The sequence below is a fragment of the Eleutherodactylus coqui genome, chromosome 6 (genome assembly GCF_035609145.1).
Source record: "Eleutherodactylus coqui strain aEleCoq1 chromosome 6, aEleCoq1.hap1, whole genome shotgun sequence".
Taxonomy (NCBI): domain Eukaryota; kingdom Metazoa; phylum Chordata; class Amphibia; order Anura; family Eleutherodactylidae; genus Eleutherodactylus; species Eleutherodactylus coqui.
In genome coordinates, this window is record NC_089842.1 from 181,997,885 (window position 1) to 182,142,063 (window position 144,179).

Genomic DNA, 144,179 nt, shown 5'->3' on the forward strand with positions numbered 1-144,179 from the left:
TTTGAGAGTTTAGTTCAGACTCATCGTCTCGCCACCTACCTGCTGAGAGTCAGAACCAGCACTCTGGGTATCAGTTGCTGGACCACCACTACATCTAATTATAATAAGTCATTTTGGCACAACCTTTATAAGGAATATAGGAGAGGCGCTACCTGGATATTAGTTGCATGAACAGTGTGACCCTCGCTGTGACTACCGAGAACGTGCAATGCATAGTTGTCAGCTAGAGAAGCAGACTAGATGTGCGGAGACATTTCAGCATTTCCTTAATTCCTGCCTGAAGGTTGCAGAAAGGATAACTCACAGATGTTCTGATTATTTGCATCTGTAGAAGAATGTGAATTGTTATCAATGAGAAATGGAAATTTGGAACACTTTTATAGGTTTTTATTAGCATAAAGTTCTCTACACCTTTGGATGTGGCAGTAGGAGCAAAAACATTCAGATTCGGCATTAAGTGCTGATATTGGAGTTTTCAGAACTGGCATATGGTCCTTTCACAGTCGCTATTCACAAAGTCTGTTATTGTGTATCTCTTATTACAGTATACTTTCAGAATCATCTGAATTGCCGTTGCAACAACAGATTGTGTTGTCCGCGTTCTGCTATATTTTGTAAGTCCTTGTCCGTCTATTTACTTTGGTGAATTTGCACATATAGTACTGTGCAAAAGTTTAGGCAGGTGTGGAAAAAATGCTGCGATGCAAGAATGCTTTCAAAAATAGAAGTGTTAATAGTTTATTTTTGTCAATTACCAAATTCCAAAATGAATGAAAATTTTTTTTTTAATCAAATCAATATTTGGTGTAGCCACCCTTTGTCTTCACAACAGCATCAATTCTTCTAGGTACACTGGCACAAAGTCAGGGGTTTTGTAGGATTATAGTCAGGTGTATGATTAACCAATTATACCAATCAGGTGATTATGATCATCATTTTCATATGTAAGTTGAAATACAGTTATTGATGGAAACAGAAACAACTGTGTAGGAGGCTTAAAACTCGGTGAGAAACATCCAAGCTCTGCTACAAAGGTGAGGTTATGGAAGACAGTTTCATGTGACAAGTCATACAACAGGGCAACACTGAGCACAGCAACAAGACACAAAGTAGTTATGCTGCATCAGCAAGGTCTCTCCCAGGCAAAGATTTCAAAACGGAGTGGGGATTTAAGATGTGGTGTTCTAGCTCTTTTGAAGAAGCACAAAGAAATGGGTAACATTGAGGACTGTAGACTCAGTGGTTGGCCAAGGAAACTTAGTGCAGAAAATGAAAGACACATCATGCTTACTCCCTTCAAAATTTGAAAATGTACAGCAGTGCCATCAGCTCAAAACTGATAGAAAGTAATGAGACCTAAGTACACCAATCTACTGTTCTAATTAGTTTGCCCAGAAGTCTTCATGGAAAAATTTAAGCCAAAAAATCATATTTTCAACATAGAATTACAATGAAGACCAATCTTAAAGAGGAATTTCCATCACTATGATATGCCATACAAGGGTGCCATACAAGGTATGGGGTTCATCTGAGGCTTGCTGCTCAGGGCAGCACAGCACAGATCTATTGGTAGCCTCTCCTCATTCCTGCTGATAAGATTGCTTGTGGGGCTTATCTTCAGTTCTTCTGAGCACATGCTGGGTTGCAGGATACAGATTTCACACTGATGGCTTTAGAAAGCATCCTGTAACCTCACTCATGAACGCACATCACTATCAATGATGCCGTTAAACTATGGCCCTGCCTGACACCTCTTTAAAGGGAACCTATCACCAAGTTTTCATAAATCAGTCTAGGCTAATGTGGTATTAATGCTAATCCAGACAATGCAGTAAGTGTTTAAAAATTCTGTTCTAGCTTAAACTGCACCTTTACAATCTTCAATTAAAGTTTTCCCATCTGGTATGCAAATGAGCTGAAAAGAGTCAGATTTTGTCAGCTCTCCTGGTCCAACAAACTATACATATCAACAGTATGAGCAAATATAAAAAAACATTGTAATATATGTTATTAGAGAAAAATGTTACTTTCTCCACTTATTGGCAACCACAACCTCCCTGCTCTGATCACTCACTCTCCATTCACTGCTAAAATCTGTCTTGTGAGAGGACCCCCCCACTCATGATTCACTTTCAAATACTGTTAAAATCCATCTTGAGACTTATCTGATTAACTGCCATAGAAGTCTATGGAGAAAGGCAGGCATGGAGGCTCTAGTATCCTGTTGTACCACCTCTAGCTTGGATACAAGATGTGATACAGGCGGGCATGGAGGCTCTAGTACCCTGTTGTTCTGCCTCTAGCTTGGATACAAAATATGATACAGGTGGGCATGGAGGCTCTAGTACCCTGTTGGGCCGCCTCTAGATTGGATGTAAGATGTGATACGGGTGGGCATGGAGGCATACAGGTTCCATATGGTATCCTGCAGCATGTCACTCCACATTTGCTGTAACTGAGCCTCTAGATTGTGCAAACTCGTAAGCTGTTGAGGTTGGCATCCCAGATGGTCCCATACATGTTCTGTTGGCGATAAATCTGCGGACCAGGCAGACCGCCGAAATGTGACAATGTTGTGGAGGCTTCCTGTGACACTCTTGTGTGCGCGGCTGAGCATTCTCCTGCTGGCAAGTGCCTCTTGGAAGCCACCATGAGAGGAACACATGTGGCGGCAGAATATATTGAACATATTGCTGGGCTGTCACTGTCCCTTGTACCACTACAAGGGGTGACTGACTGTCATATGCAATGGCCCCCCAGACTATCACATCATCAGTGAGGGCAGTGTGCAACTCCACAGCAAAGGCAACATTGGGGCACTCACCCCTAGGTCTCCAGACATGAATACGGCCGTTATCAGTTCCCAAACTAAATCTGGATCAATTGCTAAAGACAACTTGGTTCAACTCTGTAGCAGTCTATTTAGTTGTTCATGATACCACTGCAAACGGAGGTGACGGTGGGTGGGTTTCAAAGGTTATACACTTAATGGGCACCCCGAGACCAGATGCCCTTCAACCAAAACCTGGAAATGCTTCTAACAGACACAGAGGCTTGTAATGATGATACAACCTGTCTCTGGATGATGGACAAAGAAACAGTTGGAGTTGCTTGTGTTTGTCGGACAATCAGACGATCCTTTCTACTGGTGATCTGTCCAGAGTGGCCCAGGTGGTGGGCAATTCAATATGAATCCAGCTTCTCGCATTCCAATAATGCTCCCCTCAAACTCTGCTAATTGGGCTTAAATCTCTGATTGCGTCGTAGAGGGGTCTAGTGGTCAACAAGCTCTACACAAGCGGAAGAAGAGGTCACTACTCGCAAGGAGCCCTTGAGATCCTTTTAATAGGCCAAGGGAGGAACCACTTTTAGGGCTCCAGGTGGCAAGACCGTTCATCTAATCACACCACAACTCTCATCATTGTCAGATCTGTCTTAGAAGTAACTGCATGTCGAGTTTTGCAGCAAAACAACAACTTCTTCTAGAGGCTGGATTTTTTTTTTTTGAAAGCGTGTACTATATTGTGAGATGGAGATTGTTTTCGTACATTTCAGCTTTCAGAGGCTCCAGGTATCTTTTACGAATCAGAGGATTTTGGTAAGTATAATGGTAGGTATAATAAAATGTGTGATTCCTAGCACCAAGTTATTGTATTTTAGTCCAACAGTAAGTGCTAATTACATCATTATAAACAGAGGATAGAGCTGCCAAAGAAAAATCGCATTCCGAATGTGTAATTTGTAAGGCCAAAGTGTCTGTCGCTGTTCTAGATAGAGGGCATTTTACAAAACACATCTTCTGGGTATTTGTACCCTCCGATCTGTGCTGCAGCTAATTTACATAGCATTTCTATAAATATGCTGCAGTGTACGAGAGGCCAAAAACATACAGAATTAAGATATTCTGCTATTGCAGAGTACTGTAATGGCTCCCTCACACTGGCGATCGCGATATCACTGTGAGAAAACCATAATTTTGTTCAAGAAATGTTTAAGCGTCAGTGATGCTTTTTCTTGCAAAAACATTACTGCCGCTTGCAATTTTTCGTGCATGTTTTTTTTACACAATTTTCCTGCGTTTTTTTAAATGTGAAAGTCAGTAGGACTTTGTAATGTTAAAAACGCATCGCATCACACAAAAAACGCAGGTTTGTGCTTTGAGATGCGATAAGAAGGAGGCTCCATAGGGAAACATGGGAGATAACAAAAAAAACGCAGAAAGATAGGACATGCTGCGATTTTTTATTTTTTTTGTTATTTCTCGCAAAATCGCATGAGTGAAAACATCGCAAATGTTAAGAAAACCATTAAAATTCACTGGTTTCATAATTCTGCATTTTCACTGATGCTACTATAAAGCCCTATTATACCCTGTGTATTAGCCAGAGATGCTATACAGAGCACCTGCCCCGAAAGGAATGATACTGTCTGCTACCTATCATAAATTAAGGCTTTTACACAGAATGATTATTATTAACGAAGCTAACATTCGAACGATTAAGGCTGGCAGCACACGAAAGGGTCAGATTCCGCATGCGGGAGCCTGCAGCTGAATTTAGCCCTGTCCCCAGCTGGCGACTGCACATACCTTTTAGATATCTGTACTGCGGATGACTGCGGCAGCTCGTCGTCAGTCATATGCAGTACAGATTTTTTTTTTAATCTTTATTTTTCCTGGGCCGTTGCTAGGTGATGACTCGGGTAACCGTGACGTATATACAATGTCAATTGCGGATGAACCTCGGGTTTGATGGCTTCCATTGACTTCAATGGAAACCGTCCGTGTGCAATCAGCCCGAACATAAAGCATGCTGAGATTTTTCCTCTGCTCACGGAAATCGCAGTTTGATTTCGCGAGTATATAAGACAGAGTGATTTTTCATGGCATGTTCTGAATAGTATTTGCTGTGGATTCTCAGTTCAGACGCTGACCACGGATTCTGCAATGCAAATCTGTTTGTGTGCCATCAGCCTAATTGTTCACTTTTTGTTCATTTTATGCAGACATTATAATCTTGGTTGGTTCATTCACTAATCGTTCGGTTTAAATATTGATTGTTCTCTTTCACATGGGTGAGTGCAATATTGGGCCATGAAACTCGAACCAATATTGCGCATGGGAACTTGTGAGTTCCCCACGGATGCGAAGAGTTTGTGTGTCAAATGCCTTGCATCGCTTCAGGTAAGTAGTGGTCCTCAGCCATTGTCAGCCGCGCCAGAGGATTGGAAAGTGTTACCATAATTTTCAATGGGAAACATCACATCGCAATTGTGTGCACCTCAAACGCCGTGCAATGCTTTGCCGGCCCTGTTAAAACCAATGGGCGAGGTGTTCCGAGGGAACCCCAAAGATGGGCATGATCCATTTAAGTAAAGCTCTATCCTTTTATGTTCTATGACATTATATGTGTTTATAGTCTATTATTTACATGGGAGGAATTTTTATAACTGCTGTGGTCAGATATCCTCACACTCTTTTGTACAATTTGCATATGCAATTCAGAATTATTTCTTCTTCAGATAATGGTAACTCTCCCTGGTGCTGGCCCAAGCCATGAAATTGACTACAGCATCTTAACACAGTTTGGTTTTCATCAAAAACATTTTTTTTTCTTTAATAGGCCATAAAGTCATCTTCTGGACCAACTTGGTTCATCGGATGCTCTTGCAGTGGCTTTCCTGTCAGGCACTCTATGCATATGCATCATCTGCTGATTTTGGATTCATGGACCGTGGTAAGACAATTCTCCTTGGAAAAACTTCCTTGGTTTTTGCCATGGTATGCTTTCCCTGTGGTGACTATAGAGTTTTTGGGGTTTTTTGTTTTTTTTTTCAAAAAAGGACAGTTTTCCCCATCTCTTGGGGAGTGTCATCCGCTCATCTATTTGTAAGACTTATGATTGATAGTTCTCAAGTGGAGATGAGCATAACAATTTTCCAAGTTAACAAATTTTTTTGTTTTAGTTGATTTACCTCCAAGGTTAAGGAGAAGGGGGGCTTCTGTTGTTCCTATACAGTAGATAATGGTGGATTTTGCTGTTAACTAATGTGTATTGAAGGGAGGTCTCCCATCTCCAACTATCATGAAAACAAAAAACAGGTATGTTGGAATGTATGGACGAGATAAGATGCTATTAGATGCATCTCGCCTCCCTCTCTGATCTAAGGGTGGCTTTATAGGAGCCAATCATTGTCAGGGACGGGGCGAGTGACAATTGTTCACTTTTTGGAACAGGCAGTCTTTCATGTATGAAAGACTGCCTGTTTAGTCTGCATGGAGATGGGTGATCGAAGAGATCTCCAGTGCGCTCCGGCTCAATTCGGTGAGCAATTTTCATTCTTTTGTAAAAACACAAAAGTGATGATCATTGGGACGGCTGTTGGGCGCTTAAGAGCCCAGCAGTCGTTTTGTGTGACGCCACACTTACAAGGGAATCTGTTACTAAGCTTCCTTACCAGACTACAGTAATGTCTGTAAGTGTATAAAGACTTGCATTCTGAATATCTCATAATTATCTCTGGACTCAATGGCCTTCCCCTGCAGTCAGCAAGCAAACAGTCTGTTGCTGTATGCTAAGCCTGCAAAGAACTCCTAAACGGTGTTATATAATAGCGAGGACTTTTAATTACTTCAGCACACAGACTGAATTTGGGATTGAAACAGGAGAAGGCAAGTAAGCACCCAGAGAATAAACACATTCTGAATCAGTATCTTTTTACCTATCCGGCTCTTACAGTAATTGTTCCCCAACCCCAGTAGTGACAGATTCTCTGAAAGCATGTCCATGGGGACGTTTGGGGAGATGGCATTTGTTTGGACAGCCATTTTGGAGATGACCTGAGCCAAAATATTTTATTTCTTTGCAAAAAATGTCATAGACATAAGCCAACCAACTAAGAAGTGATATTGGGACTAGGCAGTTTAGACACACCAAATTCATCACCTGATATAAGTTGATATGATAAGTCTGACACCATTGACAACTGTCCAGAAGTTCCAGGCCAGTTCATAAAAATAGGGCACTTTTTCTAGTGCCTGTGAATTTTTTTGAGACAGTCAGTACAGGTTATTCTGACTAATTATTGTCATTTTACAGCTTCATGTAAATGTTGGTAATGAATTCATATTAGTTTCTGACCTATAAACTAATATCACTTATCTTTATCATTCGTTATGGTTTTACAATGTGTCCAGAAAAAATGTTGTTTGTCTGAATTCTGGATAAGTTAATAATAATACTAATCATTTATATCACGCCAACATATTCTGCAGGGTAAGTTGCCCCCACCCCCCAAAAACCCCCCCACAAATTTTGGTTGGCAACCCTGATCTGGCAAAGTTTAAGGCTGTCTAGTCTGTTTGCTCTGTCTAGGTCTATTAAGTCTGCTCCAATGACCATATATGTGCTAAACACCCGTGGTTCTGGGTCCTTGGTTGGTTGGCGAGGCATAAATCCATATTTGCTCAACTTTGTCTCGTTCTTTTGGATTTTCGATGAAAGTGAACTATGCTGTTCAAAGTCTTAGGTCGGGCTCACATGGGCAGACCGGATTCAGCATGCGGAAGGCCTGCAGCGGATTCTGGCTGTGGTCCCGGCCCGTGACCCTGCGTACCTTGTTTTCCTGTATTGCGGATGACTGCGTTGGCTCGTCGTTGGTCATGCACAGTACAGTTTTATTTTTCAATTATTGTATTTCCCATGTCATTACTTAGCGATGATGCAGGTACCTGCGGTCCATGCGCAATATTAATTGCGTATGGACTGCGGGTTGGATGGCCTCCATTGACTTTCATGGAGGGTGTCTTTGCAAAATCCGTTGCAAAATAGAGCATTCTGCAATTTTTTTCCTCTGCTTACGGAATACACAAGTGTCTATCCGTGAGTGTGAACGAAAAAGTGATTTTACACGCTTTTCAATGCCCGCATTTTGCCACGGATTCTGCAACTGGAATCCGCCCATGTGAGCCCAGACTTAGGAGAATGAATATATGAAATAATCACCAGATGTAAAATATTCGATTGAAATAAGAAGCCAAGACCATGAAGGTGTTTTCATTTACTTATAACATGTTTTGCATTTACAGTGCTGGTTTTATAACAAAAGTAAAAATAAAAGCTCTGAATATAAGTTATTACATCACTAAAGATGCTTAACTGTCGACAATTCCGACTGAATAAAAAAAAAAAAAAACTAGGTAAAACAAATGCAGTTCAACCAATATGCATCCCGTTCTGTTTAATCTTCTGACTAACACTTGCCATTTCTATCTGCCTAATACATACTTCCCACACATCCAATGCATAATGATCAAGGCAAATCAAGGTTTAAGTAGTACTTTGTATATTCACTGCGAGAGTCCAAATAAACGTCTATTTAATAATACAGCAGTATTAGCCACAGGAAGGCATTAACATAGATGTTCATACTCATTAAAACCCAGAAATAGGAACAGAATGCCTGAGGTAGAAAAACGAGTCACACTAATTACAGAAATGGAAAATCTAGAATACCGACTTGAAATGACGAGGCCAACATCACAGCTTTTTTTTTTCTAAAGACAAGGGTTCATATTTATGGCGGATACAAAGGAGTAGAATTCATTCACCGTATTCCTTTACCATTAAAATACTGTTATGCCTAGTGCCGACCTTGAGTGGAGCGGGCATAATGCACACGCTTCCCTCTTGTTCTTTGAACTTCCGACGGGGTAAAGTTTCTCCTTAGGGAGAGCACCTAGAAGGTGGCAGACTTATAAAGCCCTGCATGCTCCTCTGGGAAATTTATGCAAATTGATGATGGAACAATGTCTCTACAATGTCTGATATTGGCTTCCAGAAATGCTACTTTCTAAATACATGATGTAGAGGCATTGTTCCATCTTCCCATTTGCTAGAATTTCATTATCAAACACCACCACCTCAGGCTCTGCACAAAGCATAAGAGTGTGTTTCAGTTTTACAAGGAGTGCCCCTAACAGTGGTTGTCCAAGATTAGAAAAGGTTTGCTTTAGGGCCGTCACAAAGATTAGCACTCCTGTGCTTTCAAACAGGAGTGGTGATTGCTTACTGAATGGAGCCAGAGCGCACCAGCGATCTCTTCCGGACGCCCACCTCCATTCAAAGTAAACAGGCAGTTGTTCATAGATGAACGACTGCCTGTTTACATAGGGCAATAGTTGCTTGGTTTGTAGTTGAGCCAAAACCAAGCAACTCTCTTGCCCTGTTGGGTTCAGTCTTTACATGAAGCAACAGTCCCATGTAATCGGTCTTTTGAGTGATTGCTTTGAGAACTATCCGCCCGTATAAAAGTATCCTTATTCCAGTAATAGCACCACTCTTGTCCATGGCTGTGTCTGGTATTGCAGCTTATCCACATTCTTCAAGTAAATGGAACTGGACTTAATACCAGACCATGGACTAGAGTTGCACGGTTTCTGGAGGAAAACAGAAAAAAATCATCTTTTTCTAATCCTGGAAACCCCTTTTAAGTCTCTACTATCTGTGTAATTGTAAAACAGTAATATGACTGTACAATACAGTTTGCAAAGTGCCAACATCAAGAGCTTTGTGGCTATGTTATTGTTGTCATCTTTAGGATAACAGAGTATGTACAAGACTTCTCAATGATAAGATGTCACTAAATATATACAGAAAAACAGCTTCTGCAATATCTAATGAATTGATCCACAATTTTGAGACCATGAAAAACCCCGAAGGTTTCATTATTTATAAATGTATTTGTTTTATTTTTTTTTTCAAGATTAATACACTCAAAAGTATTTTAGCTGCTAAAGTTGATGTGTTGCTTAATTGGATATTTCCATATTATAAATGTTAAAGGGGTTGTACATTTGTAAACTATTGATGGCTTACCCTTAGAATAGGCCATCAATAGTAGATTAATGGAGATCTGCGGGTCGCTGGGCTGGTGTTCTCATGCACTGAGCCGATTTCTGCAAGAAGGAAACAGCACTGTTCCCATTAGAGTGGCCAGGCTTGGTATTACATGTACAACATACATTCACTTCACTGGGAACTTTTCCTGTAATACCAAGTCTGGCCACTGCAGTGAGAATGGAGCTGTCTACTTTCTGAAGAAATCAGCTCAGTGAACAGGTGATCAGTGGGGATTTCTGGTGGCAGACCTCCACTGCTCTGTTATTGATGGCTGATCCTAAGGGTACGCTATCAATAGTTTACAAGTGGACAGCCACTTTAAAGACATATCACTATATGCCATAATATTTCTGTAACTCAGAATCGCCAGCATAAAGCTTCTTCTGAGACAAAACTGATTCCAATGGCACAGTGTCAGGAATACACCATAGGTCACAACAATGACATATTAGGAGAAACCACTTTTGAAGCTATTCTAGGTATATATATTATATGCAAATATTTATATAGTATGGTCACTTTTTCAGGTCATCGCCACATTGATCACAGAAAACTCAATTGCCTTCAACTGGTTATCCAAAGATTCCTTATTTTCTCGGAGAAATTTGGCTGAATGGATCATTGTAACGGTCCCAAAATCTAGTTGCTAATCAGATTTTCCTGGGAAGGAGCCTGGTCACAGATCCAAGTGGCAGCAGGTAAGATCCATATTAAAATGACAGACACCAGCAGTTTTATTTTTAAGTCCATTGCAAATTCATGTGATATATCCAGCTCTGCTTTAATCTTCAGCCAGACAAATATTTGTATGTGCAGCATCAGAAACGTGATATGGCCTTAATTATCACCAGATAGTTCACACTTGCTGTATGCTAGGGCTATGCCAAGCTCACAATCTGTTTGTAGCTTGCAGCTAAATGTAATGGCATCTTAGTATTAATGCAAAATTTTATATGATATGCATTTTCCAGATGATTACAATTCCTTGATGAGTTGACTCTGCAGATTCTACCCCATTCTACACAGTAAAGGTGAAATTGAACTGCAGAAAATAGAAAATGCCAACCTATTGCGTGTGCTCCACCACCCTGGAAGTACTATTTTGCTATGCCACAAATCATTATAAGTAGCCCGGCTCACTAATATTTGAAATGTTGACTTATTTTGACCTCATTTAACAAATCATGTTAAAAACTTGGGATAGCAGATGGGGTTGTGAATGTGCCAGACACGCTTTTACTGACAGTTGCCTTATACAAATTTTTCATGCTGGCTGCTATAAACAAGGAATGATTGTGAAAATTGCTTGTCGGCGTATGCACAAAAAGACAACATTATCTGTGCTCTAACTTTGCCAAACCCATAATTTATGCAGGATATAAAACTATGCAGATACTGCGTTATCTATGCATACACATTGTGATTTACTCTTCACTTCAAACAAGATAAAGCATAACTCTAGGGTGCATCATTTCTCAGAGCCGTATTCCAATGCAAGATACTTAGCAGCGCAGTATAATTCATCCGTAGTAAACTATCCACACAGCAGATATTATCCATATAAAGCTATGCGCCGTATTGCTAAATCACCAATAATCCACGTCCCATTTACTCCTACAAACTGAATTGTTATGAAATCATTGGGCCAGTTAAAGAGTCACTTATCTCTCTGTGCTTATTTTAAGCTTTGCACAGCTAACTTATAAATATTACAGGCAGTCTTCTATGCCAGAAGCTTCACATCAATTTTGAACATCTAGAAATCCTTTCAGAACAGTTTTCTATAGGATTTCAGATCAAACTGTTCAATTATTGCCCAATCTTGACAGGGGGCAATATAATAATGTGCTTACTTTTCAGAACTATAGAATTGATGGTCTGTGCTTATAAACTTCATTGGGGGCTTCACCTCTGGCACCTTCATCAGGCAAAACAATGGAGAGCAAATAAGGAAGATGGAACAATACATCTGCAGCGCCACCTATTGGATGGCAGCATTCCTTCAAATCAATGTACAACTTTTTAACAAGTCTGTAAAACAATGATTGGTTTTCTGGCTTTGTTTCCTATCCCCATACACAGACAGCTGCTTCGAGGAGTTTGCCCCTCATCAGTGTAAGGTAGGTTTCTGGCTTGGTTGGTGACAGGCCTTTAACATGGATCAAGAGAGGTGTCTGTGTATGATTTTCTTGCTTGGTTTCCTATCCCCAATCATTGTTTTACATACTTGTTAAAAAGTCATACATTGATTTGAAGAAATGCTGCCATCCAATAAGTGGCGCTGCAGAGGTATTGTTCCATCTTCCGTATTTGCATAAATTACCCAGAGAAGCATGCATGGCCATATAAGTCTCCTCATTCACCTCTTAGGTGTTTTCTGACAGCCCTTCTGGGTGCTCTGCTTGGGGAGAGACAATGCCGTCCCCCGACCTACTCACCCACTAGGTATCTCCACATACTTTTTGGGTGCTCTCCTTAAGGAGAGACGACACCCCTCTTCACTAAAAATTGAGAGGCCACAGCAGTCTTCAGGAGCACCATGTAATCTTCATTGCTTACATGGGCACATTGACTCATCTAAGCTACGCCTGGTACTGTAACTATTGCCCTGAATGACACTGGCTGCAGTATAAAGCACAGCTTTCTATCCATATGAGTGTCCGTGCCTATGTAATCAATGAACAGAACACAGCACCCTCCATTATGCTGACCCATGGAGATACCGAACATCAGATCCAAACCAATCAAACATTGATAGCCTAGTCTATGGTTAGAGACCCTCTTTAAATATTAAACCCATTTCCCTCTTTGCTATGGCTGACTATGGCAGTACTAGTTTTCAGCGCCTTCTGCTTTGTAGCTGGCTCTTGTCTACACAACAGGAACTTGCCAGTTTGATATGAGCACAAAGGGCCACTAAAGGGATAATTACTTACTGATAAGCTAATTACTTACCCTTTAATGACATACCATTTAGGGTATAGTTGCATTGGCCTCTTTCACATGGCCGTAGGCGTTTTTCCGTGTACTCGCCGCTGCCGTAAAAACACGTGAACGGGCGCACAAATCTAACGTTTGTGCGCCGATTCAGACAGCACGGGCCCCGGCGCATATACGCCGAGGCTGCAATGCCGTAGCCTCCCCTGCCAGCTCATCTCCTCTTCCCTGCCCTCAGGCTGTTTGCAATAGGAGTGGACGGGAATGGAGCTAAGCACCCGTCCCCTCCTCGCGGCCAGCAATGGGAGGGGCGGAGCAAGGTGAAACTTAACTCCGCCCCGCCTCACCCCTGCTCATTACAAACAGCCAGAAGGGAGGAGAGAGCTGCTAAACTCCCTCCCACCTCTCTTCTCTGGCCACTATCAATGGCTCCCATAGGAGCCCATGCAGCGGCTGATGTATTCCGCCCGGGACGATAGTTCCAGGACTATCTTTTCGGCCCGGCGTGAAAGTGCCCGGCCGAGTGCTTTTATGCTGCGGAAATACAGCAATGCGATCTGATGCATTGGAATCCAATGCATCAGATCGTAGCGTATATCGGCCGGCCGTGAAAACGGCAGCCGATATACGCTCGTGTGAAAGAGCCCTTAGGCAGAGTTGTTGCTCAGTGATTCAATTTTTGCAGCTTTTTCCAACTGGAATCTTTTCTTTCTGTTTCTCTTGGGACTCATGTCCACGGCCATGTTTTCACCACGTATTACATGTGTTGATTTTTACAAACATCGGTAAACCGCTGTGGGGAGACTGCAGCATTTTACTGATACGTTTGTGGGCATGAGCCCTTAGACCGTAATGGTGCTGGAACTGGCCGGCTAGTATTATGCGCCATCACTGCTTATGAACGTTGAGTTGTGAGTTTGGCTAGTTGGAGCTCTCGCGTTGTATTCAGCTCAACTGGCTTGACTGTGTACTTCATGTTCATTAGAATAATTTTTGACAACCTCCTCTGACCCCTCTCATCAATGAGCTGTTTCCGTCTACATCATTCCAAAATGATCCACAGCAAGATTCCCGGCTTGACTTTCTGTTGCACTTGGTAGTTACGGGTCTAATTTCTATACCGGGAAGGTGCAGTCAGGAAAGGAAAAGTATCTCTAACAATGTGGTCATTTAGTGTAGATATGACTCCTGGCAGCAGTAGGTAGAGCTGCATCTCAGAGGTGGTTCACAGTATGGCACAGGAAATGGTAAACAATAGAAATAGTAAATTCTATTCAAATAAGCCTTTGTTGGGAAATGAAGATCCACTTCCTATCCCTGACATGTAAGAACAATTATCAGCTCTGAGACATAAGGCCACAATTTGCATCTGTATGACTCATGGCCTATACACATGACACCCTTCATCTTTCTAGATGCCCCAAGAAGATCTAATTAGAAACAGTGGAAAATAAATCCCAGAAGACAAGAGCCAATAATTTTATAACATTTTACTACAGCATTGGTTAGCGTTATATGCAGATTCACATCTTACCACCTGGATGTGTGTCACTGTACATAGTACTTTTCTCCCCTATCGCACATTAGAGCCTTAAAGGAGTATTCTGGGCTTCTACTTTTGATGACCTATCGTCCGGACAGGTCAGCAATAGTTGATCGTCGGGGAACCACCGCTTGGGATCTCCAATGATCAGCTAATCGCCCAGTCCTGCTGTTAGTGCAGAGAGCCAGATGTCATCAGCGGTGGTCCAAGGTGGAAGTTTAATAATAGATGGCTTCAATCCAATTAAAATCAATGGGAACTATGCCCCCTATTAATCTTCTGGCTCCTTATTGCTGTCAGAGCTGGCAGTATAATAGGGGGCATTGCTTCCAATGGTAGTGAAACGGTCCATTACACTTCTAGCCCTGACCACCAATGACGACATCCAGTCTTCTGCACTGACAGTGAGCCCGACGATCAGTTGATTGGTGAGGATCCCGAGTGGTGGACCCCTGCCGATCAACTATTGGTGAGCTGCCTTCAGCATTAAGCCCCATTTACACGCAAAGATGATGGCTCAAAATTCATTCAAAAGACAGTTTGATTGACAGTTTGAGTGATCATTTTGCATAAACTACTAATGGGCACTAATGCCCATTAGTAGCTTATTAGCTTCATTTGCATGTAAATGAGGCTCTCTTCACTGTATGCAGATAACAGCGGGTGGTCTGTTATCTGCATACATCCCCTTTGTTCTGTCGCGGGACTGCAGCTGAAAACAATGTTATCAGCGCTCCCGTAAAGAACTCAGCGTGTGGTCCCTGCTATTATGAACAATGGATTTCAAACTCACATGAAATCCATCGTTTGACAGATAAGCAAAGGAGGGTAGGATTTACACGCAACCATCATCGTTTGAACGAATTTTGAGTGATAATTGTGTGTAAATGGGGCTTAAGGAATAGTCCTTTAAGGTTCACCTTTAGTGATGTCTGGTCTCTTTTACCAGAAGCATAAATATGATAAAGAGAAAAGCTGCGCACAGATTGGAGCTTTGCAGTAGAGGCTTCAGTGCTGTGCGGTAGTTTTGGTGACAGGACTGACAAAGCTATCTATGCTACAGTACGGTTATGAGATATTAATCTTTTGACAGTCCCGCTGGCAAGATGTCATTGTGTACTGCAAAGACCCCTTGCCCCGTCTAGGACATCACCTGGGTGATAGTCTGGCCTTGAGCATAATATGCATAATTTTGGATAGACTGGGCACTAGAGATGCTCCGGAGTTAGTATAGTTACATCTGTGTGTCTCAATGACCTAAGCTTGACTTGCTCTGTGCCAACAGGCGAGAGTAAAAGGAAAGAAAGTACAACGGGTTAAATCAAGCCCAATGTTAACTTACATGATAAAGTGGTATGCCAGCTTTAAAACAACATGAATACTATAATAGTATGGAGTATGGTATATAGCTAGTGGCTGGAGAACAAATGCAGAGCTGGATACTTATTCTTGTGGTCAACATTGGCATCAGCAAGATCCCCACGGCTCTGACTTGTCATAACCACCGACTATCAGCCAACCCTTTCAATGTACACAAATCCTACTTCTTAAAAAATTAGTCGTTTATACGTTCCTTTTAAGTTGGAGAAAAATATATTAAGCTTTATTTATATTAAATAGCTATTATTTATCATGCCGTAAATGAAATATTAGAATGGTTTTGTAAAAAAAAAAAAAAAAAAACTTAAAGAATAAGGATGCGGTCAGCCATATTGATAAGTACAGCCTTCCAGAAACACAGCTTGCTGTAAAGCGATGCCTATAGTACTTAACCACTAATAAGACAGTTCCACTTTACATTTAGCAGAAGCTACAGCAATCTATGCTACAGTACGGTTATGAGATATTAACCAGTGTTATACAGACTCTGAAGGAGGAATGCTTCTCGGAAAGCCTTGCAGCAGCTCATGCTTTCATCTTGGAGCAGGAGGCGAGCTAATATGCAAGTAGTTTTTTCTACTGCTAAATTTCTTAACCTCCAGCAACTTCTTTAAGAATATTGGTCAGTTATGACCATGTGTCTTGATCCAAGTAAAGGGAACTCGTCACTTGGGGCTCAAAAGGGGAGGGGAGTCCGTAGAGTGGTGTTCCATACGCAACAGGTGCCAATTCTAAGACTGTGTCCCGCAAAGTTGTTGTACGCACACAGCTTGAGTCATTCTGCTCACATATCCGCCATTCTGATCTATGGGAGATTCATACATAGTGGCGTGCGGGGTCATAGTGCTGGAACTGGTGGATATAAAACACAGCTCCCCGGCTTCCCCGTTCCTTTACCTAATGTAGTTTATGGGGCTCAAACATGACGACAGCTTCCCTTTAAACTTTTGTAGTGATCCAATTTTTATCTTTTTTGCACAGTTGAACAAAAATAGTAAAAAATAAAAAAGGAGAAATAAAAGAAGAGACCCCTCAGAACTTTCACTGCCAGGAACAAATCCCCCAAGGGCCCAGAAGGGAAAAACAGATGAAAACTGCAGACAGCAAAGACACAAATAATAAATCTCCGAGAAGTAAGTGGATTGGACATCGGGCAGGTCCTGTGTGCACAGTCATCTGGCAATTTTTAATGAAAGCAGAAGTTGATTCAGTGTGAACAAGGCACAAGTCCCATGTCCAGGATTAGCCATAAAGTTATGCTTTAGGATTTCTAGAAATGCGCGGTCTGTCCGTGGCATTTCTGCTCCGTTACGTTCTAGTGAAGGTGGCTGCACCGTTATAGTCTATGGACAACTGCGGTGTCATATCTGGAGCAATAGTGTCCCATTTAGACAGTATGACAGTTGTCTAAATGACTGCACCAGAGTTGACGTCTTTGCTAAGGACACAGTGCCCGTGCAGATCAATGGATGATCACGAGCTTCGTGCTTTGCATTCTATGTGAAGCGCTGAGAGGGAAGCATTTACACGCAGCAAGAAAGTCAGCGATAACGGAAAGTGAACGCTAGTAGACGTTATTTTTGCATTTACACAGTACGATTATCGTTCATTGAAACTAATTTTGAGCAATTTTCGTCCCATGTAAATGCCCCTTAAAGCGCAACTTTTTCTAATCCTGCACAACCCCATTTTTTGCTTATTTATTAATGAATCCCCTTTAACCATGTCCAATCCTTTGTTGCTGAGGAAGATAAACCGCTGTCGGAAAAATCTGGCAGCAGCTTATTCCCCGTTGAGGAAAAAAATGCCCGCTGGCCCGAGCATGTGTGGTTATGGGAGTCGGCAGGAGTAGCTGTAAAAAGTAATCTAAAGTAGAGGGAAAACTTTATGCTTGGACTAGAGAGAAGTCCAATCCCTATGGAAAAACAACACAAAACCTTACAGCATGTGTAGCAGGTCGTATATTAGATACCACATTTAGTACTTTGTTCTATTCATGTAGTTAATGAACCCAGCCCGGGCTATTGCAGTAGTAGAAGGTCTCAAGTGAAAAAGAGACAAGTTGTGTCCTTCCGCATTCTTCGAAGCGTACAACAAACTGGAGCATGCAGCTGAGAAGCGTGGAGCCCGGCTATGTAATGCTACAAGCTCATTCCAGTTTCCCCTATTAGAAGAAAACTTCTAATTTTTTTTTTTCCAGCTACAAAAAGTTGTTCTAAAGAAGAACCTGGCATGTCTATAGGACGCAGTGTACTGTAATGTTAACACGTGGCAGCTCTCTGTAATCACCGCTCGGTGGTTAGTGCACAGCGACTGGAATGCGGGCAGGTCGAGACGACAATCTGCACATATGTAATCAAGAGGAGCGAGTAGCCATTTATAAAGTGCCCATTTCCTGCACGTTCCATCCTCATAGAACAGGCGTGGAGCTTTCTCCCTCAGTAGTAGAAGTGTTACTAACAATTACAGAACTAGAAAAATAGCTTGCGGTGTCTAAAGTAACGAGGGAATCAAGCCGGGTTGGAAAGATTTTGCATGACGTCCCCAAAGACCCTTTGAACGTCTGAACCATGAGCAGATTAAAAACATAAAATCAGTAAAGATTTTTGAAATCTGCAATGTTCCTCCTTCCCTTTTTCAAATAGCGGGTACAAGAAAGTGGCGGAGTGCACTGCAGCAGTGGACAGAATTACACATACAGCATATTACATTTCCAAGTTCATGGCACCTCCTGGCCCCTTGGTAGTAAGGATTCAGGTACTTAAGCAAAGACGCATCCAGCCAGGTACCCCCAAAACGAAAATAAAAAGCGGTGGAACTGGTCAGTGATGCAGGACGCCTGACCCACACAGCTCGTAGTGATGAAACAGTCATGTGATCCCATTGGCAAATGGATATCCGATTTAAGAAAGCTCCTTTTCTCTTTGGGAACATCTACTGAGCTTCATTTCTGCCAACTGGATGTATCGGATGACGTTGGTATCTGGGGATGACAACAAAAAAAAAAAATCAGAAGAGCGGACAGATAATGACACTGACTTAGCACCAACCAAAAGTAATAAATAAAAATAAATAAATCTTATTTATCTTAATCAACTTATTCCGCAGCGCTTTCAAGTAATTTATTTATTACCCCCCACCAAGCTGGGTACTCATTTTATCTCTCTCGGAGGAAAGGAAGGCTGAGTCAACCTTGAGCCGGCTACCTGAACCAATCAGGGATTGAACCCGCAACCTTCGGGTTGTAAAGCATGAAAGACTGCATTGCTGCTGCCTTAGCACTCTGTGCCATATAGAACATTTTGCCTATATGGTTGCTACTGCTGACAATATCCATGATACTAATTTTCATTAATGGCTCTCATTGCATTGAGCACAGTTAAGGGGTTATCCAATAGGCACAAATCTGCTTTACTATATTTAAAAAAAAATAAAAAATCCCCATTTTCCCCCATAGGTATCAATGTATGAGTCGCTTTCAAAAATCCAATAATAATGTGCCATTTTAGTTTGAAGACACTTTAAATGTTATATCAGGAAACTGACTGGTTACAAAAGGTATCTAACAGCAGCCCTATAGGATTGTGGGGAAAACTTTAAATTACGGATTGTTGTCATACAAAGCCAATAAGTAAAATGAAGTAGCCATTTGTGACAGATGGTAATAAACCAAGTTAGGGCTCATTCAGATGGACGTATTTATGCCATGTATATTTTTTATTTTTAGAGCCAGACCTTTGGAAATTAGACTTAATACTTCTTTAACCCCTTAGTGTCCGCCATATATATAACACACACACACACACACCCCCCTAACAGTTGATGCTCCGTGCAGCTAGAACGTACAATATGTGCAAGTCCTCCACTTTAGTGGCAGATCTCACTGTATAGCGCCTGCCAGTAAAGAGATGAGGCCAACACCTCGTCAGTTCAACCCTAATGAAGTGATAAGGAGTTGTAATGATCAGTTCTCAGTAATGAAAACTCATCAACATAGCGGTCAAAATGAGACGACTTACGAGCCAGTGACAGGGAGTACCAAAAAATAAATATGGGAACCATTGTTCCCAAGTATTCCAGTGATGATGCGTTCAATCTGAGTACATATATTTGGCGTTGTCATACACTAAAAATTTGAATTTAATACTACTTCTGCCGATTTTTCTCTATATAAAACGTAAAATAAAAAAAAAGGTACTGGCACTGTCCTGGTACCATAAGAACGCCCAATCGAAATAACTTAGGCATAAAATAAAAAATATTAACCCTTAGAATATATTGTTTTGAAAATCTGACGTATTGATGTGGACATTTAGGTGGGAAAATCTCGTTTCTGTGTGTCTATACATCAAAAAGTGATAAGTCACTTCTTGATGCAGAAAGACAATTTTCCACGTTGGAATTCCATTCCATGCGTGGATTTTGCTCATTGACAGGGCAAATTGTGCATGTGGATCCACACAAAAAGCCATGGTTATGGAGTCAGAATTCGCCACACAACATTCCGCCGTGTGGGTACATCCTCAGCCACCTGGAGAAATGGTCGTTTTGACTGTAAAATATGATTCGCACACAGATGGTAGACAGCAGTGCTGCGTGTGCAGTATGGAGTAGAAAGGGCTTCTTCCATGTCTGATGGGCACGTTCAATGTGTGCACTGAGAGATACTCGTGGCATGTACGCTAAACTGGCCCACAGACCTAATGGATGTCAAAAATGGGATCTGCACACTTTCTTGGCCTGCAAGTAGCCCTGATTTGTCACCAATTGAGTCCTTATGGGAAAAGTTGAAGCAGAAGTTGCATAAAAATCCATGCCACACCATTGATGGGTTAAATGGGAAGATTCAGTATATTTATGCATCAACCACCCCTGAGGAGTGTCAAGCACCAGAAAATTCAATACCTGCTCAGCTAGAAGTCACTCCATGTAAAGGGATGCAGGACTAGTTGGACTCTTTTAGATAAACAACTGCAGATAGTTGGACCATTATGAAAGTATAGACTTCACTTTAACATAAGACATCTCTAGGTTTCCAGTAGCTAAACGTTTTCTTTTATATACATACAGTAGATAAATGTTTCCTTATTTCATAAGCTTCCTTTGTTTTAAATTGTATTTTACAAACAAGGTAACTAAACAAGCTGCAGTATTAGTGTATCTTGACGCCACCAGGGTCGGGGGGGAGAGGGGGGGGTTGACACACCCTGTACCTCATTGGCTGCAATTCTTGTTAAGCGGCAGGTCTTGGCAGCCCAGTAGAGTTGAAAGTAACAATGCAGAGAGCATCCAAAGACAGTTTGCCTTTCAAATTCTGACAGCGGACCCTGCTGCAGCTGCCCAGCCCCATGTGCAAGGGAAGCGGAGAGTGGGGTATGCATCAGGGATTCCACGGTGGTGTACGACGGACTGCCCGGTGCACGCCCCCCCCCCCCCCCAGTCACTTTAAAGTAGCTTTGCACTGAACACCGCCAAGCTGCAGAGCCCCTAACAGACTTCTACGTCGCCTTGCCGTTGGGAGCCGCCACCTGCGCACCCCCTGGGAGCAGGGACACAACAGCAGCAAGAACACACAGAGAGCCAGCGTAAGGCCTTCCTGCACTGGCAGCACGTTGGAGCACACAGCGACGGCAGCCGACAGTGAGTGAGAGGCGGCCACAGTGGGTTCCACACAGGAAGGGGAACGAGGAGTCTGTGGGGAACGCTGTCGGAGCACTGACTCACACTAAGGGAGACGGGGAGGCTGTTGAGAGGAGTGCAGCGTGTGGATGGATTTTAGGTGACCCGGCTGCTTTAGGGTGAGGGTTGTTTGTGTGCTTAGGCTTATATTATTCGCTGAAAATGCTGGCATGTTACACTGGTAACATGGCAGCATTCACAGCTCCTAAAGGTGAGGTGGAGAAGTAAGCTTAATCGTATACCTGCAGGGACACCTAAAATCAATGTACACGCTGCTAGGACCTTTGTGCCTTGACCCTATCGGGAGCTGGGGGTGTGAGGGGCGTTCCTCCTTTGAAACCCCTTGCTTCCGGTGGAGTCAAGATACACTAATACCACAAGCTGCTCTGAAATTTAGAGGGTAGGTGGACTACTATGAAAAGGGGTAGTATGTTACTGTGTGTTTGGAAGTCTATGGATAGCGCATACACTGTACAGTATACAGTCAGATAATTCTGGGCCTTAAGTTCACAGTATGTATCTGGAGATATTTTGTTTGGTACAAAATTCTGTATTTGTTGTTGTTGTTGTTGTTGTTAGCAGTTTACGACCCTCGGCAACCCTAAAGGCAAACTTCCTCCATATTTTTTGGTTTGGCACTGCTTCTTCCATCTGTATTCATTATATTTCTTGAAAATATCCTCAAGGATCCTGCGGTATTATTGTATCTTGTCACTACCCGGAAGCTAGGGGTTTGACAGGGCATGGATGCAGGAACACACTTGTCACACCCCTAGCTCCTGATTGGTGACTTCTGTACGGTCCTAGCAGCAGCGTGCGTATGGCTTGTTGCCGTGGCTGGATGGTTAGCGTTAAGGGTTCGTGTTCATGTCAGGCTTACATTATTAGCTGTAAATAGTTCCATGTTACAGGGTTACATGGAAGTATTTACAGTGAATAATCTAAGCCTAACATGAACACCAACCCCTAACCATCCAGCCACGGCAACAAGCTATACACACGCTGCTGCTAGCAATTTTCCTGGAGCACCCATCCCTCGTGCATGCCCCCTGTAGCCGCCACCTCCACGCGGCAGCAATCCCCCTGCAAGGAGCCAGTGCATCCTCTGCCTAACTGCTCTGGATGTGCTTGCTGCACTTCCACTGTCTCCCCTGCCATCGCCACAGCCGCTCCGAGGCTTGCCACTGCTGTTGGGGGATTAGGGATGGCTGTGCCTCTCCTGCTGCCAGTGCCTCAGCATGTCCTACCGGCGCCGCCACCGGTCACAGGCTTACTGCTGTACTCCCCTGCCGGGTCAGCTTCTGCATCTCTTTGCGAGGCTAGAACTCAGACTGCTGCCGCTGACTGTGGATCTCATGCCGGCGCTCCGAGGTTTGCCCCTCTCCTCCCCGCCACCGCTCCCAGGTTTGCCACTTTCCTCCCCACCACTGCTCCCAGGTTTGCCACTTTCCTCCTCTGCAGGTTGCCTCTACAACTTTAGTGTCTTTCCAGGACCTGCACGCCAGTCAGCTGAGCAGCCAATCAGCTACCATTGCATGCCGAAAAAAAATCAGTCTTGTGCAGGCTACAACGCAAATTCCCATTGAAAGAAATGGTATACGGATTTGACGTTGACAAAAACAAAAAAAATGAACAGTATGAACACAACCTTATTTTGCATTTGACAGCCTATTAGGAAAGCCATATATGGCCCACCTAGAGGCCATTGTTGTTCCCCTGGCAGTCCCCATGTACAAATACAGATATGTTCGCTGCCTGCAATATAGGCAGTTTAGGGGCTTACTATATTCTGTATTATTGAGTTTGATATATGCTTTTTCAAAGCTCCCCCTAGTGGTGGCTACAGGCTGCCAGAATACAATGCTTAACCCTTTTGTAACTGACAATTTTTTTCTGGTCATTCTGCCTTTCATCTCTACTCTGCTGTTGGGCGTATGACCTAACAGATTAGCTGTGTAATAATATTACTTTCTGTAACTCCTGGTCTTTTTCTCAATTCTCAGCAGCTCAGATTTACTTGGGGTTAGAATATCTGAAACTAGTCAATTTCTCAATCTATATGTGATGCTGTTATATGGACCCTAGCAAAGAAAATGTCTAGAGGGAGATACACCCACTCCTATCACAGTTGCTGATGATGATCACACAGCTCCTGTCACACAGATATAATAGAGGGGGTCACAGCTATTTTTCCTGACTGTATGACTTATGTTCTGTAGCTTATATAGTCACCTAAATGATAATTATAATTAAACTGAACCCCCCCAGCAGACAGAAATGTTAGAATCTCTAGCCAATGCTGTGCTGAAACAAACAAAAAAAATCTCACTATCAAAATGGTGCCTGATAAGCGTCAGACAGGGGGATGCTCTGCATGGAAGTGAGTGAAATACACCGAGGAGACCTCTAGAGTGTGACAGGCAATCAAAGATTGAAAAATGTGTTTTCATCGGTGTGGCCCTTTAAAATGGAAAGAAATGAGCTGTCCTGCATCCTGGTTCCATCCTGCAGTTTAATGCATAGAAGATGGATAATCAGAATGGAATTAGCTTTAGATAGAAAACATGATTTGTAAACAGCCTAATGCCGGATTCACACAAGCATATACATTTTTGCGCACGCAATTGCAACAGCATTTTTTTATTACTTTTATCATGCACCAATGCACTCAACCATTGAAATGGCCAATTAATTTAATAAGTTCAAGGCGCGCTCTTTCCCTGCGCAAGTGCGCAGGAAAATAGAGAACGCTGCGTATCGTTTTGTGCAGCGTTTTGAAAGCAATGGGGGTTCCATTTCCTGTATGTTGCGCATGCAGACTTTTCGTGTGTGAATCCGGCTATACAGTGACATCCATCACCCACAGAATATAATGGCATCCTGTTAAAACAAAAATATCCATTAAATGGATACCTTTATGTCATGGTATGGGTGACAGATGCCATCCATCACACATAGGCTACAATGCTATCCATTTAACAGATATATATCTATTCTCTATTCTGTTTGAAGTATTTGCTTTCCCCATACATACATTAAATGGATCATAAAATTGTAGTGTCAAAGTAGCTTAAGTGTTTCTGATGTTGTACAGTAGTAGCAATGCATTATGGGTGATAATGCATCTCTGGAATAATGTATCTAAACAATGATATCAGAAAAGTAACGTAATATCAATCTTCTCCCATGTCATAGTTTACAGCTGGAGAGCAGCAGGGTGAAGCCTCCTGCTATACTACAGAGCCGTCAGAGAAAAATACATTTTAGCAATTTTTTATATTTTTTGGCTGATTAGACCAATCAGAAAAAGGGCATTTTACCTATCTGTTTAGATTAATATTGGTCTGATATTGGGTCAAATCTGTGTTAACCCTGTACAGTCACATCTATATACACACACTAGTCGTTAGTGGTGATTAAGAATGACAAATCTGATTAAAACATTTTGCAAGATAATTACACGTATATAAGCAATGCTATGGACGAGAGTTCTGTCTTCTCCTGCAGAGTCTTTCCATGCATCACTACCGGAGCGCACCACTCCCAAAACTGCACCTGGTATTGTGCAACAGAAAAGAATGTACCACATGCTGAAGGACCTCAATTTGTCTTACTCCATCCCCGCAACATAGGAGACTGGAGTAAGGGGGTTGTCCCAAGATTTAAACTTATCCCTGATCTATAGGATAGGAGATATATGCCTTATTGTTGGGGTCCCATGCCCCTCGTTCCAAAGGTAGCAGCTGAAGAGCACATCCACGGCTCTCTATTCATTTCTATGGGCCTCGGAAGAGGAGCAGAGTACAGTGTTCTTACTGTACAGCAGTCCCACAAAGATGACTGGAGAAACAGTGTATATACTGGATACTGTCTTGTAATTGGGGCCCCCCACCCATCAGACAATCTGGATGGGGGATATGTTTAAATTTAGAGACAACCCCTTTAATAATATGTGCAATCATAGTGTGGATATCCCTTAAACAAGTGGGTCGGAAAGGGTAACATCATTCCTTAAAGGGAGCACCAAGAAGGTGAGTGAGGAGACTTATAAGGCCAGCCATGCTCCTCTGGGTAATATGCAAATAAGGAAGATGGAACAATACCTCTGCAGCGCCACCTATTGGATGGCAGCATTCCTTCACATCAATGCTTGACCCTTTATACAGGTCTGTAGAGCAATGATTGGGAATTGAAAACCAAACCAGAACCCATACACAGACAGCTGTTTTGTTTTTTTGCCCCTCATCAGTGTGCAGTAGGATCCTGGCTTGGTTAGTGAGAGGCCTGTGACGTGGGTAGGGAGGGGTAACATCACTTCTTAAGGAGATCATCAAGAATGTGAGTGGGGAGACTTAGAAAGCCATCCATGCTCTTTTGGGCAATATGCAAATAAGGAAGACAGAACAATACCCCTATAAACTGCTGTCTGTGTATGGATTCTGGCTTGGTTTTCAATTCCCAATCATTGCTCTACAGACCTGTATAAAGGGTCTAGCATTGATTTGAAGGAATGCTGTTATCAAATAGGTGGCGTTGCAGAGGCACTGTTCTATCTTCCTTATTTATTAAACAAGTGTCAAAGTTTTAATGTGATCTACAGCATAGTTTCAACTTTTTTTTTTTTTTTTTTTTTACAACCACAGAAAAAAGTAAAAAAACTAACCTGGAAAATCATACTAACTCATTAGGATGTAGTCATCAGTGACAATGGGTATATCATCTTTATGAAAGTAACAAACAACTCAGCTCTATCCATTACTACACAATATCAAGCAGTCCGGACATTTTCCGTATGATGTCATGGACAAGTTTCAAAGCCTCATTAAAGCTCCCATGAACATCTACTGTGTTCTGCACACAAGTGCTTATATTTTCCAGTTCATTATATGACTCATTTCTTAGAATTCAGGCCTTGCACCCTTCCTGGCCTAAACTATTTTGTTAACGCCAAGAAATCTATTGGCTCCTGAGTCGGCCTTAGGTTATATGGTGCCCTGTGCAAAACGGTTTTTGGTGTCCCACCTTTCCCTGATCAAAGTAAAACAGTGTTGGGACGTCACCTCAGGCAACATAGGAGAGCTGCAACTCTACCAGCCAAGTGCACCACTACACAGAGGCAAATTTTAGTGTGGGGTGCAAACACAAAGCATACTAACCCAAGAGTAGCAGCCCACCCTTAAGGTATGGTCACACATGGTGCATTTGCTGTGGGTTTTCTGCAATGGGAAAAATCCACAGAAAATCTGTACCATTTTGTATGAACTTTGTTGCATATTTTGGTGCGGATTTGCAATTGAAAATTTGAAATCTGCAGCAGATTCACACCAAAATGGTATGGCTTTTCCTGCTGTCGAAAAAGAACAGCAAATCTACTACATGTGAACACACCCTTGAGGTCCATTCAGACCAGATGGCAGCCAGTGTTTGGGTTTGTATTACTGAAGTTAACCCCATCCACCGGCCACAGTTTTAGGAGTGTGGCCAGGTTGCACCCCCGTCATATTGAAATGATACGTCCTGTAGCACACCCCAAGATCTTGTGTAGACCAGCAGTTCTCAACTCTAGTCCTCAAGTACCCACAACAGTTCATGATTCAAGAATATCCTGCAGGACCTATTCTGACATAAGGGCCATGTTGTTGTTTTTACTTCTGCAAAACTTGCCAGATCACGACAAAACCACAACATTTTACTGCGGCTTTGCAGTCAAAACCCACTACAAGACTACTATGTCTAAATATACCCATAAAGGAGAACAGTGGCAACGTCTGCTACCAATAATTACATCTGGTGCGCAATACTAAGGAAATCCTGAAAATATGACCTGAGGCCATTGAGGACTGGTGTTGAGAAACGCCAATTTATACGATTTCCACACTGCATGGCCCTCTGAGATTTTCTTTCTATGACATTAGAAAAAAATGGCTACTTTCTTCTAAAAACACCACCACTCCTGCCTATGGGTCATGTTGCAGCTCAGTGTTATTCTAATGAATGAGGCCAAGCTGTAATACCAGAAACAGCCTTTGTACCACAATAGTGCTATTTCTGAAAGAAAATAGCCATACTTTTGTAATCTCATTTAACCACTGTAATAATGTCCAATTGGTTATCACATGGTTGTCGTATAAACTAAATGTAAATCATAGTTTATGCTTCCTGTTGCTGCTCTTACAGTATACTTTCCTTATAGTAGCAACTTGTGACTAATTTCTCACAACCAGATAATGGGGTAGGGGAGTTTGCCCTATTTCCTCATGCATGTGTCCATTACGATATGATCATTACCTGGATAACATACTCCAGCAAGAAATGATGTGTTGGAGCCGCAAAGCAGGGTACCCAAATATGTCAATGCATAGAATTAAAGGAATTTCATCTTTATTGAAGCCACACGGGCTTGAAGCCAACGTTTCGGCTGTCGCCGCAGCCTTTGTCAACACACTCCGGTATCACTGTGACTCCTCTCTAACACTTACAGGGAAGCAATAAAATCATTTTCTATTTTCTTATCAAATCTTATAGGATTACTTATTATTTGCTTGTCATCCACCATCTATTCAGAAGGGATCCCATAGTAACAGTGCCAACTGTGCCTGGAGAATAACTGGTACAGACTAAACTAGTCCTCGTGGGACACCGACAGCTGTGACACGATGGAAATATGTGATGCTGGGTAGGAATAGTTCTACATTACACTAGCTCTTATACAGTATGTCACCTGTCTTTCAACCAGCAACAGGCCAGATTAGAAGTTTAGAAGTCACAGAGCCCCATTGCAAAACTTAGAATGGCCCCCAAATACATATATATTATGGGCCATTTACACTGGACGATTATCACTCAAATTCGTTAAAAACAAATACATTTGAGCAATAATTGTGCAATGTAAATGCAAAAAAGGTGTTTACTATTCGCTCACAAGTTCTTTTCGCCAACTTATAGCATGAAAACCATCGCTGGATTGCAGGCTTGACATTCTGTTTAAATGCTCCCCGCTTCACATAGAAGGTGAAGCACTGAGCGGGAACCCCGCGTTCCAGTAGTAAAGTCTGTCAGTGTAAACGCTCTGCATGAGCGTTGATGACCTTAGGGGTGATGGCAGCCCTCGTGCATTGGTTTAGATGCCTGTCGTCCCTTGTAAAAGGGTCATTAGAGACAGCATATCAATAACACTGCCAGCTCAGATACAGCGGCTCTAAATAATGCAGTCACCGTATAATAGCTAGATACACAGTGATAGTAGTTACAGTGCAGTTACCCCACGTGATCATGGGTTGCGCCTGATTTTCATAATCCATTTTCATTTTCATTCTTTATCTGGATCTAGAGGACCATGAAGATTTTTTCCAGCCATGGCTGGTCTCCATGCACCCTTACCATCTTGCCACTACGCCAAATAACCCTCTCAATAGCCCACCGACAGTACTAGTGGGGGGGGGGGGGCAATTGTTCGCAGACCCCCGTCCCATAGGCCACATTCAGTTGCATAGTCTGCCTACACTGACAGCATGCCACTGGGCCAGATTGCACAGTTATGATTATTCTTAACCCTTAAGATATAGGATGACTATACAACAAAAAGGTTATCTTGCATGCTCTATTGAATACATGGTAAAGAATGCAGGCAGCACCTTATGAAGCTTATACAGCAATTATGTGACACCATGGCACAATCAAAATAGCTTCACTTAGCAGAGACCGCATACTGATGATTACATATATTTTAAGGGGAAGGTCAAATGCACAAGTATTATCATCCCAATGCACAGTCACTGGGGGTCTAGTGATAAGCTACAGGCTGCTGTAAATTACTTACTGTATAGAGGATGTCAGATTCTCCGGTGCCCAAAAGTCACTACTGTTATAAAGTTACAACAACCACCTTCTATTAGGCTGGGTTCACACAGTGCAATTTGCTGCGGAAATTCCAAACCGGAATTTCGCTGCAGCAAATCCGCTTGCGGCCGCTAATCCTGGGATTAGCCGACCATGTGGACGAGATCTGTCAAAAATCTCGTCCACACGGGATGGCTAATCCGTCGTGACAAAGCCGGCAGAAGTCGTCACGGATTCCCTGGCCGCAACATATCAATTTTTTTCCCTGCTGCGGCCGCCCTCTTCCTTATGGGAGCACCGGCCACAACAGAAAAGTGTGCAGCCAAGCCGCTCCAAAACCCGCGGCTAAGTGCCGTGGATTTTTAAGCTGCGCTTTCCCGGCAGAAATCTTGCGGTTTTTCGCTGCGGCCAAACTGCGAGATTTCCGGTGGGAATCCGCCGTGTGGGAACCCAGCCTTAAGGAACTGCTATGTAAGCAATTGCATAACATATTCTTCAAGATGAAAATATGCTTTCAAAGTATTTCACCACTTCATAACTGCTATAGGATTGGCTCTTTCCAGATTTTGGAAGTAGGACAGCTCCCCAACCAGAGTACACAGGGCAGAAGAAACACATAATATAATGCATAGAGAGGTTATGATCACATCATTGCCTCCACCTGTAATTTCTGTGGCTTTTTTGGACCCAATTTTGCTCTACTTCTCAATTTCATGTATGGTTAAACGAAGCCCCCTCTTAAACTGTGTAAACTTTAAAAATCCCTCATTCGACAATGCCCAATACTTCCTTATAAAAGTCATGGATATATATAGCCATGATCTACATCTACCCTTGTGCATCTCATCATGCACCCTTTAAAGCGATCCTCCAGTTTCATGAAAAAATTCTGTCGAAGGTCAGGAGGGAGCGGAGTATATTACATGCAGTTGTTCTTCTCTGCCACCCCTCCGATTTTCTGGTTCCGGGCCCCATTTTCAGCTGTCCAAGATGGCTGCAGCAAGTATTGTAACTACCTAATGCACACTGCTCTGCTCTCCGATTGGCCAGTGAGGATTATTTGAGCACCTCTGACCAATCTTTAGCAAGTATAGTGCATTGGTAGTCTAACATTACCAAGGTTTTTAGGCTTTCTTTTCTGCTTCTCTACTCTTCATCTTCCCCATTCCTACGTACCCCGCTATATTACTTTCCCCCTCCCTCCCCTCATGTTTTTTTTTATTTTATTTTTTTTTTAACTTAGTTTCTTACTGTAATTCATGTTTGGAATGGATGCAACTTAAGCAATGGGAGAATAACACAATATGTGGTTCCCTTTCCAGTTATCATAACTGGGCCTCAGGCATATTACCCCTTAGTGACAGAGCTTTTTTGCTTTTTTCCATTTTCGTTTTTTCCTCCTCCCTTTTAAAAAATCGTAACTCCTTTATTTATCTATCAACGTCGCTGTATGAGGGCTTGTTTTTGCGGGATGAGTTGTATTTTTCAATGGTACTATTTATTGTTCCATATAGTGTACTGAAAAATTCTAAGCAGAGAGAAATGGGAAAAAACGACATTCCACCATCTTTCTGTGTGTCTTGTTTCTACGGCGCACAAACTGCAACAAAACCGACCTGATAACTTTATTCTATAGGTCGGTATGATTACTACGATACCAAACATATAGTTTTTTTTTGCTGTACTACTCGTATTTTTTTTTTTTAAGATATTTAATTTTTTTAAATTATTTTCTGTGTCCATTTTCTGCGCACAATTACTTTTTTATTTTTCCGTCGACATAGTTGTGTGAGGGCTCATTTTGTGTGGTACGTCCTGTCGTTTCCGTTGGTACCATTTTCGCATACAATTGACTTTTGATCGCTTTTTATTACATTTTTCTTTGGAGATAGGGTGACCAAAAAAGTGCATTTCGGGCGTTCTTTATTTTTATTTTCGGACCACGTTCATCGTGCGGGGTAAATAATACATTACTTTGATAGATCGGACCTTTACGGACGCAGCGATACTAAATACGTATTTTTGGTTAATTTTTTTATTTTTTTTTTATTGCAAATATGGCAAAAGGTTTTTTTTTGAGCTTTTATTACTTTTTTAAAATAATTACTAAAACTTTATTGATCTTATTTTTACACTTTCTTTTAGTTCTCCTTGAGGACTACAACCAGCGATGCTTTGATCACTCCTGCAGTATGACATAATGCTATAGCATTACGTCATACTGCTTTTTTGACAGGCAGTCTATCAAGCCACCCCACGGGGATTGCTTTATAGGCAGTCTGCTAAGGCAGCCCTAGGGTTGCCATGACACCTGCACGGCTCCCCTGATCTCACTGCGGGGAAACCGTACGGGACGTTCGGGGGATTTAAATGCCGCTGTCAGAATTGACAGAGGCATTTAAAGGGTTAATAGCTTCGATCGTCGGAACGGCTGATTGCGGTTATTGCCCGTGGGTGTCAGCTGTAATAAACAGCTGAAGCCCACGCTGTATGGAGGGAGATAGCGCCGCTACCTCCCTCCATACACGTCCTGCAACAGCAGGACATAAAAACACTATAGGGCCGTAACTAGGGGGTTAATACTTGAGAGGGATATACGGAGAGGTGGCATAGGTCACCAACAAAATTACTGCCTTTAAGTCTATATGAAAATTTGAGTCAATTGGTATAAAAGCAAAAGACAATATGACAAGTTAGGCAATTTATTTTATTAAAACTTATTTGTTATATCTTCACTGTTTTAATGCATTCATGTTTCAAAAGGTCCATGTTCTGCACTGTTCTGTCAGATAGCGGCTTGAGAAAGACCATTTGCTGGTCGAAACGTTTCCTTTTCTTCTGACCATGGAACAATAAAAGCTGTGTTTATAACAAAAGCTATTTTGCACCTATTTATGCTGCCATATGTTGATATACTATGAAGATTTGAAGTTGAATGTTCACAACTTGGTGTTGGCTTTGCATCCTTTATAAAAATAGAAGATCCCCCCCCCCCTAAGTGGGGTTTACCTATTTGTGAGTGCTGCTGGATATCTCAGTATTATATTAGGACTATCCTGAGAATAGGTCATTAATAGAATTTTTCCAGAAAACCCCTTTAATGTTTGATAGTTGGGGCCTGAGCCGTGTAATGCAGAATCATCTAAGAGTAACAAAGCAGACAGAAGAAGATCTGCATAACTTTCTGGCTGAAGTGTAACATTCTGTGTCTAGGGGACAGCTTACAGAGGATAAAGAATGTAAATAGCAAACCATAGCATCTATCAAATCCTGGCAGGAAAGTGCATTTGCAACGAGTTGGCAGAGTCACTATGTTTGACTGTACAGCTTCATGGCGATAGAAGGCTAAAAACCTCCATCATGCCAAGTAATTGTTTATAGTGCTGTCAACAAAAAGGAATATTGAGGTCATAGTGCGCAAATTTTATCTGGTACAAACAGATGAATTAAGTTAGTCGCATCGGCCTCTTCCACCTCCCATACGGGCGATGTAGCCTTGTCCAGGATTCTCCGTCACCACAGGCCCCACCAAAGTTACCAAACATGTTAAAGGGGTTTAAAAGGGTGGTTTTACTAATGACCTTTCCTCAGGATAGGTCATCAATAATTGATCGGCGGGGGTCCACCAAGACCGATCAGCTGTTTGGGTATCTGCGGTCACTGGAAAGACACACAGTGTACGGAGCAGAAGCAGATAGCTCTGCCCCCCATGCAGTGGCCAGCGCTGATAAATAAAAACAAGAAATTGCAGCTCTCATAGATTGTAATGGGACCTCAGCCTGCAATAACCAGCGCCGGCCACTACACAGGGTCGGCGCACCAGCTGCCGCTCCATAGCCTGTACTTTGCTGGTGACAGTTGATTGGGTGGGGTCACAAGTGGCGAACCCCAGCCAAACAACATTGGATGAATTATCCTGAGAATATTGTAGGTCATTATCAAAAATAGCCTGGAAAACCCAATTTAAGAAGGAACTGGCCCAAAACGTCACAAAGTGGGTAAGCTGCCAAACATAATGATTAGGATTCCAAATAAATATGGGGGTAGGGAGCATTATGTGAGGCTTATCCGTAACTATTCCACCCCTTCACTGATTTCCAGAGAAAGACATCTCAAAATATGTCTTATCAAAACTACTTCACAACTTGGTCAAGAAAATCTGCCTTGCAAAAGTAGTAGTGGACCGTTCAACTTCTACATTGTTTGAACACAGTCATTATACCTGTTGGCTGTCGGCTCTTGGCTTCCTTCAAGTAGAACAGTGCTTTGTCATAGTCTCCCAGGTGGTAGAAGGCCACTCCAGATCTGTACAGGGCCTTGAAGTTCTCACCTTCCTTCTTGAGAACCTTCAGACAGTATTCCTTAACCCGCTCATAGTTCACCAGTTCAGCTTGGAGAAGACACGCTGTGGGGGAAAAAAAAACGACTTGTCAGGCTACAGATTGTGAAAAGGTCAACAAATGCATTGTCTAGAAGATGTGGGAAATTATACATTAGGAGTTCAGAAATACTTGAGCATGGTCTGAATGGAAAATCACTGTAATGTACCACGCGAACAGTGGTGGCCTGATAGGATACTAGCCTTTTTTATTCTAAGATATATGGAAAAATATGGCCGCCTTCAGCCCCTCAGAACGACACAATACAACACTTTGTACATAGTATGATGAACATATAATGAAATTATTCATCGTTGGTAATAAAATATATGAAAAGTGTAGTTTCCATGGCCTCAGCGGGTATCTACAAGCGGTGCAAACCTTGTCCTGCATATTCTTGTGTGAAGAACACAGGTAATAGAAAGTAATAAGCAATTATCATCATAAAACTACTACCAGTGGTCTCTATATAGAGATAGATCATGTGTTCCTTCTACCCAATGGTGGAAAAATATAAAGAAAAATTATATATATATTCCAGTGGGCAGGGTGTTGCTAGAATAGGTTTATGTTGCTAGGTGAATGTCTGCGGAACCCTTCTGAGGCGGTATGCCAGCAGACATTGTTGCGGAAGGTTGTGTTCGGCTCCAGTGCGTTTTTTTTCCAACTAATTGCTCAGTTTTTCACCTATTTTGTGATGGCCGATTCATACGATCAGCAGCTGAAAGTCTGCATCAAAGCCGCACAAGTCCCCCCTCATTGAGAAGAGGTGGATTCCACAAACGTAAGCACCAATAAAATTGACATGCTGCAGATTTAAAATCCGCACCACATGTCAATTTTCGCATGAGTTTTCTGCAAATTTTCTCCATAGTGTGTAGACAAAATTTTGAAAATATAATGTACTTTGCCACTACTGTAACATAGAAACACAGTATGTTAGGCTGAAAAAAAGACATATGTCCATCCAGTTAAAGGGGTTGTCCCGTGAAATCAAGTAGGGTTAAGCACTTCTGTATGGCCATATTAATGCACTTTGTAATATACATCGTGCATTAAATATTGACCATACAGAAGTTATACACTTACCCCCTCCGGTGCTGGCGTCTCCGTCTCCATGGCGCCGACCGAAGCCTTCTTCTCCCTCGATTAGACGCGCTTGCGCTGTCTGCTCTTCTGTTCTGTTGAATGGGGCCGCTCCGGCGTGCTCGCGCCGGAGAGCTGGTCTGCGCATGCGCAGAAGACCTGTGCGGCGCGAGCACGCCGGAGCGGCCCCATTCAACAGAACAGAAGAGCAGACAGCGCAAGCGCGTCTAATGGAAGGAGAAGGCAGCTTTAGTCGGCGCCATGGAGACGAGGACGCCAACACCGGAGGGGGTAAGTGTATAACTTCTGTATGGCCAATATTTAATGCACGATATACATTACAAAGTGCATTAATATGGCCATACAGAAGTGTATAACCCCGCTTGCTGCGGCGGGACAACCCCTTTAAGCCTATTACCCCTCTCCAATGTTGATCCAGAGGAAGGCAAAAAAAAAATACCCCAAAAAACAATGAGGTAGAAGCCAATTTTCCCCATTTAAGGGAAAAAAATTCTTCCTGACTCCAGTCTGGCAATAAGAATAATCCCCGATCCTACTGAAGAAATCAGTGATATAACATAGAATACTGTATCGCTCACGACAGCTGTCCAGGCCCCTCTTGTACTCTAAGTTTAATCTATTTATTACATTTTAAATATAACATACAAAAAGGTAAAAAAGGTACAGTTATAAATTTTTAAGGCATGGCCTTGAATTCCACAGCAAGAGTTGTACCAAATAGTTCTTTGTAACTTTTTCCAGTTCTTCTCATAGTCCTTTCCATACCATAACAGCATGTATAGGGTTCTCAGCCATTTCTTTGGTAACAGGCTGTAGAGTTACTACCTTTTATGCTCGTCGCAGCAAATTGCTCATCATGAAGTTATTTGTCATACATAATTACTTTAGTGGTTTATCACTTTACAGCTGAGAGAACCCACTATCGTAGCCTCTTGTACTCTCTTAATGAGTTTGCCATCACCACGTCCTCAGGCAGAGAGTTACATAAACTCACTGCTCTTACAGTAAAGAACCCCCTTTTATGTTGGTGTAGAAACCTTCTTTTGGACTCATGCCCACGGCCGGGTCGGATTCCGACTGTGAAATCTTACAGTGGAATCAGACTCGGTGCCCCCCCAGAGTCCCCATACTTTGGACGGTGCTGGGCTGTAACACGGATTCCCTGAATACTTCTGCAGTGCTCACAGCGGAAGTATCATGGGACGGACGGTTTTCATTGACTGCAATGGAAGCCATCTGTGCAATGTTCTGCAGGAGGGGTGGGGGGAGGAAGGGGAGAATCACTATTGATTTCTGCTCGTGGGCAGGGGAGAATCATTTAACACAGCATGTCTATGGACAGACATTGATGCGGAATTCGCGGCGGGTGTCTGATCATGAATTCCTCAGCGATAATCTGTCCATGGGCATTCGGCCTTCCTCTAGACGTAGGAGACGCCCCCTTGTTACAGTCACAAACCTGGATATAAACAGATGATGGGAGAGATCTCTGTATTGTCCCCAGATATATTTATACATAGTTATTAGGTCGCCCCTCAGACGTCTTTTTTCTAAACGAAATAACCCCAATTTTGGTAACCTCTCTGGGTATTGTAGTTCACCCATACCGGAGTACTGGTGCCCAAAACTGTCCACAATATTCCATGTGTGGTCTGACAAGTTTCTTGTAAAGAGTAAGGACAATGTTCCCATCATGTGTCCCAAGACCTCTTTTGATGCACCCCATGATCCTATTTGCCTTGGCAGCAGCTGCCTGATACTGGTTGCTCCAGTCAAGCTTACAGTTAACTAAAATCCCCAAGTCCTTCTCCATGTCATTGTTATCCAGTGGTTATCAGTGTTATATCTCATTTGCCACATTTCTGTCCCTAACTTATCCTGATCCTCTTGCAACCAAATACTTTCCTTTCTTGTGGTAATTTCTTTACATAGTCTTGTATCATCTGCAAATATTGATATTTTACTGTACATTCCTTCTACCAGGTCATTAATATATTAAAAAGAATAGGACCCCAAACCAACCCATGTGGTACCCCACTAGTAACTGTGACCCAATCGGAGTATGTACCATTAATAACCACCCTGTGCTTTCCATCACTGACGAGTTACCCACTTCCACATATTCTCACCCAGACCAAGCATTCTCATTTTATATACCAACCTTTTATGTGGCACAGTATCAAATGCTTTGGAAAAGTCCAGATACACAAGATCCAAATAGGTTGTCACAGCCGGCTCTTATTCCCAGCATTATTGGGAAGAGTGGTCATCACAGGCCGCTCTCCCATGCAAGTTTCCCATAGGGAAAAGCTGTATCCATAATAGAAGTGAAGGTTTTTATTAAGTTCCCATAGTTGGCACTATATTCAACTTCCCCTTATTTGTTCTCATATTTCCGTAATGAAACTATGGATGTAGAATAAAATCCCTAAGTTATGTGACATGTTCTAGAAGGGATGTACTCATCTATCAAACAGAATGCTGAAAGTAAATGTGCACATCCATAAGGACACTCCATATAATAGTCTGTCCAAGATCTTCTGCCCCAGAGAATGTAAACATTAATGGCAGGCCTGGTTAATACCACAACAGGGTGGTCTCTTATGTCAACCGATGCTGCAGATTTGTGAAATGTATAGTTTATTAGTAGAAGCACTGTGAGCCAGGATTTCTGGGTATTCATGAGCTAAGGGCCCTTCCTGCACAAGCCTGCTGATTGACAGCTTTCTCCCTATCCACTGATATACTGAGTCCCTGATATACAAATAAACCGTTGATTTCATAAAAAGTGCATCACAAGCAGACATAATGGACAACCCTGAAATCAGCGTTACTATCAATACCATAAACGTAGTGACAGATCCCCTTTAAGTTGGGTTGTGCCCTGGGCATTGGCTTCAAAAAGGTATCCTCCCCTTTATGGTATACAAATAACTATACCATATAGTGCCTAGATATCAGCGTCTTAGACAATGCCCAAATTTGCCAGCCAAATAATATTTCCATACAGTTGTCTAAATAACTAGTTGTCTAATATACACTGATGTGCCAAGAGTCATAGGATAGCACAATGTAAATTGATTATGAAGTGGCATTACTTCTGCGGACAGTTTGGGAACGCACACACCTATATAAGTTGGAAGTTGTTATCTTGTGAGGTTAAACACTGGCCAGCATGCTCATACAAGGCGACGTGAATTATCGGAGGCATGATAGTGTGTGCCAGACAGATAGGGCATTCCATTTCTGACATTCTTTGGGCATTTAACATTCCTTGAGCCACAGTGTAATGGTAATATATCTTTGAAGACATTACCACCCACAGTGGACAGCGCAGTGCTTACAGAGAAGCCATCAGCAGTTTATGCCCTACTAAACTAACTTCAGGAGCAGACCCAGGAATTCCAGCTATTTCCATAAATAAGTTTGTCATCGTTCCTTTTAAAAGCATACCTGTGTAAAACATCTTTTAAAACTTCTGCGTGGTATGCGAATGACCCCGGTCTGGCCGGAGTTTTTAGCATAAGCTGCGCACCTTGGCTGCTGAGTACTACGTCATCCATGGAGCACTTTGATTTCTCACGCATGCACCAGAAGTTTGGGGACTGATGCATGCACAGAAATCATATAGCATTTTAGTGGGCAGATCAGTCATTCCCATCTGTGCATGCACCGCTCCACACACGCATAATAAATCAAAGCGACCCAAGCATGACATAGCACTCAGTAGCCGATGTGGGCAGGTTTATGCTAAAAACTCTGTCCAGAAGAGATGTTCCAAGCCCACCCACTGGGCGGACCACTTAATTATCAAGTCTGGCGGCATCTGGCTAGAATTGTCCGTGCAAACAGACAGACTAACAGAAATCATATTCACATTCAATGCAGGAGGCCCCACAAAGCATATCCTGCAGGTCAGTGCAAAGTTCTTTAGTTTCCATGGGATATGGGAGCAGAAGACCCATCACAGTTCCCCAGTTATCACCATGACATGGGACACAGCGCTTGTGATGTTGCTGACTAGGCCTTAGAGAACTAGCAACATGTCACATGGTCTGATGAGCTACAGTACCAATTGATTCGGGCTGCTGGTAGGGTTCATGTGTGGCGCAAGCCACATGAAGCCAAGGACTCCAGTTGTCAACAAGGCAGTGTGTAGGCTGGTGGTGTTCCAACATGGTGTGTGGTGGGTTCTCATGGCATGGGTTGGGTCCACTAGTCTGCCTAAACACGCCGTTGATCGGTGCCTGCTACGTTTCACTGCTTCATGACCATTTGCAGCCCTTCATGTACCCCACAATGATGGGATATTCCAGCAGGATAATGAATTGTGCCATCGGACCCAAGTTGTCCAGAATTATTTCGAAAGCATTCTGGTGAGTTCCTGTGAATGGCCTGCATGTTCACCTGACATCAACCCAATGAGATGTGCGGGAGAGGTCCATTTATACCAGAGATCCTGCAACGACAAATATCACTCAAGTTGTGGGTGGTTATCCAGACAGCATGGCTCAACATTCCTCCAGATGAATTCCATCCATTTATGGACTCAATGCTATGTTGAGTTGCTGCACTTCGCTGGGCTGGATTGATTAGTTCCTGTCCCATGACTTTGACACATCAGTGTATAGTGCTGCCACCAAACACTCAAAAATAACATACCGTGGCGCACCTAAGTAACACAATGCCCATTTGCCACCACAGTGAGCAAAGAACGGCTCATATATCAAGTAATCTAAACTGGTGCCATCTAAATATTTGTGGTCACGAAGTTCCTCAGCAACAACAGCCGATGCACGCTGTGCAACCACACAATCCATGGCCAGCCCCATTCAATATGCTGGATGTGGACAAGTAAGGGTGGCAACATTTGTTAGCTACTGCAGCGGCTGAACAACCTTTTTTTTTTTAACCCCTTCACCCTTAGCAACACAGCCCATAGTGAAAATCCAGAACTTGTAAGCAACTTCCAGAGCATGCTGCTGATTTTTGTGAAACCCAATAACTTGCATTTTACCATATTCTACAACAAATCTGCCACGTGTGAACTTACGCACATAGGAGCTGTATGATTCAGCTATTGGAAAGGGCTTTTAGTTGCACAAGTACTAAAACGTGTCTTACACGATCTGGTGTCATGCAGGCATGAAATGAGTCAAAGCATTTGTCAAACTCATCACTTCCCTTATACAAGGCACGAAAAGATGAATCTGCACTAATTACCTAGGGGTGAATTCCAAAGGCTAGATGCGTGAGAATACCTCCACTGTGATGGACAGTAGTTACATGAGGACATGCATGAACAGAAAGGAGTTTGATCTGCCAAAAAACACGAGCAGATCCAACAGTTTTGCTGTCCACCATCCAGAAACAGGTTGGATCTTCATTACAGAACCCTGTCTCTGCCCAGGCAATTTCCAGGAGCTTAGCAGAAGGAAATTTGGTGCCACGAGGCCCATTACAGGTCCAGTTATTAACATCCCAACACCGTCGCCTTTGTTTGCAGTGGTGTTGTGAACAAGAAACCTAGACTGCTACGGACTGGAACCGTAACGTCTTTTGCAACAATTCCATGTTCTATTTAGGAGCCAATAGCGGTCATTCTCAACTGTGGAGGCCTTGTGGTGGGCGCTTTAATCGTGACTTTGCTGTGGAATGTCACACTGCCCCCTGCTGATGTGACATTCGCCGCATGCTTTTCTGTTGCATCCGGCTCTCCCATAGAGGAGAGTGTTGCCGCAGTAGAAAAAAAAAAAAGAATGGACATGCTGTGTTCTGCGAATCCGCGACGGATTCGTCGCTCTGTGTGGATAAGATTTTTGATAAGTCTCGTCCCCATGGCCGGCTAATCCTGGGATTAGTGGCGGCAGGCGGATTTGCTGCAGCAAAATTCGGCACGGAATTTCTGCGGCAAATCCGTTTCGTGTGAACCCAGCCTTAATCTCATCATGTTACTGTAACATCTCTATGCAAATTGGCTCTCCTCAGAAGGAAGAAAACAGGCTCTCTGAAACCACCTAGCGGTGGCATTAGAGATGGTTTAGTTCCATCTGGAAGAGAGCTAATTTACATACGTTTTCCCATTGCCTGTAAGCAGAGACGTAACCTGAAGCTTCTGAACCCCAATACAAAATCAATAACAGAGCTCCCAACTTCATAGTACTGGGCTCCCGATATGGAGAGAAGAAGCCTTATGTGGGCCTCCAAAGGCTCCTGGATCCGGATGCAACTGCATCCCTACAGTTATGCCCTTGTCTGCAAGTTTCCCTAAGCCTGGTCCTGGGCTTAAAGCCTAGCCGTATGTAAAATTATGGTGGGGATTTAAGCCCAATCAATAAATACACAAGAAAGAAAATAACCCGAAACCGTCGCTATAAGTACCCTGTAATCCCAAACCATACAAATTATATATCAAAACGGCCAAAACAAAATGAGGAATCCATTCCTATACTTTATTTTAGCGTAAATATACTTATTAAAAAAAAAAATTAGAAATGTTAAAAAAAAATAAAAAAATTACCCCTAATAAAACTAAAAAAAAACGAAAAAAGGTCAGTGAAAAAGATATAAAAAAATAGTCCTATGTGTCACGGAAAAAAAAACGCAGCAAAAATAATTTTGATAGCTAAAGGAAAAAAACAATAGGACAGTAAAACCACCACATGGGTAAAATCCCTAAAACGTGTCTGGTCCTTAAGGTACAAAACTGCGTGGTCCCTAAGGGGTTAACTGTTAGTTACACTATAGTGACAACTATACTCCTATTAATGAAAATAATTGATATGGTGACATCCACCACCTCCTATTTCCTTAATGGACAGATGTGGTCATCCTTCTCTGCTTATGTCCTGCAATAAACCTAAACCCTGCTGTTCATCAAAGCATGCGAGGACAAGAGGCCATGCTTCTCCACCGTCAGGAGATGGTGGACACAGTATTATATAGGAATTTTAACTGATTTACCAACTTTTGTATCAAACAGTACCACAGACGTCACGGGGGTAGAGAAGAAGATTCACTGTGACTTCTCCATACCCGCAAGTGACCTCCTGTGATGCCAGTGGCGAACAGGTTGTACAAAGCCTGCCTATCTGTAGAAAAGCAATTTCAAAAACACCATTATTTTGGAGGATGTACTCTGTAATCTGACTTGGAAACGGAAATTCAAATTACACACTATTACAAGCAAGAATTGAAACCTTCTATTAAAAGGTGTCATGTCACTTTACAAACATAGATCCATGAGGAAGAATGGCAACTGGTGATTTCTCCTGTCATCTGGAAAGTAATGTCTAGAACGTCGTGAAGAACACGCAAACAAAATAATGTATAGCAAGAACATCCCGCACTAAAATAGTACTAACAGCTAGGCAGCAGATTGTGGACATGTTTGCCACAACAGCTGTACGACAACCAATATCGCTGCTATCATAAATGCTGCAGGGTTGTCATCCAGGTACATAGAAAATAATCACTAATACCATATTGCATAACTACATAGAAGTGCAATTCAAAAGCCTAGGAGAACAACCTGTGCAAAACCCAAAGCAGCCAAGAATAACTCTGGAATTAATATTTATTGGTGCATTTTTACTTTTCTCCTACTAGAGTCAGGAAAGTATTTTGCACAGCCAAATATCAGGAAATTATCTTCCGTCTCTATGAGATGTTCTGCACACAACAACAAAAAAATTCAGCACAGCCAACAAATAAATTAGATGTGAAGGTGCATGTAGGCCATGGCTGCAACAACTACAGTAACAGAAACACATGCCTCAACAGATATACACATGTAATATCTGAATAAAACCGCACAGCTATACTAACTGCATAAAAATGCAACTTATGAATGCGGAGGCACGGGTTTCTATCATTGTAACTGTCGCAGCCATGGCATATTTAAATTTGACGAAGTTTCTGTCTTTGATTTTTGTACGCATTGCATTAGTGGAGCAGTAAATGGACTCCATTCATCCAGGTGGCTTAATGGAAGTATATAGCCAGGTATGCAACTCTCCCGGAATCTATTGGGAGGCCTTTGGTCCAGAGAGTGGCATCTTTTAGAGCTAGGTACCTGTCCAATAAAGTTTGCCTGAACATAGCGAACATGCTTTGATCATACGTTTCTGGTACCCCATTTGATATTTTGTCACTATTTACTGTAAGGATGGTTTCCCACGGGTGAGAATATTGCGTGATTTTCGCCTGATTCAGTAAAAAAAACTGAAAATGAAACGGGTATTAGTGTACCTTGACGCCACCGGAAGCTGGGGTTTGACAGGAGGAACGCCCCTCTCACACCCCTAGCTACCGATAGGGTGAAGACACAAAGGTCCTAGCTGCACACTGCACATTGCTTAATGACTGCCCGGCAGCCTTAGCCTCACGGTTACTTCAGTTCTTAGCCGTACATTATGAGCTGTCAATGCTGGCATGTAACCGCTGTTACATGGCAGCATGCACATGTAATAATGTAAGGCTAAGAACCAAAGTAACTGAGGCTAAGGCTGCTGGGCAGTCATTAAGCAATGTGCAGGCTGCAGCGATCACTGTAAGTGGACCACCCGTTCCCGGCCGGCCCTCGCCTCACTGCTGCATTCCCGGCAGCTCTTGCAGTGTCTGTGCTGGCTGATGGGCGCTCCCCTGCTCACCCCGATGTTGGCGCTGGCCGCACATGTGGGCCGCCTCCATTGGAACAGCCTGCCACCCAGCGCTTCAATGTTCCTTCACGGCCGTTCCCCCGCTCAGCGCTCCTAATGAGGTCCGCCGCCCTGAGAGCCGGCGCTTGTGTCAGCTGGGTCGCGCCTCCCACATTTCTTCGGGGCAGTTGCCTCAGTGGTGATGAGCGCTCACAGCTCCTAAGGCTCCGCAGCTGCCAATCGTTACTGCCTTCCAGGACCTACGCGATGAGCACATGTCCAGCCAATCACATTCAGGGGACGTTACAGGTGGCGTCAAGATACACTAATACCAATGAAACCAATGATTTACAATAGTTTCCTTCCCATCTGCGATGTTTTCACTGATGCGATGTTGAGAGAACGAAAAAAAATGTGTATATATATATATATATATATATATATATATATATATATATATATATATTGCAGCATGCTCTATCTTTCTGTAATTTTTTTATCTCCCACATTTTCCTATTGAGCTTCCTTTTTATCGCTTCACAATGCAACAAACTTGTGTTGCAATACGATTTTAACATTAGAAAGTCCTATTAACTTCTGCAATTTAAAAAATTGTGTGTTTATCACGGGCGGCAACAGTCCGATGTGAGATTTTTTTTAAAAAGTGCACTGTTTATGCCCAAAAATCGCGTGAACAATGACACAATTTTGCTGCGATTTTCTAGCGGCAAAAATGCGATCGCCCGTGTGAAACTACCCTTAGAATAGTGCAGCGTACATAACTGCTGTTACATTCAAAACAACAGAAACTGAAGCAAAACTACAGACCCCATCATAACTCAACGGGGCCACGAATCAAGCACAATGTTGGGACTTCTGCAAAGAAAGGCCTCAATGCAAATGTGAAAGGGCTTTAGTCACTGTGGACCCTGCAAGCTAGTTCAAACCTCTTGACCATAGGGAAGTTATAGATAAATATACACCTTCAAGCAACTAGATATGAAAAAACTTTCACAAAAATATACTTTTCTTTTTCTCTTTAAATAGACTAGTAAAAGCCATTCTCCATCAATCAAATATCAACCCAGGCCACTGCACTATGGTCAGCCCTTTTTACTTCCTCCTCTGACCATGGCGACAGTGGCAACAGGAATCAGCTAATCATGGGGGATCCAAATGGCGTGTCCCCACTGATCATGTATTGATGACCAGTCAATCATGAATAGAGAAAGTTAGCGAAATTCCAGAATACCCCTTTAACTGCTCACTGTTGCTTGAAATGATGCTGGAACTTCCAGCTGATAGAGGCAGAGAGAGCTGCTTCATGCATGATCATGTCAAAACACAAAATGATAAAAATCAAGCTTATTTTGCGTCAGGGTAAATAACATGGCAAGTGAAGTTTTCTTCTCCTCTTTCTATGGGGGTTGTTTATTACACTTCACCAGGCTCTTTGTGAATTTTTTAATGTTTTATAAAAAAAATTATTGTAATGGAAACCAAAAAACCACATGAATACTTCATAATGTAAAAGTTTTACATTAAAATATACATGAACATTGTAAACACAGCATTACTATTTCGATCCAGACATCGGACTGTAATGATCAGATTACAGGAGGCCATGTAGCAGCACTTTACAGGATGTAATCCAGTTATCACGATCCTCACTGAATGTATACACTTGTCTTCAACACACATGATACAGGAGAAAACGATCAAACTACATTAAAAGAAGTGAATCTTCTGCCTAAAGAATGAGTGCCCTATAGTACTGTAGAGAGAATTTAAAGGTAACTCATACTGCAGTGCAGCCACAAATAATGCAAGTTTGGGGTCTTTTTCATCTCATTGCAGGGCGCCACATTTTGCTGTAAATATGATGCGGATTTCATTTCCACTAAAAAATCCACGGCATAAAAATTGACATGCTGCGGATTTTAAATCTGTACCGCATGCCAATTCCATGCAGATCTTTTCCAGAGACTTTAAAATCTCATCCAAATGACTTGTACCGTGCAGACTTATTCACACAAGCTATTTTCATGTCCATGTGCGGTCCGTATTTACAATGGACCGCACATGGATCCATTAGAGTCAAATGCGTTATACAAACATGCAGTGTTTTACATGTACTGTAAAAAAAAAAATTAATTCATTAAAAAATGCAGCATGTCCCATTCTGGTCCAACAGTCACTCATTTAAGTCAATGGGTGCGGAGAAAAAAAAAAAAAAAAAACATAAAAAAGGATATCCTTGTGCGCTCCGCCTTTCACTGATTATTACTAAGCAATTCTAGAAAAAAAAATGGACATTAACAACTAGAGATGAGCGAGTATACTCACTAAGGCACATTACTCGAGCGAGAAGTGCCTTAGCAGAGTATCTCCCCGCTCGTCTCTAAAGATTCGGGGGCCGCCGCGGGTGACAGGCGAGTTGCGGCGGGGAGCGGGGGGGGGGGGGGGTTTGGGAAGAGAGGGAGAGAGAGATCTCCCCTCCATTCCTCCCCACTCTCACCCGCCGGCCCCCGAATCTTTAGAGACGAGTGGGGAGATACTCGGCTAAGGCACCACTCGCTCGAATTATGTGCCTTAGCTAGTATACTCGCTCATCTCTATTAACAATGCATACAGATATGATGCGGACATATATTAAAATCCGTTTTTGATGTACCGAGATCTGGGAGTCTAGTGTGAATAAAGCCCAAGGCAGGATTCACACACACTTTAATTCAGTGTTTTTCATTGAGTTTTGGTTGACATTTAAATTTTATTTTTTTTTCCTGGAGGGGGGGGGGGGGGGTTGGGGGAAGCATTTTTTTTTCGGCTTAAGATGCTGCAGTCCGTAATCCACAACTCCATTTAAAGTTGAATAGTCCACCAACACAGCGCTTTTGTTTTTTTTATTCTAAACGCGGAATGCTTTCAGTAGGAGAGGTTTTCTGGCGGTTTCCCCCATACACTTCTCTGCATGATCTTAAATGTCAGGGAAAAACACAGCAAAAAACAAAAACATTGTTTTTTTTCAAACAATTTATAGTTTTTTTTTTTCTTGCTTTGCTTTTTTTAAGAGCATTTCAAAATGCTAAAATAAATGTATGAGGAGGCCAAACTGTTAGGTTTTCACATGTGCTGCTGGAATACAGTTCGCCCCAGAGGCAATTATAGGATTATTTACTAGAAATGCTTGTTTGTGCAATATAGACAAAGAGCAAGAATGGGAATAGTCTTACTTATTCTATCAGAGAAATACCTCGCCAACTCAGATAGCAGAATCACATCATTTCAATTGGATTGGGAGAAATGTCTGACCATAAATGGCTCAAATTAGTAATAACTTTAGTAAAATATAACAATATTTAATATTTTTAGTCTGAAGTTGGAATCAGTACATTGCCCAGCCGGACATGCGAAGTATAGATTTTCTTTTCAAAACTTTTTTCCCCCACCACGCCATCGCTAGGCGATGGCCCAGGTACCTACGGCCTGTCCACAATGTCAATTGCTGATGGGCTGCGGGTCGGACGGCTTCTACTGACGTCAATGGAAGCCGTTTGTGCGAAATCCACACAAAAATAGAGCATGCTGCGATTTTATTTCCGCAAGAGGAAATTGGAATAGCTGTCCGCTCACGTGACCCCTCCCCCATCCCCTTCCCGAAAATAAGCCCTAGCTACACTAGGTGAAAAAAAAAAAAAAAAAAGCAATACTCACCTCACAGCTGGAGTCTGCTGTGTAATCCTCCCCACTGTCAGAGGATTCTCTCTCTGGTAAACAGGGCTTTGAATTCCTCTGTCTCCAGCAACTGAGCGCTGTGATTGGATCAAGCGCTAGCCAATCATAGTCGGCACTCGATCATTCACAGCCCATTCAGTAAATGACATCACTGAATGGCTGTGATTTGTTCATCGAGCTCCGGCTGTGATTTCCAATGAGATGTCAGGCGATAATCGCCCTGTGTAAAATACCAATAAAACAATATAGCATTTTGTATAACAAAGGGCCCGATAATTTGCATACTAGTATGTCATTCATCCAGTTTTAAATATTTTAATACCCTTACTTTGATACTTTAAACCAAGTTTCATCAATTTTCAGTAACTCTGTCTGGGTGAGATTTTCAATTTCCACAAGTGTATAATAAAGACTCGTTCCCCCGGTTGGTTTTCATATTCTGAACAATGCATTTTCTCTCTCACATCTGAGTACATACAGAATACTATGCCTTTAACAGCAATGAAATGAAAATATCTTTGATCTGCAGATCTTAATGTCCACATCCGGTGCTTTCATACAATTACTGGCAGAGTTCTGCAGCGGGTAACAAACATCAGTGGCATTCAATGAGCTTTTAAGTCAGATGCAGCTTTGCAAACTCAATCTGGAATTTAAAGAGCATAATAGGATAACTGGCATTACCTTGAAGATTAGACACCGCTGTTGGATTGTGACCGCTTTATCCCATTTACAGCAGTAGTGAAATAGGCAATAAAAGAGGCAGGGAGAGGTTATATCCTATGCATTGTTGTGATAGCTCTATAGAAAACAGCCTCATTTTATAAGATTTTAGATATCATGGTCAAGGTTGACTATTGCCCAACATATATCATGGATATTAGGTAGCACCTATGGTTTTGGACAATACATCAAGAGATATTCCCCTGTCTGCTACATAGGGTTAGAGATCCTTGAACAAGAATGTGCAGAGCTGTGATACATTTCCTCTTCCTCAAAAACAAAAAAATCCCCACCGATTTGCTGGATCCATTTGGCAGACGATCCACTTTGCCCAACTATAAATAATAGTAGCTCGATTTGAGACAAGACATTTTGGCATTCTATACGAAGGACATCCAGCTGCAGTTTAGAATATGTTGGCCGATAAAGTGCTTCAGATAAAAAGATACAAAAAGCCTTTCACAGATATCTCAGGAACATGCATTTTCTTTGTGGCTTTCGTCAATAGGAAGCTTCCTGGCGATGGCTGAATGGGGATTGGACACAAAACTGCTACCACATAGCAGAAGTTGGCTCAAACTGCCCCACCTAAACAGCTGATCTTGCTCAGATAGATTTCGGTTTGTTCTCAAACATCTAAATGGAGTAACATGTTCAACTATTGAGGAGCCATGTCTGCTGAGGACAGCTGGGTTGCAGGCAGATAGTCTATTTGGAGTAGCAGGAAATATGTAGAATACTGTGTTGAATAGGAGATATTTTAAGTCCCTATGGAATAACATGTCATCTGCTGTTTTTGGTGGCCAGTGGCCAAAAATGTTCAGGCTGTTTCCTAGCAATTAATGCTGCTGGCAGCCAGGCTATGTTTGGAGAATGGTCACCCACCACTCTTGTAGGGCCACCTGTGGACCTTATTGGTCCCTTCTGTCCTCAGGATCTCTCCTTTGAAGCTAGATGACTATACTCAGCACTGGACAGTGGAAGACAAGACCAGGATGGTTTGGAACGGATGTCAGGAGACCACCAGGAGTAGAGATTAAGTCTCAACAAATACGTTAGTTGCGTTGTTAATGGAAATTCTTACCCCGGAGGTTCCTGGTTAGAGATAGAATGGCCGTTTGTTGACAGTCATTTTGTAGTGTTTGCTTAGATGATGAAAACACACCCAAGTCCAGGCTGTCACTGAAATGTACTGTCAGCATTATGAACACTACAGGGTTCACTGCTTTTATACGTCAAACATACAAAAGCTATTGTCCACATATTTTGGTACAGCTTTTATGTTTCATGAATGCATTCCAAAATATGTAACATTACATCTATACAACATTTAGCTAGTATAGAAGATAATTATACTTTAACCCCTTCCTGTCCACCGAAGTGATAATGAGTTGTAATGATTCGCTCTCAGCAGTTAAAAGTGATCAACCTGGTGGTCAAAGAGAGCCGAATTAACAGCTAATGACAGGAAGTACAAAACAATAAACATGGAGACCATTGTTCAAGTATTCTAGTGATCATGGGTTAGGCTGGGCTCACACAATGACATTGCGTACTTGCTGCTGGACGCCCATCGCCATGTAGTATCTTAGCGTGCATGTAATATTTGTATAAGCGGCAACATGGCCTCTTATGGGAGAGTCGTACAGCTCTATCAGAGTACACATATTTGGCATTGTTATACACAGTAGCGCAAGATGATTTTTTTTTTTTTTAATAAAATGTTTTTTTTTTTAAATTTATTATACTGAATGAAAAAAAAATAAATATAAGGAAAATTTGAATTCTATACTATTCCTGCCCGTTTTTCTTTATAAAGAGGAAACAAAAATAAAGATTTTTTTTTTAATTGCCCCTGTTCTGGCACTATAATAAAGCCCAACCCATGCCACAAAAAAAATGTAAAAAAAATTTAGGCATCAAATAAAAAAAAATATAAACTCTTAGGGCTCCCACACACTGGCGTCTTTTTAATGCCGCGTTTTTGTTTTTTTTTACACGAATGTCAATGGGACTTTCTAATGTTAAAAACGCATTGCAAAAAAAATAAATCGCAAAGCACAAACTTGCGACGTGTTTTTAACATTAGAAAGTCCCATTGACATGTGCGTTAAAAAACGCGAGTGAACTGGAGCCCTCAGAATGTATTGTTTTGAAAATATGAAATGTTGACATACAAGCACCAAAGGCCTTGGTCACAAAGGAGTTAAGGAAGCAGGTTAGCCACCTTATGACTGCTAGTGACAGCTGCAAATCTTGCAGGATCTACTTTGTTGTGTTATGAGTCCTGGGGGCATCCTGGAAGACAGGAAATGTGAGGGAGTACATTGCAACACAGGACAGGATACATCTCTTCTGCATTGTTTCCATTTATTGCTATAGCAAAGCCATTCCCAAATGTGCAGCAGGTCTAGACTGGTTACAGAACATCCTGAGTGATGCTCCACCGCCAGACCTCAGTTATATCTCCATTCATTTTCACAAGGACTGTTCAGCCAATGTTGCTACAGCAAATAAAAAAAACCTTAAAGAAAGGTTGGAAATAAATGTTGGCATCATCGTGCGGGAGAATATAGTCTGCAGAGTGTTGTGTGCGTGGAACACAGATGCAATCTGCCACTCGTGATTGGGAGCTGTGGCATTAGAAAAAGCTCGGTGGAATACAGCTGTCCAATTGTGTGTCGCTGAGTACCAGGAAACAAAATCAGTCACAATGGAAAGCTACCAGACCAAATTATGTGCAAGTGCTACAAGCAAACCCCACCCAAACATGATACAGAGGGGAATACTAAAGAGGATGTACAGAAGTGGTCAGGTGATGCCAGTGCACCCAGAGTGGTAGCTTTATAGGAGACACAAAAAAAAGGGGGGGCGTGGGGGCATGGCCACCCAGCCCAACATCTATGTAGAATTTATGCCAGATGCTGGCGCAAGTTATAACAGAACTCTTTTCCGGCTTGTAGCTGGTGCAGATTTCTGTATAGGCACACGGAGGTGCCAAGATGCACCTAACATATGAAAAAGGCATGCATCTGTTCATACATTAGGCGTATTGTGCACTAGCAGAGATCATACGGTATTAAAATTGGTGTTCGAAACACCAGTCGTAATACGTTTCTTCCATTGTGTCACTGATCATTGTAGCCTTAGGTAACTCTTGAGGGCTGCACCTAAGGCTGGGTTCCTACATGGCAGAATCCTGCCGGAAATCTCGCTGCTTGGCCACAGCACAAAACCGCGGGATTTTCGCTGGGAGAGCGCTGCTTCAAAACCCGCGGCACTTAGCCGCGGGTTTTGGAGCAGCCTGGACGCACGTTTTTTCATTGCGGCCGGCTCTCCCATAGAGGAGAGCGCGGCCGCAACAGAAAAAGAATAAAATAAATTGACATGCTGCAGCTGGGGAATCCGAGCCGCAGTGACGGCTTTGCCGCGACGGATTGGCCGACCCTTGTGGACGAGATTTCTGGCAGGCTAACTCCGGGATTAGCGGCCGCAGGCGTATTTGCCACAGCGAACGTCCGGGCGAAATTTCTGCGGCAAATCCGCCCTATGTGAACCCAGCCTAGGGGAGCCCGAGTTTTCACTCTTTAACCCCTGTTTGGTGGATCTGATCTTCACTGCAGGGGTCCTCTAGGCAAGGGGTCCCCAACTCCAGTCCTCAGGGACCACCAACAGATCGTGTTTTCAGGATATCCTATGCTAAGAACACCTGTGGCAATGTCTGAGGCACCAACAATAATTACATCACCTGTGCAACAATGAGGAAATCCTGAAAACATGACCTGTTGGTGGTCCCTGAGGACTGGAGTTGGGGGAACACTGATCTAGGCTGTTACTCCAAGAGTAGTCTTGGTGCAAAGGCACCTGACACAAACAGGTCAGAGGCATACTAGTGTAGTGTCAGAGGGACAGGCAAAGCGTCAATATCACAGGCCAAGGTCAGAACAGGTGAAATTCATGCATAATCGCATAGACAGGCAGCAATCAGATAAAACGTGGTCAAGTTAAAAGCCATGGTCAGAACAGGAGAATTCAGGAAAGCTGGGAGTATACAGACAGGTTGAACCAAGAGACAAAAAGAATTAACAGTACTTTTGCAGACCCTAATGGAAGGTATTGCTCACGAACCCTTCTATGGGAGACTGTGCCTTGAGTAACCAGAATATCTGGACTGGTTAGGGATGGAAACGCTGGGTATACGCGATGGCATTTTAAGAGGCAGGCTAGGTGGTATGCTTACCAAATGGGCAGCGCTGACAGAGGAAAGAATGATGCAGCATCTTCTGCACAGAAGACGTTTGGGACATTGTATGAAGGGAAGAGGTGAGGGAAGACATTAGCAGTGGCCAGCAGCCACTCAGCCAATGAGTTAGGAGTAATGAATTAAACATCCGAGTGTCAAAAGGTGTCAGTGAAATGAAAAGTAACGTGGTTCTCTGGTACCTTCAAAAGGGTTCACACAGCTATCGGAACCGAATTGCCTGTATGGTACACTGATTCAAGAAGTCTCGGCTGTTATAGGGACATGTCAAAAGTTTTCATCGGTGAGGATCTGTTGCCGAAATACCACTGATGGCTAGAACAAAGCAGCAGAAGTGCTAGGCCGAGTGCTGCCTCTGCTTGCTATCTGAAGAGGGACTCAGACTTACTATGGAGCCAGTCTTCAACTAACAATATGTGATGACTTTAGCTATGATTATTGACATCTAAAACTGGTCTGTGCAAAACTTCATAAACATAGGCAAATGGACTAAAGCAGGCCATACACATTAGACGAACGTTGGCTGAACCAGTCGATTTTGGTGCGACTGACCACCCAACATGCATTGGAATAACTGAACTCCCCCCCCCCCCCCCCCCATTGCATAAGTTGGAGGAAAGAATTGGGCAGGCTGGGTTTCTACATGCCTGTTCTGAAAGGAGGTAAGATGTTCCCGAGATGTCTGGCAGTGGCTATTTCTCCAGTTCAGAGCATGCGTGTGTATGGAATGAACATGGCAGAACCAGCGATAACCTCATTGGACAAAAGCTAGCTAAGGTGTATGGCCACCTTAAAGAATCATAGTGAAGCCAAGAAACATGGTAGTAGCCAAAGGGCAACAATATGATGTAAACTTGCAGCTGCACACAGTTATGGCTGAAATCCAAAAGCAAACGAACACAAGATACAGCAGCACACTTCGTTCATGTGACGTGCGGGAGACCACACATCTGCATGTTGTATTCTCGTGGGAGACTTGCACTGGGATAGAACATGTTACAATTTCTATGTACAATCACCCATGTGAAGAAACCCACTGCAAATAATTTGCTGTAGTTCACCACATACAATACAAGTCAAATTCAACTGAAGTTCTACAGAGAACCTGAGATACAGGATGTATGAGTGCCTACCCAGCAGCAATATTTTTTCTAGCGATGCGAGAGTGCCTCGCATTGCAGAGAAAACTCTACGATATTGCTCATTGTTTTCAATGCAATATAACTGCATACATCCTTATTTATTCCAGCTATATTCTTACACTATCTTACCAAAAGTAATTAGACTCCAGATCAAAAAGTGGTCATTATTTCCATATATTAATACTTAGTGAGGCTCCTTTGGCCCTAATGACATTGGACACTCTCCATGGCATACTTTCTACTAGTGTCTGATACAGTTCAGTTGGCGTTTCCCTCCATCCATCCTGCAAATGTCTGGCAAGTTTTCTCAAAGAAGATGGAAGCTGTTCATATTTCTTGACCCACTGTTCCAGTTCATCCCAAAGATGTTCAGCATGGTTCAGATTGGGACGCTGTGCAACCAGTCAAATCGTGGAACATCCATTTCCTCAAACCAACACAAAACAGTGTTGGATTTGTGACAAGGTGTATTGTCTTGTTGGAAGTATTACTGACCATACCAAGAGTATTGACACATTGTTGGCAACACATTATTGTCTTGGATTCCAAGGTACACCTCTGTGTTCATTGTTCTTGCCACTACAACCAACGGACCGAGACAATGCCATCCCCAGACAATAATGGACTGCCATACTTAAAGGGATTGCCCAGTTGTAAACTATTGATAGTCTAGCCTGAGAATAGTCCATCAGTGAGTGTCTGTCTCCCAGGATATCAGCTGTTCACTGGGCCAATGCGCTTGTGTTTTAGGGCTTATTCAGACAGGCGTATATCGGCCAGTTTTCACTCCCGGTCAATAAACACTGTCCCTCTCTTCAAGGGGAGGAGACGAGCCTGGCTACTGTAGTGGGAACAGAGCCGTCTGCTTCCTGGAGAAATCAGCTCCATGCACAAGGTACACCAGTGTGGCAAACAGCTGATCAGTGGGGGTCCAGGTGGAAGACCCTTGCCAATTTACTACTGATAGCCTATTTTCTGGTTAGGTTATCAAGAGTCTAAAACTTAACAACCCTTTTAACTGTTAGTACAACACTCAGGTAAAAGGCCGTTCCCCAGACATCCTCCACACCCAAGTATGTCCATCTGATTTGGAGATGGAGTAGCGCAATTTGTCACTCCATACAACATTCTTCCATTGCTCAACTATCCATTGACAGCGCTCCTTGCACCACTGTAGACGGGGCCGATGCATCTTCTTTGAAAGAACTTGCCAGACATTTGCATGATGAATAGAGGGAAATACCAGCTGAAGTGTATCAGACGTTAGTAGAAATGCCACGGAGAGTATCCAATGTCATTAAGGCCAAAGGTGCCCCACTAAGTAGTAACATCTGGAAATAAATACTACTGTTGATTCTTGCTCAGGTGTCCAATTAATTTGGTAGAAAAGTGTTTAAAGACAATGAACCCAATTAAAAGTTAAATCAGACACAAAACACCACATAATATCTGTCCCTGACCACAGCAGGCACAATATGCCATCTTCTCACTGCATTCTGAATATGATATCTATGTGGTTAGCTACATGGCCAACCTACAGAAAAGTACAGCCCTAATCTCACCACGGAGCAGCTGTCACTCCAGGAATAGGAACCTGTGCAAAAGTCTGGAAGAATCATGTACAGCAAAAACTGACCAACTTCCACAGCACAACCTCTATGTCCACATCCAAGAACAGCTGCTCAGAGAATGAGACGAGTGTCTGGACTACAAAGCGGGTGCGACACTGTCGGCCTGGGCAAGTGGAACAGCTGCCCACTCCGTGATGGCTACGGGTCTGCAACTTTAAAACTATTCAATGCCCAGTAGTTTATATAGCTCAATAGGAATGGTGCACAGCTACCAATTACCATGCCAGTGTATGGCCGGGCTCACACGAAAGGGTCAGAGTCCACATGTGGATTTCCACAGCAGAAGACCTGCGATCCTTTGTGGAAAATAACTGCGAATGCTTGCGGATACGTAAGGTTTTCCGTGCGGATGTAGGCATGTGCCTAGCGTATCATCTACGCAGAAGATCTCTCTCTTTCCCCTCCAGCTGGCATTCCGACTTTCCTATCAAGTTGCGAGCGTTTTTGCCGCTCATACGCAGTGTTAATCCATAAACATCTTTTGAGGCCGTCTGTGCAGAATCCGCACTAAAATAAAGCATGCTGTGATTCTTCTTCCACTCACAGACTATGCAATTCATACCCGCAAGTCTAAAGGAAAATTCGAAGATATATGCCTTTCAATGCCCAGGTTTTACTGCGGATGGCAAACACGTAATCTGCAATTCAAATCGGTTCATGTGAACCTGGCCTAAGGATAGTAAAGCCACTTTGTTTATAATTGATAATGCAAAGTGTATGTTGACCGTACAGCAGTGCCCAATGGTGCCCAAAAATAGTTGTCCTGGCCTTTGCTAAAGGATCTCCACCAATGATGATGTGACCAGTTATAATTTGGAGAGGCAGCTGGAACCTGCACATTTCCCCTGTAGTATTATGTGGGGCCCACATAATCAATATGATAGTGTGAATCAACTGGCACAAACCTATCTTTCTCAGCTGGACCTCTCCATGAGACTGTTAGATTTTTTTCTTTTAGTAGCCCAGCTATAAGAATTTTATCATCAACAGTCAATACACCACCTGTGCAATTTGCTACTGGTGTCCTACTTTTCGGGTTGTTTTCGAAAGCTCTCGTCACATCTCCATTTGGAGCCTCTGGCACAGACCTCGCACAAAACCCTGGAAGAAATAGTGTAGCATGCTGCGCTATTTTGCTTGGAAAATGCTGGTTGTCACAACAGAAGCCCAACAGACCCCATTATATAGTTAATGAAGTCTGTCAGGGACTGTTAATGTGTACGCCTGCCCTTACACAAAGCAGCCAATATTTGCTAAAAGATTACCCCCAAAATTACAGTTGACTGCAAGGGTATTATTGTATCTTGACATCCCCAGGAACAACTGGTGGAGTCAAGATTGACAGGGGGGTGACGCCCCCTGTACCCGATTGGCTGCACAGCGCCGGCTCGAGGCGCGCATTGGCCCAGGTGAAACCCCCTCCCCGCCGGGCAGACAGAAGAAGGCACCCCGCTCTGTGTTGAAGCGCAGAGCGGTGTCGGCATGAGGGAGCCCACAGGGCCGTGAAGCAGCTTTGCCATTGGCACCGCTGAAGGTGTCCCCCTTTTTTCTTCCCCCCCATTCAGCAGCATGGAGGACACAGCGCCGAGGGTCCATGAAGTCACAGACGCTGTCCACCCACAGCAGCACAACAGCAGGGAGCCAGCAACGGAGCCCTACACTTTCTGACATGCGTCCCCCGCACACTGCATTAGGAGAGCAGGCAGCCAACAGCGGCAGGGGAGTCACCGTTATAGGCACTGGGCCGAGGACAGCTGGGAGGCCGGGGGACAGCCACTTAGCTGCTGTAACAGTGCAGCAGCTGAGTGGCGGCTAACACACACTGACTTACTACGGCGCTTCCAGCAGACATACACTTTACCTTCTTCCAGGACCTTCACTTTATGAGCCAATTGGGAGCTAGGGGTGTAAGAGGGGCGTTCCTCCTGTCAAACCCCTAGCTTCCGGTGGAGTCAAGATACGATAATACCGACTGCAAGATGCTTTCACGTACTGGTTGCCACAAACATAGTGCTCAGTGTAAGCCAAATTATGGGCACCTGGACCAATGTCACCCAAAGAGTACTTCATCTGTACTATGCCATACTACATTTACTATCCTACAATACTGAACAGTAATGTTAGTTAGAGTACTACCATTATACGCTACTATGTACAATGTCCAATGTGTTCTCTAATGGTTACTGTAACCTCTATCATAAAACTATAATATGCCTCTCAATTACAGCTATACAGCACATACAATCCATATAGAAGTACATTACACCTAATAGCTTTTCAAGGATTAATGCCCACCTTGGGGAAATACTGTATTGCAGCAATCCACTTTTGCCCAGAGGACATTATAGCTTCCTCAAGGAGTGGAAGCCAGCCAGCTGCCCATGTCCAGCCAAGAAGGGGGGGGGGGGGGCAGAATCATCCAGCATGCCCGTCCCACAGAAGATGCTTCACTGTAACTCACTTTTGACCAAAAGGAGGAATCTAATTGAATTTGCCCAGAGGTAGCATCAAAAGCAACCATGGAATTATACACAGTGGTTTTGCCAAGAGATGGCCACATAGACTTGGCATTGCCCATGGGCCACACGACACCCAGCCATGTTGTTATTTTTTCCCAACTAGTCAGCATAACCACACACTTTTGACAAAGAATGGAATTGTAGCCAGTTGGTTTTACCTGAAGGACATGTCATCTAGGGGATTTTGCCTGGGAAAGGAGGGGGGGGGGGGGGGGGGGGGGGGGGCAATGGCAGCCTGACGCTTTTTCCCGGTGGGGTGCCTCACAACTAGCCACAGATGATGCATTACAGCCAACCACTTGCCATGGGGATGCATTAGAGCTTGCCACTTTTGCCCTGGGGAGCATCGCACCCAGTCGCTTTTACCCACGGGTGGCTTCACTGAGATTTTGCCCTGGAAGGCATCGCACCCAGTTGCTTTTGCCCATGGTGGGTATCACAGTCATACACTGTGCTCTGAGGAGCATCACACCTGGTCACTTTTGCCCATGGGGGAGGAATCATAGTCAATTTTTACCCAGGGAAGAGCCATGGCAGTCAGCCACGTTTGCCCATGGAGTCATAACAACTAGTCTTCTTGTACAGGGTGCAACACATGCAGGTGCCCTGCAGGACTGGCATCACACCCTGCTTCTTTGCACAGGGCACATTATTGTATGGGTGCCCATAGGCAGACAAGTGCCACCATACCAAAGGTGCTTCCAGCTGGAACTGACAGGTGATGCCCACACTTCCAGGCAGAGATCTGACATGTCAGGCTCACACTATGCCCATCAACACCCACCTACCTGCCAGGCTATTGTAACAATCCACCTCGATGCCCTCCACCGCCCTCTTCTGCTCCTCCGTTAAGAGCTGCTGGGGGTCCCCGGCGCTGTCCTGTTCCCCCGGGAGCCCCTTCAGCTCCAGCAGTGCCCGGTGGTACTTGCCAATGGCCTCCCGGTACTTCTTGTCCTTGTAGCACTGTGCCCCTTGGCTCTTGAAGTCCAGGGATCTGTGGATGAGCTGTCCCGGGTCCCCACGCATGCCCCCCGTGAGGCTGGCCCGGTCCATGTCTGTGCAGGCGGCAGTGCTTACATGTCCAGCACGAGCTGCACCTCCACACATCAGTCTATGGGAGATCCGTCTGCAAGCAGCCAGACAGAGGCAGCTCCCTCCTCCTCCTCCTCCCAGGGCTGCCCCTTCCTGAGCTGTTAAAGAGACAGTCGCCCTGCCCGTCACTACCAACTACAGCACATGCTTGTGCCCTCATGCACTGCTGCAGAACCTCTTTAGCTTCAAACCTCTCCTAAAATGCACGCAAGAAAGACTACATTATAGTGAGGAGCAGAACAATCCAGCAATCACAATGGCTGTGGATAGTAGCTCCCCCTGCTGGCAGCTATGTGGTACAGCAGCAGTGACAATTGCTCTATGGACGGGATGTAGTTCCAATTACCAGTCAGCAGAATACCTGTCAAATGTTTGGACACACCTTTCCAATCCAGTCTTGAACGTGCAAATAATAATGATGGAACAATACCTCTGCAGCGCCACCTATTGGACGGCAGCATTCCTTCAAATCAATGTACGGCTTTTTAACAAGTCTGTAAAACAATGATTGGGAATAGGAAGCTGTCTGTGTATGTTTTTTTGGGCTTGGTTTTCTATTCCCAATCATTGATTACTGCAGAGGTATTATTCCATCTTCCTTATTTGCATAAATTACCCAGAGGAGCATGCATGGCTTTATAAGTCTCCTCAATCATCCTTTCATCCCTGACATCTTACTTCGTAACTTTAATTAACTATAAAACAAGCAAATGAAACAGTCTCTGGATCTGCTTTGTACATCCAATTTTTGGAAGGTGCATTCTTACAATAAACAGTCTGCTGCTAGTATAACTCCAAGTGGACCTCCAATTCATGAAGCATTACTTGGCAGCAATCAATAGGTAGATCGGCAGTAAAAGTTTTTTACAAGATAGTCCATGATACACAAAATGTACAACACTAGCGTCCATAATTTAGTCCTCCGGTATGCTGGGAGTTATTTCTTCTCTCATTTCTGGCAGTGATGGAACACAAGTTTGCAGTAGACAAAATAACAATAATTTCCTCGACTTTATGGAGATTCCCGAATAGACAGACACTCCTTCACTGGAATTCACAGGCCGGATACTGGCTTCGACATGTAGACCGTGTCAGACACCCGGCTACGGTACCCGGCTGGTAGCCATTCTTTCCTGTCTCTTCAGCATGCAAGGCCATACCAGGAGGCCTGGTACAGAATCCCTGCTGGCAGCCGCTCCTCCCTTCTCCGCTGACATATTCTCTGCCCTGACGCTGCGTACACATATAAGGGGATACAGATACAGCATTCTCCCATGCAGAATAGAGTGGCATGCAGCCACTGTCATGGGCAGTTCGAGAGATGCTTGTGTGGCTCCGTCCCACCCCCCCAGTCCAGGACCCCGCCGGGAAGCAGAGCAGGAAGGAAGAGGAGAATGGCACTTGCCAATACTGGAGTTGGACCCCTCCGCCCGCCCATGGCTAGAGAGGAGAGTGCTTCTTTTGGGCGCCAGAGTTAGACCAATGGGCCCTGACATCCTGGGGGCCCGAAGATAAGAGACCAGATCCACGGGGTGAAGTGCTCTGCAGGCTGTGGAGAAGAGGGAGTCTCCCTCCCCACAGTGCCGGACATCATGGTGGTGGTGCCGAAGATCTGTAACAATGGAAATTCCGAAAGTTCTGCGAAATGAAGTTGGCACAGATGAAGAAGAAAGTAGAAGCGAATTGTCAGAGAAGTTTAATTTAAGCATGAGATTACTGTATTGTCCTGGACTGCGTAAAGTAAAATCGCTGGCCACGGTGAGAGCATGAGGACTCACGGGACTGTGATAAAGTGTAGGATAGTTATGGCGCCATAGTTTGGGTTATAAAGCAAGGCCTTGCAAGGGTTAATTGAGTATGCTGTAGAATAATGGGTTAAGGATGTAAAGTGTTATGCTGAAGTCTAATGCATATGATGTGTCTATGACGAACTATGTGCAATGGCACAGTGAGCTACATGGCATAGAGCAGTAATATGGATTTGAATAATGTGCGATATGCGTATTAAAGCGCTTTCAATGTGTGATGACCTCTTTATAAGGATGATGTATGTGACGGTTATGCCGCAGACAAGAGAAGTTGCAACAGACGCTGATAGTTATGTGAAATGATGTGCCTTGCTTCTGCCAAGGAGGAGAAATGCTGAAGATGTATATGTTGATGAGATACACCATACAAAGAAAAAAGTGTATTTAGAGTCACAGAACATCTGCAGAGTTCTGTCACTTCAAAGAGAGAGTTAATACCAAGTTATTAGTAACATTAAAGTATGAAAACGCTCCTAAGTAGCGTAATAGTATAAATACCAGTTTTGTTCAATAAAGTTTATTTAAAAAATTGTACCACCTCTGCCTCCATCTGTCAGCTGCTGTGCCATCCGGAACCTGCGTTGCACCACCACCAGCGACACACACACTTTTTTATCTAGTGCCCTAGAAAGGCGTAACTTGAAGCTGCTGGGCCCCAGTGCAAAATCTGGAACTGGATCCCCAACTATAAAGCTTCATTGATAGTATTGGTTTGCAATATGGGGGAGAGAGACTTTGTGGGCCCCTAGGGCTCCTGGACCCAGGTGCGACTGCACCCCTTATACCTACGCCAGTGGCTAGAACCTTTGAGACCTTTTGATTTCCTAACAGCCTATTACAAAATAGCATATATTAATATTGCAAATTGAAGTGTAGTGGCCCAGAGTAATGGGGCCCCTCCATAAAAGTGTGCATGCGTTTGTCTAATTGTATTGTCAGTGTCTTCTGTGTTGCATGATTGATGTGTATTGCATATCTGCAGCACCATAAGAGTTAACTGTGTGGTATGTGAGATGTCTGTCTGGAAATGTATCCTTTGTTTGTCATGTGACCCTGTTTGATATACCCTGTTTCCCCAAAAATAAGACAGTGTCTTATATTAATTTTTGTTCCCAAAGATGTGCTGGGTCTTATTTTCAGGTGATGTCTTATTTTTCCATGAAGAAGAATTCACATTTATTGTTGAACAGAAAAAAATGAACATTTATTATATACTGTACAGTAGTTGTCATCACAAACCAGCATAACCAGACAAACTGTGAATCCTATCAAGAATTTCTTGTTACTACCATTATTTCCATGCACATACTGTCTGGAGACTGTAACGATCACTCCCTAAAGAATCACAGTGACACACTAGTTGCCTGACTCACACACAGGGCCACAAAAAATAAGGGCTGTAAAGTACCTGGCTCCCACGCACTGTCTGGAGACTGTAACGATCATGCACAGCAGTTCCTGGACCACTTGTACAGCAGGGGCGGTATTGCAGCTTCTGGCCACCAGGGGAGCTCCTCACAACACACTCACACAGCAGGGACAGAGCTAGGTCTTATTTTCGGGGGATGACTTATATTTAGCACTTCAGCAAAACCTGTACTAGGTCTTATTTTCAGTGGATGTCTTATTTTCAGGGAAACGCGGTATGTGGATACAAGGTGCATAAGAGAGAGTAATCTTCTGATCTGTGAGCTTGGAGCTTTTGCAAAGGAGTCACACAGAGGCCTTCAGCTCGGTGTGGTTGAGAATGGAAGACGCTGAGAGAAATTCAATGCCTACTCTGGGCCTGCTTTACCCAGGAGATGCCAGTGTTACCCTTAAACACTGAAAGAGAGAGAGAATGAGGAGCCGCCATGCAGCGCACCCCTTTTCCAAATGTGAGTGATGACCAGTAGTGAGTTGGAGAGAAGAAAGAGTGTTGCCGAGCACCAGGACCCACAGATAACTGGACTGTGGTTTCTTCTGTTCACCTGTGAGTCCTCCCTGTCACACCACTTTGAGTTTTGCCCTGTTTTTTTCCTGATGGCGTGTATTACTGAACTGTACCAAGTTTTGCAAGTAAACGAGCTTCACCGACCATTCCTGATTTGGCTCTGAAAGTTAGATCCCTGTGTGTGGGCTCTTTATTGCTAAAAACTGGATTCACCGCAGAGGGTGGAACGGTGGCGTCACCCGTGACAAAAAGGGCTAAGGTAATCCCCCAGTGGGTTTCCCTATTTTCATAGCCTGCCCTCGGACCCTTGGCCATGTTCCTGGTTACCCTCCGGGTGGGAGGTGGTAGAGCCACTGTGACAAGGCCCAAACTCTACCATGCTGTCTCCTAGGCTAGGGCCCACTCTTTGGACGCTGCAGGGCAGAGCTATTCTGGCATCTCACGAACAGGATGAGTCTAATGTGCCTGTATGAATGGATCAGAGAGAAAATGCCTCCGCCATTATTGTCCAGACCAGTGAAGAGAAAGGTTGCCTATGTCTGAGTGTCTAGAAATGTTTTGTTATTTCCAGTCCGCTGAGCTCTCTGAAGAAGTGCTGGAGAGACAAGACTGAGCCACCTGCTAAGAATGCAGAGAGAAAAAGAAAATTCTTCAACTGGATCTCATTCCTATATTGCCAGGATGCGTTACGCCCTGAGAAGAGGACGTGTGAAATTGCTAGGCCCTGTTATATTGCCCAGTTTACATTCCCTAACTTTGGAGGAAGAAGCAATATGGCTGCACAAAATTGCGCCCAGTTTTGCTGTCCTTCTTCATTACCACAAGAGCCCACAAAAACTTCCTCCCAAGAACTTCCTGGAAAGGCTGTGAAAAAAGAAGGGGGGTCACCCCCACCGCGGAACAACATTCTGTAGCTGGGAACCATCCAGAGGTGAAGACTTCCTCTGCTTCCAGCAAACCACTAGACTTGTCTCAGCAGACTGACAAGCACACTCACGAAGGAGAGAACATGGCCTGCCACACTGCCTTACGCTGCGTGCCAGACGGATATCCCCCGCCTCACTCCAGGTTCTATTGGGGCGACGAACTGGAACTCCAGGGATTGGCATTGCCGCTACCAACCCCTCTTTCCCCACTATCGGAGAAGAGCCTTAAAAAGCCTTCAAGATGGGATTCTATTCAGCCTGCAGACCTCATGCTGGCTAGGAAAAGATCTCTGCCGATCTTCGTTTCCTTGGAGGAGGAACAGGAACCTGCTGCCTTGGAGAACATCCAACAGAGAAGAGCCTGCCTTTGTGATTCACAAGGACAATTTAGAGGACAGAGACGTTATTCTTCCAGGGTTGCATCCCTTCATACGGGGCTTTTAGGACCCGGGCGTTTGGCTGTACTTTACTGTACAGCGTAATCAAGAGCCTCCATAAAGCCTACGTCAGCCTGCTATGAGGCGTCAGCTGGACTTGAGCTGTTCTGAGCCGGCCATGGATCCTGAACAAATCAGAGGACGCAGAGGTGAGGGCCTTTTTATGCCAAAGCCCGGCCCTTGGTTCTTCCATAGGCATACGCTCATGGACTTTTAGCGTAACACCCACCGGGTTCAGCGCTAACTCAGAGTCTGAGGAACCTGTTGCCACTGACCTAGTAGTCACCTGGTGCTAGAGGAAAAGCACTTCTATTTTGTTCAAACTCGTATAAGACTTTCTTTTTCTGGACTTTGTTTTATGCCTAATTAAGCCGCAAAATGGACTAAAAAGTTGAATAATTAGCTTTGCATTGCCTGAAAATGTTTTGCAAATGTTTATTGAAACGTTATAATGTTTAAGAAATGTGCAGGAGGGTAATTCAAGCATGACAAGTAAAGTTGTCTGCATTTAAAATGGATGTTTGTCTTTGAATAATTGTATGCAAATGAGTTTGGGGGTTTTCTGTCTGCAAGTCCTACTAGTCAGCTTCTGTGTGTCAGTATGCTCTTCTGTCTGTCTCAGGGGAGGCATCTACATTTACATCTTTATCTTTAGTCAGCTCAGTTGGGAGTATTTACCTAAGGTTACTTCCCTCCATTAGATTATTTTCTGGGAAAGTGATGGTCATTCCACTTATCCTGTATACAGTCCTACCAGTCAACCATTCTCTATTCTTTGTCTAGCTACAGTGTGTTGCGTTTCTTCTTTAGTCCTTGGGGAGAAGAGCTATGTAAAGCGCCCCATAGCAATGTTAAGAGTGTCTTGGAATCTGTCCAACATAACAGTTTTCAGTGGTCTGGCCATACCACTTCAGCACATGGTGTTATATACTAATGCTTTTCATAGAAAGTGACATCTTAAGTAGTCTAGGTACACTTTGATGGGTAAGCTTTGAGCAGCAACCGAAGGGTGAGTTGTGTTTACACGTTCTGCCTTGTACACTCAGTAACTGTGTGGATGTTCTGGTAGATGTATTTGTGTAGAACACTGAGAGCTAGTTCATCCCGGATCTTACACTCTGTTTAAGAGGTTACGGGGTCGACTTGTTCAAAAGAAAGTGTAGTGACCCAGAGTAATGGGGCCTCTCCATAAAAGTGTGCATGCATTTGTCTAATTGTATTGTCAGTGTCTTCTGTGTTGCATGATTGATGTGTATTGCATATCTGCAGCACCATAAGAGTTAACTGTGTGGTATGTAAGATGTCTGTCTGGAAATGTATCTTTTGTTTGTCATGTGATCTTGTTTGACATATGTGGATGCAAGGTGCATAAGAGAGAAGAGTCTTTTGATCCGTGAGCTTGGAGCTTTTGCAAGGGAGTAACACAGAGGCCTTCAGCTCTGTGTGGTTCAGAATGGAAGAGGCTGAGAGCAATTCAATGCCTACCCTGGGCCTGCTTTAACCAGGAGATGCCAGTGTTACCCTTAAACACCGAAAGACAGAAAGAAAGAGAATTTGAGGTGCCGCCATGCAGCACACCCCTTTTCCAAATGTGAGTGATGACCGGTAGAGAGTTGGAGAGAAGAAAGAGTGTTGCCAGGACCAGGACCCACAGATAACTGGACTGTGCTTTCTCCTGTCTACCCGTGAGTCCTCCCTGTCACACCACTTTGAGTTTTGCCCTGTTTTTCCCTGCTGGCATGTATTACTGAACTGTACCAAGTTATTGCAAGTAAACGAGCTTCAATGGCTGTGCCCGCTTTGGCTCTGAAAGTTAAATCCCTGTGTGTGGACTCTTTATTGCTAACAACTGGATTCACTGCAGAGGATGGAACGGTGGTGTCACTCGTGACAAAAAGGACTAAGGTAATCCACCACTGGGTTTCCTATTTTCATAGCCTGCCCTTGGCCCCTTGGACGTGTCCCTGGTTACCTTCCAAGTGGGAGGCGGTAGAGCCACATTGACAAGGCCCAAACTTTACTCCGCTGTCTCCTAGGCTGGGAACCGCTTCTCGGATGCTGCAAAAGCAGTAACACTGAATAACCACTAGAGGTCAGAAAGTACAGCATATCTGAAAACAAGATAACAAATTTGGCACTACTCTTATGACCATCCCCCTTACAGTCCAACTCATCCCACACTATCTCATATTCGGCTTAGTTCAGGTAATTGTGGAGGCCATGACATATATGGCAACACTCCATCACTCTTCTTTTCTCCTTGCATAGCCTGAATGTGTGTTTGCAGGTCTTTGCCCTACAAACAATGGTCACACTAAGCGCAAACCGGGTGGGATGGTATGTAACTGCAGAATGCTATGGTAGCTAGCCATGCTAGTTAAAGGGGTTGTCTCGCGAAATCAAGTGGGGTTAAGCACTTCTGTATGGCCATATTAATGCACTTTGTAATATACATCGTGCATTAAATATGAGCCATACAGAAGTTATTCACTTACCTGCTCCGTTGCTGGCATCCCCGTCTCCATGGCGCCATCTAATTTCAGCGTCTAATCGCCCGATTAGACGCGCTTGCGCAGAAGGGTCTTCTCCCGATTCCAGCCTCCTGATTGGCTGGAATCGGCACACGTGACGGGGGGGAACTACGCGATGATGCGTAGAAGGGGGCGGAGCCAGAATGCTGCTCGTGCCCGGACCGACCAGAAGGGAGAAGACCCTTCTGCGCAAGCGCGTCTAATCGGGCGATTAGACGCTGAAATTAGACGGAGCCATGGAGACGGGGACGCCAGCAACGGAACAGGTAAGTGAATAACTTCTGTATGGCTCATATTTAATGCACGATGTATATTATAAAGTGCAATAATATGGCCATACAGAAGTGCTTAACCCCACTTGATTTCGCGAGACAACCCCTTTAAATGTGCCTTGGATTTTAAAAATCTCACCAACAGTGTCATCAGCAAATCACCCCCACACCATCACACCTGCTCCTCTATGCTTCACGGTGCAAACCACACTTGTAGAAACCATCCACTCATCTTTTCTGTGTTTCACAAAGTCATGGCGGTTGGAACGAAGAATCTCATATCTTGATTCATCAGACCAAAGTACAGATTTCCACTAGTCTAATGTCTATTCTTTGTATTTCTTGGCCCAAGCAGGCCTCTTCTTTTTATTGATGTTCCTCAGTAGTGGCTTCTTTGCAGTAAATCAACCATAAAGGCCTGATTCTCGCAGTCTCTTCTGAACTATTGATGTTGAGATGTGTCTGGTACTGGATCTTTGAAGCATTTATGTGGGCTCTAATTTGAGGCACTGTTAATTGATGGTTTCTGAGGATAGTAACTCTAATAAACTTATCTGCAGCAGAGGTCGGTCTTGGTCTTTCCTGGGGCAGTCCTAAGAGTTTCATCACAGCATTTGATGGTTTTTATGACTGCACTTGAGGATACCTTCAAAGTTCTTTACATTTTCTGGATTGACTGATTTTCATGTCTTAAAGTAATGATGGACTTTTGTTTCTTTTTACTTGTTTGAGCTGTTCTTGCTATAATGTGGATCAGAACAGTAGTTGAATAGGGCTAAACACTGTATTGGACTGTGTACCATCCCTACCTCTGCACAACCAAACTGATGGCCTCAAACACATTGAGAAGACAAAAAATAACACAAATAAACTCTCAACAAGGCATACCTGTTAATTGGCTTCATGAGGTAGTCATCTGGAATGGTTTTCAGTTAAGGGAATGCCTAGAGTGTGCAAAGCTGTCATCAAAGTAAAAGGGGGCTACTTTGAAGATTCTAAAATTAAAAACGTATTCTGGCATGATGCTTATTTGTTTACTACTTAATTCATATGTGTCTATTCATAGTTTTCATGTCTTCAATATGAATCTACAATGTAGGAAAAAACAACAAAACAAAACCTGGCTCTCAGTAATTAAGGACACTATTCCGAAAATACATACTATTACAACTTCACTAACTATTAGGGCTTATTCAGCCGACCGTATGTCGGCTGGATATTCACGCTGGCCGATACACGGCGTCCCTCTCTGCAGGGGGAGGAGGCTGGGAGAGCCAGGAGCAGTGCACTGAGCTCCCGCCCCCTCTCCGCCCCTCGGCACTATTTGCAACTCCAGAGACTTGGCTCCGCCCATCTCCTCTCATTGCAAACAGTGCCGAGGGGGCGGGAGCTTAGTGCTCTGCTCCCAGCTCTCCCAGCCTCCTCCCCCTGCAGAGAGGGACACCGTATATCGGCCAGCGTGAAAACCCGGCCGATATACAGTCATCTGAATAAGCCCTCAAACTAATAAGACTTTTTTAAAATATGCATAAAACAAGCCCTTTTCCTCCAGCTGTAAACACTTGTCTGCTAATTATTAATTAAAGAGTTCTCCTATTAATCCTGTGGACAGGTGATAAAAGGTATGATCCCTGAGGGATGTCACCAATCACTGGTGCCAGTGAGTCCTTTCTTTGCCAGCTGTTTCCAACACTTTAATAGAGTTTGAATGGCTTGATAGAGCACAGTACCTCTGATCCACTGCACAAATAAGTTGCTGGCAGGTGTAAGAGGTGCACAACATCAATACTGAGGGGGCAACATCTAGGGTCATGGAGGGAGAAGACAGTCAGAAATACTAAACTACAGGCACTGTATGCAGTCACAGGTCTGCAGCACCCACACAATGCAGTTGTATGTAGTCAAGGGGAGGTGCTCAGTCCCAGATTACATTACTGGCCACATCCAATTGCTTGCATTCAGTATGAGGGATACAGTACACAAAAGAAGAGGGGTACACCATCCTGTTATTAAGAGGGGGGGGGGGAGCACCCATACAGTCAGAAAGAGAAGGGGGGGGGGCAGCACCCATACGGTTGGAAAGAGAACAGGCAGAAAGAGAAGGGGAAAGGGGCAGCATCCATACAGTCAGAAAGAGAACAGGCAGAAAGAGAAGGGGAAAGGGGCAGCATCCATACAGTCAGAAAGAGAAGGTGGGGCAGCACCCATACAGTCAGAAAGAGGGGGGGGCAGCACCCATATAGTCAGAAAGAGGGGGGGGGGCCGCACCCATACAGTCAGAAAGAGAAGGGGGGGTGAGCACCCATACAGTCAGAAAGAGAGGGGGGGTGCAACACCCACACAGTAAGCCTAGGTTCACACAGGGCGGATTTGTCGCGGAAATTCCGTCCGGAATATCGCTGCGGCAAATCCGCATGCGGCCGCTAATCCGCATGCGGCCGCTAATCTCGGGATTAGCCAGCGATGTGGATGAGATTTCTCAGAAATCTCGTCCACACGGGACAGCAAATCCGCTGCGGCAAAGCTGGCAGAAGCCGCCGCTGCAGCTCGGATTTGCTGGCCGCAGCATGTTCATTTTTTTTTCTTCCGCTACGGCCACGCTCTCCTCTATGGGAGCGCCGGCCGCAGCGGAAGAGCAAGAGGCCGGGCCGCTTCAAAACCGCCACGGGTTTTGAAGCAGCGGTTCTCCCGGCGGAAATCTCACGGTTTTTCACTGCGGCAAAACCGTGAGATTTCCGTCGAGAATCCGCCCCGTGTGAACCCAGCCTAAGGGTGCCTGCACACGAACAGAATTTCTAGCGCGTTATTTTATGCACATTGTCCGCCCCAGACCGCAGCCAATATACTCCTATGAGGATCCGCAGTTGTCCCCAGACGGACGGATTTGTATCGCGTTTTTTCACGCGCTTGAAAAAAATCTGCGACCTGTTCTAATTTGGGTCGGATTCTGCGCGTGAAGCCTCCAATACAAGTGAATGGGTGCGTTTTTTCATGCAGTACATCCGCAGTGCAGCTGTGGATGGAGTCACTGGTTGCTATGACTACAGGAAGTAGGCATGGTAGGAGGCGTCCCAACACACAGCACAGAGCTTCACAGGCAAATTTCAGCAGCAGCACTGCCCTTCCAGTCACCTCATCCACCAGACAGCAGACAGCAGCCACCAGCCTGCAGCCACAAGCCACCAGCCTGCAGCCACAAGCCACCAGGCGTAACGAATAATGATCAACATGGGCAAACTTGTCGCAATGATGCAGGACTTCCCTAGCATATGGGACAGTAACTCCCCAGAGTACTTAAACAAGAATCGAAAGGAACAGTCCTGGCTTCAACTCTCCGCTCAGGTTTATGGGGATGCCTGGACGAACACAATAGAAGCGGAAAAGAAGAACTTGCGTGAGTATTATTCGCTATTGCGTCAAATGTCCTTTTTTTTTTCATTTTAACCCCTTAGTGGCCAAGCAGTTTTACTTTTGTTTTTATTGTGCTTTTTTCCATCCCCACTTTTAACCCCTTAGTGACGGAGCTTTTTTGCTTTTTTCCTTTTTTTCCCCCTACTCCCTAAAAAAATCGTAGTTCCCTTATTTATCCATCGACGTCGCTGTATAAGGGCTTGTTTTTTTGCGGGACGAGTTGTATTTTGCAATGGCACTATTTATTGTACCATATAATTTACTGAAAAACCTTTAAAAAATTGTAATCGGAGAGAAAAAAAAAGACTTTCCACCATCTTTCGGTCGTCCTGTTTCTGCAGCGCGCAAAGTGCAACAAAAACGACCTGATATTTTTATTCTATGGGTCAGTACGATTACTACGTTACCAAACTTATATAGTATTTGTTTTGCTGTAGTACTTGTATTTTTTTTTTTTAAGATATTTAATTTTTTAAAATTATTTTCTGTGTCCATTTTCTGCGTGCAATAACTTTTTTATTTCTTTGGCATAGTTGTGTGAGGGCTCATTTTGTGCGGTATGTCCTGACGTTTCTGTTGGTACCATTTTCGCATACAGTTGACTTTTTGATCGCCTTTTATTACATTTTTTCTCGGAAATAGGGTGACCGAAAAAGTGCATTTCAGGCGTAGTTTCTTTATTTTTTTTGACCACATTCACTGTGCAGGGTAAATCATACATTACTTTGATTAATCAGACTTTTACAGATGCAGCGATACCAAAATGGTCACACTGCAGGACGGACAACTCTCCGCAACGCTGGCAGAAAAGAGCTCATGACCAGCTCCATTGCCGGACTTGTGTTCTTTCCTCCAGCTCTGTGGAAAGACGTCCATCCTGCATTGCGGCCGTCTTGTGCAGGAAGACGGGTGCATCAGCCGCCAGGATGCGCCCAAGTTACTAAGCCCTCCCTGTTTGTTTTTTGCGGGAACAGTTGTATTTTCCACTGGTGCCACTGAAGCGGCATTTATTGGGTTAATAGCCTTGTTCAGCAGACACCCGCAATGTGTAGAGGGAGACAGGTAATATTCCTTGCCAATGCAGGATGTAAGAACGCAAAATCTGTAGTAATGAATTCCTCTTGTGAATTTTTTTGCAGTGACTGAAATAAAGTCACGCTGGAGAAGCGCCTGAAAAAAGTTACATGGATCAACCATGCCCACAAAGCCATCTGCTCACCGGGTGAAAGCATGTTGCCAGAATAATTTAACGGTGCTTGCACAAGCAAGAGGGACAAAACGGAGTCTGGGTGTTGGTTTTTAAGCTGTTTTCCAAGGAATGGGCAGTTCTCTAGGGGTTGGGTTTACAATAAGGCCTCATGTCCACGGGCAAAAGAAGAATTAAAATCCGCAGCGGATTTTGACTCTTCTCCTGCCCGCGGATCCGTACCCCATAGGGATGCATTGACCACCCGCGGGTAGATAAATACCCGCGGATGGTCAATAAAAGTGATTTAAAAAAAAATGGAGCATGAAAAAATCTGGACCATGCTCCATTTTCGTGCGGGTCTCCCGCGGGCTTCTATTGAAGCCTATGGAAGCCGTCCGGATCCGCGAGAGACAAAAATCAGATTTTACTCAAACGCTCCGTTTCTTCTCTTCGCCACGGCGCCATCTTCTCTCAGTCGTGGCCGGATCATTTTGCTTCGGGCCGGCGCATGTGCGGGGCACGTCACCGACGTCATCCTGCGCATCCGCCGGGCCGAAGAAAGAAGATCCGGCCGCGACGCAGAGAAGATGACGCGGCAGCGAAGTAAGGATCCGGAGCGTGCGGGAGGTGAGTTAATTCTGATTTATTCTTATTTTCAGCGCTCATGTCCGCGGGGCAGGAGGGACCCGCTGCAGATTCTCCATGGAGAATCCGTAGCGGGCCTGATTTTCCCCGTGGACATGAGGCCTAAGGGGCGGCTGCTGGTTTTTCTGCGGGTTTTTTTCCACAACACATCCGCGTATATCCGCGCGTGATTTTTCATGCATCCGCACCTATCCGCAAGCACATTTAGGTACCATACGCGCGTGAAAATCCGCTAGCGGAATCCGGAACGCTCGTGTGCAGGCGGCCTAAGACTGGGTTCCAGTAAGCAGACAGTTGAAGGGCTGCGAATCATGCTGCCTCAGGGAAGAGTGCAGGACCTGGGGGAGAACAAGGATGTAACGTCTGGCTGCATACACAAGTGGGGTGCAGAGGAGGGGAGGGCAACTGAACAGGAAGTGGGGAGCAGATACAGACAGGGTGCAACTGGGGAGCCCAGACTCCTCGGGTCCACAGCGCGGCCATACCAGAGTACAGCTTGCAGCGCCACCGTCCTGTCCCCGATGCTCTGCGCTCTCTACCCCGGGCAGTGCTGTGCCACAGGCGGCTGTTACTGGCGGTCAGTCCAGAGGTCTGCAGACACAGCTACTACTCATAGCGGAGCAATCAGCGCAAGGACGAGAGTGACCATTATGTGGGAGGAGCGGGGGAGAGTGCTGCCCAGCCCCCTGCTGTGCCTGGACTGGAGGAAAGCAGGATAGCAGCAAGTTGTGGAGCCAACAGAGCTGTCCGGGAAGGAAACTCCCATCACAATCACAGACTGGAGCTTCTACCTTAATCACTGCCACACGCGCCCTCATTACCATAATGTACCGCCAAGAGCGCCTCCTGCACAGTCCGGGAGACCCCACAAGTTATAAAGTCAGCGGCGGAGAGTGAAGCCGTGAGAGTGCAGTTGCCCGGGGAGCAGGACTTCCGCAGGCAGCGCTCCTCTCAGTGCGCGATGGCTATAGCAGTCTTGCTAGCAATGGCATAGCAAGATCAGGTGGTACCCGATGCGGAATTTTTTTTTTGCCACCCCCCTCAGTGATAGCACCGGGGTGGCCTGAACCTGCCACAACCCCCTTCCTACACCACTGCTTGGCGGCACTAACAGGCCATGTGCACTGGACCCGGCACCGGGCGGAAAAGGAGCAAACCAACGGCCGGCAGAGGGGAGGACACATCCTGGGTCATGGCTCTACATAACTAGCGCTGATATATAGAAAGATAAAGCTTACATAATTATTGCTATTCAACTGTCAGTGCTGTATTCAGTCTCTTGTAGTTACAGAAAAGGATTTGACACATAAATGTGAGAATAGTATAATCCCTCCCCTACGTGTGAGAAGTTGGCAGCATGGTGGTGGCAGCAATGGGGGAGAAAAGCAAAAGAAGAAATGCTGCAATCTTGTCACAGCCGCGGCAGAGGATCTCTTCCTCCCTGAAGCGATGCAAGGCTGTTTTCACATGAAAACACCCAGCATCTCTGTGAATTCACACGGTGGGGAGCGCGATATGGGAGCGGGATTCAGGGCCCGATATCGCGTTCACCCGTGTGAAGTTAGCCTAACTTAGTTGTGACTTCGGACAGTATTGTGTCTACCATTACACTGTGCGGCACATGACCGTACATAGAGACTTGCCTATTGTAAGCAATAATGTATTGCAGTACAAGAGCTTAAGGCCGCCTGCAGACGAGCGGGTCGGATCCGGCGGCGAGAATTCTCGCCGCGGGACCCAACCCCAGCGCCTGCAGAGACGAGCGCGTACTCACCCGCGCCCGGCGGCCCAAGCTCTTTCATGTGCCGGCTGACGGGCAGCCGGCGCATGCGCAGACCGGAGCCGGCGGCCGGGTGAGTGACGTATCTGTACGAGGCTCTGTGAGCCCCGCACAAAAATAGGACATGCCGCGGTTTGTTTGCCGCACGACATTTTGCGCGGCCAAACCGCGGCCGTCTGCATAGGAGTGCGTATTGTAATGCACTCCTATGCAGGCTTTGAGCGGCGGAAATCCCGCGGGAAATCCCGCCGTGGGATTTCCGCCCGTGTGCAGGCGGCCTTAATGGTTCAAGTCCCCTATGGAGACATAAAAGAATAAGTAAAAATAGTTTAAAAAAAGACTTAAAAAATAATAAAAACTCTTTTTTGTGCACTTTCCCGTTTCTAAAAACAAACAAACAAACAAACATTTAAACCCACATTTTTGGTAACCGTAATGACCTGTACAAAACATTAAAAAAACCCTAAAAAAAAGCTTGTTTTGTTCATTTTGCCTTTCAAAATAATGCCATATCAACAGAAAAATGAAAAAGTTATGCCTTTTCAAAAGTGGAGATGAAAATACCCCAAAAATTGTCATGTCTTTATGGCCAAAATAGGCGGAGCGGTCAGCTGGGTGGGCTGAACCATCTACTAGCAGCTAATTCGCCTCCAAAGTGCACCCCTCTCGATTCCTTAGATGTGCATGGCGCAGTAGGCGTCATCCATGTAGTGCTGCCAAATCTTGCATGTGCGCTGTGGCTGGCGCATGCACAGATGAACTGAATTTTTTACATACAAAAAAACGCATGTGCAGTGATGTGAACAGCGCCTTTATAACATGGGAACGCATCGCCGTAGTCTAAAAAAAAATAAAAATCGCAGGTTTACAATTGCGATATAGATGCGATTTACTCTGACCTATATCACACTCGCCTATATAAATACAGTGTAAAGCACACGGTGCCGAGCGCTGTGTGTAAGGGTACACCAAATCTGAGAACCCCGGCAGCCGCAGATGTGAGACATGTTTTTCGGCCACATGATTTTTTTCAGGCTAAAACGTAAAAAAACTACACATGATCTTTGATGTGGTTCTCAACCACACCTTGACTGCGACATATGAATAGGCTGGGTTGACACAGGGCGGATTTGCTGCAGTTTTGCCACGGTTTTTCCGTTGCGGTTTTGCTGCAGAAGAAATGATAGGATTTTGAAGTTTAACTCCTGGAGCTTACTGGATATTGACATTTTGTGAGTAAGCTGAAACGCCTTGCCCCAGAGCTCCCCGGGAAAGGACAGACCCAATGCCTCCTCCCACGCTCCTATCCACCTGGGTTGGTAACTATCAAGACGTTCTTCTAATAGCTGATTGTAGAGCAGTGAGACCGTATGTCTGGGAGTCTCCGAGGCACAACATAGTTTCTTGAAGGGGGTGTAACTCATGCTCCATCCCTGAACAGGCTTGATCTTTCCCAGATAACTGCGTACCTGTAGATATTGCATCCATGAGCGCGGTGGCATCTCCTGGGCCCCTCGTAGGAATGTCAGATTACGTAGACCCCCTGGTTCTTCTGCCTCCCCCACCTTGGCCTCTGTTCCAGATGGCATAAACTCCAAGCTGCGTGTGGTCAATGTTGCCGGAAGCTGCGGGTTTCCGACTAATGGGGTAAGGGGCACTGGGACCGAAGTCCTGCACCCCTCCTTCCAGGCCTTCAGAAGCGTGTTCATCATAGTTGAGGCCTCTATTTTCTCCCAGTTGACCCTTCCTGGGATCCAGAACACCACCCCCCTCCCCCACCGTGTCTCAAAGTTCCTATCGTCGCTTTATGATATAGACAAAAGTCCCACTCCGCCCTTCTCTTTCTGTTTAGTTAAGCTCTTGTAACTAAGCCTCTTGGAACCCCCCTTCCATATGAATTTGAGTATCTGGCCTCGCAATCTGTCGAAGAAGACTCCTGGGGGACTACACGGCGCGGTCTGAAAGATGTATAGCAGCCTTGGGAGAATATCCATCTTGATCGCGCACATTCTACCGAACCATGACATTGTGACTCCCATCCAGCCCTCCAAGTCCTTTTTCAAGGTTAACAGAAGTGGTTTGTAATTTAGTTCGTATATCTGGGTTAAATCTTCTGGGATCTGGACCCCCAGGTATTTAATTGAGTTATGCTTCCAGAGAAATAGGAAGGCCGCAGCCAAATCGTCAACTTCTCTTTGAGGGATTGAAATGTTAAGAATCACCGACTTTTGTGCATTAACTTTATAATTGCTAAGTTTGCCAAAAGCGGCAAATTCTTGCACAATATTGGGGAGGCCTACTCCAGTTCGGTAACATAGACCAAAAGATCATCTGCATAAAGTGAAATTTTGTGCTCTTCCCTTCCAGCCCGCATCCCCCTTATTGAGGGATTGTTTCAGATGGCGTTAGCAAGGGTTTCCATCACTAGTATGTATAGAATTGGGGACAAGGGGCACCCCTGTCGTGTGCTGTTCTTGATCTCGAAGGGGGCAGACAGACTACCATTGACCCTGACCTGAGCCGAGGGGCTGTGGTATAGTGCCATGATCCATGAGAGCGCCCTGGGTCCGAGTCCCACTTTCCCGAGGGTCGCTTCCAGGAATCTCCAACTGATCCTGTCGAATGCTTTCTCTGCGTCGACAGATAGCAGACAGAGTGGAGATCCTCTTTTTTGCACCCGATCGATCAGAGACAGAATCTTAGTAGAGTTGTCCCTTGCCTCCCTCCCCGGGACGAAGCCCACTTGGGTCTCCGTGTATGAGTCGCGGGATAGAGGGTTTCAGTCTGTTCGCTATTATTTTTGAAAAGATTTTTAGATCACAGTTGATAAGTGATATCGGGTGGTAGTTGCCACACGACAGGTGGTCCTTTTCTGGTTTGGGTATCAGGATGATATGTGCCTGAAGAGCTTGCGGAGGGAAGGGGCAGCCCTGGGAAACCGCGTTGAAGGCCCGAAGAAGCAAATCAGAGATCAGGCTCCCACAAATCTTGTAGAATCTCGGGGAGTACCCGTCCGGTCCCGGGTTCTTCCCCGCTTTGATTCCCTGTATCACTTGTGTGAGCTCCTCTGCCTCAAATTCCCTGTCCAGGACCCGGGACTCCTCTGTAGAGAGGCGTCTTGGGACATGGAGGTCGAGGTACTCCTTTAGTGTTTGTCTGTGTTGAGCGACCGATGTGTCCTGAGTTTCGGGTATGTTGTATAATTTGGAGTAGAATAAGTGAAATTTGTCGAGTATTTCCCGTGGAGAGTGGACACGTCTGCCCTCCGAGGAATTGATGGAGTGTATGCGTGGGTGGGACATTTTGGGGTGTAGTGATCTAGCTAGCCATCTGCCGCTCTTGTCGCCGTACTCATATGGCCAGCTTTGAGCTTATCCCTTCTACAAAGGGCTTTTTGGTCTAGGATGTCTAGGATTTTATGTCGGAGTTCTGATATTTCAGTTTGGAGGGTGTCGGTTGGATGGGACTTATTTGACGATTCTTTTTCATTAAGATCTTTTATTAATTGGGTGAGCTGTGTTGTTTGCTCTTTTTTAATCCTCGCTCCGTGTGAGATAAACACTCCCCTCATCACGCATTTCAAGGTTTCCCATTTTATCGGGGCGGACGTGGGGTCTGTGTCATGGTCTAGTTTGAAGTTTTCTATCGTTCTCTTAACATCGTTCAGGCAGGCAGCGTCTTTAAGTAAGTAATCATCGAGGCGCCACGTGGGTGTCCCCCTCTCCATGTCCCCCGGGCCCAGGGATGCAAAGACTGGAAAGTGGTCTGACCACAAGAATATGTCTAAGGAACACTGAGGGGCCCCATCGAGTAAACCATGTGAGATAAATAAATAATCAATTCTACTATAAGAATTGTGTGCCATGGAGTGAAAACTGTAGTCACGCTTACCCGGGTGGAGGATGCGCCATAAGTCGATCAGGTCCATACTCATAAGCATTCTCTGGACCCTACGGATGGCTGTTCTTGTGAGTGCGGAGCGTCCTGTAGAGGAGTCTAATCGGGGATCCATGCACATGTTACAGTCACCACCCAGGATGACCGAGGTCCCGTTCGCAAAGTCTGCAAGTCCCCGGAGAGCCCTGGAGGCAAAGCCCACCTGTCCTTGATTGGAAAAGTACAAGCTAGCAAACGTGAAAATCTTATTAGTAATAGATACTTTTAGGAATTTGTACCTCCCACCTTCATCCTTCTCCTGTGCCAGGACTATGGGGGTTACTGATTTGTGGAATGCTATAGAGACTCCACAAGTTTTATTCTCTGGGTGGGTGGAATGACACCATAGGGGATAAAATTTATTCTTTCCGCAGTCCAGAAATCCGGTGCGTGGAAAATGTGTCTCTTGGAGCATTGCAATCATGACCCGTTTCTTGTGGAGTCTATACAGCACCGGATTACGTTTGTTAGGGCAGTTAAGCCCTTTTGTGTTAAAGGAGCATACTGTTAGTCGGGCCATTCTATCATATTGGGGGGTTGTATTGGCACCCAGTGAGTGTCATGGAATGGCATCCCTCTTTGGGATGTAACCTGGACTTGGGGGGGGGGGGGGTGAGCAAGACAAAAGGGTGGAAGGGGGGGGGGGGGGGAAAGATAAGGGTAACATACATCCACCTGCAAAAAACGAAAACACTGCAATCTTTGAAATCACAAGTGGAAATCATCTATCAACTAACAATCGACTAACGTCCTTGCAGCGAAGTATTGCTGCAGTCCCTAGTGGGGGAGTGACTGGGTCAGGTCGAGTCAAGACTCCCGGCCCCGTCTCCCCTCCCCCACGGTGGTTGAAAAACGCCGTGGTAGGCATCCAAACCTGTATAACATATAGAGAGTGAAAGGAGAAAGAAAGAGGGAAAGAAGAAGAGGGTCCCCTGCGGCCAGGGTTATGGGAGATGTGTAGCTGAGATGAGGAAATGAACAGAATATAGCAGATTAGCAAAACACACGGTCTCTTTGGTAGTGACATCCTGATCGTGGGGGGGTCCATCTATTCAGGTGGCAGTCCTTTTGCGGATCTTGAGTTGGGACCAGGTGTAGGTCCTGTCTGCTTGTTACTGATGGGAGTGACTGTGGGTTGAGAATTCACTGTGTCGCTTCTTCCTGAAAACTACGCCATCTCCCTTCAGGGGTCTCAGTCCCACAAGTGTCCTTTCTGCTCTCAGGGGGTGTGAACCCTCGATGGATGAGCTCTGTCGTTTATATTTGGTCGTCTATGGTTAGCATTCACTGTTTGCCACTGTCCCCTGGGAGGGGGGTGTGTGATTGTTGCGGTGCTTGTTCTCTGCCTGTCCGTTAGCGAGACCTTTGGTAGTTTTAGCAGTGTAAGGAATTTGGGGAGGTCTCCTAAAGATCTAAAGGTGGCAGTCTCGTTCTCCACACTGGCCACCAGTTGGAAAGGGTATCCCCAGTGGTAGGGGATTTCTCGTTCTTTTAAGATTGATAATAGTGGCCGGAATGCTCAGCGCTGTTGTAGTGTCCTTCTGGAAAGATCTGGTAGTATCAGTAGATTTCTATCTCGGAATTTGATTGGGCCCTTGAATCTGATCTGGCGCAAAATCTCCTCTTTCTCTTTATAGAAGTGGATCCTGCACACCAAATCTCTCGGTCTTTCCAGATGCGTAGATCTAGGCCCCAAGACCCTATGAATCCTGTCAATCTCAATCGGATCGTTCGGGGGTCTGCTCAGGAGGTCTCCGAAGCACTTGTTCGCCCAGGCCTCTAGATGTTTGTTTTTTATCTCTTCACTTAAAGGGGTGGTCTCGCGAAACCAAGTGGGGTTATACACTTCCGTATGGCCATATTAATGCACTTTGTAATGTACATTGTGCATTAAATATGAGCCATACAGAAGTTATTCCACTTACCTGCTCCGTTGCTAGCGTCCTCGTCTCCATGGTTCCGTCTAAATTCGCTGGCAGCTTGCTTTTTTAGACGCGCTTGCGCAGTCCGGTCTTCTCCATTCAGCACGAGCCGCTTCAGTGTGCTCCCCGCTACAGCTCTTCTGCGCATGCGCAGACGAGCTGTCACTGCTCGGGAGCGCGCTGAAGCGGCCATTCTGCACCATCCTCTGTTAGAGGAAGGTGCAGAAACTGGAGCTGCCCAGCGGAGAAGCCCAGCCCAGCCCAGCAGCCCCGAGAAGCCTCCCAGGTAAGTGATAGGTCGGGGGGGGCTGCCGCTGCGCCGGGCTGCGCCGGGGGGGCTGTCGCTGCGCCGGGCTGCGCCGGGGGGGCTGTCGCTGCGCCGGGGGGGCTGTCGCTGCGCCGAGGGGGGGCTGCCGCTGTGATGGGGGAACTAGCGCTAGGCCGGGGGGGGGCTGCCGCTGTGATGGGGGAACTAGCGCTAGGCCGGGGGGGCTGCTGCTGCGATGGGGGGGCTGTCGCTAGGCCGGGGGGGGGCTGCCGCTGCGATGGGGGGGCTGTCGCTAGGCCGGGGGGGCTGCCGCTGCGATGGGGGGGCTGTCGCTAGGCCGGGGGGGGCTGCCGCTGCGATGGGGGGGCTGTCGCTAGGCCGGGGGGGGCTGCCGCTGCGATGGGGGGGCTGTCGCTAGGCCGGGGGGGGGCTGCCGCTAGGCCGGGGGAACTAGCGCTGGGCTCCGGAACCTAGCGCTGGGCTCCGGGGCCTTCACCTGGGCTGAGGGTCTAGCGCTGGGGAGCCGGGGGCTAGCGCCGGTTACCTGCTGCCTGGCGGTGGGCGTCTGGTCGGCGGCTGCGGGGCGTCTGGTCGGCGGCTGCGGGGCGTCCGGTTGGCGGCTGCGGGGCGTCCGGTTGCCATGGAGACACAGCTGGCGGCGTCTCGGGAGCGCGCACGTCGGGCTGCAGCGAGCGACTGGGAAAGAGCCGGCGGCCATCTTGAGGAAACTTTTATAAGTTGCTGAAACGCTGGAACGGTAAGTACGAACCAGCTAGAAATGTCATTTACAGGGGGGCTTAGTAATGTATGTTTAATGGGGGGGACTGGGCAAAAAAAAAATTAACTGCTTCCTTGAGACATCTCCTTTAAGCCCTGTGTACTCAAGTTGTTTCGCCTATGGCGATTCTGTATGTTATCTAAGTGTGTGGCGAGTTCTGTAATTTGGTTAGCATGTTCGCATAAGATATCGTGATGTTCATTTATATGTTGGAACATTAGTTCTTGTGTTTCTTCTGTTTCTCTGAGGCAATGCCCCATCTGTTGGATTTCTTTCTGTAGGGATTCCAGCACGGATTTTTGTGACGAGGCGAACTGAACGAAGAGGTTGTCGAGGTCCTCTCTAGTGGTGATAGATCTGAGGTGTTCTTTCCAGTCCCAACTATCTGTGGTGGTCTCATTGGGTTGTTTGGAGTTCCCATTCTCTGTCTGGACATAAGTCGCGGTTGCGTAGCGTTTGTCTGATTTCTGCGGTCCCTGTGAAGGCTTGGCTGCAAGCATGTGGGTGGACTGTTTGTTTCTATTGCCCCCCTTGCTGGGTACAGACGTTTGCGGCGACCCCTTGTTTTTCTGGTCGCTTCTTGTGGGTGTAAAAGCAGCGAGGGTCAATATGTGGCATAGACCTCCTTTCAGTAGCTTGGGAGCCTGTAATCTCTCTCCCTCCACCTCCCCGAAGCATGGGTGAGGGTCCGGGGGTAGCTGCCCACTCCTCTTCCCCTTCATACGTGGGCTCCTGGGGTGGGCATGACTTTTTGATTGCCTCCTCGTTCCCCCCTGCTCTCATTGCGGAGCTTCTGGATTTTGGCCTGACCTCCCTGGGGATAGGGGGGCTGGCCTGACCCCCCTCCCCTGTACCTGTGTAGTCTCTTGAGGTCTGCCGCGCATCGGAGGTTCCTGCCGTGTCTCTCCGCACCAGTGTGTCCCTGCTTTCTTCTACTTCCGGTTCGGAGGTTGGGGAAGATGGCGGCCAGGCCCGCACTTCCGGCGAAGCCTGTCGTCCCCGCGGCTCCGGAGTTGGTGCCTGGCTCTTCTCCGTTGGTGGCGAGTGGCGTTTCCCTTGTTAAGGGAGGCTGGGGTTTTCCGAGGTCGGGGTGAGGGGGTCTTCCGGCGCCATCTTGTCGCTTTCTTGCCGTCCTCCCGTCTGCTCGAGCGCGGGTGTTGGGTGCACAGGGGACGCGGAGCCGAGGTCTCTAGGCGGGGAGCTATCTCCAGGGTCCGATTCTTCGGAGTCCTCTGGTCGGCGCCTCCTCTTTTCCTCTGCCGGCTCTATGGGTGGCAGTTTCCCGCCTTCTCCCCACTGCATGTGGCAGTCTCCACTGGCGGTGATGTAGCGGTCTAGGGGACCGGAATCTTCCTCCCTGGTCCTACTGGTGCTGGTGCCTCTCTTCTTTCCCATGACAGGGTCTGGAATGTGGTTTGGTGAGTGGATGCCTTTATGATCAGGTTAAATGCCATGGGGAAGACGGAGCACAGGCACAGCACGTCCTAGCACTCCATCAGCCAGGCCCACACTTGTGCTTTTTTAATGCTGCGTTAGCGCTGCATTTTTTTAACGATTGTTAATTTTAAATCCCTCTGCTAAATACTCCGCAGCCCAGTGCAGGAGAAGTGCCGGACGCGGCTAAGCCCCAGAAGCTGGAGAAAGGCGAGTATTTTTATATTTTTTAATCACCATTTTTTCTTGTTTTTCAGCACATCGGCCGTGTGTGGCGAAGGAAAAAAAAAATGTGCCCGTGGTGCGATTGGCTGTGTGTGGCGAGCATAAAAAAAGGTGCTCTTAGTGGGATTGGCAGTGTGTGGTGAAGAAAAAAAAAAAGTGCCCGCGGTGCGATTGGCCGTGTGTGGTAAAAATAAAAAAGGTGCCTGAGGTGCGATTGGCCATCTGTGGCAAAAAAAAAAAAAAAGTAAAGGTCGCGAAGAGAAAAAAAAGAAGGGTGCCCACAGTTCGACTGGACGTGTGTGGCAAAGAGGAAAAAAAAGGTGCTCCACAGTGCGATTGTCCATGTTGGGCAAAAATAAAAAAAAAGGTGGCAAAGAGAAAAATAAATGTGCCCGGGGTGCGATTGGCTGTGCGTGGCAAAAAAAAAGGTGCCCGCGGTGCGATCGGACGGGCGCGGCGAAGGAGGAAAAAAAAAAGGTACCCGCGGTGCAATTGGCCGTGTGTAGTAAAAAGTAAAAGGTGCGTGCGGTGCGATTGGCTGTGTGGGGCAAAGAAAAAAAAAGGTGCCCACGTTGCAACTAGCCGTGTGTGGCAAAAAAGGTGCCCGCAATGCGAATGGCCGTGTGTAGCGAAGAAAAAAAAAGGTGCCCATGGTGCAACTGGCTGTGCGTGGCGAACAAAAAAAAAAGTGCCTGCGGTGTGATTGGCTGTGTGCGGCAAAAAAAAAAAAGGTGCCCGCGGTGCAAATGGCCGTGTGGGGCAAAATGAAAAAGGTGGCGAAGAGAAAAAAAGGTGCGTGTGGTGCGATTTGCCGTGTGATGTGAAGAAAAAAGAAAAAGGTGCCTGCAGTGCGATCAACCATGCGTGTCGAAGAAAAAAAAAAAAAAAGGGGGCCCGCAATGCAATTGGCCATCTGTGGCAAAAGAAAAAAAAAAGGTGCCCACAGTGCAACTGGCCGTGTGTGGCAAAGAAAAAAAAAAGTGCCCACGGTGTGAATGGCCATGTGGGGCAAAAAGAAAAAGGTGGCGAAGAGAAAAAAATGTGCCTGCGGTGCGATTGGCAGGGTGTCGCAAAAATAACAAATAAAAAAGTTGCCCACAATTCGATCGGCCATGCGTGGCAAAAAATGTGCCTGCGGTGCAATTGGCTGTGTGTGGCAAAAAAAAGAAAGGTGCCTACGGTGCGATTGGCCGTATGTGGCAAAAGTAAAAAATAAAAAAGGTGCCCGCGCTGCGATTGACCGTGTGTGGCGAAGATTAAAAGAAAAGGTGCGAATGGCCGTGTGTGGCAAAAAAATAAAAGTGCCCGCGATGCAATTGGCCGTCTGTGGCGAAACAAAAAAAAAAAAAGGTGAAGAGAAAAAATAAAGTAGTGCCTGCAATGCGATTGGCCATTTGTGGGCCAAAAAAACATGGTGCCCGCGGTGCGATCGATCGTGTGTGCAAAGAAATAAAAGGGTGCCCGGGGTGCAATTTGCCGTGTGGTGCAAAAAAAAAAGTTGCCCGCGGTGCGATCGATCTTGTGTGCAAAGGGGGAAAAAAGGTGCCCGCGGTGCAATTGGCAGTGTGTGGCAAAAAAGTTGCCCGCGGTGCGATTGGCCGTGTGTGGCAAAAATAAAAAATGTGCCCGCGGTGCGATTAGTCGTCTGTGGCGAAGAAAAATGTGCTTGCGGTGTCATTGGCCGTGTGGCAAAAATAAAAAATAAAAAAAAAATGCGATTGGACGTATGTGGCAAAAGTTAAAAATTAAAAAAGTCCACGCAGTGCGATTGGCCGTGTGTGGCGAAGATTAAAAGAAAAGGTGCCCATGGTGCGATTGGCCGTGTGTGGCGAAGATTAAAAGAAAAGGTGCCCACGGTGCGAATGGCCGTGTGTGGCAAAAAAATAAAAGTGCCCGCGATGCGATTGGCCGTCTGTGGCGAAACAAAAAAAAAAGGTGGTGAAGAGAAAAAATAAAATGGTGCCTGCAATGCGATTAGCCGTTTGTGGTCAAAAAAATAAATAAATAAAGAGGCCTGCCGTGGGATTGGCTGTGCGCGGCGTAGAAAAAAAAAAGGTGCTCACAGAGCAAATGGCCGTGTGGGGCAAAAAAAAATTTGCCCGCGGTGCGATTGGCTGTGTGTGGCTAAAGTAATAAAAAGGTGCCCACGGTGCGATCAGCCGTGTGTGGCGAAGAATAAACAGAAAGGTGCCCGCGGTGCGATTGGCCGTGTGTGGCAAACATAAAAAAGGTGCCCGCGGTGCGATTGGTCGTCTGTGGCGAAGAAAAAAGAAAAAGGTGCTTGCGGTGTGATTGGCCGTGTGTTGCAAAGAAAACACGGCTCTAGTAACTGCTTGCTGGTCCGAGCAGATTCGGGAGGCCGCGGGGGGTAGGGGTGGAGAGAGTGAGAGAGAGATCGCTCTCTCTCTCTACCCCCCCGCTCCCTCCCAAATTTGCTTGGACCAGTAAGCAGTTACTCGAGAAGAGCTCGAGTAACTGCCTTATCTCGCTCATCTATAGTGCCTATGCTGCGATTTGCCGTGTGTGGCGAAGAAAAAAATTTTTTAAAAAGGTGCCCGCGGTGCGAATGGCCGTGTGTGGCAAAAAAAATGTGCCCACGGTGTGATTGGCCGTGTGTGTGGCAGTGTTTGGCAAAAAAAAGGTGGCGAAGAGAAAAAAAAAATGTGCCTGCAGTGCGATCGGCTGTGTGAGGCAAAAGAAAGGTGCCCACGATGCAATCAGCCATGTGTGGCAAAAATGGAAAAGGTGTCCGCGGTGCGATTGGCCATGTATGGCCAAAAAAAAAAGGGGGGGCTGCGGTGCCATTGGCCGTGTGAGGCATAAAAAAAAATTAAAATGTGCCTGCAGTGCAATTGGCCATCTGTGGCAAACAAACAAAAAAAAAAAGAGGTGCCTGTGGTACAATTGGCCGTGTGTGGCAAAAAGAAAAAAGAAAAAAAAAAAGGTGCCCACGGTCCGATTGGCCATGTGTGGCGAAGAAAAAAAAAGTGCCCGCGGTGTGATTGGCCATGTGTGGCAAAAAAAATGTGCCCACGGTGCGATTGGCCATGCGTGGCGAAAAAAAAAAATAAGTTACCTGCGGTGCAATTGGCTATGTGTGGCTAACCTGTCCCACAGCCCGTCCGCAATTAATATTGCAGAAAGAGCGGTGATCCCCAAAGCCAATAAGGACCTTCTTTCTCCTAAGAATTATAGACCCATTTCATTACTGAATATAGACTATAACATTTTTATGTCTATTTTGGCGACCCGCTTCCTGACTTGATCCATAAAGATCAGGTGGGGTTCATATCACATAGACAAGCCCTGAATAATATTTGAAAAGTTTTAAATATCGTAGACCTGGCACAAAAGAGTAACACTACCCTAACTTGGGCGTTAACCTGACCACTTCCTTGTCTACTCGGGAAGGAAGGACCCGCTGTTGTCTTGAGTGGGAAGGATTCACGCTGTCAAAATGAACCTGCTTCCATGTATATTAAATCTCTTTCGAACCTTGCCTATCCCTGTCCCCAGGGGTGCTTTAACTAATTTTCAGAGACTTATTTTGAAATTTATCTGGGCCAATAAATGTCCTAGAATTAAAAGTAGCATAATGTACTACCATAAAAGACAAGGGGGTCTTTCTGTCCCAAATTTAATGAAGTATTACACAGCTGCTAGAACTGCCCAATGGATTGAGACTCTGGGGGGAGATGGGGCCCCACTGTGGGTGGATCTAGAGGCATTGAGAATAGCTGCGCACACATTTCCGGATTTGATGTGGTCAAATAGTCGTATGGCCGCAAATTTGTGTAATAATAGTCTGCTTAAAGGGGTTGTCCCGAGGCAGCAAGTGGGTCTGTACACTTCTGCATGGCCATAATAATGCACTTTGTAATGTACATTGTGCATTAATTATGAGCCATACAGAAGTTATAAAAAGTTTTATACTTACCTGCTCCGTTGCTAGCGTCCTCGTCTCCATGGTGCCGACTAATTTTCGCCCTCCGATGGCCAAATTAGCCGCGCTTGCGCAGTCCGGGTCTTCTCCTCTTCTCTATGGGGCTCCGTGTAGCTCCGTGTAGCTCCGCCCCGTCACGTGCCGATTCCAGCCAATCAGGAGGCTGGAATCGGCAATGGACCGCACAGAAGCCCTGCGGTCCATGAAGATAGAGGATCCCGGCGGCCATCTTCAGCAGGTGAGTATGAAGACGCCGGACCGCCGGGATTCAGGTAAGCGCTGTGCGGGTGGTTTTTTTAACCCCTGCATCGGGGTTGTCTCGCGCCGAACGGGGGGGGGGTTTAAAAAAAAAAAAACCCGTTTCGGCGCGGGACATCTCCTTTAACTATTATTCACTGCAAATTTGGAGGAACGTTCGCTTTAAATATAGTCTTTCTACCGAGCCCTCTAGGTTGTTGCCTCTAAAACCAAGAGATTTCCACCAAGTTTAGATCTAATTCATTTCCAGTGGTGGAAAATTAAGGAAGTAACAAGCCTCCATAATTTGGTAGAGAGTTCTCACCTACTAACATTGACTCAATTCCAAGCCAAATTTAATCTCCCTCTATCTGAGAATCATGTCAATGAAGTCTTTCATTTTCTAAACTCGTTGCAGCTACCAGGCACGACTATGTTTGAGAGACTGTATGTGAGATCCCATGACAAAAGGCACCTTGGCTTTAATTTACAGTATCCTTGAATAACCCAATGGGGGAAAGGCAAATTGCCATTTATGTCAAAATGGGAGACAGACTTAGAAATCAACATGTCAATGGAAAGATGGGCCCACTGTTGTGAAGCAATCTCTAAAGGCAGTTATCAGGTTACCTTAATGGAAACATGCTTAAAAATATTGCACCATACACAGAGGCGTAACTTGAAGCTCCCAGGCCCCGATGCAAAACTTGTAACAGGGCCTACAACTATAATGCTTTACTCATAGTACTGGGTTCCCTATATGGAGAAGAGAGGCCTTATGGGCCCCCTAAGGCTCCTGGGCCCGGGTGCAACCGCATCCCCTGCATCCTCTATAGTTATGCCCCTGACCATACCCATTTGATGACAGCCAGAATTAACAAATTTTACCCAGTGTCTTCACCCCTTTGTTTCAGGGGGATATTCTGGAGATGGCGCGTTTTTCCAGTTTTCACCCATCCACTGAGTACATGAAAACTGATAGATCGGTGGGAGTGCAACTGCTGGGACCCCCACGGATTCTGAGAACTGGGGGTTCTGTTTACCCCACTGCCAGTCATTGCTGGATCATTGCTCTGACCGCAGCGAGGTTGCGCTGAATAAAGCTCGACCATTCCAGTCAGCCCCATTTAAATAAATGGTGCTACACATGTGCGACCAGTGTTCTATTCAATGTAACCTCACTGTGGTCGGAGCAGTAATCCAGCAATCAGACAAGTGGGACCCCTCTCCTTGGGCTCTATGGGTGTCCCAGTAATTTTACCCTGTGTCTCCTGGGTCACTGAATAACATCTCCTCCTCGGTGGCCTCCTCTTCCTCCATGTCGAGCTCCGGCATGGCTAGCGCATTTTCTGCCCGGTGCAACATCTAGGGTCATGGAGGGAGAAGTCACAGTCAGAAAAAGTGAACTACATGCACTGTATGCAGTCAGAGGGCTGCAGCACCCACACATTGCAGTTGTATGTAGTCAATGGGAGGTGCTCAGTACCAGATTACAGTATCGGATGCATCCAAATGCTTGCATTTAGTATGAAGGATACAGTACACTACAGAAGAGGGGTACACCATCCTGTTATAGAGAGGGAGGAGGTGCAGCACATATATGTTCAGAGAGGTGGGGGTTCATAACTCATTGCAAGTGAGTGCAGAGCGGAGAGGGCAACTGCACAGGAAGTGGGGAGCAGATACAGACGGGGTGCAGCTGGGGAGCCCAGACTCCTCCACTCCACAGCCCGGCCACACAGAGTACAGCTCGCAGTGCCACCGTCCTTTCCCCGATGCTCCGCGATCTCTACCCCGGGCAGGGCTGTGCCATAGGTGGCCATTACTGGCGGTCAGACCAGAGCTCCGCAGACACAACTACTACTCACAGTGGAGTAATCAGCGCAAGGACGAGAGCAACCATTACGTAGGAGGGGCTGAGCGCTACACTGCCCCCTGCTGTGCCTGGACTGGAGGAAAGCAGTGTAGTAGCCCAGAACACTATCCTGGTCCCATCCATAAATGTCATACATGTTTTATCCTATGAAAATGTACTGTGCAATGCTGTCATGTCAAAATGGCGGACACAAGCGCAGAAGCCGAGGGGGACCCCGGAAATTTAAAAATCTCTTTGCTCCCAGCTATCAAAGGTCACCCCAAGAGACTGGGGCAGTGACTGGTGGCCTCGTTCAGTGGTCCCCAGTTACGTGATAAAAAGGTAGCGATCTACCTTAGGCCAGTCTCACGCGACCAGATAGACATTGTGGATCACGCAGATCAATCAAATGTATTGGATTACACAATTCCGATCACATTAGCTGGTCGGAAATACGTAATCCACTCGCAAAAAACAGAACACAGCATGTTTTAATTTTATTGCGGATACCCGCAACATAGAGCCCATTGTGCTTTATGGTCGTGGATATATCCGCAGCCCATACGCAATTACATTGTGTACGGGCTGCTGCTACCAGTGTCATTGCTAAGCAATGGCGTGGGAAATACAAACAAAAAAGGTGTACTGTGTATGACTGCCTGTGTGAGTACGCAGTTATGCGCAGTACATTATGAGGACATATGCCTTCCTTTTTTCACATTTTCAATTGCAATATCTCAAATATGAGCAAACATTGTACAAATTTTTGATAAGATATATATTTCCATCTGTTTATTCTGGACGCACTTTTGAAAAACGTACGTTTCTTTTTAACCTTTTAGGAGACATATCCTGCCCGGTGACATCTCCTACTTCCTGGCTACCTTCAGTAGCCGGGAGGCAGGAGATTTTAATTGTCCCGCACCGACCTGGTCTTCTGCGCATGTGCCGCCATTTTGTTTTTGGCGCGCATGCACAGAAGATGGTGGAGGGTCTGTTCCAGCGTAGTTTTACCTCCCCTCATGAATCCAATGCATGAGGGGAGGTGAAACTCTAACTTTTTTCACTTTTTATTTATGCGGTCAGCGTTATCCATTGGATAATGCCAATGGCATGACTGAGTGGGGGAGAGGGTTCCCCATGGCCCCCCATGACAGCATGGAGCTGTCATGTCCAGAGCCTGTACAGTTTTAATCCCCAGAGAGAGCATGTTGTGATGTCCCAGGGGATTAAAGCCCAGTTTAGCAGGACGTAAAAAGACAATGGGGTGGTCACTTAGGGGTTAAGGAAGCTCCTTAGCAGCAAGTCTGTATCGGAAACAGTTTTACTCCACCATTGGGGGCATTTCCACTGCGTTTTTCACTACGCTGTTGGATTCCGTGTTGGATTCCGTCTGAGGATTTCGTTACAGGTGCCAAAAACAGCATTTTGATGGAAGCCCAGAATGGAAAGAAAACAGAACCATTTACTGTCAGTAGTGAAATGGATGCCACATTAGTTTCCATTTGACAAGGGTTCTCGAATGTTTCTGTTATATTTGGAGAAGACAATAGTGTAGTCATCTACACTTCACTGCTTGCACCAGATGCTGCCAGAGCTGGCTCGTAATAACATATCCTGTCCTCTGGGACATCAATCAAGCCAGGAGGGGCATAGGACAACATGAATTCCCAGGAGAACCTGGGCTGCCAGATGACTCTTCATAGGTAATTTACACATAGCATACGTTATTTTAGCATTTCATTCTATACTACATGCTGCAATAGACAGTTTACACAGGGGCATCTTTAGGAACCTATCCCCATCAGGTGGTTTAGGGGGCTTGAAATCTAGTGATACATTCTCTAAGTATTACTTGTGTCAGCACTGGCTTCAAACAGACCGAAAAATTTTGTATTGGGTCGCAGTCAGCTGTTAAAATTGGAGAATCTGCATAGAAACGCAAAATTTTCTTCCAAATGAATGGACAGCTATATAAATCTCTCTTTACAATGTGAAAAAGGTAAAAAAATGTAAAGGAGAAGGATTTTCATCTTCAGCATAAGTATAGAGGATTTAACCCCTTAATGACATGGCCTATTTTGAGCTTAAAGGGGTTGTCTCGCGAAAGCAAGTGGGGTTATACACTTCTGTATGGCCATATTAATGCACTTTGTAATATACATCGTGCATTAAATATGAGCCATACAGAAGTTATTCACTTACCTGCTCCGTTGCTAGCGTCCCCGTTGCCATGGTTCCGTCTAACTTCGGTGTCTTCTTGCTTTTTTAGACGCGCTTGCGCAGATGAATCTTCTCCCTTCGGCTGGTCTTGGAAGCATCGGCGTTTTGGCTCCGCCCCCTTGTACGCGTCATCGCGTAGCTCCGCCCCATGATGGGGCCGGTTCCAGCCTCCTGATTGGCTGGAATCGGCACGTGACGGGGGCGGAGCTACGCGATGATGCGCACAAGGGGGCGGAGCCAAAATGCCGATGCTTCCAAGACCAGCCGAAGGGAGAAGATTCATCTGCGCAAGCGCGTCTAAAAAAGCAAGAAGACACCGAAGTTAGACGGAACCATGGCAACGGGGACGCTAGCAACGGAGCAGGTAAGTGAATAACTTCTGTATGGCTCATATTTAATGCACGATGTATATTACAAAGTGCATTAATATGGCCATACAGAAGTGTATAACCCCACTTGCTTTCGCGAGACAACCCCTTTAAGGACCAAGCCTTATTTTTCAAATCTGACATCTGTCACTTTCTGTGCTAATAACTTTTGAATGCTTTTACTTATCAAGGTGATTCTGAGATTGTTTTTTCGTGACATATTGTACTTTATGTTAGTGTAAAAATTTCATCAATAAATTTTGTCCTTATTAGGAAAAAAAATCCAAATTTACTGAAAATTTGGAAAAATTCACAATTTTCAAACTTTGAATTGTTTTCTTTGTAAGATAGAAAGTCAAACACCACAACATAGTTATTAATTAACATTTCCCATAGGCCTACTTTACACAGCAATCATTTTTTAAGTGTTATTTTACTTTTTGCAGACTCCACAAAGTATATAAATTTAGCAGTAATTTTTCACATTTACTAGCAAATTTCAAAATCTAAATTTTTTAAGGACCAATGCAGTTCAGACATAGTTTTGCCGAGCCTGTATATCAGAATCCCCCATGAATTGCCCCATTTTAAAATCAGCACCCTTCAAAGTATTCAAAATGGCATTTAGAAAGTTTATTAACCCTTTAGATGTTTTACAGGAATTAAAGGAAAGTGCATCAAAAATTAGAACAGTTCCTTTTTTCTACTGATTTTCAATATAAAACCTTTTTTTTTATATAAAACAGTAGGAGTTAGCAAAGAAACAAAACTTGGAATGTATTACCCAGATTCCGCAGTTTTTAGAAATGCCCCATATGTGGACGTAGCCTGTTGTATGGGCACATGGTAGGTCTCAGAAGGAAAGGAGCGCTTCTTGTCTTTTTGAATGCAGATTTGGCAGGAATAATTTTCAGACCCCATGTAGTGTTTGCAGTGCCCCTGAGGTAGCAGTACATTTGAAACCCCCAATAACTGACCCCATTTTGGAAACTACACCCCTCAGGGAATTTATTAAGGGGTGTAGTGAGCGGTTTGAACCCACAGATGTTTGAGGAATTTTTTTTAACAGTTTGAGTTCAATACGAAAAAATCCAATTTTTCACATAATGTTTAGCTTTAGGCCCAGATTTTCATTTTTCACCAGTGGCAGAAGGAAAAACGTACCCCATGATGCGTTACCCAGTTGCTCTCGAACACGGAAATGCCCCATATGTGGACGTAGCCTGTTGTATGGGCACATGGCAGGACTCAGAAGGATAGGAGCGCTTCTTGGCTTTTTAAATGCAGATTTTGCTGGAATAATTTTCAGACCCCATGTAGTGTTTACAGTGCCCCTGAGGTACCAGTGCATTTGAAACCCCCAACAACTGACCCCATTTTGGAAACTACACCCCTCAGGGAATTTTTTAAGGGGTGTAGTGAGCGGTTTGAACCCACAGGTATTTGAGGAATTTTTTTTAACAATTTGAGTTGAGAACGAAAAATTCACATTTTTCCAATAATGTTCAGCTTTAGGCCCAGATTTTCATTTTTCACCAGGGGCAGAAGGAGAAAACATAGTCCATAATGCATTACCCAATTACTCTCGAGCACGGAAATGCCCCATATGTGGATGTAAACTGTTGTTTGGGCACATGGCAGGGCTCAGAAAGAAAGGAGCGCTTTTTTTGAATGCAGATTTTGCTGGAATAATTTTCAGACACCGTGTAGTGTTTGCAGTGCCCCTGAGGTACCAGTGCATTTGAGACCCCCAACAACTGACCCCATTTTGGAAACTACACCCCTCAGGGAATTTTTTAAGGGGTGTAGTGAGCGGTTTGAACCCACAGGTATTTGAGGAATTTATTTTAACAATTTGAGTTGAGAACGAAAAATTCACATTTTTCCAATAATGTTCAGCTTTAGGCCCAGATTTTCATTTTTCACCAGTGGCAGAAGGAAAAACGTACCCCATGATGCGTTACCCAGTTGCTCTCGAACACGGAAATGCCCCATATGTGGACGTAGCCTGTTGTATGGGCACATGGCAGGACTCAGAAGGATAGGAGCGCTTCTTGGCTTTTTGAATGCAGATTTTGCTGGAATAATTTTCAGACCCCATGTAGTGTTTGCAGTGCCCCTGAGGTACCAGTGCATTTGAAACCCCCAACAACTGACCCCATTTTGGAAACTACACCCCTCAGTGAATTTTTTAAGGGGTGTAGTGAGCGGTTTGAACCCACAGGTATTTGAGGAATTTTTTTAACAATTTGAGTTCAATACAAAAAAATCACATTTTTCCAATAATGTTCAGCTTTAGGCCCAGATTTATATTTTTTACCAGTGGCAGAAGGAAAAAACGTACCCCATGATGCGTTACCCAGTTGCTCTCGAACACGGAAATGCCCCATATGTGGACGTAGCCTGTTGTATGGGCACATGGCAGGACTCAGAAGGATAGGAGCGCTTCTTGGCTTTTTGAATGCAGATTTTGCTGGAATAATTTTCAGACCCCATGTAGTGTTTACAGTGCCCCTGAGGTACCAGTGCATTTGAAACCCCCAACAACTGACCCCATTTTGGAAACTACACCCCTCAAGGAATTTTTTAAGGGGTGTAGTGAGCGGTTTGAACCCACAGGTATTTGAGGAATTTTTTTAACAGTTTGAGTTCAATACAAAAAAATCACATTTTTCACATAATGTTCAGCTTTAGGCCCAGATTTATATTTTTTACCAGTGGCAGAAGGAAAAAACGTACCCCATGATGCGTTACCCAGTTGCTCTCGAACACGGAAATGCCCCATATGTGGACGTAGCCTGTTGTATGGGCACATGGCAGGACTCAGAAGGATAGGAGCGCTTCTTGGCTTTTTGAATGCAGATTTTGCTGGAATAATTTTCAGACCCCATGTAGTGTTTACAGTGCCCCTGAGGTACCAGTGCATTTGAAACCCCCAACAACTGACCCCATTTTGGAAACTGCACCCCTCAGGGAATTTTTTAAGGGGTGTAGTGAGCGGTTTGAACCCACAGGTATTTGAGGAATTTTTTTTAACAATTTGAGTTGAGAACGAAAAATTCACATTTTTCCAATAATGTTCAGCTTTAGGCCCAGATTTTCATTTTTCACCAGGGGCAGAAGGAGAAAACATAGTCCATAATGCATTACCCAATTACTCTCGAGCACGGAAATGCCCCATATGTGGATGTAAACTGTTGTTTGGGCACATGGCAGGGCTCAGAAAGAAAGGAGCGCTTTTTTTGAATGCAGATTTTGCTGGAATAATTTTCAGACACCGTGTAGTGTTTGCAGTGCCCCTGAGGTACCAGTGCATTTGAGACCCCCAACAACTGACCCCATTTTGGAAACTACACCCCTCAGGGAATTTTTTAAGGGGTGTAGTGAGCGGTTTGAACCCACAGGTATTTGAGGAATTTTTTTTAACAATTTGAGTTGAGAACGAAAAATTCACATTTTTCCAATAATGCTCAGTTTAGGCCCAGATTTTTATTTTTTACCAGGGGCAGAAGGAGAAAACGTAACCCATGATGTTACCCAACAGGGAAATGCCCCATATGTGAATCTAAACTGTTTTTAGGGCGCAGGGCTCAGAAGGGAAGGACTTAGCATGTGGCTTTATGTACAAGCTGTGCGAAGTACATCAGGGTAAAACGTCAGGGCAATAAAAAAATTAAAATTTCAGGGACGTGTGGTAGATCTTAAAACACTCATTTATACAGAGGCCGGGTTGTGTGGGGCACGTTTCACACTGCTATATGGTGTCTTTTCTTATCCCCTGTTTGTAGCACACTCTGCACCTCTTTTGGGTCCTTCCCTTCGTCGCAGTGGAGGGAATTTCACTGAGAAAATGCTGCCCTGGTACAATTCTTGTGGCCTCGCTTCCAGAAGTACTGGGCCTCTCCCCCACCTCCTGGTCCCCAAATATTAGGTCCTTGATAACTTCCTCTTGAAATTCAAGGAATGTCCCCCTGTGGCCTGCACCTCGGAACAGCACGTAGGCATTATACAGTGCCATCTGTACGAGGTGCACGGCCAGTTTTTTGTACCACACCCGTGTTTTCCGCATGGCTCTATAGGGCTCCAGTACCTGGTCTGATAGATCGACCCCTCCCATGTACTTATTATAGTCGAGGACGCAGTCTGGTTTGGGGGTCTCTGCACTGGTACCTCGTACTGGGCAGGGGGTACTGCTGTGGCTGTGTATTGTCGTCAACATAAGGACATCCCTCTTGTCCTTATATTTAACGCACAATACATTGTCGCTGCATTGGGCCCGGCTCTCACCCCTTCTGAGCAGTTGCCCAAGCAGCGTCTTAGGGAGGCTTTTTTGATTTTTCCGAACAGTGCCACATGCCACTGTTCCTCTGGAAGCGAGGCACTGAAACAGGGGGACACTGGTATAAAAGTTATCCAGGTACAGATGGTAACCCTGGTCTAATAGTGGGTGCACCAGTTCCCACACTATTTTCCCTGTTACTCCCAGCACGGGGGGGCATTCTGGGGGCTCAATTTTAGTGTCCTTCCCCTCGTAAATACGTAACTTTTGGGTGTACCCTGATGTACTTTCGCACAGCTTGTACAACTTCACACCATACCGTGCCCGCTTACTGGGCAGGTACTGGCGGAATTTTTGCCTCCCCTTGAAGTGTACCAGGGACTCGTCTACTGCAATGTTTATCTGTGGGGCATACGCCTGGGCAAACTTGGCGTTAAAATGGTCTATTACGGGCCTGATCTTATACAACCGATCGTAATTGGGGTGATCGCTGGGGGGGCACAGCTGGTTGTCATTGTAGTGCAGAAATTTTAAAATACACTCAAAGCGCGTCCTCGACATCGCCATGCGGAACATTGGGGTGTGGTACAAAATATCGGTAGACCAGTACGCCCTGATTGTTGGCTTCTTTATTAGCCCCATGGTTAGTATAAGCCCCCAAAATTTTTTTATCTCTGGTGCATCCACAGGGGTCCACTTATCGGGTCTGGCGTAGCTGGAGGTGGGATTTTCTTCTATAAAATTCTGGGCGTACAAATTCGTCTGGGTAACAATATGGGCAATGAACTCTTCAGAAAAAAAAAACTTGAAGAAGTCCTTCCTTCTGAGCCCTTCCGTGTCAAATTGAATCCCTGGGTTCCCAATAAAATCAGGGATCTGGGGTCTGTAATCTTCCGGGGTACTCCAGTGAGCATCTGATGCATTGGGGTCAGTGGCGGTCCTTGGACGCCTTGTCGGGGGTGCAGGGAGCTCAGACTCGCTGGATGAGGATGAGGATGAGGAGTCGGAGAATGCCAAAAAAGTGGGGTCGTCATCACCACTACCTGAGTCCGAGTCTGATGCAATGATTGCATACAGTTCCTCTGAAGTGTACCTCCTGCGGGCCATATTTATATAAAATGGGGCACACGGGGAAAAAGTTTTATTAGATGGGACACTGCGGGATGGGGTGACCACGGGACGGGGGTCGGAAAGAACGCGGAAACTTATGTGGTGTATTCACGTAAGTGGTTTTTTTTTTTTTTACACAGACGAATACACTGACACAACACGGACTAATGACACACTACACACTAGACGGACTAACTAAACGCTACACTAACTAATGACGGGTGACGGGACAGGTAACGAAATGGGAACAACAGGAACTTTTTTTTTTTTTTTGGTTTGTTTTTTTTACACAGACGAATACACTGACAGTACACGGACTAACGACACGCTACACACTAGACGGACTAACTAAACGCTACACTAACTAATAACGGGTGACGGGACAGGTAACGAAATGGGAACAACAGGAACTTTTTTTTTTTTTTTTTTTTTACACAGACGAATACACTGACAGTACACAGACTAACGACACGCTACACACTAGACGGACTAACTAAACGCTACACTAACTAATAACGGGTGACGGGACAGGTAACGAAATGGGAACAACAGGAACTTTTTTTTTTTTTTTTTACACCAAGGGATACACTGACTACACGCTGCGCTACACTACACTGCTGATCGCACGCTACAGCTCACTCACTACACTTCTGATCACACACTACAGATCCCTCACTCACTACACTACACTGCACTTCTGATCACTCACTCCACTCTACTACACTACACTGCCTGATCAATCACTCACTACACTCACTACACTACACTGCCTGATCAATCACTCACTACACTCACTACACTACACCACACTGATCACTAACACTCACTCCACTACACCACACTGATGACTAACTCCTCTCCACTACACTGATCACTAACTCCACTCCACTACACTACACTCCACTACACTACACTACACTGATCACGCACTCCCTGCCTAATCTACACACTAATCGCTCGTTTTTATCACAAATACCACAGTAGGTGCTCTATCTACAAGCACCGGAAACACACTGCGGTGCTTGCACATGGAGCCCCTACTGTAAACAGCGCGAAGTCCGCTGCTGCGCTGTGATTGGTCAGGGAGTTTTTCCCTGCCCAATCACAGCGATCGTGGGGGAGGGACCGCTCTGATTGGTCCCCAGCCCGGACGCAGCACTTGTCTGCTGACTATGTCAGCAGACATCACTGCTATATCGCCACGATTGTCACCGCGGCGACACTTTAATGACATGACGTACCAGGTACGTCATGTTGCGGGAAGTATCCCGCTACCATGACGTACTAGGTACGTCCAGGAGCGGGAAGGGGTTAAAGGGGACAGATGTAGCAGTTTTGCTGAAATTTCAGAAAAAATGCAACAAAAATATACAACATGATTGTGAGTTGTGAACAAACCCGAAGAGAAGGGAAGAAGAGGAATAGAGGGCCGATGATCGCTCACATGACGGTTTGAGTGACAGCTTTGAGCGATCATTTTGCATAAACTATTAAGTAAAGCTACTTAATAGCAATTAAGTGTGCAAATGAAGCCTTAGCTGAATGCAGTTATTAGCCTGAGGGCTCTTATCTTACCTATACACAAAAGGGTAGAGAGAACTGTCAGTCAACATGCTGCAGCATGAACCAAAGAACAGGTTCCCTTTAATATTAGGTAGCTGAATATTAGGTAGCTGAAATAGTGCAGAGGGGCGGAGAGGAGGCAGAGAGGGGGCGGGAGCTCAGTTCCTGCTCCTGGCTCTTCCATTCCCCCCCCCCCCCCGCAGAGGAGGATGACGTATATCGGCTCGGCGTGAAAACCGAGCCGATATACGTTCGTGTGAATTCAGCCTTAGTATGTAGCCTGTTGAAAAAATACATCTGTGAGAGAGGAACCAAGTTTCCAAGGTACTTCATGGTTGCAAGAAAACTCAACAGTTTCAGTCTAGGTACAGAATGGGTCTCATAGAGTAATTTGTGGTGCTGGGCTGTGGCATGGAGTATGCTAGTCATGTATAGAAGAATAACTAGAAAGCTGCAAAAGATTAAAAAAATAAAGTTCCCTGCCACAAAGCAAAATATTGAGAGCCCACAGATATATTCTATCCACTGATACTGGGTAACCATTAGAAGGGGATATCCTTCGCCACCTTATGGAACCTAATACATTTTTAAAGGGTTTCCTTTTTAGAAATTGAATAGTATAGTACTGTTTTTGAAAAGAAATGTGTCTAGTTTTTACCCTCTTGAGTGTAGCGGTAGGTGTTTTATTTCACTAACTACCTCATAAATACATGGTACATATTTATTTTGGACTCAATATTTTAAAACTAGTAAGGTACACACATAATTAATAATTAGCTGCATTGGTGCTCAAAAATTAAGGACAATGATATTTACAACTCTAACTGCAATCAACGGATAAAAAGAATCAAAGTAGTACTCTGGAAATTGTTGCTTTAGACCTTGTGAACAATGGGTGAATGAATTAACATTTTTTAAATCTCATCTAACCATGTTTTATTTACAGTACAACATAGAACATATCAGAAGGTGAAAGGGAGATATTTTTTCATTTCATTAAAAAAAAAAAAAAAACTCATTTAGAAGTTGATGGAAGCAACACAAAAAAAAGGTTGGACCAGGGCCATGTCTACCATTGTGTAGCATCCTCTCTTCCTTTTATAACAGTCTTAAGTCTGACCATTATTTATGTGTATAGCATCCTTCACTCTCCACCTCGCCATACTGTGTACATCTCCAGCCCCTTTACTTTCTGTATCACCCTATTATCTGTAGTATGTAAGCTCGTTGGAGCAGGACCCTCACCTCTACTGTTTCCATCAACTGATTACTACATGTAACCGTAGTTTTTGTATTTTTGTCTTTCTGTATACCCGTTTTCGTAATCGCTGCGGAATATCTTGGCGCTATATAAATAAATATTATTATTAATAAAGGTCTCAACTGCAGGCGGGACAGTTTAGTGTCTGGACTAGAGGTGAGCGAGCGTACTCGTTAAGGCAAATTACTCGAGCGAGTATTGCCATTTTCGAGTACATGCCTGCTCGTCCGAAAAGATTCGGGGGTCGGCGGGGGTGAGCGGTGAGTTGCAGGAGTAAGCCGGGGGGGGGGGGGGGATTTTCCCCCCGTTTCCCCCCGCCGGCCTCCTAAGCACAGCAGGTATATACTCAAAAATGGCGGACTCTACTTTTGCAAAGCCATGCTGTTGCGATGGATGCAATATTGGGTTTAGCATTGTCTTGCTGAAATATGCAAGGCCTTCTCTGAAAGAGATATTGTCTGAATGGCAGCATATGTGGTTCTAAAACCTCTATATACTGCTCAGCATTGATAGTGACTTTCAAGATGTGTAAGCTGCCCATGCCATAGGCACTAATGCAACCCCATACCATCAGAGATGCAGGTCCCTCTCCTTCTCTTGGGTCTGCAGGACACATCGTGCTTGGTTTCCAAAAATAATTTCAGATTTGCATTCATCTGATTGCCCTATGATCTACTATTTGATAGATTTTAGACTGCTATTTCTCTATGCTATACTTCTGGTGTGAAGCACCTGACAGTCAGTCCTGAAGGAGGAAAGTGAAAAGTTGTTTCTAGAGTGCAGTATATGTTGTTAGAACATGTATCCATCATTATGGCCGCCTGCACACGGGCGGAAATCCCGCCGCGGGATTTCCCGCGGGATTTCCGCCACTGAAAGTTTGCATAGGAGTGCATTACAATACACACTGCTATGCAGACGGCCGCGGTTTGGCCGCGCGAAATCTCGCGCGGCAAACAAACCGCGGCATATCCTATTTTTTGTGCGGGGCACGCACTCACCCGGTCGCCGGCTCCGGTCTGCGCATGCGCTGGTGCGCCGCAGCCAGCACATGAAAGAGCTGGGGCCGCCAGGCGCGGGAGAGTACGCGCTCGTCCCTGCAGGCTCTCGGGTCGGGTCCCGCGGCGAGAATTCTCGCTGCCGGATCCGACCCGCTCGTGTGCAGGCGGCCTAAGTGTGATCTTTTTTCAAAATGTTCTAACTTTGTAACAAACTTGTGTTTATGTTATAGCTAGCAAAAGTGCAAATTACTTTAATTATCAATAATTCAGTTTTTGCACTGCAAAATCCCTGTACAGTGCTTATCACCAGGGGTCGCACTGTCTTCTAATTTGCTGTTCATTGGCTTTTGTCATATGACAATCCCTTTTTAGCAGCAAAGACACAGAGGGTATTATTGTATCTTGACGCCACCAGAAGTAGTGGTGGAGCCAAGATACAGGGTGTTTGACAGGGGGTTGACGCCCCCTGTTCGTGATTGGCTGCACGCCTGTTTCCCCTTCCTTGGGCTCACAGGTCCTGGAGGTGCGGGCTTCCAGAAGCGCTGCTTAATGTGATTGGCTCCGCTATGTTTTAGCCGGCCCACGATGACTCTCCCTGCCGCCTGTATCCTGCCACCTCTGTTCACATTCCCTGGGCCGCCGTGGAGGAAGGTGAGAGACGGCGGTCAGCACATGTGAGCGGTGGCCGTGCAGTAAGGTGTCAGCCACCGGTTGCCACATGTCAGCGCTGCAGTGGCACATGTGAGTGGTGCTGAGCAGCGGTGGGGCGCAGTGTGAAGAGTGCAGCAGTTTACCGTCAGCGATGCTGGGGTCTATGCTCCCCGGCCAAATTGTGGATTGTGTTAGGGAACTGGGGTCCGGGCAAGTGGAAGTCCCTGATAACTACCCACAACCCCTGTCCCTACCTACTTGCCCCCCTGGGCTAGGCCCCAGGGCAACAACTGGGAGACAGTCCCTAATCTCACTAGGGATGCAGGGCAGGGAGTCAGACTAACAGACAGATACAAAACAAACACAAAAGCAGGTCAAGCAATCCAGGTCGGCAACAGGAGGGTATGCAGTACAAGGGGTGAGGCAGAGGCGAAGTCAGACAAAACCAAGGCATGCGAGTGTAGCAGAAGACCTAACATACAATGGCAAGGTCTTCAGTAAAGTGAGCAGTTTAAATGCTGTCAGAACTCCCACTCCAGCAGCTAATTGGGGCGGAGAGTCTGACAGCAGCAGGACCTAATCAGAGGGCAGTCTTCCACTTATCCCCTTCCCGAATACAGATTAGATTATAAACTCCCCTCAGGTCGAGTTTAGAGAACCACTGGCCCCCAGAAACCTGATTAAGGAGGTCAGGGATGAGAGGAAGAGCGTATTGGTTCCTGATGGTTATCTTGTTGAGCTCTCTGTAATCAATACAGGGTCTGAGGCCCCCATCTTTCTTCTCGACGAAGAAAAAGCCCGCACTAATAGGAGACTCCGAGGGTCGGATGTGCCCCTTGGTTAAGCTTTCCTGAATGTAGTCCTTCATGGACTCCCTCTCAGGAACAGTTACATTGTAGATCCGACCCTTAGGAAGTTTGGCACCGGGGAACAGATCAATCTTACAGTCGAATTCTCTAAGGGGAGGCAAAACTTCCGATAGCTGCTAGGAGAAAATGTCAGAAAACTCGGAGATATAATCTGGTAAATCAACACCCTCACAAACAGAGGTATCTAAGTTCACAGGACACATGTGATTGGTGCATCGGGGACCCCACTTGACCAGTTCCAGTTTGTCCCAATTAATAATGGGACTGTGTTCTCTTAACCTTAGTAGCCCTAAGACTATGTCCACAGACAAGTCTTTCATGATGAGAAATGCGCAAGATTCAGTATGCAAGGCTCCTACAGTAAACTTTATCTCTGGGGTCACTAGTTTGACGAGGCCTGCATGTAATGGAGTGGAGTCAACCCGAGAAACCTGAATCAGAGGATCTAAAGGTAGCAAGGAGTCAGAAATCTGAGCCACAAAATCAGAGTTAACAAAATTTGCTCTGGCTCCAGAATCAACGAAAGTTTGCCCTGCACGAGAGAAGGTAAGATAATCTAAGGCGCAGGACAAGAACATCTTAGACACTACTGGGAGTACCTCAGCCCCTAGACAGTCCTCCAGACTGACAGGGAGTGGAAGTTTTGCTGCTGAAGGCTTCTTCCCGCAGACAGCGATACGATAACCAGACTCTCCACAATACAAACAAAGGTTCTTCCGTAGTCAGTAATCCCTTTGCTGTTTAGGTGACATAGATCCCAATTCCATGGGTTCAGCGGAGGGCGGTGAAGTAGTCTGGTTTACAGAAGAGGTAGCCGGGCAGACCGGACTGGTCCTACCGGATCGCCTGGCCCTCAGTCGACGGTCAGCCCGAATTGCTAGCCACATTGCTTGCTCCAGGGTTTTAGGCTCACGATGAGCAACCAGCAGATCCTTGAGACCTTTGGATAAGCCGGACAAGAACAAGTCCTTGAGAGCTGAGTTGTCAAGCCCGACTCAGTGCAGTATTGTCTGAACTGGGAGCAGTAGCCCTCCACCATCTCCCAACCCTGGCGGAAGGACAGCAGTTGAGAGACAGCATAGGCAGCACTGTCAGGTTCATCATAGATTTGACCTAAAGCTGAAAAGAAATCGTTTAGATACTGTTGTGTGGGAGAGTCAGAGGGTAATGAGAATGCCCAGTTCTGAGGGTCTCCTCTTAGGTGTGAAATCACGATTCCCACCCTCTGGTACTCAGTGCCAGAAGAGTGAGGTCGCAGAGCAAAAAACAGCTGCAACCTTACCGGAAGGCAAAAAAATGTTTTCTCTCATCGGCAAAGAAATCAGGCAGCGTAGCCTGGGGCTCAGAAATTGTCACCGGAACAGAGAAAGGCTGAACCTGTGCCATATACAACACCTGCTCCTGTAAACGGGTAGACAGGTCCTGAGCCAGGTTAGTCAGAAGCTGGACCTGGTTTGCCAAGGCCGACACGACCTCCATAGAGGGGGTAAACGCAGCTGGTTGGACAAAAAGTCTGACCTTTTAGGGGCCAGTGTATCTGTCAGGGAACTGGGGTCCAGGCAAGGGGAAGTCCCTGATAACTACCCACAACCCATGTCCCTACCTACTTGCCCCCTAGGCTAGGCCCCAGGGCAACAACTGGGCGACAGTCCCTAGTCTCACTAGGGATGCAGGGCAGGGAGTCAGACTAACAGACAAATAAAAAACAAACACAAAAGCAGGTCAGGCAATCCGGGTCGGCAATAGGAGGGTATGCAGTACAAGGGGTGAGGCGGAGGCAAAGTCAGGGTCCAAGCAGTAGTCAAAACGGAAGTCAGACAAACCAAGGCATACGAGTGTAGCAGAAGACCTAACATACACTGGCAAGGTCTTCAGCAAAGTGAGCAGTTTAAATGCTGCCAGAACTCCCGCCCCAGCAGCTGATTGGGGCGAAGAGTCTGACAGCACCAGGACCCAATCAGAGGGCGCTGGGAGAACCAGCCCCGAAGCCTGGGACAGAGCAGCGTCACCAGGCGTCATGATAACTGCGACATGATGCGGAACAACACCTGCCGCGTCCCTAACAACCCGGCTACCTAGGTGTCCGCCAGGGGAAGTCCCCAACACCGGGTGTTCCCTTGCGCCGCACTCCCACAACCTGAGTAAAAGGACCGGCGGTTCGGGCATGGAGACCCCGAGAGCCACTGATCCTGACAGATTGCTTTTAGCCTGCCCTGGAGGGTTAGGGTTAGGGACTACTATTTCTGTTAGTTTTACATTATTTGCTGTAAATGCTTCCATGTAACCGCTGTAACATGGAAGCATTGACAGGTAATAAAGTAAGCCTGACAGGAACACCAATCCCTAACCCTCCAGGGCAGGCAAAAAGCTATCCAGACGCTGCTGCTAGGACCTTCTTCAATGTAGCCGATCGGAAGCTAGGGGTGTGACAGGGGTGTTCCCTTGTCAAACCCCTATCTTCTGGTGGTGTCAAGATGCAATAATACCAACACCGAGAATAGTACTGTAAGTGGAGTTCTGTCTTTGCTTGCTGCTCTCTCACGCTGCCCATAGAAGTCTATGGAGAGTAGAGGGGGCAGAGGAGGATGCTGCTGGAGGCAGACAAAGAAAGAGAAACTCACATAGATGCTGCTGCAGCTTGTAGTAACTGTTTTATCTCACTGCAGTGTAAGATTCACAGCTACACTGCTCCATGCCTCTCAGTGGTCCTACATTCAGTGGGACAGTTCTGGATTTTGTGAGCTGTCTTATAATTCTGGGAAGTAGAAGGAATGCTTCTCTGTTTATGAGAGTCAGATCTAGGGGAGCAGCATCTCCTTCTTTGTGTGCTGTGTACAGGGGCGTACCTAAAGGCTCAAGGGCCCGGGTGCAAAAGTTCAGCTCAGGGCCCCCCCCCTTCCCTTTCTCACCGCGTACCCATACCTAAATCATGCTGCATACAGCTGCAAAACGAATTTCCATACATGAATTAGCCCTATTAACGCGTTTCCTGCACTAGATGAAAATCACACACACACACACCGCTTTTTATTGCGGTATACTGCTTCCATTGATTTGAATGCGATTACTCAGACGTGAGCTCGGAAGCGATGATTTTTAAGCGCTATCTGTCCTGTATTTGCGTTTTCTAACGCACCTCCCCACCCATCACAATTGTGGGGTGCATTAAAACCACTTTACCATGCGTTCAAAAGTGCTGCTCAAAATTGAGGTAAAAAACCCACGATTTTAAGCTGTGTTTTCTGAACGCACGTCTTAGAGCAGCCTTAGGCCCCGTGCACACGGGCGGAAATTCCGCTGCCGGATTTCCCGCAGAATTTCCACCCATGGAAGCTGCCATAGGACTGCGTTAGAAAACGCAATCCTAGGCAGACGGCCGCGGTTTGTCTGCGCGAAATCACACGTGGAAAACAAACCGCGGCATGCTCTATTTCTGTGCGGGGATCGCAGAGCCCCGCACAGAAACATCACTCGCCGGCTGCTGGTACCGGTCTGCGCATTTAGGACGGCAACTCCCACAGCCTAGAAGTTAGTATGATCTAGAGGCTCAGTCACAGCAAATGTGGACACATAATACCATATGGAACCTGTATGCCTCAATTGCCCCCCATATCACATCTTGTATCCAAGCTAGAGGTGGTACAACAAAGTACTAGAGCCTCCATGCTCGCCTGTATCACATCTTGTATCCAAGCTAGAGGTGGGACAACAGGGTACTAGAGCCTCCATGCTCGCCTGTATCACATCTTTTTTTATGATCGCAGGGAGAGAAAACGCATCAATTCTGCCATAGAATTTTGAGGTTTTTTTATAGCGTTAATCATGCAGCATAAATGATACACTACATTTTTTTCTGCAGGATGGTACGGTTACAATAATACCAAAATTCTTATATTTTTTTAAGGTTTTTCCACAATAAAAAGCCTTTTTTTGGAAATTATTATTTTTTTCTTAACTCATTGCATTCAAAGTCCTATAACTTTTGTATTTTTCCATGGACGGAGCTCTCTGAGGGCTTATTTTTTGCGAGACGAGCTGTAGTTTTTATTTGTACCATTTTGGGGTACATATGCTTTTTTAATCACTTTTAGGGCGCCCACCCACTGGCGTTTTTTTTTTCTTTTCGTTTTGCGTTTTTTCTCAAGAGCAATTAGTTTTGAATGTGTTCCTGTCCACTGGCGTTTTTTTTTCCGGTCCGTTGCGTTTTTTAACATAGGAACTGTCAGTTGCATATGTGTCCTTATTTTTCTCGTAATGCACCCATGGATGTCAATGGAAATGGCGTGAAAAAGCCGCGAAAATGCCGCGAAAAACGCGCCAAAAACGCGCCGAAAACGCTGCGTTTTTCACGCACGGAAATCGCAAACGCCAGTGGGTGGGCGCCCTTATTGTGTTTTTTTGTGAGGCAAAATGCTAAAATGCTTACTATAGCGATCTTAGGCGCTGGCAATACAGGACGTAAGTATCTGGCGTCCTGTTGCCATAACAACCAGCCGGGCTCTGTGATAACATTGCGAGAGCCGGCTGAAGTCACAGAGGGAGCGCGCTCCCTCTGTGAACCCTTTCCCTGCTGCGATCAACATAGATCACGGCAGGGAAGGGGTTTACAGCAGGGGGGCGCATCTCCGATGCCCCCCCGCTGTTGCAGCAGGACGCCGGCTACTAGTGACAGCTGGCTCCCGCTGTGGGATAGCGCGAGATCTGCTATGATCTCGCGCTATCCCTATGACATAAGGGTACGTCACTTTGCGAGAAGTACCACCCTGCCATGACGTACCCTTATGTCATGGGGTGGGAAGGGGTTAAATAAACAACTTTTCACACAAAAACAAGTCCTCAAAACAAACATGTCAACAAGAAAAAAAAAAAGAGTTCTGATCCCAGGAATGCACAAAAATAAAGACTGAAAAACTGGTTGCTCATTAGTGCTTAAACCAGGTCAGTCATGAAGGAGTTAACTGCAGGCATTCACTGCTGGTCAGTGAGGTTACAGATGGAGGGTTGTTGGGTGAACTGCATGTCAATCTGCAATAGTTTGGGGGACTCCCAGCAGACAGAGGGGTTCTCCTCCAGGAAGCAGGCAGCACATGGTTAACTACCTGAGCCGGGTGCGGGTGGGTGCTGTCTGTCAAGGACCTCTGATGTCACACTCATGTGGCCAGTCATGTGACAAGCCTGTGGGAGGAGCCAATCGAGACTCTACTTCAAGAAAGAACCAGAGAGAAGCCTGTTTGTTCCCTGGAGGTCTCATTGGTGGCTGCCAACACGCTGCGGGAGGAGAAGTAACCGGAGAGGAGCCACGTCTGCAGTGTTCCCTGCATGGGTAAGTCAGCCTTGCCTCGCCTCCCCTCCTCGCTCCTCCCCTCCAGCAGCCACACACCCCAGCCGCACCAATCACGCAGATGCTAGTGTAATAGCGGTCGCCCTGCTCCGCCTTCTATAGAATGCACAAGTGTGCATTTTGAAATATGGTGGGGCTTCTGGGCCCCCTGCAGAGCAAGGGCCGGGTTGCAACGGCGACCCCTGCTCCCCCTCACGATACGCCTATGGCTGTGTATAAGAGACACCATATCAACTAGTCTACACACAGCAGCTCAGTGAACTAGAAATGGAGCCTGCAAGGGGTAAAACTGATGAAAATTGCTATATACCAGACGTATAATGGTCAGAAATGGTATTACCCCCTCATGTATATACATGACATCTTATTCTGAAAAGTCACCTTAAAAAGGCACGCTTCCATCATTTAGGGGTTTCTTCATATTACTATATAATTTTTAATTTCTAAAGACTTCCTTATCTCAGCTGTGCTTCTAAAGCATTCTAAAACATGACCATTAACATATGCCCTCTATCTCTTCTAAATGGGGAAGATTTATTAACAGTGGTGCACTCTATGAATAGTAAAGGGTGTGCCAGATTAACAGGTAGATATTGTTTTCCACCAAATGAAGTTGCAGAAAAGTCCCCCCCAAAAAAGTGATTTTTGGGGGGGGGGGACGTAAATACTGTATTTATTGCTTATCCTTAGGATAGGCCATCAATTTTAGAATGCGGTGGAATGACCTGCTGGTCATCACAATGAAGCAGTGCTATGCTGTCATATATGGCTGTCACACTCCCTGTGCCTGATACAAGGGAGTGCTGATAAGCTCTTGATTTTGACCCCAAAAAATTGACATAGGACAATGAAATTTCAAAGTTATTCTACGTAGTCCCGTTGGCTATCAATACACTTTTGACTGTGGCGTTGCAACGTCTTCAACCAATCCAGATAGAATTCCTTTGGTTCGACAGCAAACCAGGCATCAACTGCTGCAATTGCATCTAAACTGGAGGAAAATTTTATTCCCTTGAAATGTTTCTTCCAATTAGAAAACAGATGATAGACAGAGGATGCCAAATGAGGTAAATAAGGAGGAGGACCCGGGGGGCGTGACTAGTGGCCAAGATGGAGAGTCACATGTGAAAGAAGCTCCCGGGGGATTTTCATAATCCTGTTATTTATCCTGGCCTTTCTGCATCGATTGTTACTTTACCAGGCTAAACTTGTTCCACTGACCCCACTGGAAGGAGCTGGCTCGGGTGGAACCGCTATTTTCTTCCTGAAGTTGCTGTGGAAGACGCACACTGGGGCGGGTACTGGGCTGCGCGCCAACACCCTGTTTACTGGCACTTGCCGCCCTGTACTGTCGGCCGGAGTTCCCTGCTTTTATACATCTTTACTAAACCGCTGTATATCAGAACAACAATGTATCCTAAAAACAATCCCCTTCTCTATAACTGCTTGCCATGAGCACGCGGGCCAAGGACTGCACTGCAGCGGAAAAACTAAAAGAATTTACCCGAACTGATGCGTCTGATCACATGCCGCGCTCAGGACGGACTGTCCAAATAAAAGAAAGTGAAGGAGATTCCGGACAGAGGTCAGAGCCCACTATGAAGCTAATCCTAGAAGCTATTAATGCATGTAAGTCCTCCCTCAAGGGGAAAATAGAGGAGATAAAAACAGATGTTACTCTGTTAAGGCAAGATCTACAGAACATGCGGGGTAGGATGCAGGAAATGGATGATCGCGTCTCCAGCGTAGAAGATACCCTTCTTCCACTCCCTGTGGCAGTGCAGAAAGGAATTAGGCAGTCAGACTTTTGCCAGTCTAAGACGGATGACCTGCAGAACCTTCAGCGTCGTAACAACCTCCGCATAATTGACCTCCCAGAAAAACGGAAGGCTGTCAGCCTGAATCTTTTACAGTAAACTGGCTGAAATCCATCCTGGGTGACGACACCTTCTCTGCCTTCTTTACAGTGGAAAGGGCTCACCGTGTCCCAGCGACACCGCCAGCGCCAGGTGCTCCCCCTTGTCCATTCCTAGTGAGGATTCTAAACTGCAGGGATCGCGACGCTGTTCTACGCCAGGCCAGATTGAAAGGCCCTCTTAAGCATAATAACTCTGATATCTATATTCCCCGATTTCTCTGCGGATCTGTAGAAGCAGAGGGCTACCTTCACAGAACTCAAAAAGAAATTTAAAGACAGAGACATTCCTTATTCTATGGCTTACCCGGCCCATTTGAGGATTGTGGCGGATGGGAAGGCAATCTTCCTGCACTCCCCCACTGAGGCCATGGAATGGCTCCGTATGCACCCCGTGTCATCAGTTAACACACAACTCTGGTTCGTGTTTCAAGTTGTTATGAGCTCTGACTATGTTGACAGAGTCTATAATCCTCTGGTCTAAAGGTAATAGTGTGTATTGTTGAGACAGAGGGCCACATTTTTTCCTTCTTTTGTCTCTGAAGCGACCTATAGTGTGCTTGTGCTATAATACTAAATCTCACATGAGCATTGCTGCGGCAATAGCCCGAAACCACGGTCAATAAGTTTACTTGGAAAACCACTTCCCTATAGGCCACTGGAATTTCCCCTACTCACTACATCTGCTACTTTCAAAGGAAGATTGTAGCTTATTCTTTTCTGTCTGACACCAATGCCAAATTATTGTTAAGCAGGATGTCAGATGTTAGCTGTTTAAGCTGTTTTAGTTCGATTTGTATTATGTTACTGATAAGTCTATGCTGGTGCAGTGTTTTCTCCAGTATATATAATATGTCTCATTATATAGGAATTCCGATTATGTTCTATTCCACTCTATGTACCAATGTCATTGACATGTTTTAATTTGAATGTGCAAGGTTTGGGTACCGCAGCCAAGCGCAAAGCAGCTTTTTCCTGTATTAAGCAATTCAATCCCCACATCGCAGGTTAACAGGAAACTCATCTCACTATAGATAAAGCAGATATGCCTAAAAAACCATGGGTCCAATGGATAGCTTATTCCTTTCACACTTCTTTCTCCAGGGGCGTTTCTCTCCTTACCCATAAATTATTAAGATAGAATCCCATCAATATTTGCAGAGACCCTGAGGGTAGATTCATATTCGTGTACACAGAGATAGACTCCAAACATTGTTATTTTGTGCATATATAATCCGCCTCATAATAATCTTTACCTTCTGCAGGCTGCCATAGTGTTTGCTCACCAGTATTCCTTGGCATATGTTATCTGCATGGGGGACTTTAACCAGGTGATGAACCCAGCTAAGGATAGATTTCAAACTTCCCTCGGTACTCCTAACACAATTAGTTCTTCTATGCAACAGCTGAAGAGTGTGGGCTGGGTAGATCTTTGGCGCCTACGTCACCCTGAAACCCTTTAGTAGACCTGCCACTCCCTAGGCCAGAATACGTTATCAAGAATTGATTATATATTAAGCTCCCTGGCATTAGCTGTCTATCTGACTAACATAACCCATTGCCCGCAGGGTATATCAGACCATATCCCAATATTATTATCTCTGAAGTTTCTCAGTTATAAGATCATCCCTACCTGGAAACTACACCCATTTTGGCTTAAACTTCTGAAATCTAATGACCAAACGCCTATTCACATATCTATGTTTCTGGATGCTCACAAAGGTAATACCCATTATGCTTTGAAATGGGATACCCTTAAGGTATATCTCAGAGGATGCCTCAAATCTGCCATCTCCTATATTAAAAAATCCACATCTCAAGTTGATAAGGAACTTGAAATTTAGGCATCTGAAGCTGAAAAATTGTACCTCTCTGACCCCACAGAATCCAATAAAGTGAACTGGCTTGTCCTTTCCTGTCTCCATAAACACCAAATCCATATTAAAACTATTTTTCACTAGGCAATATTATTTTGAATGGGCAACCAATCTAGTCACTTGCTAGCAAACCTTATTAAACAAGAAAGCCAAGCTAATACTATCCTGAAGAAAAAAAGTCCGCAAGGCATAGAGCTTACCAATGAACAAACCATTACGGCCTGTTTTAAGGAGTTCTATACTAACCTTTACAGCTCCTCCACTAACAACACTACCCTTGATGTTCTTCATTACCTGCAGGATCTAACCTTCCCAACACCTTCTACCGAACAAGTAGAGTTTTTAGATGCTCCGATTACCTTAGATGAAATTCAACAAACAATCAACAATATGGCGCTCAATAAATCCCCTGGTCCTGATGGCCTTCCAGTAGAAATATACAAGACATATAATCAACAATTGACTCCACACTTGCATGATACTTTTGGAGGAATCTTTACCTCCCTCCTTCTACGAAGCGACCATTATAGTTATACTAAAACCTGATAAGGACCCTACGGACTGTGGCTCCTATCGCCCCATCTCGTTATTTAACGCAGATTATAAAATCTTAACAAAAATTCTGGCCACTAGATTGAACCAGGTTATCCTATTAATTATCCACTCTGACCAGACGGACTTTATGTCAGGGAAGTCTATAACAATCAATATCTGTAAAGTTCAGACGACCATCCAACTGGGTAGACAGTATGACATGCCTTGGGCTCTGGTATCTTTGGATATGATGAAAGCCTTCGACTCCCTGGAATGGTGCTTTTTAAAAGCCTGCCTCACTCGAAGAGACAAAATTTTCAATAATGACTTAATAAAAACCCTATGAACCTTCCATGTAGCTGGCAAATCAAGATTTATAAGCAAGCGGATTTACTACACGCGTGATGACAAAGGGACCCACATAATGTGGCGCCAGTTTCAAAGACGGAACCTTCAATTTGAGATTTCTAGAAGAAAAATATACCTTCTATCCCATCCTGTAAGGTTCAGATACTGACAGACTCCTCCCACTACGCAACTGCATAGCAGACCCCGTTGCTTCCAGGTTCTTCTGTACTTCTTTCCATACCCCCTGCAGCACATCTGTAGCGACATCAGCTGCAGGACAGGCAGACGGTGCAGAAATAACTGTAAGGAAGCAAGGATGCTGACCATATACGCACAGGAATGAAGATACCCCAGTGGAAGAATTCTGCCCACTGATGAGCCTTTTTGCTAGCAAACAACCGTAAATATTGCACTAAATCCCGGTTCTTTCGCTCAGTCTCACCATTAGTTTGCGGGTGGAATGCTGACGAGAAGGAAAGCGACATTCCCAGGTTTCTACAGAAGGCTCGCCAAAATTGCGCAACAAACTGAACACCGCGATCAGATACAACGTTCTCGTGAAACCCATGTAGACAATTGATTTCTTTTACAAAAATTGTGGAAAATTCTATCGCAGAAGGTAGCTTCTTTAGCGCTTCGAAATGTGCCATCTTTGAGAAGCAGTCTACAACAACTAGGGTAGTGGTGAACTTCAGATAGATCGGTGATAAAATCTACCGATAAATGCGACCACGGATGAAAAGGCACCGGTAACAGTCTAAGGGGACCCTCCGGACGCCGACTTTCACTATGTACACAGACAGGGCATCCCTTAACAAAGTCGTGGATCTCCCGAGACATGCCTGGCCACCAGTAGTGTCTAGTACAAAGATCCAGAGTCCACTGAACCCCCGGATGGCCTGTGAGAACAGATGAGTGAGACTCTTCAATGACTCTGAGACGCAAGGTCTCTGGCACAAACCATCTGCCCTCCAGCACCCCCGAGGGAGTGTCCTGCTGACAATTTTGTAGATGAGGAACGAGATCAGATTCTACAGCTGCCACCACTACCCCAGGTGCCAAGATATTCTCGGGAGCCACAGTCTCACTTTCCGGCGAACCGAAACTCCATGAAAGGCCGTCTGCCTTCACGTTCTTCTCCCCTGGAATATATGTAATGACGAGGTTAAGCCTGGCGAAAAACAATGCCCACCTGGCCTGGTGAGCTGTGAGTCTCTTAGTATTGGTGAGATATACCAAGATTTTAGGATTAGTATACACGGTAATGGGATGGCTTGCCCCCTCAAGATGGTGACGCCACTCTTCTAGAGACCACTTAATCACCAATGACTCACGATTACCCACGTCGTAGTTATGTTCCGCTGAACTAAACTTCCGCGAGAAAAATGCACATGGACTATACCCAGGTCTCCTGCTGACTTCCTGAGACAAAACAGCCCCCGTCCCCACCTCCGACGAATCAACCTCAATGAAGAACAGCCACCGCGCGTCAGGCTGTACTAGCACCAGGGCAGCAGTAAATGCCCTTTTGAGATGACTAAAGGCCTCTAGGGCCTCTGGTGACCATCTTACCAAGTCAGCACCCTTCTCGGTCAGGGGTTGAGCAATAACAGAATAATTCTTAATGAATCTACGGTAGAAATTTGCGAAACCTGAAAACCGCTGGAGAGCTTTAGCCCTTTGCAATCCAATTTTGGATTCAGTGTTTCCTAGGGGGCTTTCTCTTTCTGCCATTATACAATGGCACCATCTGCTGGCTAGAGCCAGTACTGTGGTATGTGACATGCTGGAGAGGCCCCCCGACAACAAAGCGCCCAGTAATCTACAGTAAGAATACCCTGCCGGACGTCTTTCGACATCGGAGCTGTACAGCCTTCAATCAGAATGTCTTTAGACGTCAGACAGTGGATTGGAAAGGGTTAAGGTTATCTGGTCTGAGCCATTGGAAGATTGCTGCCACTTTATCAGACTCCAGTTGAATCTCCGTGGGTGAAATCACATAACCAAGGAAAGACACTTGTTTAGTACCAAAAATGCATTTCTCCAACTTGACAAAAAGTTGGTACTCACGCAAACGGGTCAGAACCAGCCTCAGGTGCCACACATGTGAATCCCAGTCTGGGGAGTACACCAGAATGTTATCGAGATATATGACCAAAACACCCCCAGGAAGTCGTGGAAGACTGCGTTCATAAATCCCTAGAACACAGTGGGGGCATTACAAAGTCCGAAGGGCATGACTAGACATTCAAAATGTCCGAACGAGGTGTTGAACGCGGTCTTCCACTCATCTCCCTTTCGGATACAAATTAAATTGTAAGCCCCCTTAAGTCCAATTTGGAAAACCAGTGGGTCCCTACCACCTGATTCAATAAATCAGGACTCAGGAGCAAGGAGCACTGGTTCTTCACTGTAATTTTATTCAAAGCCCGGTAATCCACAAAGGCCTCAATGTCCCATCCTTCTTCTCTACAAAGAGACCTGCCCCAGCAGGGGAACTGGACAGCCTGATATGTCGTTTGGCCAGAGACTCCGAAATATAGGACTTAAGGGCTTCGTGCTCACGCCCAGACAAATTGAAGATGGGACTGTCAGGGATCAAATCAATACCACAGTCCCACTCCCTATGGGAAGGCAAAGTCTCAGACCGTTTCTTGGAAAATACATCATGAAAATCAGACAAATACTCAGGAATAAGTATGGTATCTGCTGAACACATGGATATAGTAGCTAAGTGACTATGACAGGACAACCCCCAATGTGTCAATTCCTGAGTGGACCAATCAAATCGGGGATTGTGCAGTGCCAACCAGGGCATACCAAGTACTACATCAACAGACATCCTTTCCATTACCAAGAACGACAGATTCTCAGAACAGAGAACACCCACAGTGAACTGTAACATGGGAGTCCTCCATTGTATAACCCCTACAGACAGAGGGGTAGAATCAATACTAGTGGAGCATATGGGAATCTTTAACACCAAGAATTCAGTCATCAGAGGCCTGACAAAATTTTAACTAATCAAATTGGCGGCAGCCCCCGAATTAATAAAAGCTTGACTGGACCGAGTAATATTCCGGAAGCCAATCTGACAAGGTACCAACAACTTAGGAAGTACCTCTGATCCTAGACGAACCTCCCAAAAATCGCCTAGGATCTGAAGTTTTCCACCAGTTCAGATTGATGTTGTAGACGCTTCTGAGGACAGGTCGCTACACGATGTCCGGCTTTCCCACAATAGAGGCAGAGGCGAGGAGTCATCCGGAACCGTCGCCGTTCCTCGGGACTTAGGTGATCCACTTCCATAGGCTCGGCACCAGAAGTTGGCATGGGAGAAGTGGGAGCGGGTCTGCCAGATTCCCTAGCCTTACGGGCCTGACGTTCCTCTTTTCTAGATCTTAGCCTCCTGTCAGCTTTGACCACCAATTCCATCGCATCATTGAGTGTCACAGGAGCGGGATGAGAAATGAGTGGATCCGTGACCACGTCAGAAAGACCCAACAAAAACACATCTTTAAGAGCACTATCGTTCCAAGACGTTTCACCTGCATACAATTAAATTTAGAGCAATAGTCCTCTATCCACTGCTGCCCCTGACGTAGAGACATGAGATGGGATACCGCCAACCCCGCATGGTCCGGCTCATCAAAAATACCTCCAAGTTCTCCAAAAAAACCAAATCAACTGACTGCAGGCAAGCCGAACTCTCTGGTAAGGAGTAGGCCCATGTCTGGGTGGGGAAGGGGACCCCGAAGTAAGGACATAATCAATCCAATTTTCTGGGATTCTGAGCCGGAGGAGCGGGTCCACATCCGAAAATACAATCTACATGCCTGCTGAAAAACAAAAAAATCTGCTCCTCTCCCCTGAAAATACCTTAGGAAGCAAACACTTGGGCTCAGGAATAGAAGAGGTGGTAGAAACATGCACTAACTCCCGCTGCTACTGGGCCACCATACGACCGGACAGGTCTTGGATCACGACCACTAAATCCTGCAACTGACTTGCGAGGGTACTCATTGCCTCCATTGGAGAGCAATTTTAAGGGCCAGTTATTATGTTACGGTATACTACCTTTGATATGCCAGCCTGGGTGCCCTAGATCTCACCCACAACCCCTGTCCCTGCCTACTTGCCTCCACTCCTGGCTAACCCCAGGGGGCAACTGGGCGGCGATCCCTACTTTCACTAGGGACCGAAAAAGGGATGCTGGCATACCTGGATGGAAAGGGTAGAATACTGACAGAAAATAACCAACACAAACAATACTAAGCAGAACTAAGGCAGATAGAAAAAAAAAGGCGGATAATAGCAAAATATAGCAGAGAAGCTGACAGAAGCAGGAGACCAACCGAGGCAGACTAGCTAGCACACTGAGAGAAACCAATAACTGGCAGTGATTGCCAGTCTCTGCCTGACCTTTAAACAAAAGCCTCCGACCAGGGGCGGAGAAAGGGAGACAGCCAACTCCCAACAGAACATAATAAAAGGGAGCTTGTGCACGGCAGCCGCACTCACAGGCGCGCGCGCACGGCGCCGCGAGCCAGCAGCACCAAGCGGCCCACACCGGCCAGGCGCCCGCGCCCTCGGCAGCTGGACAACAAGCCAGGGGGACGCTCCTCGACCGCGGGACCCCGCACACCACGACCCGGGAGGACCAGCAACCGCCGCATGGTAACACATTTATTTAAAACTAGCTTACCCGTCGCACGTTGCTGCGAAGACAGACATACATACATACGTTTTAAAATATTTAGATAACAACCAATCACAGCGCAGCTTTCAAGTTACCTCAGCGGTATAATATATAACAACCAATCACAGCGCAGCTTTCATGTTACTTCAGTGGTATAATATATAACAACCAATCGCAGCGCAGCTTTCATGTAACCTCAGTAGTATAAGAAGTAGCAACCAATCACAGCACAGCTTTCATGTTGCCTCAGCAGTATAATATATAGCAACCAGTCACAGCACAGCTTTCATGTTTCCTCAGCAGTATAAGAAATAGCAACCAATCACAGCACAGCTTTCATTTTACCTCAGCATTCTCAATATGCAGCAATTGTCAAGCGAAACGTTCGGCGGATGTATCATTTTGTAGTTGAACATGCATCCCGTTGCTCGTAATGCCTTTTGCTTTCGTGCTTGAGATGGAAATCAAACGATCTTTGTCTGGGGGTCATAACTGTTGACGATGCTCACACGCGCCACCTATCATAGGATAGTTGTGCTATGCCAGTAATCTTCCCAGAAGTGTACTCAACAACTTCCCAAAGTTTCATGGCGATTGAATGAATGGTGTAGTAATGCATAAAGGACAGACAGACAGACATACATTCATATATATATATATATATATATATATATATATGACATCAGGAAGGCTTACCCGTCGCGCGTTGCCGCGAAGACAGACATACATACACACATTCGTTTTTATATATCTAGATAACAACCAATCACAGCGCAGCTTTCAAGTTACCTCAGCGGTATAATATATAACAACCAATCACAGCACAGCAGCTTTCAGGTTACCTCAGCAGTATAATATATAGCAACCAATCACAGCACAGCCTTCATGTTACCTCAGCAGTATAATATATAGCAACCAATCACAGCACAGCCTTCATGTTACCTCAGCGGGATAATATATAGCAACCAATCACAGCACAGCTTTCATGTTACCTCAGCAGTATAAGAAATAGCAACCAATCAGAGCACAGCTTTCATTTTACCTCAGCATTCTCAATATCCAGCAATTGTCTTGCGAAATGTTCGATGGATGCATCATTTTGTAGTTGAACACGCATCCCGTTGCTCGTAATGCCTTTTGCTTTTGTGCTTGAGATGGAAATCAAACGATCTTTGTCTGGGGGGCATAACTGTCGACGATGCTCGCAGGATAGTTGTACTATGCCAGTAATCTTCCCAGGAGTGTACTCAACAACTTCCCAAAGTTTCATGGCGATTAGATGAATGGTGTAGTAGCGCAAAAAAGGACAGACAGACATACATTCCTTTTTATATAAATAGATGACATCAGGAAGTGAGAGAATTAGATTCCGTACGTAAAATTTGGACGCTAATTCTTTTGCGCTTAGAATTGAATAATCGAGTTGGGACCTATTAGCTTTTCCTATTTATGACATAATCCATGCTCGTGCCAAATTTCAAGTTTCTATGACATTAGGAAGTGAGAAAATTAGATTCCGTACATAAAATTTGGACGCTAATTCTTTGGCGCTTAGAATTGAATAACCAGGTTTGGACTCATTACATTTTCCTATTTAGGACATAATCAATGCTCGTGCCAAATTTCAAGTTTCTATGACATTGGGAAGTGAGAGAATTAGATTCCGTACGTAAAATTTGGACGCTAATTCTTTTGCGCTTAGAATTGGATAATTGAGTTGGGACCTATTAACTTTACCTATTTATGACATAATCAATGCGCTAATTCTTTTGCGCTTAGAATTGAATAATCGAGTTGGGACCCATTATATTTTCCTATTTATGACATAATCAATGCTCGTTGCAAATTTCAAGTTTCTATGACATTGGAAAGTGAGAAAATTACATTCCGTACGTAAAATTTGGACGCTAATTCTTTTGCGCTTAGAATCGAATAATCGAGTTGGGACCCATTATTTTTTCCTAATTATGACATAATCAATGCTCGTTCTAAATTTCAAGTTTCTATGACATTGGGAAGTGAGAGAATTAGATTCCATACGTAAAATTTGGACGCTAATTCTTTGGCGCTTAGAATTGAATAATCAGGTTTGGACTCATTACATTTTCCTATTTATGACATAATCAATGCTCGTGCCAAATTTCAAGTTTCTATGACATTGTGAAGTGGGAGAATTAGATTCCATACGTAAAATTTGGACGCTAATTCTTTTGCGCTTAGAATTGAATAATTGAGTTGGGACCTATTAACTTTACCTATTTATGACATAATCAATGCTCATGCCAAATTTCAAGTTTCTATGATATTGGGAAGCGAGAAAATTAGATTCCGTACGTAAAATTTGGACGCTAATTCTTTGGCGCTTAGAATTGAATAATCGAGTTGGGACCCATTAACTTTTCCTATTTATGACATAATCAATGCTCGTGCCAAATGTCATGTTTCTACGACATCGCGAAGTGGGAGAATTAGTGGCAGTGATGGAAATCAAACGATCTACGTGGGGGGGTGTAACTGTCGACGACGCTCGCACGCGCGCCATTTATCATAGCATAATTGTACTATGCCTATAATCTTCCCAGGAGTGCACTCAACAACTTCCCAAAGTTTCATGGCGATCAGATGAATGGTGTAGTAGCGCATAAAGGACAAACAGACAGACACGCAGACATACATTCAATTTTATATATATAGATGGGGATCACTCCTTCAAATTCTTGTCACAGATGTCGCCAACCAGGAGCGCATTTTTGGCATCGGATTTGGGATTGCTCTTTTGTCAGTGACTTCTGGTCCAACATTGTCACCTTTATAAATCCACTTTTACCACCCCCTCTCAGTATAAACTTGGATCCCAAAATAATTTTATTCGGTTTATTGGCAGAAGAGCTCTGGCCAAAGTATACCCACATTTTTCTTAGAGAAGTGTTATTTCTAGCACGTAAAGGGGTAGCTATGCAATGGATGGCCATTCAGCCGCCACGCTGGATCCAGATGGTAAACACTGTAATCCCCTACGAAAAAGTTATCTTCCAGAATAGAGGCTGTCCGAGTAAATTCCAGGAGATATGGGGCTCCTGGTAAATGCAAATTCTACCTTGTCCCTGGATTAAATACTGGAGTTTAATTATTAAAAAAAACACTTTTCCTTTTATTTTCTCTTCCTACTCTTTCATGTCTATTGATTAGTGTAACAATATGACCAGCATAGACTGTTTTATGTTGTAAGAAGTTTATTATTGCAGTTGTAAATTCTAACATTGCAGTAAAAGAAACAGTGTTTCTTCACATTAATATTTTGCTAATGTACAGGATATTACTGTTCACTGAACATGCCTTGTACCTAATGAAAATCTTTTCTCATTTCTACACTGTATAAGATCTGTGATAAATAAAACGAAAGTTTAAAAAAAAAAAGGGAGAGGACCCAACACCTCAAAGCCAGGTCAGAAAGATTACTCTGGGTGATGGCTGCTGTGAATGAGGCACTGTCTTGCAAGAACAGGACACCTTGGGTCAACTTTTCGTGCCTTTTCCCTTCAATGCCTCCTTCATTTTATTCAGAAGTGTTGTGCAATATACAGCTGTGACTGTAGATCCTTCGAAACGTAGTCCACATGTAGTATCCCCTCTTTATCTGAGAAGTCAAACACCATCACCTTGGATGATGACTTTTGCACTCTGAATTTCTTCAGATGTGGGGAACCACTGTGTCTCTACTCTTTTGACTTGTGATTATACATAAAAATCCACGCCTCATCCATCCATCATCACTGGTGGAGACAGGAAAGCGTTAGCATCCTGCCGAAAACACTGCAGAATTCTCGGGGAGGCTTGCACTCAGGCATGCTTTTGATTTGCTGACAAGCATTTCGGACTCACCTGGCAGACACCTTCCTGATGTCCAGCTGCTTGTGAATTATAGATCCAACTCTTTCTCTAGAAATATTTGGATCCTTGTCTATTATCTTAGCAAAAATTCCTGGGTCTTCCCGAATCATGTCATGTCTTGCATCTGTGGTTTCTGGAATGGTCACCACTGGAGGTTTCCCCAAATGGTCTTCATTGTTGATATTGAAGTAGCTGGTTTTAAATTTGACAACCCAATTTTTCACGGTGGAGTATGAAGGGTGCTTGGCACCTAATGTTTTCAACATGACACTGTGAATGTCTTTGGCCGATTATCCCTTTCTGGAACAGGAACTTCATAACTGCTCTGCTGTAATTTGCAGTTAAATCTACTGCAGGCTCTGCCATGTTGTTTTCAAAGCTGTATAACATAAGAATTGCAAATGAGACCATGCCAAAATTTGCTCACAAAAGGATTGCAAAGAGGGATAAAGTTTTTTGTTTTACTCTTGCATCTCTTTGCTGCTATACTTTTTGTCAGTTGAAAAAGTATTGCAAAGATTGAGCTTTCAAATGATATAACTTTAATTGATGTGAAAACAAAACAAATGAAGATTGCAAAGCCAAGGACTTATCAACACTCCCTCGTACTTAACATCAATGTACTAAAAATGTCTCTAGATTTCTCTACTTCAGATGTCTTTCCAGACTACAATTTCTCACATTAGGTCAACCTCCAGGAACTTAAACATGCTTGAAGCAACAGATTTGGATGAAGGACCAGTAAGAGCTTCACATCAACTATTATTAATAGGATTTTCATATTTTAGCTCCCAGTGGCCGTCCCTTCCTGAACATCATTGAAATGGTGATCCAAGCCGTAAGTGTCCTTCCCAGCAGAGTCATATAGTTTACAAAAAGAGTAATGGATGAAATTATTTTACAAGTACATTATAAAACTACCGTATATACTCGTATAGGCCTAGAAATAGAACATTACAAACTTACCTGGAGGGATCTGTAGAACATAGCGTAGTGTAGATAAAAAAGGATAGGCAGTGGGTTAGGTTAGATAAAAGAGTATCCTTTACTTTGCAGTGTTCCCCAACCACTGCTTCAGAGCCCTGGATTTAAAACTGAAAGCATGGATTATTAAAATGGGGGTCTGACTATTACTCATTATAGCATTAGTTGCCACTCAATGGCCCACCGCTTGGCACTAAGACCTCATCATCAGCCACTAGCATACACACTACTTGTACCCGTCATGGGTAGTAAAACATTTTACAGTCTGTGCCACCCTATTTTGATGATATAATGGTAATGTTTTTCAAATTCATTGTCTCACCTTCCTCAAGCTATAATAGGATATCTACATTGGGGTTAGGATGTCCCTATTATTGTCAAAGAGTGCCAATCCAGGTTGTATAATAGCCATATACTTTGGTATATACCACTTAAACTATGTGCTACCTTGTGTCATATAGTCTCCCCTTCAGCCAATATATAGTTGAAGAGTGAGTGAATATCTGAATTGTTCCTTCCTAAAGGACATTTTACATGGGCCGATGATCAGCCCTACAAACGTTCTTTCTCCATTATTACCCAATTTAAACAAGCTAGTTAGAAGCCGAAAAAAAAGCATATGCTCATTTGTTGGCTGAAAATGAACCATTTGTCAACAGCACATTTCCCCATATAAGCAGGGGATGTGCTGCCAACAATGTGAAAACTTTATGAGGCATGAATGATATTAACAATCGCTCATCTCTATACATTTTGCATTGGCCAATCTAAAAAGAGGCCAATCTATCAACTTGTTATACCATTAATGGGCACTTATTCGGGTAATAAATCTGCCAATGTAAAAATGAGCCTTACAAACATAATGGAAGTACATTTCTCATTGAAGTTTTTATCTATAAATATTTGCATTGTCATGTTTTCATGTTTCTTCCAGCTCTACTTGATTTATTGACCATTTGCTAAAATTGAATGTGGCTCCAAAGATTAAAAAAAAGTTGAGTGATCTGTTTAAGGCCTCGGTCACACGACTGTTTTTTGGTCCGATTGGGATCGCTTGCGATCTGCAGATCTATAGACCAAATGCATCCCAATGGGATCGGTCACATGTCCAATTATAGGACACAACGATTCGCAGAACGCGCCTATCTGCGTTCTGCGCATCGCTGTGTTCTATATATGCGTTCAATGGGGCCAGCGGCAGCAGCACCGACCCCATTGAGAACATATACTTAAAGAACGTTCTCCTCTACCACAGCTGTTACAGCTGTGGCAGAAAAGAACGATGTTCGCCCATTGAATTCAATGGAGCCGGTAATACAGCCAGCTCCATTGAAAGCAATGGGCTGCCGGCGAGCGCGGGATGAATTTTCGAGAAGGGCTTAAAAATATAAGCCCTTCCCTGGAAATCATCCTAAAATGTGTAAAAATAATTTTAAAAAAAGTGTACTCACCTTTTCCCTGCAGCCGGAGTTCAGCCGTGTCTGGCCGGCAGTTCTCCTGAACTGCTCTGTGTAGTATTCAGCAGGCAGGGATTTAAAATCCCCGCCTGCTGAATGGGCTGCCTCTGATTGGTCACAGCCCTCACCAATCAGAGGCAGCTCTCCCTCACCCATTCATGAATGGGTGAGTGAGTGCTGCCTCTGATTGGCTGAGCGCAGGGACCAATCAGATGCAGCTCTCAGCTATTGAATTATGTATTGTATTGCCGACTCCATTGAATTCAATGGGTGAACATCGTTCTCCTCTGCCACAGCTGTGGCAAAGGATAGCGGGCAGTGCGGGGAGGTTTCACTGAAAACGCTGCTAGGTGCAGCTTTTTCAGCGAATTGTCGGCCCCGGTCCCGCGATTTGCGGATGCGCATCTGTTATGCGATCCGCAAATCGCGGGGAAAAACGCCCCTGTGACCGAGGCCTAAAGTGGGAAGTACCAGAGTGGTGGTGCTGGAACGGAAAGGGTCTAATGGGTAGGTACTGCTTCTTATAGTATTTTATACAGTTTCCCACTATTGCCACATTTTCTTTGATCCCTGATCACTAGAGATGAGCGAACGTACTCGGATAAGCACTACTCGTCCGAGTAATGTGCCTTATCCGAGTACCGCTGTGCTCGTCTTGAAAGATTCGGGACGTGCTGCAGAGCGGGGAGCTGCAGGGGAGAGCGGGGAGGAACAGAGGGGAGATCTTTCTCTCCCTCTCTCCTGCCCGCTCTGCCCCGCTCCCCGCTGCGACTCACCTGTCAGCAGCGGAGCGCCCCGAATCTTTCAGGACGAGCACAGCGGTACTCGGATAAGGCACATTACTCGGACGAGTAGTGCTTATCCGAGTACGTTCGCTCATCTCTACTGATCACCCCTTTAATCTACTAAAAGGTGAAAAGAATTATTACAATCAATCCTTGCGTTGACTGTTCATTAGTTTTACTCGAGTTTGTTAAATGAAAAATATAATGTATTGTAGTTTTGGCGAAACCTTAACAAACTTCAGGAATTTCATGAAGGAGCTCTTAGCTTACAAACAATGTACATAGGAAACACAAGAAATATGAGTCCTTTAAAGACTATGAAAAATGCATAAAGAAGCCTGGAGCAATATAATGTATTGCTTACAGGGAACACTGAACTCCGTGGGTCATCTTTAATTTATAGCCCCATTTTTAGACTTGATTACCTTTCAAAGTGTGTGTGCAGAGCACGTAAATCACTAACATATCTATATTGGAAGCAGATAGCTAGGTAGCTGTAGCAGACGTGACAAACACAACTGTAGTTAATAAACACAAGAAACTTTCATAGCAAAGATTTGTAGGGGCATAATTACAGTTGCAAGAAACAGCAAGTGCACAGAAAGAATTACCTAGATTTATGCATTGATTACTATCAAAACGTGGTCTTATTGTTCTCCAAGTCACAATTATAGACAAACAATCTAAACTAATAACAAACAGCTGCACTCTTTTTTTATTGAGCACAATAAGTAAATATCCACAGTGTAGCGGGAAAAAGTAAGTGAACCTGTGTAAGTGACTTCTACAAGTGCTAACTGACAAAACGTGTTTCTATTAGGGCTCGTTCAGACGGGCTTGGTTTCAGCGCAGTATAGGTGCGCAAAAAAATTGCGCCTATACTGCGCCTAAATTAGCGTGAACGGGCAATTTTTCACACGTAGAAGACCTGAGCTTCATGCACGTGAAAATATTGCATTCACTGGAGCAGCGTGTTGCTTTAAAAAAGCGCTGCTGCTCCAGAGGGAGAGAGAGATGAAGCCCTGCAGGGCTTCGGGATCTCGACATAACAGGGAGAGAGAGAGGGGCTATGGGGGATTAACCCATAACCTCGCTCTCACTCTCTCCCTGCTATGGGTTTATTCCCCATAGCCCTGCTCTCTCTCTCCTTGCTATGGGTTAATCCCCCATAGCCCCCCTCTCTCTGCTATGGGGAATTAACCCATAGTCCCTCTCTCTCTCCCTGCTATGGGTTAATTCCCCATAGTCCAGCTCTCTCTTCCTGTTCTGGGGATTCCTGAGGGATATCCCCCATAGCAGAGAGTGGGCAGGGCTAGATAGAGGAAGTGGGGTTATAGGGCTTCTCACAGGGATTCCCCATAGTGAACAGAGGGGGCAGTGCTAGAGGGGTGGGGCTAGGGGGCGAATCCCTCAAGTCCCGCCCTCTCCTCCCATGCTCTTAGGGAAGCCCTGTAACCCTGCCCCCCTTTTTCTCCTCACTATAGGGAAGTCACTTAGGGAGAGAGGTGGAGGGAGTCATCTACTGCCCCCCGCTACTGGGGAATTGCCCAGCAACAGGGTTGGATAAATTCCCAGCTGCTTACAGTGGGACATTTAAAATGTGCTGCCCAGAAGCACCATTTTAAATGTCCCTGTAAATTCCTGTTAGTCCTCGTGGGGATTAAGGGAACCCTTGAGGCTTCCCCTCATCCCCGCAGGCACTAATAGGAGGTTACAGTGGGACATTTAAAATGTGCTTCTGGGCAGCATGTTTTAAATGTCCCACTGTAAGCAGCTGTGAATTCCTTTGGTCGGCAGGAATCCTCCTAATGAATTGTAATCTTATTTTCCTGCACAGGAGTTTCCATAGACTCCTGCTCCTATAGGAGTCTATGGTTCGTACTGCACAGCAGTTCCCAAAGATAGGTCAGGTCCTGTATTTTCACGCAGCATGGCTCTGCGAGGCAGGCATTGTAGCCATTCATGTCCTATCTTTGAAAGGTGTGAGTATTTTTCGCGTCTAAAAGTACTTCATGTGAACGCTTCTATAGGAAACCATTGGTTCTTTTAGAAGCACTCTTTTCACGCACCTATTCTGCTTTAAAAGCAAGCTCATGTGAAAGAGGCCTTAAGGAGATGAGGCTTGAAGTACATACTCTGATTGGGTCATCAATACTAGTGGGGTACCACTGGGGTCAGTATTACGCCCTATTCCTTTTAATATATTTATTAATGACCTGGTAGAAGGATTGCACAGTAAATATCAATATTTGTAGACAAAACTATGTAAATGTCCCAGTTAGACGGTACAACAGTCATCTGAAAGACTGCATGAGTGCTGATGTCACCACTAAGGTCGTTAGCGCTCGTGCAGAGCCTTTAGACAGACAGAGCTCACCGCTGGATCACGGGTTTCTTGCTCAGCCCTTCACATTCTATGAAGCCAGCCAACGCCGGCATTATATGGAGTGGAACCAACATAAAGCATTAACGGGTTAATCACATTAGTGTGTCCAATTTTGCTTCATACAAAAACACAGCACTTTTTAATCCACTTGTATGTTTGTGTTGCATCTGTATACTTTACGTGTGCATGTTTTTCTCACACTCCAAAAAACTGAAGCACACTTTTTTTTCTAGCGCTGCTTAGCAAGAATCAGTAACAAACAGAGCGCACAGATGTCCATTCATGCACGCTCCACTTTAGTTTGTGTACCCATTGACTTGAAAGGTGTGAAAAGTTGGACCAGAATAGCACATACTGAGATTATTTTTTAGTCCATTGCTTTGTGTAAAAAAACTGCATGTCTGAACAGCCCTATTGACTTAGGCTGCCTGTCCACGGGCGTTGCGGTATCCCGGGACCAGGTGCCGGCAAACGGATCTCCGCCGTCAGCCTATCTGACAGATAGGCTGACCGTGGAGAATCGCGGCAATTTGCAGCATGGTGCGATTTGCCTCCCGCAAGCAGAGAATCGCTATGATTCTCCGCTCGTGGACAGGGGGGCTGTGCTTTCCATAGCAAAGATATAAAAAACGTGCATTGCTTTTCCCGCAGCCGGATTATGCTAATGTTGATCCATCACTTTTCTCCAAGGGTAGTATCAATCCATATTGCTGTTTAGTGAACACTAGAGACTGAGGGGACAGCCAAGATTTTAGAGCATATGTGGGAAAACCAATGGTGCACATATATGTCCTATAGTCACGTATTGCCTAGGTGCGACCCTCTACGTATTCTCCACTGTGAGGACAGGAAGCAATGATAACAGTCCATTAGCAAGCCATTCATTCCCGTAATAACACGAACCAGCACATTGCTTCTTAGTGTTGCAATTTCAATGCGGAGGAGTGTTTGTTCATATTTGTGAAGCCAGCCAAGCTGAAATATGTTCTAGGTTTTCATCTCAGCCTTCGGAGCAAAGACTCTAGAACGCGCTGTAAGTTGTAGGTCGCCGTTTCTCCTTTTAGTTTCAAAACTGTTTAGCATTTATTTGTATGTCCATTTATTTTGTATTCTTTTAACCTTTTTTGTAAGCACTGCCTTTTTTTGTATTAAAGAGGATGTCAGGAATTCAGACATTCTTTCTATTGAACTATCCTTAGGATAAATGATCAGTGGGGGTCCGCCGTTCGGATCCAAGCCAATCAGCTGATTCCCTGCACCACTCTTAGTAGGCATGGTGCAGGAAGCAGACTGCGGGTGGCGGACCCCTACAGCTTATCTATTGATGCCCTAGCCTGATGGTAGGTCATCAATAGAAAAATTGTCTGAATTCTTGGATAACCCTTTTTAAAGTTTGAAACTTTGATAAGTTTGTTCCTTGCTGCAATGAACCTTAAGCCTTTAATACTGCTAGTGCTCTGACTCCTGCTTCCACATTCAAAGAGGGGTAGCAGCAAGAATCTGGTGTATATGGACTGTGTTTGGGTGTGATCCATGCTTAAATTGTAACCAGAGAGGAAGGGGAGTGCAAGATTGAGTGAGATAGGTAAACTTCTTGAAAGCGCACCAAAGTCACATGCTGGGAAAGTGTGTACGTGAAAGATGTTCATATTAATCAAGTGCTGGTTACTTCCAGACTGCACCGCTTAAGCATGATAAATTAAAATTCAGCTGAAACAATAAAATTACTGAATAAATAGCAAATATTAAAAAAATAATAATAATTTTATATAATAAATAGAATAATTGTCAGATAATTATTTTTATTTTAGACATTCATATGATCCAAATGCTGTTGCTCCCAGGCTGCACTGCTTTTGTATGAGAAATGAAAACCCAGCAAACATTTAAAAGCATTGGCACCAGAACAAGGTGCCATTAACGAACACTGTGGATATGAGCCTGAGATTAGCAGTGTAATGAATTCCATTAGCAATCATAGCTATGCAGCAGTGCTACATTAGACAGTACACTATGGCTGCATTTTAAAGTAATGAAACCTCCACTTGCAAGAGTTGTTCTCATCATTAGAAACACAGGCACTCTTCAATGTATACCTAAAGGACAATGTATCTATATATCAAAGCTGTCCTGAAATATACATGGTTCTGACTGAAGTTATAGAAAGCCATGAATCAAAGAAGCTGTGCAGACAGCTATTCATTTTATATTATGCCTTTTTTGTTTTAGCAGAATTTACCATTATCCACTTTGTACGACAATAAACTTGTACCAGTTAAAAAAAGTAAATACAAAATATTACTGGTTTTGGTTAAATGTGTTTTTTAGAGTCAAAAAACACCATCTAAACAGAATGAAGGAAGCCTAAAAAGAGGAGTCTGGTACAGAATATGCCTCAAAATGTTTGTCCATTCATAGGAAGCGTGAACCAGGTTAAATATCTCCGGCTCTTAATGGGCTTTAAGGGTCCCCAGTGTATTCTGTCCATATCTTGTGTGGAAAAGTATGAGGGTTTGATCCAGCACCAATGTTTTGGGGTTTTTTTGTTTTGTATATATATAAAAAAAATCACTTCTTTATTGGGTACATATTTTAAAAATTCCCATGTGCACAGGGATTAAAAGACAAGCTGACGCGTTTCGGCTGTTATACAGCCTTACTCATAGCATGGCATCACAGTAGAAATCAAGATCTTAAGTAGTATAGAAGGATATGACATGTTACAACAGTCCAACCCTCCCCCGGGACTACCAATCATGAGTGCTGACATTAGCCTCCAGACTAAGCCACTGAATGAGTATCAGCTGATGACCACATATCACAGATGTGAGGGTGCTCACCCCCCTAGTATAGAGCACATACTAATAAGGACACTTATATCAATCATGGAGGACACATATCAATCATGCAGCATGACAATGATGATATGTCCAGCAATGCAAATAATGCATATTTTTGGATGTTTGTCAACATATCTCGTGTGTCCATATCTTCTGTCCAAATCTCGTGTGTCCATATTTTCTGTCCAAAATTGTGTGTCCATAGCCTCTGTCCATATCTAGCGTGTCCATAGCCTCTGTCCATATCTAGCGTGTCCATAGCCTCTGTCCATATCTAGTGTGAAAACATGATTTTTAACACTGTATCCTGTGCTATATATCCCTGTAACAGACTTTGCGTTGGGACCCTGGAGCTTCCCCTTACCCCTCTGACTACACTCATTTATGTTCTGTACAAAATAATAATTTGCCATTTTCACTGGTCCCCTTTGAGGATTTCTGCCCATGCTGGTTGACATGTCTAGACTTGTTCTTTGGGTAAACACTGCTATTATTTTGCTGACTTACTTTAGTGGACTCCTTTCCATCTGACAAGCTTATAGAAAGTGACAGGCGATGTCAGGAAGCATATCATCAGTTTCCCAGACGCTGAACAGCAGCTTTTGTAAGCATGAACACAACATGAAGCAACCAGAGCAAGTATTGTTCTTGTCTTGGCTATAGGTTGTGAAGAAGTCTGTGCTGTAAAGGGGACATCTAAAAATGAACTGCTATGACGTCAATCAGACATATCTCAAGCTGTTTCACGCACAAGTCTGCCTGACAGCGATATGGACAGAACTCGCGCATGAAAATAACACATTAATTTCAGTGTGGTTATTTACATGAGCGATCTTTCTCTTGGACCAATGGTCCGAAAAAGAGAAGTTGCAGCGTGTCCTATTTTTGGGCAATTCTATTCCTATGGGAGGGAAAAAATTGCATTGCACTCACATGCAAATGGAACTTTCATGCAAGCGTGCTTTTTCTACTTTTACTATTAAAACAATATGCAAATTTCATGTTTGTGAAAAATAGCATGTAGAGCGATACAATGTGCTTTTATCACAAAGCGCATTACAATCCGTGGTTTATAAGTGTGTTATCAGTCCAAATTTCTCAGACAGCTTTGGCACTCACCCGTCAGACATACAGGTAAAATCTTATGGACCAAAAATACGCAAATCATATGAATGTCGGATCTGTCATAATCAAGGAAACTGGCGGTGCCTGACGGAACCCATTATTAACCATAATAGGCTCCTTCCGATTCCGTCGAGGGGTTCTGCGCTATTATTTCTGGCATTTATAATGGAACCCCTGGACAGAACGAGATGACGAAAGCTTAAACGGAGCCTAACACTTGTCTGACCACAGTGGCAAGACCGACCACAGACAACATTTGAATGGAATTTGTAATGTTCTCCTAGGCTTTATGTTTCCTTTTGGTTCTCTCGTTTTTGTCCCTACTATAAAAACATACTGATTAGAGATGAGCGAGCATACTCGCTAAGGACAATTGCTCGAGTGAGCATTGTCCTTAGCGAGTACCTGCCCGTTCGGAAGAAAAGGTTCGGGTGCCGGCGGGGGGCGGGGAGCGGTGGGGGAGAACAGGGGGGGGGAGATCTCTTTCTGCAGGCGGGCCACGGATTGGACGGCTTCCATTGAATGCAAAGGAAGTCATCCATGCGGGAACCGCAGCAAAATGGAGCATGCTGCGATTTGTTTTCTGGACCAGATGGTTTGCAAAACAAATCCGCATGCTTTAAGCTGCGGACGTCCATGTCTCCCTTGAATTGCGGATTGTCCCTGCGGGTGCCTTGCATGGATTCTGCAAATTGAAATCCGCCCGTGGAAAAGCGGCCTTAGACTGTATTAACACAGGGCAGTTGAGATGCAGTAAAAACTGTGGCAAAAACCGCATCACCTGCTTTGGTAGTAGAGTTAAAAACCGCATTGAAAATTGTGGCAAAAATGTGTATACTTTTGCTGAAGTGGCTTTACTGCCCCGTGTGAATACAGCCTAACATTTATTAGTAACAGTGGAGGGTGACCACATGTGCAGGACTGGATGGGGTGGATCAACTGCTGGATGATCAGACATCCTTGTGAATGACATAAAAGTTCATTTTGGTACTATACCATTATGTATTAAAAGGAACCTGTCAGCAGCTTTCAGCCCCATGAACTATATTACAGAGCTAAAAGGTGAGAAAACGGGGTGCCAGGGACCTGCTTTTTATACTCACCAAGTCCCCCATTCCAGTTCTTTTTCAGAAGACTGTGCGCGCGCCTCTCTTATTGATCTCTGGGGGAGAGTGCGGGCACATAGCTTCCTAAAAAGTGTCACGATTGGTGAACTCTTTTCTCAAGGGCACAGAGTTGGAACAGGGGAACCATTTGTTTAAGGATTCTAGAGCAGGGCGAAGGCCGGCATGTAATTGAAAGGTATATATGGGTAAGTTCTAAACATTTCTAAAAAGCAACAAATTTACATAGAAATTGAAATGAAAAGTCACAATCAGTATCATCATATATCAGATTGGAGGGGGTCCACCACTCAGGAACCCCACTGATCAACTGTTTGAAAAGCCTGTGGGGCGCATGTGGGGGCTGTGCTTTCTTCTCAGGCATGTGAAGTCACTTTAATTAGTCCCATTTCTAATGAAATTCCACCCCAAAATCAAGTATCCATAGGACCTCCTTTCCTCTGAAGGTTCTTGGGCTGAATCCAAGATGGCTAACAGGTACCACCATTGTGCCAAAAAGTTTTCCCCCACCCATCTAAGTGTTCCCCAAAGTTCCTCACTTGTATCTCTCTTGATATTGCAGACGGCCCTGACATTTGAATCACCCTGAACAATATATGCTGTATGTGTGTGTGTATATAAGTATATGACCAAAAACCGCAGCTCTGGCATAGTGGGATTTATGATTTGTCTTCAGTGCTCAGAATGCCACCATAATATAACAGTGTGGACAGTAACAGATGCACTTAGGATATTTTATTTACATTTTTTATGGTAAATATATTCATATACATAATGTTTATTATATATAAAAAGGATTCTGTCGCCAGGTTGATGTTGCCCAAATCCCCGTGATGCCCCAGGACAGGGATGCCCAGCACATACTAGGAAGTTTGACTCAGGATGGAGCTCCGAGTCACAGAGGTGTGCCATGCCAGCCTCCCCCCTTCTGTGCATGGGGAGAGAGCTTCTCATCAGCCCCCACTGATAACCAGGACTCCCCAACAGCCCCCCAGTGACACGGGAGGTCGGAGCCCGGCAACAGGTCCCGAGTGACGGGGTTGTGCGGAAGGCGGGGCTCGTGCACATCTCCAAAGGGGGTGTGTACCCAACAACCAATCAGGTTGCTGGAATCGCTCCCCGCTACTGAACTGCGGCTGAAATCCTAATATGCGTACAGGAAGGACTCGGCTGAGTCTCTAGAGCCGCGAGAAAGCGTGTAGTCACGTGACAAGAAGGTCACATGACCGCGCGACGTAAGCACCTCTTAGGACTCTGTACATTCTAGCCGCTGCCATTTCAGTATGGCGGCTGTGGACATCAGAGGTAAGTACCTGCGCGGTATCAGCTGATATATATAAGAGGTAATGTCTGCTGCTTGTGACCGGCCGCCCTTCCAGGGTCTCCTGTGTAGTGGCTGTCAGGCAGCCTTATGAGCCGCACGGCACTTCCAGTAGTGCAGGTCCTTTCTATGGCCAGCGCCTCCTTTCTTACTAAGAACCAGGATTTGACCCCCCCAAACTCCTCCCCATTCTCAGCACTGGTGGTCTCTCAGATGCTGGACACTTATGTACCTATTTTAGGAGACCTCCCATTACCAGTGGCTTTGCAGAGGCTGGACCCCCTCCATCATTCTCATCATTTGCAAAGACCGTACCTTTCTGTACCCATCATACGAAACCCCCTATTCAACAGTGATGGCTTTACTGAAGTTGGACCCCTTCGTACCTCGTCTTACAAGAGCCCCCATTCTTGGCACTAGTGGCCTCACTGAGGTTGGAGCCCTCCGCATCTATCTTACGAGACCCCCCCCCCCCCCAATGCTGATCACTAGTGGTCTCGCAGAGATCAGACACCTCCGTACCTATTGTATCAGACCCCCTTCCCCATTATCAGCTCTGGTGGCCTGTAGAAGTCAGATTACCCCTCTTTATTTTTAGCAAATACAGCTTGTTTATTGTATAGGTTATGCAAATTCTTAGAGGGGTTGTCCAGGACTTTTGCTATTGATGACCTACCCCAGGATAGGTTATGAACCATTGATCGATGGGGGTCAGCTGTTGGTGCGGACAGTACTGAAGGCAAACAGGTCTGTCATCATTGGAGCAGTCCAGTTAGATACTACAGGCACAGCTCCCATGGAATTCAGTGGGAGGTGTACCAACAGTACCAAACCAGGCCACTGCGGTATGGACAGTGCTGTGTGCCTCCAGCAGGGACAGCAATCAGCTGATTTGGGAGGATAGTAAGTGGTGGACCACGCTGATTACCTGTTGAAGACTAAGCCATCGGCAGTACAGACGGGAAAGAGTCACAGTGCGTGCGTGCGGTCCAAGCATGGTGATGCTTTCGCGCATGATATCTCTAGCAGACAGAGCTGTGGATGTCATTAAGTACTCGTAAACAGGTATACAGCCAGAACACCTATCAGATGGTTCTACTGCAATTTGCATACAGGGCGGCCTAAAGAGGGGGCTAAATTTGGTGAGTGGAGTCGCACTAGAAAATAATAAAGGTACTCTTCATATCATTGGGTATCTACCTGTGTATTCAGTTGGTAGCCCAAAAACTGGTGACAGACTTCCTTCAATTGGGTTTTCCGGGACTTTAGACCATCATTGGATTGGTCAGGGTCTAATGTCATGGACTCCCGCTAATTGAAGGGTCAGTAGCACTCTGGTGAATAAACCAGCATTACTTACGAGGCACAGCTCCATACATTTAGTAGTGGCTGTGTCTGGTATTGCAGACTTGACTCAGTGCGGTGATTGGGAGATGCAGTGCTTGAGCTCCAGGTGCCTAGGATGGGTGGGTATAAGTGTGTGTGTATAATATATTTAATAAAGTCGACCAGGTAAAAAAAAAAGTTAGAAAACCCATTTAGCATCTCTGCTGACAGTCATTGAATAGGATCCCTTATTGTTAAGGGGCTATGCGGGCATGATGCAACTTCTTAAAACTCAATCCATGCCTGCTAAAACAATAAAAGCAGGTGTACTTACCTGTCCTCTACCCATGCGATCCAGAGTTGCAGCCCTATGGTGCTCCTGGTCTTTGATTTGGAACGGCTACCACCTGACCACTGCAGCCAATCGGAGGCTGCAGCAGTCAGGTGCTGTTCTCCTGGCATCACTGTTCAGGTGCTGGGAGCCATGATGCCAGGAGAACAGCATTTGGCTGCTGAAATGGAAACAGAGTCTCTGTCCATTATTTTTTGTTAGAGGCAAGATTAACAAAATCTGCAATGTTTTTTACTTTTAAAGGAGTTTTCCAGTGAAATACTATTGATGACCTATCATCAGGACAGGTTATCAATAATTGATAGGTCGGGGTCCCGTGCGACAGACCCCGGACAATCAGCTGAGCGGGTGCATGCTGTCAGCGCCGTAAATACACAGAGGTTGAGGCGGAAGCCTTCGTGCTGACCTCCGTGTAGTGGCCAGCGCTTGTAACTGCAGGCAGGACTCTCATAGAAATCAAAGGGAGCCGTGCCTGCAATTACAAGCGCCAGCCACTATAAGAAGGTCGGTGCTGAGGCTTCCGCCTCAACCTCTATATTTGCAGCAGAAGTCTCTGCGCCAGCCTCCTTTCCTGTTTATCTAATCTTTGTTGATTTATGTTGCAGACAATTTGCTCAGCATCTCCTGGGTCGACAGCAACTGGATCCCCATATTAAATACCGCGACTGTACTGGACTACTTCTCGGAGAGGAGTAACCCGTTCTACGACAGGACTTGTAATAATGAAGTGGTTAAAATGCAGAGGTTAACACTCGATCATTTGAAGTAAGTTGTGTTGGGGCTCTGGTGGTGTTCTGGTTGGACTATGCCCGCCGCTATTATTTTTTAAATAGATTTTTTGTTTTTTTCATAGTGCTGTAGAAACCATGTAAGGAGCCTACAATGTGGCACTACATGGTAAACCGCCAACTTTAAATGCTCACTGCTGTTTCAGCTAATTTGTGCCTATAATGGTCAATGAGATAACTATCAAAGTGCAAGTCGATTTTACCTAAAATTACATATATTTTTTTTTCAAACTGAAAAAGCACTCTACGGATCTCCCTTCCTTTTAACCTGCTGACAACTGCTTGCCATTTAAAGGGTCACTCCGGTGAATTAAAGAAAAAAAAAATATTATGTAGCTATCTCTCAGCATACATAAGTAAGCTAGTGTCACCTTGGTTAGTTAGTTCTTTCCGTCTGAAACTCCATCTTTTTCTTCAGCTGGTCATGTGATCTGAGTTCTGACCAACTCACATCTACTTGGAATTATGTGTTAAGTTTCTAGTCAAATTCTCAGTTTGTGTGATGCTGTTGTATAGATCTACCAGAAAACAAGGGGGCGGGGGAAAACAGACCGCTCTATCACATTTACTGATGATGATCACACAGGTATAATGGAGGAGCTCACAGCTCATCTATCTGACTGTATAATTATGGTCTGTAGTTTATTTAGGTGAAATATAGAAGGTAAGGATCATTAAACTGTCCCCACAGCAGGTAAAAATGGTATAACCTCAGCTAATGCATCATGGGATTGATGTGAAACTGAAAGTAAAAAATCCCACTTTCAAGATGGTGCCTGATAGCATATTTGGTATTTCAGCCGCACTTCAGTAGCGATGAGCGATTCCAGCGACCTGATTGGTTGTTGGGTACACACCCCCTTTGGAGATTAGACAGGGGGCTGCACTGCAGAGGGAAGTGACTGCAAGACACAGAGGAGACCTCCAGAGTGTGACTTTACAGTCAATCAAGTGAGAGGGGCAGGCGTGGAAAGGGTTTTTTAAATTTTATTTTATTTTTTCACCGGAGTGGCCCTTTAAGTGATGCCTGTCTCTAGTAGCAGATGGCTTACAAGAAGTAGGGGCAGGTTTTTGCCATCCTAGGCTCTCCCCTAGGTCCATTACCCTGCCAGTGTATCAGCACCCCCCTCCATAGACCAGTAGCAGCACGGCTCTCCATATATCTGTATGAACCTTACAGAGCCCTCACCCTTCAGAATCCTTGTTGTGTGCCCAGTATTGCCCCTAGTAGCCTTCTCCTCCCCTCATTCATATAGGCAGTCAGAGCCCTCTTTCCTGATCTAGAGATGCATCCTGGAAGTCTATGTGGGTACATCATACTGTATTACTCTTACCGCTGACTGTAGCATCACCTGTATATGGGGGCTGTAAGACGGTGCATGCGAACATCGTGCAGAATGTTTTTCATTACTGTTTGTCACTGGATGAAGCTTACCGTGTCACAGTGACATTGGGATTTTTGCTGCACTTTTGGAAAATTGTGGCAAAAATGATGTGGATTTGCTGCGATTCTACAAAGCCGTGCCAAAAAAGTTATGTTACCGTTACCTGAGACACGGTGGGCAATTAGACCTTAACTTTGATTACTTGTGTGGCATTCATTAGCTTTCCACTCTGAAAATCCTTGCAGCAATAACAGAGGAGGGATTACTGGATGAGACAGGCATTCTATTGGACAATGACAGGAGCGGATATTGCCGAAGCGCATCTCCAGCGATGGAGTGTCAGTGCAACCTCCGCTTCATTCACTCAGGGATCAGCAGACCCCTGTTCTCGGGATCGATGGTTGGACCCCCATGAACATAAAGTTATCCCCTATCCTGTGGATATGTAGAATTTATAATATGCTTTATATTTACATGATTGTAAACCTCTATTTACACAACATGCTAGATGCTTTCCTTTTTTGATGCATTATTTCTTTTTGTTTGGGAACTCCTCTCTGTAATGTGATATTTTTATATAATTCTAAAACTTCTTTTTATTGAGGCTTTTGTTTGCTGACCTTGTTTTTGGTTTTTTTTTTTGTTTATCCGTTATGCAGCAGAGCGTGTATTTATGGTTGTAATATATGCAGCTTTGATTTACTGTATTTCATCAATACACCTACGCCTGTGTAAAGCCCGGCCTAACGCTGATCCTTTCTCTGTTTCCAATAGTCAGATGGTCGGCGTGGAGTATATCCTGCTGCATGCACAGGAGCCAATATTGTTCATCGTAAGGAAGCAGCAGCGGCAGTCTCCTACGCAGGGTGAGCTGATGTATACTGAATGACTATAGCTTTTACAGAATACTAAACTGAAGAACTACGTCATATGTAGGTCTAAAGAGAATCTGACCACACACATTTACAGCGACCTTCCGTTTCCGGAGAAATTAAGATGGCAGCATTGCTTCTCTGACTATCTGTTGCACAATGTGTGCATGAGCAGCGTGGGCCAATTAGTGCCGTGCGTGGTGTCTACCAGTATACAGTGGGCATCACGTAGTCAGAGAAGTGATGGGCCATCTTGTTTTCTCTAGGAACAGAAAGTTGCTTTAATTACTCTACAGCACCACCTCAGGAAGAGTTAAGCATTACACAGTTGTCACTAAAATCTATTTGCAGGCCATGTAATGCACTACCTTATTTGGTCCCTCACAGCGTCCGATATTCACCATAGCTGCTCCCTGCTCTGGCGTAAAAATAATGACCTTAAAAAATAACATGTTTCCATATTTTAATACAAAATTCTTGATTTGGTTTAGAAAACCCATTTTTAACCCCTTAGTGACTGCCGATACGCCTTTTCAAGGCCTGTATCGGCAGTCTGTGTATGAAGAGAGATCACATGGCAATTTCTCTCTATACATCGCGGTCACCAGCTGTTTCTTACAGCCGACAACCGGCAGCAATGTCTGTTGACCCTTTAAATGCCGCCATCAATTCTGAGGGCGCAGGGAGCCGTGTGAGTGTCATGGCAGCTGGGGGCCCTCTGAAAGGCCCCAGTGTTGTCATGGCAGAATGCCTATCAGGCGATACCCGTGACCTGGCTTGATAGCATACTGCTATCGGGAAGGCAATCTATGTCGTTACATCATACTGCAGGAGTGATCAAAGTATGTAAAGAAAAAAAAAACAAGTTAAAATAAGATCAATAAAGTTTTACTAATTATTAAAAAAAAACAAAAGGTAATTTAAAAACAAACAAACCCTTTTTGTCATATTTATAATAAAAGAATCTAAATAATAAAGCAAAAATAAATATTTGGTATCTCTGATGTATCAAAAAACGCATTATTTACCCCACACGATGAATGTGTTCAGAAAAAAAGAGTCCCATAAATGCGCTTATTTTAGTTACCCTGTCTCCAGGACAAAAATGTAGTAAAAAGCAATCAAAAAGTCATTTGTATTCCAAAATGATACCAACACAAACTACGGAAAAATAGAAAAGCTACTGCGCGCCGAAGATGGCGGCAGAAATAATTTAAAATAATTATCCTTAATAAAAAACACAAGTACTACAGCAAAAAAAAAAACTGTTTGGTATCGTAGTAATTGTACTGACCCATAGAATAAAGTTATCACGTCATTTTTGTTGCGCCGTAGAAACAAGATGCACCGAAAGATAGCGGAATTTCATATTTTTTTCCATTTCTCTCCACTTAGAATTTTTTGAAAGTTTTTCAGTACATTAAATAGCACCATTGAAAAATACAACTCGTCCTGCAAAAAAACAAGCCCTCATACAGCGACGTCAATAGATAAATAAAAGAGTTAACATTTTTTTAAAAAGGAGGAAGGAAGAAAACGGAAAAAGCTTGGTCACTAAGGGGTTGAATACACTGAGAACACCTTAATGCTTTTGCTTCCATGAAGACCAATGCAGGCATTAAAGGGGTGTTCTCAGTGCCATAGACTGTGATTCGAGTGGCAGAGTGCATGCTGTATCGCTGGCTCTATTCAGATTTTGCCAGCTGCAATCTTGCAGCTGGGAAGAACAGAGGAATGGAGTCCCAATCGTGTCTAGCATCTATCAGTCATCAAGTGGACAGGTGGTAAATATTTCTGGCGGTAGTACTCTGCTCACGTCACAAATGCTAGTGCTTGTCTGATATGGTGATGTCTGGGAGATTACGTTTCTCCTTGAGGAGTGTGCCAAGTTGGCAGAGGGAGTCTTCTATAGGCCATGCAATGCGGAAAATATGTAAATGGGGAATGAAGAGGTGCCTCCACAAGTTGGGATATTGGAGGTACTTTTCCATCCTCTATTTACATGGCGATATCTACGTATTTGTAGAGTAAAGCACTTTGGTGCAGATAATTGCTGACCTAATTTCCTCCCTTTTTCAGTTACACCGCAGGCCGACTACTACATCATAGCAGGTGTAATCTACCAGGCTCCAGACCTTGGATCCGTTATCAACTCCCGAACAGTAAGATACATCTTGGAATAATCTGTACATATAGGCAAATTGTATGCCGGCTCACTATTTGGAGGAGAGGGCATTATTATACAGCCCTCTCCTCTCTGCATTGCTCTCCAGAGCAGTTCTACCATGTAATTGTCGACTCCCATCTGTTACATGAATTGCTTTCCTTTGTATAGGGAACAGACTGAGTTCTCGGTGTATAATAGAGCATTGCTTATATTGTAATTGTCTAACATAATTGTCTGCAAAGGTCAGTTTAATATTGTGCAGACGTACTTATTTCTGCACCTGTTGTGGTGTTCCTTTTGATTTCCTAGATGCTATATGCAAGGCTTAATAGTATGCTGGCAGATGTTCATTATACTACAATACAAAGTGTTGCAGTATATCGTGAAGGTGATCAAACAATCACAAGTTCAAGTCTCCAGTGGGTGAACTAAAAAAAAAAAAAGTAAAGATGAATAGAATGAAGTATTATTAAAAAACAATTACGTTAAAAAAAACCTTTCCCGTTACACACACAAAAAATTACCCCAATAAAAAAGTCTGATTTTATTGAAATATTGCATTATTTATCCTGCAATGCGAATGTTGCCAAAAAGAAATTGTTGCAATACCAGAATCACTTTTTTTGTCTCCCTCGGTCCCCAAATAGAATAAAAAGAGATCAAAAATTTGTAAGCACCCCAAAATGGTACCAGGAAAAATTATAGGTTCCCCCCTCCTTCCATGCCAAAAAACCAAGTCCTTGTACAGTGAAAGCCATTGAAAATGTAAAGTTATAAGTTTTAGAAGATGCATTTTTTTAAATAAAAATTTAAGCAGTACCACATAAAAAAAATGCAAATTTGGAATAGCAGTAATCATACTGATCCATAGAATTAGGTTACCATGTCATTTTTACTGCATCATGAATACTGTAAAAACATAGCCTCCCCAAAAAAGTCACAACTGCATTTTTTTTTTCTTCTTCATTTCAACATACTTTAAGTTTTCCAATACAATGTATAGTACAATAAAACAACCTTCCAGTCATGAACAAGAAAATAAGGCAGACTACCAGTGCATGCTAATATACAGCATGCATCAGGTAGTCAGAGAAGCGGTGCGGCCATCAAAGACTGGAGGTTGCTTAAAATAATAGCATTAAAAAATAGAACCCATCCTGCAAAATAAAAGGTCTTATACGTCTAAATCAATGGAAGAATAAAGTCATGAAAGCAGGGAGGAAAAAATTAAAATAAAATGAAAGATCACTTCTCCTGAATAAGTTAAACCCTACATTTCACCATATTAAATTCCTTTTTTTTTTTTTTTTTTCTTTCTTTTTCCAGCTTTCTGCTATTCATGGCATCCAGTCAGCATTCGATGAGGCAATGTCTTACTGCCGGTATCATCCTTCTAAAGGCTACTGGTGGCACTTCAAGGACCAGGAGGAAAGAGGTATGATATGTTACTAATACGGTATATGGTGCACGAGTAAAGTCTATTCTTCTTTCTTTGTATATAGCTGCTCTGCCATTGGAACAAACTAGTTCTATAAAAGAGCCTACCTTAGTTAAACATGACGTATGGCATAGGTGATAAATATTGGAACTTTGTCGGTCCCAGAACTCCAAGCCACACCGATATATCACCTATTTACTGGAGGTTGGATGAGGTCTAGCTATTAATAAAATATGATGCCTGGGTTGCGTCTTATTTGTATATTGCATGCTAATAATGCCACTTTCCAGCATGATACTCACTTTATGGAATATGCCCATCTTAAATAGTAAAGGCATACTGCTAGTGTATGCCATCATTTTATGATCAGTGAAGATCCTGGAGGGGTCAGACGTAAGAATGAAGCAGCTGTGGCGCTGATTTACCGCATCATCCCCTTCAAAGAGGTATCCCGGCCACCTGGCTGTGCAGGGAGCTAGAGTGCAGCACCGTTCAAGTGAATAAAGCTGGCTGTAATTGCCTGTATAGCCGAGGTGGTGGGAGGCGCCATTGTGCAGGGAATGCCTAGAAGGAAACCTAGCTAGCACTGCACTAACACTGTTGTCTCTTCAGTCTCAAGGTGGTGAAGGTCCAAGAGGCCAGAACCTCACTAACCATAAATTGATTGCACATTTTAGCAATATACCATCACTGTATAACATGGAAATACCCTTTTAATATTAAGAACGTGACTTATTTATAGCAACTCTCAAAATCTGTTTTGTTAGCAGATCTACATTTAAGAATAAAATATATATTTAAAGGGGTTGTCAAAGTATACAAAAGTTTTTTGTTTTTTTTAAATGACTGGGCATGCTATACCCCCCCCAAAAAAAACAAAACTGTACTTACCTGCCTTTTCCTGCAAAACCGTAGACTCACGTTATTTTAAATCCTTCACATCTTGGGTAATTTAAAATAATGCATAATATTGCAGAATTCACAGAATACTGTGTGTTTTGTTTTTTGTTGCTGTTTTTAGGTTCCGGTTGTACATATTTACATTTCTTGTTACAGACAAAGCCAAACCAAAGGCTAAAAAGAAGGAAGAGGCCAGCTCGTTCTTCCAGAGGCAGAGGGTAGACGCATTACTTCTGGAACTCCGTCAAAAGTTTCCCCCCAAGTTTATTCAGGTAAACTTCTAAACATCAGAAAGAAATAACGTTAGAACTGTTTAGGAGGATATCCCCTCATACCCATTTACTGTATCATATTGCATTTCTGGTGTTTACATATACTTTGGAAATTGCACTGTAACAAATGCCACACAATCTCCACCCAGGGCAGGCCTTTTGGGGTGTGCAATCTGTGTGACAGCCCATGGTGCATCACTTCACCTAGAGGAAGGCGGCGTCACCAGGTGCCTGCTTCTGATCCGGTCCCGCTCCTCAAACTGTGGCTGCTGGAACGGGGCTACCGTCTGCTCTGATTCTTTGAGTCTGTGTGCGGCCTTCCATAGCAGAGCTCATGCACTTCTGCACACTTATCTTTTAGTTCAAACTTTTCCATAGTAACTGGAGCATCCACAGGAGCCCAAGTTACGGGGGCAAACCTTTCCCCCTAGTGTGACATTGGTCACTGTCACAACTGGTCATGGGTCTGCTAAGACCTTGCAGCTCTGATATGCCAGTGATCACATGATAGCCGGGTCCTTGCAGGAAACGACACTGCCGCTTCCTGCAGTCTCTATATAGCATTCACTGAGCTCTATGTAGCTTGTACAGGAGAAAGTAGACAAGGTTAAAAACCACGTTCATCTTCTCCAGGTCTTCGGCTGGAGGTTGATCATGAGAAAGGATGCAGTTCACTAACAATATAGCGCACCATTTAAATTAGATTGCAGTGGAGTTCGAGTTACCCAGCCAAATACAACAGCATTCGGGCTTAGATTGCACAGAAAACTGGCATACAATACAGGCTGTGTGCAAGAATAATCAACACTATCTAGAGGAGAATTTTAGTGCTTCTCTAGACAGTGTTGAAAAGCATCTAGAGAAGGGGACCTAGCTAAGTGGAGTCCCAATTTGTGCCAGTTGATTAAGGCTGTGCGTCACAGTTTTGATGCCAAGTACTAGCCAACAAAAAAGGAGCTGAAGAAATAGAAAAGAGTTTACGCAAGATGAACTAAAAATATCTTGCAGTGTGCACCAGAGGTATGCATTTGGCACATCGCCTTCTGCTTGTCTCTAGATTCACGCGGTCTTTTTATTTTAGACCGTATAAATAAATCTGTCCAATGTTCTTAACTGATATCTTTTATGTTGCAGCAAAAAGCAGGCGAGAAACCAGTACCTGGTGAGTGTTTATTCCATCATTTATCCAATGTACATGATGTGCGAGTGTGCCATATATTACTTATTAAAGGGGTTCTCCAGCCTGGAACATTTAGTCCAGACTCCAGCTGGGGGAAGATGAATGCCCATAGAGCTTCATGTCAGTAAGTGATAATTGTTGTGGTATAAAGACCTATGAACAAGTCACACTTTTACCTTCAATTTTCTTTTGTTCCTAGTTGAACAAATAAAGAAAGAACCAGAGCAACCGGTTGAAACCATAAAACAAGAAGAGAAGGAACCAGTTAAAGCTCCTGCGGGGACAACCCCTAAAGGTCCTCCGGAGAAGAGGATAAGACTGCAGTAGACCTCTTCCTTTTTTTTTTTGTTTATTTTCTTGGGAACCCACTGAAAAGTATGGAGGGTTCTTGCCATAACATGTGGACGTTGTAAATAGCTTTATACATGTGCTATGGTCATCGGCTCTGGATGCCTGCCCTCGCAGCTTGTAAAGGGACATCCTGCATTCTGGCTCTTCAGAGGGGAATGTATTGACTTTGTATTTTTTTTTAATAATGATATATAAATATGTGATTCTCTCCACCTGTGAAAGTCTTCATTGTCAGCTTTTTTGTTGTTGTTAGGGAAAGCACAATTCAAAGAGTTATCAGGCTTCTCGGTGATATAAAAGATGTATAGACAAGAAGACCTCAGGCTGTAAAATGGTTACTCCAGATTATAATGGGTTAGTGTACCAGAACTGTAAGTTATCCCCTATCCACAGGACTTGCTGATCAGTGGGGGTCTCACCACTGAGAGCCCCTCTTCTCGTCACTGCAACCCCTGGCAGTGAGGAGGAGAACGAATGAGAACGAGACATGAATAGAGCACTGACTGTGCATGCTTGGCTGGTGTTCCATTCACTATTGCGTCAGAGGTTGGGAGAATTATCACTGTGATGAGAAGAGGGGGACACTGCACCCCCATTCTTGGAATCTCCTGTGTAGTGAATAGGGGATAACTTGTAATTCTGGTAAATTCCTTTTAGGGCTCATACCCACAAATGGATGTTTACTGCGGAATCTGAAGTGGGCGTCCGCACCAAATAGTGCCCATAGCATGCTATAGGAAATTGATTCTACCTGCACACTTGCGGAAACCAATTGCGGTTTCCGCAAGCGGAGGAAGAATCACAGCATGCTCCATTTTTTTCGCAGATTCCAAGTGTACTGCTTTCATTGATGTCAATGGAAGCCATCCGATCTGCAGCCTTTCCGCAATCACATTGGGAAAGGTCACAGATTCCACGTCATCACTAGGTGATGACGTGGGAAAAGCATAAGTTTGGGAAAACAATCTGTGCTGCGTATGTCCAACGGCTCGCCCTGTGGACCATAGGCAGTACGGATTGAAAACGAAAGTACAGGTACATGTGGACGCCGCTGCTCCCAGGGCTGGATTCCGTATGTGGAATCTGGCCCTGCTGTGTGCAGGCGGCCTAAGTCACAACAAATACTACTTGTAAGTGGTGGTCCTCTCTATAGCAAGAAAA

At 44.7% G+C, this 144,179-nt stretch overlaps 2 protein-coding genes across 3 annotated transcripts; one reads left to right on the forward strand and one right to left on the reverse strand.

Moving 5' to 3' along the window:
* Positions 1–8,043: 8,043 nt before the first annotated feature.
* Positions 8,044–58,625, reverse strand: TTC9 (tetratricopeptide repeat domain 9). 2 transcript variants are annotated; one of them, XM_066608400.1, is made up of 3 exons: positions 58,202–58,625; positions 33,608–33,682; positions 8,044–18,742 (listed from the first exon to the last, which is right to left on the reverse strand). In XM_066608400.1, exons 1-3 carry the CDS (start codon positions 58,518–58,520, stop codon positions 18,663–18,665), a joined length of 474 nt encoding a protein of 157 aa, XP_066464497.1. In that variant the 5' UTR covers positions 58,521–58,625; the 3' UTR covers positions 8,044–18,662. The 2 variants fall into 2 exon arrangements, with proteins under 2 accessions (XP_066464497.1, XP_066464496.1); XM_066608399.1 differs by having other exon boundaries at positions 33,500–33,682.
* Positions 58,626–131,879: 73,254 nt separating this feature from the next.
* MED6 (mediator complex subunit 6) lies at positions 131,880–143,239 on the forward strand. The gene is made up of 8 exons (XM_066608401.1): positions 131,880–131,971; positions 134,271–134,430; positions 136,613–136,704; positions 138,790–138,872; positions 140,204–140,312; positions 141,372–141,487; positions 142,622–142,649; positions 142,867–143,239. Exons 1-8 carry the CDS (start codon positions 131,950–131,952, stop codon positions 142,992–142,994), a joined length of 738 nt encoding a protein of 245 aa, XP_066464498.1. The 5' UTR covers positions 131,880–131,949; the 3' UTR covers positions 142,995–143,239.
* The last annotated feature ends 940 nt before the right edge of the window (positions 143,240–144,179 follow it).

Bases quoted from the DNA above. Each gene is read 5' to 3' on its own strand.
- MED6 (XM_066608401.1), top strand. From the start codon at position 131,950: ATGGCGGCTGTGGACATCAGAG. The intron at 136,705-138,789 runs GTGAGCTGATGT...TCCCTTTTTCAG, and splicing joins GCGGCAGTCTCCTACGCAGG to TTACACCGCAGGCCGACTAC. The intron at 138,873-140,203 runs GTAAGATACATC...TTCTTTTTCCAG, and splicing joins CCGTTATCAACTCCCGAACA to CTTTCTGCTATTCATGGCAT.
- TTC9 (XM_066608399.1), bottom strand. From the start codon at position 58,520: ATGTGTGGAGGTGCAGCTCGTGCTGGACATGTAAGCACTGCCGCCTGC. The intron at 33,683-58,201 runs GTAGGTGGGTGT...TTTCCCCCACAG, and splicing joins TTGTTACAATAGCCTGGCAG to CGTGTCTTCTCCAAGCTGAA. The intron at 18,743-33,499 runs GTATAATGACTG...TGTCATCCCCAG, and splicing joins CAAGAGCCGACAGCCAACAG to ATACCAACGTCATCCGATAC.